The sequence below is a fragment of the Engystomops pustulosus genome, chromosome 2 (genome assembly GCF_040894005.1).
Source record: "Engystomops pustulosus chromosome 2, aEngPut4.maternal, whole genome shotgun sequence".
Classification (NCBI taxonomy): domain Eukaryota; kingdom Metazoa; phylum Chordata; class Amphibia; order Anura; family Leptodactylidae; genus Engystomops; species Engystomops pustulosus.
Genome location: NC_092412.1, coordinates 184,839,078 through 184,983,256, shown reverse-complemented (window position 1 = coordinate 184,983,256; position 144,179 = coordinate 184,839,078). Strand labels below are relative to the sequence as shown.

The window sequence follows — 144,179 nt, the reverse complement described above, 5'->3', positions numbered from 1 at the left end:
TTTGAAAAAAAACAATCATTGTGAATTTCTATATAAGCAGAAAAGGGCATGACCAGTATTATGGCTTAGAGGGGGAAAAGAGCTATTTGGCCCTTTTTCTCTATGGTATGCACAGTAGACAAGATAATGAATATGAGAAATAAGCAATTTTGCCTGCCCTGCATATCCTATTTTGCTGTCCATTAACCCCATAGCGCAATAAGACGTACCCTTACGTCTTGCTGCGCATGGGGGAGTATGAAGAGGGCTCACGGGCTGAGCCCTCTTCATACTCACCGGGCATTTGCTTCATGATGAAGCAAATGCCCATCGCTAACACCCGCGATCGGTGCTTGCACCGATCGCGGGTGTTAACCCTTTGATTGCCGGCGGCATTAAAGAGCCGGCGGCGCGTGGGCGCCGCCATCTTGCCTCCGATCGTCACTCCCCGTGACGTCACCGGGGAGCGGCGATCCGTTGTCATGACAGCCTCGGATCACATAAAGATCCGAGGCAATCATGATCTCGGCTATCTATTACAATGTGCGATTTGCACATTGTAATAGATGGTATGCAAAATCCCCATATACTGCCATACTGTAGTATGGCAGTATATGATAGGATCAATCAGACAACCTAGGGTTAAAGTACCCTAGGGAGTCTGAAAAATAGTAAAAAAAATAAATAAAAAAAAGTAAAAAAAAAAAAAATTATATTAAAAAAACATAAACATTCAAATCACCCCCCTTTCCCTAGAACTGATATAAATATAAATAAACAGTAAAAATCCTAAACACATTAGGTATCGCCGCGTCCGAAAATGGCCGATCTATCAAAATATAATAACCGTTTTTCACTGCGTTTTACCCCGTAGCGGAAAATAGCGCCCGAAGTCGCAAATTGCATTTTTTTGCCATTTTGAAAAATAGAAAAAATTCTATAAAAAGTGATCAAAAGGTCGCACAGTCCTAAAAATAAAAACGTTGAAAACGTCATCAGAAGTCGCAAAAAATGACACCATCTACAGCTCTGTACACTAAAGTATGAAAAAGTTATTAGCGCAAGAACACTGTAAAATGAAGAATTTTTTTTCTGTACAGGAGGTTTTAATTTTTGTAAATGTATGAAAACATTATAAAACCTATACAAATTTGGTATCGCCGTGATCGTATTGATCCAATGAATGAAGTATACATGTCATTTGGGGCGCACAGTGAAAGCTGTACAAACCAAGCCTACAAGAAATGGCGCAAATGTGTTTTTTCATAATTTTTATTGCATTTAGAATTTTTTTTCCGCTTCCCAGTACACGGCATGGAATATTTAATACCATCACTACGAAGTGCAATTTGTTACGCAGAAAATAAGACATCACACAGCTCTGTACATGAAAAAATAAAAAAGTTATAGATTTTTGAATGTGGGGAGTGAAAAATAAAAACGCAAAAACGAAAAAGGGCCTGGTCCTTAAGGGGTTAATGAAGGGGGTTCAGCTCTTACTTAAATCCAAGACTGTCTCATAAGCTTAGCTCATCTGCGGCAAAAACTGTTGTGTGAACAAGCTGAGTGTTATTCAGCAAATGGTGTGAAAAAACTCGACATAGATTTTCCTTCTATAATCAATAGTAGGGTCTCTACACAATATGTAAGGGACTCGAGACCTAACCTCCCTGGAGTCCTAACCCATTGGTTTGGCGGATTAAGCTGCCGCTGAAAATCACCTCCTATTTTATCCAATTGTACTTGAAGAAGGGCTGATTAGCCCGAAACACGTCTACTATGGAATAAAGCATTTTAACCCTCTTGAAGACCCTTGTCTGATTAGCGCAGTTCCAGACCTCTTTTGGTTTTCTAAACCACCCCTTCTGTCCTAACCCAGTTGATAGGTATTCAAGGGAGCCTCACCTCCTTAAACTTTTCTCAAACTCCAACTCTTTTAAGTATCCCGGCAATGGTTAACAGTCCATCCCCTTTTTGGTTTAACCAGTGATAGAGGTATCGTGGGTATTAATGATACTGATATTGTTAGCATCTATTTTTACAGAGAAAAGATGAGAAAAATTTTGGGACACAACACTCACCTACATGCAATAAAAAATAATTGAATCCTTGGAAGCAGGACAAAACTATCATCTGGAGTAGGTGGCGGCACTAGGGATCAATGAGTGTCGGAACACCGGGGGACAAGCACAAAGAAAAGGACGCAACCCTAGTGTGATATTGTCACAAGAACAGGTATATATGATCAGAATTCATGATGTGACTCTCACCTGATTCCAGGTGAGAATGAGCCTTGTATCAAATGGTGGCAGCCAGTCCAAGCAGTAGCCTCACTCGAGCAGACCCAGGAATCCACGTCGTGGAGGGTAATGATGTGTAGACCCGTACGGGAAAAAGGAAATATTTAAGATCAGGAGTAAACTAACCTGTTCATCTAATTTTGTCATCTACCTGATTGATTGTGTCTGCGGCAAGCAATATGTAGGACGTACACTCCAGTCACTGAAAATGAGGATGAATGGCCATCGGTTTAAGACTAAGATTGGCTATTTAAGACAGAGTCTCTCGAAACACCTCACACTTGAACATGGTGGAGGTTTCGATGCTATTAGGGTCACCCATATAATGTAAATATGATTGATATACACTCACCGGACACTTTATTAGGTACACCATGCTAGTAACGGGTTGGACCCCCTTTTGCCTTCAGAACTGCCTCAATTCTTCGTGGCATATATTCAACAAGGTGCTGGAAGCATTCCTCAGAGATTTTGGTCCATATTGACATGATGGCATCACACAGTTGCCGCAGATTTGTCGTCTGCACATCCATGATGCGAATCTCCCGTTCCACCACATCCCAGAGATGCTCTATTGGATTGAGATCTGGTGACTGTGGAGTCCATTTGAGTACAGTGAACTCATTGTCATGTTCAAGAAACCAGTCTGAGATGATTCCAGCTTTATGACATGGCGCATTATCCTGCTGAAAGTAGCCATCAGATGTTGGGTACATTGTGGTCATAAAGGGATGGACATGGTCAGCAACAATACTCAGGTAGGCTGTGGCGTTGCAACGATGCTCAATTGGTACCAAGGGGCCCAAAGAGTGCCAAGAAAATATTCCCCACACCATGACACCACCACCACCAGCCTGAACCGTTGATACAAGGCAGGATGGATCCATGCTTTCATGTTGTTGACACCAAATTCTGACCCTACCATCCGAATTTCGCAGCAGAAATCGAGACTCATCAGACCAGGCAACGTTTTTCCAATCTTCTACTGTCCAATTTCGATGAGCTTGTGCAAATTGTAGCCTCAGTTTCCTGTTCTTAGCTGAAAGGAGTGGCACCCAGTGTGGTCTTCTGCTGCTGTAGCCCATCTGCCTCAAAGTACTGTGCTTTCAGAGATGCTCTTCTGCCTAGCTTGGTTGTAACGGGTGGTGATTTGAGTCACTGTTGCCTTTCTATCAGCTCAAACCAGTCTGCCCATTCTCCTCTGACCTCTGGCATCAACAAGGCATTTCCGCCCACAGAACTGCCGCTCACTGGATGTTTTTTCTTTTTCGGACCATTCTCTGTAAACCATAGAGATGTAAATCCCAGTAGATCAGCAGTTTCTGAAATACTTAGACCAGCCCTTCTGGCACCAACAACCATGCCACGTTCAAAGGCACTCAAATCACCTTTCTTCCCCATACTGATGCTCTGTTTGAACTGCAGGAGATTGTCTTGACCATGTCTACATGCCTAAATGCACTGAGTTGCCACCATGTGATTGGCTGATTAGAAATTAAGTGTTAACGAGCAGTTGGACAGGTGTACCTAATAAAGTGGCCGGTCAGTGTATTTATATTTTTTCTTCACTCCTGCCTGCACCAGGTGTGAAATTGTTGATTTATCCTAATTACCAGAAGTGGGTGGCGGTTGGAATTGTTTATTTAACATAATTATTATTTTATTATTTTTGAGGGCTATCATGATATATAACCCCCCCCTCTTATTCCAGGAGGGATTTTTTGGATAACTTCTGATTGTCTTAATGTGTCAAATTTATGTTTGTACATACACCGTTTTTGTCACGTTTGACCTCCCGGTACCACACGTGATCCTTTGTATATAAGGAATGTCTTTTTATCATCTTACTATGCCTGATGAAACGTCACATCGCTAGTATTACTATAATAAAAGTCTCCGTTGCCAGAAGAGGCTACTGTCATCTCATTGACATATCTGAGCGCCAATCCTCCGCAATCTTTTCCCCATACGGGTCTACACAACAAAACTATCATCTGGAAATAATTTAGTAATGTTACAACTTCTCTGCACTGCCACTGACATGTAATACAAAAAATGTTTGTAATTGCAATATACAGATCTGACAGTTACTTGAGCAGCTACTAGCACATCTCTAATCTGACTAGTGAATGCCTTTTTCAGATGTTGGGAACTGCTCCCTTGTATTGACAAAAAATATATATTTTGGTTAATTCACCACTGATCAGGTTTTCACTGGGGAAAGCAGCTCCATTTACTGTAAGATTACTGTTTTGTCACCACACAGGTAATGCTTAGGAAAGTCCATCAATATCTTTGACCTTCAAAATTACTTTAAAGGGAACCTGTCACCAGGGACCTCATTTTCACTAAAGACAGGTTGGAGAAGCCCATCACACCTGCAGTGCAAAAATGACTTTTCTAAGCATCTGCATTACAATATCATTGTGTATTATAACTTACCTTGCACCGTGACAGAATCTTCTGCGTAGTCCCAGGAGTAGTGCTTTGCTTTGGATACATTTAAAAAACAACATGTGACTTGTCTGTGCTGCAGACTGCTCATCTCTCAGCCCCCACCTTTGTGCTCCTATGCAGCTCCTCCCTCCTGCACCTTCACAGAGGTCACAGCCTGCTGAGCTGACATCAGTGGGGGAAGGAGCAGCCGTACAGGAGCACAGAGATGTGACTTGTCAGCACTGCAGACTGCCCCCATGTTGTTTTTTAAAATCCATCCAAACCATAGGTCAACCCCTGTGACTAACCCAGCATTTTGTCAGAGTGCAAGGTAAGCTATAACACACAATTATATTGTCATGCTTAAATGTCAAATGCTTATAAAAGGCAGAGGGGCATATTTGCACTGCCGGTTAGAGATGAGCGAGCACTAAAATGCTCGGGTACTCGTTATTCGAGACAAACTTTTCCCGATGCTCGAGTGCTCGTCTCGAATAACGAGCCCCATTGAAGTCAATGGGAGACTCGAGCATTTTTCAAGGGGACCAAGGCTCTGCACAGGGAAGCTTGGCCAAACACCTAGGAACCTCAGAAAAGGATGGAAACACCACGGAAATGGACAGGAAACAGCAGAGGCAGCATGCATGGATGCCTCTGAGGCTGCTTAATCGCACCATTATGCCAAAATTATGGGCAACAGCATGGCCATGACAGAGTGACCGAATGAGGCTAGATAGCATCTAAAACATGCAATAATTGACCCTGACACTATAGGGGACGGCATACAGAGGCAGCGGCAGCAGCGGCAGGCTAGAGAGTGTCATGGCGACATACCCTAAATGGACTCAGGCTTCACCAAAGGAGGTGAGCAAGAAGTGCTGAAATGATTTCCTATGTGAACAAAAGGTTGACGGTATATTTAGTCGATAACACAGCATGGTGGCGACATAGTGACCAAGTTCCATAATGTATCTGGTGAAACACCCGAAAAATGAGCCTGACACAGCTCTTTTGATAAGGGGACGACATGTGGAGGCAGCCATGGAGACGACTTCCATGATTAAGAGCGACAGTATGGGGCATTCATATTGCACTGATATGATTGCAACTTCAGGTCTCCAGCATGGCGGCGACAGATGGTCAGAGTTCCACTATGTATCTGGTGAAACACCTGAAAATTCTGCCTGACACAGCTCGTTTGATAAGGGGACGATGTATGGAGGCAGTGAACTAGTAGTAGATTAAAGGTGCTGCAGTTAAAACTATGTTAGTTGGATCTTGGGATGGAGCTGGCGCTCCGCTGCCAGGCGAGCTTTCGCCTATCCAAGCCCCTGTCTCTCGGCTACTCCCCAAACAGCACTTCTAAGAACCTTTTGTATAAGATCAAGTGTAGTAGCGTTCTTATAAGTTTGGGATATGGCGGGTGAGGGGAATGTAAACAGATGCGCAAGAAGCGCTGAAATATTATCGGTAAATGATAAAAGTTTGCCAGTATATTTTGTGGATTACACAGCAGGGTGGCAACAAAGTTAACAAGTTTGATGTGGAAGCCATGAAAACAACCCAAAATTCTGCCTGACACAGTTCGTTTGATAAGGGGACCATGTATGGAGGCAGTGAACTAGTAGTAGATTAAAGGTGCTGCAGTTAAAACTATGTTAGTTGGATCTTGAGATGAAGCTGGCGCTCCGCTGCCAGGCGAGCTTTCGCCAATCCAAGCCCCTGTCTCTAGGCTACTCCCCAAACAGCACTTCTAAGAACCTTTTGTATAAGATCAAGTGTAGTAGCGTTCTTATAAGTTTGGGTTATGGCGAGTGAGGGGAATGTAAACAGATGCGCAAGAAGTGCTGAAATAATATCGGTAAATGATAAAAGTTTGCCAGTATATTTTGTGGATTACACAGCAGGGTGGCGACAAAGTTAACAAAATTGATGTGGAATCCATGAAAACAACCCAAAATTCTGCCTGACACAGTTCGTTTGATAAGGAGACCGTGTATGGAGGCAGCTATATGGACAACTTTTGGAGGCAGCTATGGCGATGACGTGTGGAGGTAGCAATGGAGACAACTTGTGGAGCCGGCTAAAAAGACGACATGTGGAGGCTGCTATGGAGACAATTTAATTTGGATAGTGCCTGTATGTGGCAGTCCAAAAGAGTTTTCAAACCAGAGGAGCAGGTAGGTGGTCCTCCAGAAAAATTAAATAAATTGAGTGCCTGTATGTGGCAGTCCAAAAAAGTTTTCAAACCAGAGGAGCAGGTAGGTGGTCCTCCAGAAAAATTAAATAGATTGAGTGCCTGTATGTGGCAGTCCAAAAAAGTTTTCAAACCAGAGGAGCAGGTAGGTGGTCCTCCAGAAAAATTAAATAAATTGAGTGCCTGTATGTGGCAGTCCAAAAAAGTTTTCAAACCAGAGGAGCAGGTAGGTGGTCCTCCAGAAAAATTAAATAGATTGAGTGCCTGTATGTGGCACTCCCAAAAATTGCTTAAAACAGAGGACCGGGTAGATGGCCCTCCAGAAAAATTAAATACATAGAGTACTATAGCTAGAGCCAGTTGGCCCTGGCAAAAAATAGCCAGTTTCCTCTGCTTTAGTGTACAAAGAGGAGGAGAAGGAGGACAATGAGGAGGAGGAGTGCATACATTATTCAGGTTGAGCTTCTTTCACCTGGTGGAGGCTTTATTCATCTTGATAAGCGTCAGCCTGTCAGTGCTGTCAGTCGACAGGCGTGTACGCTTATCGGTCATGATGCCACCAGCTGCACTGAAAACCCGCTCGGACACCACGCTAGCGGCAGGGCAGGCAAGAACCTCCAAGGCGTACAGCGCCAGTTCGTGCCACATGTCCAGCTTTGAAACCCAGTAGTTGTAGGGAGCTGTGTGATCATTTAGGATGATGGTATGGTCAGCTACGTACTCCCTCACCATCTTTCTGTAAAGATCAGTCCTACTCTGCCGAGACTGGGGACAGGTGACAGTGTCTTGCTGGGGTGACATAAAACTGGCAAAGGCCTTGTAAAGCGTACCCTTGCCAGTGCTGGACAAGCTGCCTGCTTGCCTACTCTCCCTCGCTACTTGCCCCGCAGAAGTACGCCCTCTGCCGCTAGCGCTGTCAGAAGGGAAATACTGTTTCAGCTTGTGCACCAGGGCCTGCTGGTATTCATGCATTCTCACACTCCTTTCCTCTCCAGCGATGAGAGTGGAAAGATTTTGCTTGTACCGTGGGTCCAGGAGAGTGAATACCCAGTAATCGGTGCTGGAATAAATTCTTTGAACGCGAGGGTCACGGGATAGGCAGCCTAGCATGAAATCTGCCATATGCGCCAGAGTCCCAACGCGCAAGAATTCACTCCCCTCACTGGCCTGACTGCCCATTTCCTCCTCCTCCAACTCCTCTTCTTCTGACCATACACGCTGAACAGTGAAGGACTGAACAATGGTCCCCTCTTCTGTCTCGCCAACATTCTCCTCCTCTTCCTCCTCATCCTCCTCCACCTCCTCCAATATGCGCTGAGAAACAGACCTAAGGGTGCTTTGGCTATCAACAAGGGAATCTTGTTCCCCCGTCTCTTGTGACGAGCGCAAAGCTTCCGACTTCATGCTGACCAGAGAGTTTTTCAACAGGCCAAGCAGTGGGATGGTGAGGCTGATGATGGCAGCATCGCCACTGACCATCTGTGTTGACTCCTCAAAGTTACTCAGCACCTGACAGATGTCAGACATCCACGTCCACTCCTCATTGTAGACTTGAGGAAACTGACTGACCTGACTACCAGTTCTGGTGGAAGTTGACATCTGGCAGTCTACAATCGCTCTGCGCTGCTGGTAAACTCTGGATAACATGGTTAATGTTGAATTCCACCTCGTGGGCACGTCGCACAACAGTCGGTGAGCGGGCAGTTGGAGGCGGCGCTGTCCTGACAGTGGCAGCATCTGTGCTGGACTTCCTGAAATGCGCACAGATGCGGCGCACCTTCGTGAGCAAATCAGACAGATTGGGGTATGTCTTGAGGAAACGCTGAACTATGAGATTTAACACATGGGCCAGGCATGGCACATGTGTCAGTGTGCCGAGTTGCAGAGCCGCCACCAGGTTACGGCCGTTGTCACACACAACCATGCCTGGCTTCAGGTTCAGCGGTGCCATCCACAGATCAGTCTGCGCCGTGATGCCCTGTAATAGCTCTTGGGCGGTGTGCCTTTTATCGCCTAGGCTCAGCAGTTTGAGCACCGCCTGCTGTTGCTTAGCGACGGCACTGCTGCTGTGCCTAGAGCTACCGACTGATGGCGCCATGCCCACGGATGGTAATTCAGAGGAGGAGGAGGTGGAGGAGGGGTGGGAGGAGGAGGAGGCATAGTAGGCCTTTGAGACCTGGACCGAGGTAGGCCCCGCAATCCTCGGCGTCGGCAGTATATGACCAGCCCCAGGGTCAGACTTGGTCCCAGCCTCCACCAAGTTAACCCATTGTGCCGTCAGCGATATATAGTGGCCCTGCCCGGCAGCACTCGTCCACGTGTCCGTGGTCAGGTGGACCTTGTCAGAAACGGCGTTGGTCAGGGCACGGATAATGTTCTCTGACACGTACTTGTGCAGGGCTGGGACGGCACATCGGGAAAAGTAGTGTCGGCTGGGGACCGAATACCGAGGGGCGGCCGCCGCCATGAGGTTTCGAAAGGCCTCGGTCTCTACCAGCCTATAGGGCAGCATCTCCAGGCTAAGCAACTTGGAGATGTGGACGTTGAGGGCTTGGGCGTGTGGGTGGGTTGCGCTATACTTCCTTTTGCGCTCCAGCGTCTGGGGTATGGAGAGCTGAACGCTGGTGGATGCTGTGGAGGATCGTGGAGGCGAAGATGGGGTTTTCGCACGGGAGGTGTTTGGGCCGGGGTCCTGGGCAGGGGGCTGACTAGCAGATGACACAGGGGAAGGAGCAGCGGTGTTCCCCGCCGGAGGTGAACGGGCTTGGTGCCATTGAGTGGGGTGTTTAGCATTCATATGCCTGCGCATACTGGTGGTAGTTAAGCTAGTAGTGGTGGAACCCCTGCTGATCCTGGTTTGGCATAGGTTGCACACCGCAGTCCGTCGGTCATCCGGTGTTTCTTTAAAGAACCTCCAGACTTCTGAAAATCTAGCCCTCGCCACGGGAGCTTGACTAAGGGAAACATTTGGTGCTGATGCACCAGCTCTGGCCCTGCCTCTCCGTCTGGCCCCACCACTGCCTCTTCCAACCTGTTCTGCTATAGGACTCGCCTCCGTCTCAGAAGCACTGTGTTCACCCGGCCTATCCCTGCCCTGACAACAACTTCACCACTGTCTGACAACCGTGTCTCATCGTCCGACACCTCTTTAGACACTTATTCCACTATGTCAATAATGTCATCATCACCCACAGACTGCGACCGGTGGAAAACCTGGGCATCGGAAAATAGCTCAGCAGCAACCGGACAAGTGGTTTGTGACTGTGGGAAGGGTCCAGAAAACAGTCCATCAGAGTATGCCGGTTCAAATACCAAATTTTGCTGGGAGGGGGCAGACTGGGGGGAAGGAGGCTGAGGTGGAGGAGCTGGAGGAGTGCTGATTTCGGTGACATGGGTGGACTGCGTGAAAGACTGACTGGTGGACAAATGGCTAGAAGCATTGTCCGCAATCCACGACATCACCTCTTTGCACTGTTCTGGCCTCAACAGTGCTCTACCAAGAGTCCCAGTAACTTGAGACATGATGAACCTAGGGAGTGTAGCTCTGCGGCGTTCCCCTGCTCCCTCATCAGCAGGTGGTGTCTCACCCCGCCCAGGACCACGGCCTCTGACCCCTGCAGTAGTTGGACACCCACGTCCACGCCCTCGTCCTCTACCCCTAGCCCTCGGGTTAAACATTTTCCAAATTAAAGTGTAAACTTAATTTTTTTTTTTTTTGTGTTTATTTTTTTTAATTTATTTTTTTTTTTTAAACAAAACGATGCTATCCTATTGCTATGGCTAGTTTCTAACCTACACTGACAGCACACAACTGGATTTTGTGCTGTGCCTGATGACTTTGAGTTATAAAAAGAAATAAAGGTAAAAAAAAATAAATCAGCAGACTCTGCCTAATTCAAATCAAACCCCTAATAAATTGTCCCACTTCGGTGTTTAAGGTGGATATGCGTGTCACTAAGAGCTAAACACAACGGTAGCAGGTCTCCCAGCAAATTCCTCACAGTATGGTACTAGCTGCACTACTAGTGCCAGCAAGCCCAGCCACAAGCAAACAAAAAAAAGGAAAATATAACGCTATTGTAGGCCTAAGTAAGCCGTTGGGGTTCTCCTATGGCTATTTTCTAGCCTACACTGAAAGCACACTGCTTTGCAAGATTACTTTGAGCTATAAAAAGAAATAAAGGTAAAAAAAAATAAATCAGCAGACTCTGCCTAATTCTAATCAAACCCCTAATAAATTGTCCCACTTTGGTGTTTGAGGTGGATATGCGTGTCACTAAGAGCTAAACACAACGGTAGCAAGTCTCCCTGCAAATTACTCACAATATGGTACTAGCTGCATTACTAATGGCAGCAAGCCCAGCCACAGGCAAACCAAAAAAAAGTAAAAATAAAACGTTATTGTAGCCCTAAGAAGGGCTGTTGGGTTCTTGTAGAATCACTCCTGCCTAACACTATTCTAATAGAACAGCCTAACGCTTTCCCTGACCAGCAGCAGCTCTCTCCCTAGCGGCATCCAGACAGAGAATGATCCGAGCAGCGCGGGCAGGGGCTAGTCTATTCCAGGGTCACCTGATCTGGCCAGCCAACCACTGCTATCGACGTGTAAGGGTACCACGTCATGCTGGGTGGAGTGCAGAGTCTCCTGGCTTGTGATTGGCTCTGTTTCTGGTCGCCAAAAATCACAACGGCGGGAGATGCCATTTTCTCGAGTGGGCGAAGTATTCGTCCGAGCAACGAGCAGTTTCGAGTACGCTAATGCTCAAACGAGCATCAAGCTCGGACGAGTATGTTCGCTCATCTCTACTGCCAGTGTGTTGGGTTTTTACAACCTGTCTTTAGTGAAAATGAGGCCAAACCCTCTCACTAGAGCTGTTGTTAGCAAAAGTCTGTCCAAACTTCACGATATAGAGAGGACTCCTTCCCTTGTCACCAGAATTTGTGACTTGATGGGGCTGGAAGACATACAAACCACAAAGTGGCTCCCTGCTCAGACCTTAATGGGGGACAAACAAATTTGTGACATCCTTCAAGATGGCTTCTTCCCATTCTTCAATTCAAGCAACTGGTCCCTAACACTAACTTCATGTGGTATTTCCAAATTAAAGAAAACTTTAGTAAACTGCAAAAAATAGGATCTTTTGAAAGAGAATTAACGCGGTTCGAGAAACTTTTAACCACAATGGACAGGTACTTAACAGGTGTCTGCGCTGGGCTTCCATGTGACATAAATTGGGTGGCGTGCCGTCGGACGATCTCAACTAAAATTGTACTAATGAACCCCTCATAATCTTCACAGGCTTTTACGCTGTACAGGAGCATGTCTCACCCTCTCCCCTGCTCAGTCCGCACATTCCCCTTTTCCTGTGTGCCATAATACAGCTTGTGAAGCTACAGAACTACTTTTATACGTTGTTTTTAGAAGGAAGGAGACTGTGAATAACAAATATAAGAAGATGACCACAGTTAAGGTGAGTAAGTGTCCCTGGTTTATCATGCTTGATTTTGATGATACATTTCTTTTAACATAAATGAGGGAGTGGTGTAAAAGCTTGGTACAGAATCGCTTTACATATGTGATTGAAAATTCAGTAACACGTATAAAAACACAGTTTTTATTGTTCGGGTTAATCCGCTCATTTATTCCAGCCTTTGGTTTCTATTTCACAATCAAGCTTTGCACTAATACAATATATGGTTGCTTTTGTATCTGTTATCGACTTTACTAAACATTACTTAATAAAAGAAAAAAAAATAATGAGTTACTTAAAAAATATATAATAGACTAAGAAAGTCTGCCTGACCAGTGTTTTATCCTCTTTCTATACCCAGCTTTGGGAGAATGCATATAAAAGACAATAGCAGAGTACAATAGGGCACATACAATGACAAAGAACAAAGAGACAAATGTGCTCCCAAGGGTATCTGGATTTGGGGGATGGTAACATGGTTACCACCCGTTCCTAGACAATATTTTACTTAGGTTTCTATGTACTAAATTTCTGGAAATCCATAAAACTGTTGTAGTCCTGTTTTCACTAAGATTTCCTCTTTAGGGGCACAGAGATGAGAGACCTGAGGAAGATTAGGGGCATGTCACTGATTGAGGTATATTCAGACAATGCAGATGTGGTCCAATTAAAGAGGAACTATGTTTGGAGCTCTCTTCTAGCCAAGAACAATCCACATGACCGGAAAGCCTGATTAACATATTTTGACTACCAAAAAGCCAATATGCATATCTAATGACACATCAGCAGCCCTGGTTGGAGCAGGCAGTATGGCTTCACCCATCTGACAGTAGGGATCTAAAAATAATAACATTGGTTACTTTGGAAAAAATTCCACATATATCAGAATCAGTTGAGCGCCATGTATTAAAGGGTGCAAAGAGGTAGGGGTTAGTGAAGGCGGTGAAAGATCCTAATTATCGATGTAACCCACATAAAATTATGCATTGGATATACCTTTGGTGGTCAGTATTTCAGCAGTAGGTTGTAACACTTTCTTATTCTAGGGATGTCTGTATGTGAGCTATCAGTGACCAGCATGATGGACATGTGTTAGGGTGATACAGTAGTGTATGCATGGCCTCTTATGTATTTGTGTCTATGGGACTGACAAGGTGCTGTACTAGGGTATCACTGTAGAAGTGAATGGCAGGGTGGTCATACCTTCATGCTACCACCCTAATTACTCAGTGGACCCCTATATTCATGATTACTGGTGGTCTCGGAATTTTGGATTATGTTTTCCCATAGAACGATTGACTCCCCCATATGACCATCACTAGAACTTCTTGCTACCCAGCTTTTCAGATTCCGGACTGTATACATATTTTTTAAAGCTCTTGAGTCCAGTAGTAGAAATTGTCATATCAAATGCTACCCAGCTTTCCCATATACAGATGCAGCAACGTCAAGGCAAAGGAAACACAAGTCTTTTATTCAGAGGTGGAAAAGTTGAGCTGTGGCTCCTGTCACTGGGGTTATTGTACCTCATAGCCGGGGCTCCCTCCAGGACCATGGACCTTTGTCAGCCCGCCACAATCACCTGGCAGCAGAGGTCAGAGTACTTCAGCAGATAAGCGGCACAATGGGCGATTATTGGCGAGGCTCCGGCACCGCACGGGTTACACGCCCTCTGCACATTATAGGGGCCTCTCTCCCTCACTTCCCTTTGATGTGTCCCTCACGGGACAGGAATGTGCCCCCTCCCCCAGTGCACAGGGACTGAGCCATTTCCTGCTGCTCCCAGTAATAGGGTCTGTGAGCATCATATGGACACGGGAACAAAGGGCTTTTCTTCGCCTCCCTCCTCTCACAGAGCCATTGTTCATTGTTTTCCTGCGGCTGCTCTGGGGCTTTTGTTAATTGTTTGCTGGACACACACCCAGACGCGTACTCTTCACCAGAGGACACACACAGACATTACATGCACGAGTATATCTCATGTATATGCCATGTATATGCCATGTAATAAGCTGGCATAGGGCAGCGCACAGGCTCACGTGACGCCCCCTCCGTAGTAAACGAGACACGTGTGGGCTCCTGTCAGGGGCAGTGAGTGCCGCTTGTTTTGTGGGAAGCAGTGCACACAGTGCGGGCGATGCGCTGCTGATTGGTAACTCCGCACTCACACAGCAGGGGGCGGGCAGGAAGCGGCTACTCCATCCCAGGAGAGGCACACACCCACACGATCACAGCAGCAGGCAAGACACGGACTGCACAACACACCCGGCCGGGGCTATGACAGGGACAGCAGCGGGCGGACTCCGGACCAGTGAGTATCCTTGTCCCTGCACTCGGCTGATGTGGTCGGTACAACTTTTCTCCTGCACACGCATGTAACTGCCTGAGTTTCCAGTGCAGGCTCCCCGGGACCCCCGCAGCTCCCTCATCCCCCTGTCCCTACAACTCTGCAACCAGAGCTGTCACTTTTACCATGGGGAGGACCTGGGCAATGGGGAATACCAAGGGCTTCACCTCCTGGCACTGGGGTCCTCAGGAGTGGAGACCTGTATTTTGGGTGAATGTTAGTGTGTTTTTGTGTAATATACATAAATATATTTTCCTCCTCACATGACTCCATAGTGCCTGATGTAGCTGCATGTCACTGCCAATATATGACCGCAGTTTTTGTTCAAATCTGGAGAAGTTGTCCCTGTCAGTAGGTGACATAGATGATCGCAGGGTTTCCAGTGGTTCTCTACCATGTTATTGATATGACTGCACCTACATGCAAATAATTGTGAATTCTATAATAATAGTAGATTCACATCTTATCTGTGTCAGAAATCTTGCTTTTTTTTGCCAGCAGTGTCGCCTGTACACAGAGGTGTTGTGTTCTTCTTAAAGGGGCTGTCATGGTCCGGCTCCTGGAGAGTTGGCATGCAGCCACTATTGCTGGCTCCTCTGTGTTGATGTAGCATTACACAGAGTCCATTGAAGCCAGTTGTAAAATGTTTATTCAGCATTTTCCATTGTGGCACACTGGCATCACCCCATCATGATAGACAGTGGCATGTGTTCAGTGTTAATGTATGTTTTAGAATATCTTTGGCAGCCAGAAACTGTGTACCCCACATTGTGCCCCTTAATATGGCACGTTCAGGGCCCTGCTGATGTGAGGTGTCAGAGAATACATCAATGATGTCATGACTAATGTTTACAGTATAGTGACACACATGTTTAATAACAATTGACTTATGTTTACTGTAGATATGAGGTATAGGCTTGTGTTCTCCCAAGTAGTAATTACAGCTTCTACCTATCTATAGAAGAATGCTATCCTGTGCCATAGCTGTTTTTATTCTTACAACTAATTATTTGTGTATTGATACTTTGCTCACTGCTCATCCTGAAATCTGTATCCACATATCTGCTTTATGTCCTCATGGGTAGCATCATGGAAGTTTATTTATACTACCACTACTTCACGTGTATTGTGGTGGTGGAAGTTCACTTCAAATATCCTTAGGGATATAGCGATGGAGTTGTTACCATTCCACATACACAAAAAGAAGCCATGTAAATTTTAATGAATGGTGGGATTAGTTTTCCATGAAATGTGCGCTGGGTGCCCCAACTTTGCCATGATGGCATTGAAAGAATGATTGAAAATGCTGGGGCACTTAGGATGTCTACGTATATGATACTGTTTCCAGGATTAGAAAAACATGAGAGCTTGTGTAAGTGTTATTGCAGTTCAGCCTTATTCTCTTCAATGGAACACAACCATACTCTACTATAGCTCAAGGCATGCGTACATATACACCAGTGAAATGACAGCATTTCATGGGAATATTGGGACAGAATTTGGATATTTTGGCATAGCAAACCTCTCCCACTGATTTAGAAACTTTTATACAAGGTTATTATTAATGATAAAGCACAGTTTTCTGTATACATGCTGTGAGATATACTTTTTCTTTGTAAAGAAAGGGGCTTGACCTTATATCCGTATTATTGAAATGTATGTATCATCCCATTATGGCGCTGATGCACACACACACAACGGGCTGGACTTGTTATACAGGGTTCCCCTCCAGTCTAATAAGCTGCACACTTTAGGAACATCATCAGTAGACGTGTATAGGAACATCATCAGAAGTGTATAGAAGAGTCTTTATTCCGTAGAAATCCTTGGTGGAATTGTGTTTATCTGTATGATGAATATGCGAGATTCGGTTATTGGTAACATGACAGATGTGGGAACCAGCTGCGAGGACGGCTTTCTCTGTTCACTATATATTGTTCCTCCTAATAAGGGAGATGAATGAAGGCTATAGAAGAATATACAACATTGCATAAGACCTTTCAGAACTATTAGCAGCTGTCAGAGGCGCTCGCTTACAGATCATGTAGGAAAAACACGATGAATATGGTTTCTTTTAGAAAAACCAAAAATATGTATCGTTGTCAGATTTACTTACTGTATATATCAAATTTGGACCAATGCCAGGAGGTAGGCACACAATGTTTCTATAGATGACTGGTAGGGCCTAACTTTACTATTGATGCCTTTAGGAAACAAGTTAGCAGACAGGACAACTACTGATCTCAGGATTCATCATTTCTAGTTTTAGCTGGAGAGGTTTCTACCATGTAATGGAAGTTATAGGACAGTGATGGCGAACCTTTTACAGACCAAGTGCCCAAACTGCAAACCAAAGTTCTTGTAATAATCCTAGAGTGCCAACATGGCTATTTAGCCTAAAATTACCGACAATACCGCTCTATAAGGGACATATAATACTGCCACATGATGAACATTACCAGTACAACAAGATAAATACCACAATACTGATAATAAACAGACCACTAAAGAAAGTCCAACATCACCAATTATATCACAAAGCAGGAAAAAATACAGTGAGGAACACTACCCCCATCCACTGAGGAATACTACCCCCATCCACCGAGGAACACTACCCCCATCCACTGAGGAATACTACCCCCATCCACTGAGGAACACTACCCCCATCCAGTGAGGGACACTACAGCCATACAGTGAGGAACACTACCCCCATACAGTGAGGAACACTACCCCCATACAGTGAGGGACACTACAGCCATACAGTGAGGGACACTACCCCCATACAGTGACGGACACTACACCCATACAGTGACGGACACTACCTCCATACAGTGAGGGACACTACAGCCATACAGTGACGGACACTACCTCCATACAGTGACGGACACTACCCCCATACAGTGAGGGACACTACACCCATACAGTGAGGGACACTACACCCATACAGTGACGGACACTACAGCCATACAGTGACGGACACTACCCCCATACAGTGAGGAACACTACCCCCATACAGTGAGGGACACTACCTCCATACAGTGACGGACACTACAGCCATACAGTGAGGAACACTACCCCCATACAGTGAGGGACACTAGAGCCATACAGTGAGGGACACTACAGCCATACAGTGAGGAACACTACCCCCATACAGTGAGGGACATTACAGCCATACAGTGAGGGACACTACAGCCATACAGTGAGGGACACTACAGCCATACAGTGACGGAAACTACAGCCATACAGTGACGGACACTACAGCCATACAGTGAGGGACACTACCGCCATACAGTGACGGACACTACAGCCATACAGTGACGGACACTACAGCCATACAGTGACGGACACTACAGCCATACAGTGAGGAACACTACCCCCATACAGTGAGGGACATTACAGCCATACAGTGAGGGACACTACAGCCATACAGTGACGGAAACTACAGCCATACAGTGACGGACACTACAGCCATACAGTGAGGGACACTACCGCCATACAGTGACGGACACTACAGCCATACAGTGACGGACACTACAGCCATACAGTGACGGACACTACAGCCATACAGTGAGGAACACTACCCCCATACAGTGAGGGACACTACAGCCATACAGTGAGGGACACTACAGCCATACAGTGAGGGACATTACAGCCATACAGTGAGGGACACTACAGCCATACAGTGAGGGACACTACAGCCATACAGTGAGGGACACTACAGCCATACAGTGAGGGACACTACAGCCATACACTGAGGGACACTACAGCCATACAGTGAGGGACACTACCCCCATACAGTGAGGGACACTACCCCCATACAGTGAGGGACACTACAGCCATACAGTGAGGGACACTACAGCCATACAGTGAGGGACACTACACCCATACAGTGAGGGACACTACCCCCATACAGTGACGGACACTACCCCCATACAGTGACGGACACTACAGCCATACAGTGAGGGACACTACAGCCATACAGTGAGGGACACTACAGCCATACAGTGATGGACACTACACCCATGCAGTGACGGACACTACCCCCATGCAGTGACGGACACTACAGCCATACAGTGACGGACACTACAGCCATACAGTGACGGACACTACAGCCATACAGTGACGGACACTACAGCCATACAGTGACGGACACTACCGCCATACAGTGACGGACACTACAGCCATACAGTGACGGACACTACCCCCATACAGTGAGGAACACTACCCCCATACAGTGACGGACACTACCCCCATAAAGGGGCAATATGAAAGATTGTTGAATCCAATTTGGGTTTGTAGGGCACAGTATGTGTTGTGGGGTGGAGTGGGGGTTGAGGGAATAGCAAAGTTACAGGGAATCAGGCAGGTGAATTTGCCATCAAATCACCACATATGACAGGTCTGTGGCCACATATATATAAAGCTCTGGGCACCTGTGCTATGCTGTCAGTGAGGGTAGTGTGGTGCACCCCAGGGTCACTGGCAGCATGGCACAGCAACAAGAGATCTGGGCCAAGGGCAGTATATATATATGGCCATGAATAGCTGTCACACAGGGCAGTTTGGGACACTAAACAATAAGGACCTATAGTTGTTTAGTGTCCCAAAGCTGCCTGCCTGCTGCCTGTGACATACACACAGAGCAGCTCCTGCCCTTCTCTCTCCTCCTGCTGCACTTATCTTTACTCGGAGCTGGCTGATGCAGTGTACTCCGGCAGTCCTGTCTCTCTCCTTGTGTTCCCGGGCTGAAGGGGGAGTGGAGGAGGGGGAGGGGCGGGCACTGATGCAGCCTTCAGTGAGAGAGAGAGCGATCAGCAGCTTTTCCTGCCTGCCGGGAGTTGTAAGGATTTATGTATAAACGGCAGGGAAGATGGTGCGCGTGCCCACAGAAAGGGCTCTGCGTGCCCTCTGTGGCACGCGTGCCATAGGTTCGCCACCACTGTTATAGGAGTTTCCTGTTCCTGGGGAATGACTATCCTCTTATTGCCACACCATTAATGGTCTATCGGGTTACTGAGGGTCCTGACTTTATACACTACTGGCAGGCCATGTCTCTATAGGTTTTTTTTTAAATTTTTTCTCTGCTTACTGCTCCCTCGCGCCCAGGACATGCCTGTGTAGCCAGTCAGTGACCATGTTGGGCCACTGTTTCAGCTGGTGATTGGCTGAACAGTCATGTCCTGTGTGTAAATAGGACTCATGGGTGGTGGGGGATGGGTGATGGAAGTATGATTGCTTTTATTCTTTAGTCCCTACCTTGGCCTTTAAAAATGGGAATCTGCCAGAGAAGCTCTTGAAGATTTACATAACCCAAGTTAATGATGAGCTGTGAACCTAGTATGTTCTAGGAGCAGAATTATTAAAAAAATTCCTGGATGCTTTTGTATAATATATGCGCCATTGGAAACTAATGAGAAAAGCAATCTAATTCAGAATAAGGGGCACATAGAACACCAGGTTGTCACCTTATTCTTTTTCCTTTTGTGGTTGGGGTAAAAAATATTGAGGTAGCACCGTATTTGTAAAGTTAATGACATTTTCTGTGGCTATAATACCTAGCCGTGACAAACTAGATGGATTTTTTTTTTCTTGTGACCTTTGTGTTGTAGTCGCCTCAATGCAACTGCATTCACCTCAATGACTCGAAAAGCAACATAACACGTCTTGTATGTCTGTGAATGAAATGTGAGAAATCCAGAAATTTGCAGTTTTTCTTACTGCAGAACAGTTTGCAGAAAAAAACACATAGAGCATTTAATGGCTATATTCTCTGTTGATAGAAGTCTATGTACTTATCCTATGAACAGTATGGGGGTAAAAAATGTTAAACATATGTGTTCCCATATATACATCAGACATTGGTGGACACACATGTGTTTGTCTTCTTTCTCGAGGGATACCATTGTAGGATTACAAGGAACTCCTGTGACATGGAACGGCAGGTGTGTCATGCGGGGTGGTGAATGGGAAACAATAGGGGGAGAACTTGGGCGAAATAATTTTAATGTTAATGTGCCAAATTATATAGTAAAATTCTTGCTCCACCACTTGCGTCTTATAATATTAGCACAAGTATCAAAAAACAGCTGAAATAGTCTGCTTTCTGAGTCAATTTTATTTTATTGGGATCCAGAGCAGTTGAATGAAATGCTACAGATCATAAAATGTATGTAAGGGATTTGGAATTTACAATACTCCTTTACAGGTGGTCCTCTACTTAAGAACACCCAACTTACAGACGACCCCTAGTTACAAACGGAGCTCTGGTAATTGGTAATTTACTGTTCTTTAACCCTAGGCTACAATAATCAGCTGTAACAATTATCACAGGTGTCTGCAATTAAGCTTCATTGTTAATCCTGGTTCTTATGACAATCCAAAATTTTTAAAATCCAATTGTCACAGAGCCCAAAAATAATTTGCTGGAGTTACAATGATAAAAGATACAGTTCCGACTTACATACAAATTCAACTTGAGAAAGAACCTATCTTGTATGTAACCTGACTGCCTGTATTGTATTTTATAGAGCATTTCTACAATAAAAAAACAAATGCATTATGCTACTTTTGTGGAGGTCTTTACAGTGTATTCACATGTAGCAGTTCTATTACAGAGATGTCTGCTTCTACCAATTTCATCCAAATGGGGCCTACAGAAATCAATACGCTTGCCTCCAAAGCATCCACCTTCTGATATGGATCTGGCTCCAAATTGCAATGATCTACACATCAAATTTGCCATGTGTGAATACTGATTCCTTTTTCTAGTGAAGGAAAAATGGTGGAAACAAGCACTGATCCACGTAACAATTATATATATTATTTTTTAAATTATATTATTATTATTTTTTGTACCTAGTGCGCAAGGAAGGAAAATTTCTGCCTTGCAGCGCTGGGGTCCTGGGTTCAAGTCCCACCCAGGTCAGCATCTGCAGAGTTTGCATGTTCTCATCGTTTTTGCGTGGGTTTCCTACGGTTTCCTCGCACACTCCAAAACATGCTGGTAGGTTGTTTAGATTGGGAGCCCCATTGGGGACAGGGACCAATTTGCCATGCACTGTGCAGTGCTGCGTAATCTGTAGGCACTGTATAAATAAAGAATTATTATTATTAAAAAAAAGTGATTTGTAAAGCCAGCGAGTAGAAGGTAGAAAGGTGTGATGTAGGATGACTGACTACTAGCAGATGGCTTTTTGTAAATGATAAGAAATCAGATTTGGGCTATGATAAAAGATTCGATGCCTGACAAGTGAGCACTTTCTTTCTAAGGTTGCAGTCAGGGAGCTTGTTTACAATAACTTCTGATGTTGAAATTATTATCAATATGACGATATTTCACACTATAATTATCCCTCAAAAAAAACAGTCTCTTTATTGAAGCCATATGTCACTGCTGATCCACATGAATAAACACAAGACGGCACAGGGTGGAACGGATGTTCACCTTCCCATTGTGCCATTGTCACCTGCAGCTATTGGGTGTCACACGAAGTGTTCAAGCATACAAAAAACTTTTGTTTGCCTGCAGCCTTTTGTTTTCCCTCAGTTATTGTGACTTCTAACAACAATAGTTTTAGTCAAACAAAAGATCTTTTGTGTTCTACCTTTCCTTTGTCACCAGCAGCAACTAAGTGTTACAAGGACGATATAAAAGTGTAATATTCAGTCTGTAAGCTGGGGCCACTGCACAGCCAGAGATTGGCATGTATCGCTGCAATGAAATGTGGTCTATGACTTTGACCTCGTGTAGATGAACACTGGGACAGATTTCTGTAAAAGTGTCCTAAGGTAAGACGGTGCAGAATTAGACAGTCTGGTGCTGCACAAGATTTATGTGAGAATTTGATAATGCATGACAAATCTGGGGTAGTATAAGACTCTCTAGTCGTACTTTACACCTCCTATTAGTTATTATTTTACACAAGAAAACTAGGACAAAATTCTGTCAGATCTGCAGTATTTTTGGTGAGCTACTAAACCCCTTTTCAAAGACCATGGCCTTTTTGTCAAACTAGTCATAGGAGTGCGAGAACTTCCTAAAACCATTTATAAATGTGGTGCACAATTTTTTTTTTTTTGTGCAAATTATGACAGAATTCTGTCGTGGACAGATTGATAAATCTCCCATTTTGTTTTTGTAAATGTTCTGTCCATTGATTAAATAGATTTCTGTGGGCTCATACACACAACTGTAGTTTCCACAGCCCCTGGTCTGCTACAAAATTGCGTTGCACAGCGATGACAGGCTACATAGAAAGGACTGCTTTAATGTGCATGCAGCCATATCACAATCTTTGACAAGTATCTGACATATATATTTTTTCAGTGATTGACACTATTGTCAGAAATGACAATAAATGTGTTTGTGTCAGAGGTCCACTCACAGCTGGAAACTATTGTATATAATCGGTAACCTTGGAGAGGCACAGGCCTGCTCCAACAAGAGGGTGTACATTATTTACAAAGCTGCTTTTTATGCTAGATAATGTGGATTAATAAAAATGATTGCAAATGGGGACCTCGTGTCTAATAAACTACTAACAATTCTATATATATTGCAATGCATGGCACGGGTGCATGCCAGTTTTCTGAACTTTCTTTTGAATATTAATAAATTGGCACTCTACCCTTCATCAGATTGAAATGGCTGACTACAGAGAGCAGTAGATGACACTCATCTACACAGCAAATCTATAGTGTTCAGTTATTGAAGCAGATTGTGTGTAGAAACCTTGGTGGTGCCTCACTGAAGGTGACAAATCTCATGGTATGAAAGAAGTCTATTCACAGGTTTCCACCGACATTTCGGACAATGATTCATAGGAATTAGTTTTTTGGCATCAGGAAAATGGTGACTAGTTGAAATGGTCAACTAGGATGCTTTTCCATTCCACTATGTTGACAAGTGTTTTTTTAATCTTTTACTCATATTACATTGCAGTACCCTTTTCATTTGTACAAGTGGCCCGGAACTGTGTATCACTCTGTGAAGTGCCTGCCAAGCTCTATGTAACGAAGGCAAAATTGTGAAAATGGTTTTGGTTCCTTTAAGGGAGGATAAGATGTCTTGTATGCATGTGTCCACAGAACAGACTAGCATGAACATTTCCATTCCACACTCTTTGTTTTGTATGTGCAGTGATAATTTATCATTAATTGTTTAAGTATTTATAAGCTGTTTTCCGGTGTCTGTGTTTACTGAGGTTGATGGATGAATCCAAATCCACTCGGCCAAGTAAAACAAACTGGTAAGAAAGCACCAGAAATATTGGGGCTGAGGTTTGCTGTTTATTCTCTTCTGTGGGCTTCTTTAGATTATCTGGTCTTTAATCTGATTATATTACACCCCCATTACAGCATACACCAGGTTCACGTCATAGGTTTCTTCTAAAGCATTCTTCTAAGCCTAAATCAATGGAAGCCTTTTCAGATAAAACAAGGGCACCACGGGATTGATGCAGTATGTATATGAGCTGTGAAAAGGGTTTATCGACAAACGCCCCCATAACTATGTACACTTGCCTTGGCTGAGCATGCATGTGTAGTGTTCTGGGGGTAGGTAGATAATCCACTTCTAGTGATGCAGTAAGTCTATGTAATTCCATCATAAATTAGAATAGTTTTACTGCATTTTATTTTTTTAACTCCTTTGTAAGTCTAGTGTTAAACTGGCCAAACATAGGGCGACCTTACTGTTTTGCCAGCTGTTTATCGCCCTCTGTTTACCACAGAAGACACAGAGGGGGGTATATCATGTGGAGAATTTCAATGACAGTTTAACACATTTGGCACATTGCAGCATGTATGGCACGGCTTACTCCACATTTGGCACTATCTCTATATTGGGGTGAGCTAGTAAAAAAGTGTTACGTGAGCTTTTAAAAGTCTGTTGATAAATCTTGCATACATCAGCTTGACAGGCTGAAAACATGCTCCTTTTTCACATGTGGAGCAACAGATTTTTTTTTGTCACAAAAAAAGTAGCAAGAAAAAAAAAACTTTGATTTACAGCTCACATCTTCCAACTTTCCTCTGGTAAATAATCTGTGTCATCCCCTATATTGAGATTTTAGCAGAACTGTTTTTTTTTTTTTCCTACCGTTGTCTAGTGTATCATGAGACATTTTTAGGTGCAGGCAGAGACTGTACAAAGGTGCTGATAGATGAAAGGAGTTTGGAACTTCACAAATAGCTGGATTGAACCCAAAGCCTCACGCGTGGATGACCCTCAAAGGAGCAATCTCATCTGCTGTGTAGATAAAAAGCACCCATGTTTCTGCAGGTCACGGTGCGGGTAGAGTCTATGACGAGTTATTAGTCTAGTATTGCAGCTGCGATACAAATGTCGTCTTCTGCTTGTTTTTCTCGAGCTAAGTTTGAAATAATCCTGCCTGGAATTTATTACTATTGTTGCATAACTTCAGAAAGTTTACACACGCAGCTTCAGGAGAACAAAGCAAGATAAATATCTGCACTAGCAGTGAACAGTTACAGAGATGACAGTATTTGCTTTGGTGTTTACAGCGCAATGTTGTGATTGGCAGTAATGCCTGTACATGGCTGGCTCCAAACTTTATGGAGATTGTAGGCCTGGCACTTTCTCCTTTGTAAATGGTCAGATGCTGTTCTTGTCATCTGAGCCCGTAAACAGGTTTTAGCTCCCAAATAATAATTCCTTCTTACAGTGTGGCACCCGTACCCCTGTGTTATAAAAAAGGATGGTCTTCTTAGCTACATAATCTAAAATAAAACTTTAATCATTTTAATCTAACAATAAGATCATTGTCAACCCTGCTATGCTGTTTTGGAACAGCAGCAATGATGGTCTCATTACCCATGTCTGCTGTTTTACATATTCAGAGACACTAATTTTTTTCTGATTCACTTTCATTGCATGACCCTTGTCTCACGCCAGTCCTAAAAAAGAATAGGTTTGGTGGACTTTAGTTATTCCTTTTTTTTTTCTTTTTACAATGGACATTGGTGTTCACATAGGGTGTGAAGAAATTGTGACAATAAAAATTGGGTATCCCAAGAATAGAAAGTGCTCACACCAAGTCTTCTCTAGATCAGGGTGATCTTAAAGCATTTGTCAGATTCCATTAGTTTTATTTTCAGCCCTTTTGTCATAGCTTCACTTTAAAGGGCATTTATGAGATGTTTTCAGGAATTGTGATAAAATAACCCCCATCAGTGTGCTATCCCTTGCTCTTTTTATCCCGTGCCATGATTGTAGCCAGTCTCTGGCCTCACTGCTGATGTGGGGTATATTGCCATGTTGTTGCTAGAGTTGGGTAATAAACACCTGTTAGTTGGACTGAGGTGGAGGTGGGAGATTGAACAAGTCAAAATTACTTTCCGTAGAATACGGTAAGTAAAATAAAGTTTAACACATGGCAATGAAAAAGTGATACCGTTACAGAGTTAGTCAGATGAAACATTTAGGTATGCTCACAAAAGCTTACAATTTATCAGTGCATACATCTTTTTTTTTTTTTATTACTGTACATTATGTCTGACTTTTAGTCTTGTCAAATTATAGATAAAATCTTTGGCTGGAAAATAGTATAGGGCATTGGTGGCGAACCTATGGCACGGGTGCCAAAGGTGGCACTCAGAGCCCTCTCAGTGGGCAATCCGGTTGTTGCACCATGGCAGAGTTTGCCAGACAGCAATACTCCTGCAGTCTCAAAACTTGCCATGTTTAGCATTATTTTAATGTGGAGCATCCTGGTCTACCTGAGACTGCAGGAAGAGAGAGGTGGTATGGTACAACAAAGTTACTGCTTGAATTGCTGTTTTGGCACTTTGCAAAAAACATGCAGGTTTTGGGTTGCAGTTTGGGCACTCGACCTCTAAAAGGTTCGCCATCACTGGTATAGGGGGGAGGCTGATATAATCAATGCTGAGCCCGCTTCCTCCCACTTGGTAGGTTGGAGCCTATAGATGGAATAATTGATGATAAGCAGGTGTCTAGTACTCGCCACACAAATAACTTGCAATGAGGTGGGATATATAATTGTCTGTGAGGTAATGTAAGAGGAGCAAATGGGGAACAATATTTAATAACTGCATACAGCAAAATGCCAAGACACCTCTGAAGCACAGGAGGTAAGGAGCTTGCTTTATGCTCAGTCATCAGATCTCCTATTAACATACAATCAAATTTACAGATAAGGTAACAACAATGATTTAATTTGTGGTATATATTCATTAATATCTTTTCATCAGTTTTGCCATAAGTTGTGCTGATTTTAGGATTGATGTGTGAGCACATCATCATTCATTCACCTGAATATGGAAATGAAGAGAGAACAATCCGGTTTAAAACATGTTTCTTTAAGTATTGGCCATTATTTGCCATTGACAACTACTTTCTGGCTTGTGCTTGTACGTATAACTTTTTTAATCAAAGATTTGACAATATTTTGTACTGTGCGGTGCTTTTTCTTTCGTTTATAGCATGTAGCTATCCATACTTTTCCTGTCTCCATATCTACACATGAAACGTTGGCAACAAAATTTATCATAAATTATTGGGTCCCACGTACAAGTGTCAATGTGTATGGATTTCTTAAAATCCTAGCTTATCATACATTATTGACTATATAAATGATGTGTAAGTAATGACAACATAGAATATAGGTAAAACACTTGCCATGTAAAGCAAAATTCTACATACATAACAATAAGGTTATATGCATAGTTTACAGGTATGGTCAGCGCTTTGATATGACCCATTACAAACATTTCTACAAATGTGCAGGTACATAATGAGTTCAATCTAACTCTTGCTATGTGGTTTCATCCGCTATCGTTTCCAATATGTTTACTGTGTCGTGTGTGGGGTCGGGTAGGATCTAGGTATGATCTTGTTTCTGATGTATTGACTTTATGCAGAGTGATAAATGGGAATTTTAAGTTTTTTAGTGTAACGGTATGCGACATTCTAAAATAAGTTTTTTCACTACTTGACTATTTTCAAGATTCCTTTTTCTGATGCATTCTTGTCAATCTTCTGTTTTTTGCACTGGATGTCTGTTTAGATAATTTCATCTGTGAAAACAGAAAGCTGACCAAAGGGGCTTCCATTTTTATTTCAAAATTACCGTGGATGTAGAGCAATATAAGAGGCAAACCTTTTGACTGCCCAATGGTAATATGATCCTAACTAACACCTAGATGTTTTGTAGTTTTTTCCCTTTACTTATAATTTACTACATTTTGCATCTGTTCTCTAGGGTTTCATCTTCTGCACTTAAACATTAGGGCTCCCTCTAAGGAATAAATTTCCTCCTAGTATTGATCCCGATTTCTAAGGTGTTTAATTGTACGCCTCTGCTTTTGTGGTGCAAATATTGTTTTGCTGAACTTTGCCCTTGCATTGATAACACCTGTCGTGGTAATGAAATGCCTTCTTACATTTTGGAGCTGCTATTTTTGCAGTCAGTATGGGGTTGCTGTGTACTGCAGCATGTTGAAAACTGGTTAGAAGTTTGTCCAGCTGTTCTTTCCAGTGTCTTTTGAAAAGTTGTTCACTTCTTAAATCTGTCTTCCCTTGAGTATGCCTTTTATTTTATATAGGAACAGATGAAAATGGTTGCATATCCTTCAACTTCCTCAAAAATGGCAGTATTATTGCTTTTGCATATGTTACCCTGACTGTATAGCTTCGTTTATGTAACTTGAATGTCAATTTTTTTTTGTCTTCCAGTTGTCGCTTGAATGGATTTCAGAGCACAGTAGGATGCATTGAAATTTTGTTCTGAAAATCTGCAAGAACTAAGGTAAAGACATTTTCTTTGTGTTTTAGTTGCTGTTGCTGACAATTGGACAATACTGTGTATAAAAAAAGGCACCTAAGTTCATACATATTTGACTGCAGGTCATTGAAGAGGAAGGTGAAGACTAGAGTCTACAGTTTCATGTAGTAGTACAGTAGGTGTGTGTGTGTGTGTGTGTATATGTATATGTGTATGTATATATATATATATATATATATATTTCACTCCCTCACTCATCCCATGTCTGCTTCCATAGAAGCACCTAAAACTCCAGGGCTAGTCAACGTGGCAGCTAAACTTCAAAGTTGTCACAGTTCACCTATATTCAGGATGCACTTCAGGTCATCTTGCTATTGGGAAACCCTCCAATCACAGCTTTAGGTCTTCACTACACCAGAGCACCTTTGCAGGAATAATGAAGGTTTACACTTTTTTTCATTTTATTTCTTAGTACCGATACTAGAAACTCCCTTGCATGTGCTGTGCTCTGCTCTCTACATAATAGATGATAGTCCAGGACAACCCTTTATATTTACTCTACTTTGCCTTGTACCACATTGATCAATGTTTTAGATTGTCTTTACACACTTGAATGTCTCGTGTTATCTTTAATGGGGAAAGGTTTTGCCACACAAATGCTCTAAAATTTTGGCACATCTGGCATAAACTTAACCAAGCAATAAGTGCAACGGTATACACATTGTTCAAACTACAGCAGATTTATCATAGGACCCTTGAATAAATTGGGCAGAAGACTGTTTGTCTGGCTTAGGGGTATTTAACACACACAGTGTGGTCAGCCATCACGGACCATGCAGAGTCCTGTGTCACTGACTGAAATGGGATTCCTTGCATCATATCTATGACACAATGATTTCCTGCTTCCCCTGCTAAACGGGAGCACCAATACTGTAATTAATAACCGTGCCAGTAATACTGTTTAGAGGGGGAAGAAGGGGTTCATTATTCATAATATATCACTTACTACTATATGAGTTTTTGACTCATTTTGTTTTCACACACTAAATTTACAGACGCACTGAAACACGTGGCGCTCGTTCCTGATCGCAAGCATTTAGGTCTCAATACTTAAAGCGATTGGCACCGGAAGGTTTACATATGGAAGCTGTGGCCCAGATTATCAGACAGAAAGGGGCTAGGCGCATATTGATCGGCAGCAAACTGCAAATCTGTGCCACCACTAAGACAGTATAGAAATAATATTTTCGACAACAGATAAATTCTTATTGAATGCTCTGTAGCTGCTGTTTGCCATCCTGCTGTGATCAGGTGTGCAGAAATTCTTCAAATGTGTACATTACATATAGGGAATGCAAGTACAAAAGGCATGAAAGCCATATATGTAGTGGAGTGCTGTCACTTACATGGGTGTTCTGAATTGTCCCTTGTGTTTTCCCTTCCCTGGTGATCAGCGGCCGAGTGTGAGGAATGTGGGAGAGGCTCCGAGCATGGAGTGAGGGTGGGGGAAGTCATTGTACTCTAACAATGCCATCCTTAGCAAAGGCAGAGTCCCCACAGCAACCTGCAGGGCAGGAACAGGCCTGATTGGTAGGGGGAGGGAGTGGAAAATGGAGAGAATGAAGAAGGGTAAGAGAGGGAGAGCTGAATAAGCAGATGAGACTATGAGATAGCAGGGGTACGCTATGGAGGGATTCTGATCACATTTGTTACATGTATTTCAGCAGCCGCTAGGAAAGATGTGTTAGTGTTATCCGTCATTCTCCCTGACATATAGGTGTGTGCGTCATGCATTGTAGGTAGAGTGTATGTGGATAAATGATACATGGCTCGGTGTGAGTGTACAGGTTCCTGGCAGCGGAACATTATCACAATGCCCCATTGTGTTCTTGCCATACTTCCTTTGTTAGTTTGTCCGCTCATTGTTCTGCTTCCTCTGCCCCCTGCTGAGTGGCCTCTCCTTGCTTTGCCTCCGCTAGGAACCTTTTACACTCCCTTCAGTCTTGTGCCAGCAAAGCTTCATGCTGAGGTGAGGGTGTTAATAGGGAGTAAAGGTCTGAACAAACACATCCATTTATTGGCTGCATAGTGTTCTTTTTTCTTAACCTCTTGTACTGTTAATTATCAATATTTTACTTTATTACTTTTTTATTATTTGCGTTTAATGTTACAATCTGTTGTACGAACACAAAGGTCTAGTAACAGAGACTGTGTGTTTTCTAGGCTGTAGCAATATACCAGTAACTTGTTTTTCTTCTACCTGTCATCTGGATTCCTTATCAATATGTTTGCTTTGTCTCTTTTCTTTCCTTATCAATGTTTTCTCCCTTACAGTTAGTCCGGTGTTTTTTCTTTTTCATTAGTTCAGGACAATAAGCCCAGCAAACAATGTTCGCAGTGACAAACGACAATGGCTCTGAACTTTGAGCCCTGAATTTACTTCCTTAGATTGAACTTTCTCCCTTGGCACACAATGTCTGCTCAGTTCTAGTTTGATTCATTGTGTAGCATTCAATGTAATGACACACAGGGAAACATTGTGTTCTCTTTTTCTTAAAGCAACGTTTCAATCTCATGTACATTTTACAACGGATATCGAGGTATTTAAAGGAAATCCCCCCCATCAAAATCAAGCTTGATAAACAAGGGGCACTTATAGATCTAGACACCGTGACTGTGGTAACCTTCTTATAGTTGTAATCCATAGCCTTCTTCCTTCTAAAGTCAATTTTGAAATTGATGCTGAGGGACTTGCTCCTGTACAGTGTAACAGCCTGTCAAGCGACAGCTTGGCTGTAGATGGCATCTGATAACACACCCGTAGCCCCTCTGGCTCATCAGCACAATTTCAAAGTAGATTTTAGAAGGGAGGTGGCCATGAATAACAAATATAAGAAGATTACCACGGTGCCTGGAACTATGAGTAAGTGTCACTGCTTTATGATTTTTTATTTTGGTGGTAGATTTCCTTCAAGACTTCTACTGCAATGTTTCTGTAATTCATCCAGATGACGGGACTAACTTACCTTGAAGAGGAATATTGTCAAAGTGCAGTGCACTTGTAGTTTGAGAGCAAGCCCAAGACGGCAGACAGCTGTAGCTTATTTTTATGCTTGTGGGGCTGAGATTCCTAAGAAGAAGGGAAATTAGTTATGGTGAAGCTTTGCATGAAAGTGCAATGAATGTACCAATGTTCTAATCCTACAAGATCTTTCAAGGTGTTTTGGGACCTCTAATATTAACTTAATGTTCAATTGATGGGGAAGGTGGTCTGACTCCAGGAACCTTTGCTGAAATTTATTTATTAATTTTTTAAGTACTGCAGATTTCCTTTGCTGGAATATTTTCAGAAACCTATATTTCTGAAAAGTGAAAATGCTCTTTCTGGTGCAAGCTATAGAGAGCTTAGTCCTCTTAGTGATGCAGCTGGAAAGCTTTATCCACAGTGGACAGATACTCTACGGAATTGCTGGCAGAGAAGGCACTTTATATACATGCCATTTCATATCATTTTATATTTTTTCATTGAACTAATGAACATGGGATTAGAAATCAATTCTGTTTTGGCACATGGATATTCGCTCAGGTCTACACTGGAGTGCATTTTTCTTACTACTTTCACTGACTTTTATTTCAGTTTTTCTTTAGTTTCATGTTCACAACATACAGAAAGTAAACGATATAACCCTCAGAACCTTCTTTTGCAGTGATTTGAACGTATCTGACTCTCCAGCCAAATCCTGCCCAAACATGGAGGAGGATTCTAAAGATGATGTCTTGAAACAAGTGAACAGTTTAGCTACTTTACAACAGGATCCGTCTCTGCAGGCGAGTCAGGTATTTGTAATCTTTGTGGCTGTACCTTTCTGAAACCGCTGCATTCAAATGAATGGAACGGATTGTAAAATCTTCAATTTTTCTGCAATATATCTTTTAAAAGCTTCGGCTATAGCTTCCTTCCTTTCCATAATGCTGGAATGGTGCCATAGCTTATTTCTGTTCATTGGTATATGAGTACGTACATAACAAGTGCATTCAAATTCCAGAGTGCCTTTCTGGATAGATGACATCTTATTTGTGTAGACTCCCCTCCCCTCCCTTCATGTAATTCCACTAGCCATTATGTGAATATTTATCATACAGTATGCCAAGGGCACTACTGACATGCACATGCATAAGGCCAGAACTACAATCTTTTAGTAGCACTGCAGTTCCTGCTGTAGACCAAAGGAACGCATTGAGGCAGACTCTTTGAATTTTCCTAATGCTTATGCAGTGCCAAGTTAATCAGACTTTCTTAGGGTGTGGTCACATGACGCGTTTAATGCATTCGCAGCAGCTGAAGAGAGATTTGCCTAATTAAATAGCTGTTAACACTTGTGTTTACAAAACACAACTGTTAACATAGTTAACACGCATGTTAACATTGCGTCAACACATGCATTTGTTAATGCGATGTTAATGCATGCACTAATCCAAGTGTTAACATTCATATCTTTTAAACACAAGTTTTAACACCTGTTTAGTTAGGCAAATCTATCTGCAGCAGTTGCAATTAGTTTTTTAAACCACATACCGTAAACGCAACATGTGACCGCACCCTGAAAGTGCATCTGATTTATTAAAGTATCAAATTCTGAATAATTCATTTGCATGAGTTTAATCTTGTGTAGTGTAACTGTGAACCTCTTATTTATTGGCTTGGGTAAGGCAGGAAAGTGCATCAAACCCTTAATAAATGTTGTAAAAGGCATTTTAGATATTGAAGTATATTTTGGCAAATTAATGCGATTCTTGTCATGAACATTTTTGACAATCTATGTAAAATTAAAGGGGATGTCAGAAGGTTAAAAAACATGGCTGCTTTTCAAAAAGTGCTCTGCTTCTGATGTGTTGTATTGCAACCAATTGTCATTCATCCCGATACCGCCATTCTGGAATTTGGAATAAAGCAGACATGTTTTTAATTGTTTAATCAATGGTACTACTGATCGTCCAAGGCAGAATGCTAGGGAAAACAAGCCCAAAAGTTGCTAGCCTTAACCAATACAAGAAAAGGGGTTTAACAGTACATTTCCCTTGGTCTAGAGTTGTGAACATATGGGGAACATCACACTTTGTACAGTTATGTGTAAGTATTAAACCAATATGGTCTAGAAGAGCAGTGCGCTCAATATAAACCTCTTAGCCTTCCACACAGCATACAAAACAATGCTCAGGTAGTTTGGAAAAGCCGAAAAGTTATACAATATAGATTCCTATGTTTTGCACATGATTTATTTGGAAATTTACGTAATCCTGCTAGGGAAATCCAGTACTGGTAGTTATAAGAATTTTGGCAATTGCCTGCCTGTACATTTTTGTTTACTTTGCTGTAGAATTTTTGTTTTGTATGCAAGTTCTATTACCTTATTTTTTTAAATTTAATTCCACTTTCTTCCAATGGACATTGGTGCCACCTAGTGTACATATTGGAGTAAAATGAATGTGTTCTTTCAGTTTGCACCTTGTAAATGATTCTACTGACCATTCAGACTTGTATTGAGATTGTCATGTTTGCTATTAGAAAGATTGGTTGTGGAAAAATGTGGACATTTTTTTTTACTTAAATGTACTAATTTTTAAACCTCCAGACATCCCCTAAACTGTGTTTTATTGAAAGCTTTCTAAATAAAGGGTCTACAACACAAACATTTAGGTCGAAGGACCAAGTGATAGAGACAGAGGTAAGGGAACAAGGAAAGGGCCTCAGAGTCGCTTATTTGGCTCCATTTGACCTAGTTTTGCAATGAAGTCCAACAGCAATGTCCTTGCGGGTACACATGTCCATTCAGTAGCATGAAAATATGATTTTTATATAGGTCTTTTTATACTGTTAGTTCATTGCTGGTTTTGCTCTTATATTTTGCAGGAAGCCTCATTCATATCTAATTCTCCTAATATTGTACCCATGTCTAATGGACGTCAAGAAAATCCTGAACTCAGCAAAACAATGAATGAAGGTACTACTCTCTATTTACACATCTTATACTTTTTTATCTTTATACTCGAGGAATACTAAATTGAAATTAAACTTCATTGAATGAACCTTTATATAATGACTACTGTTAATATGAATTTGGATAGATAAACTATATTTATCTCTATATATTTGAGTTTTGAGTTCTGTTGAGCCATTAAGTCCATTTCTTTCTTAGTAACTTGTCATTAATTTTCTGCCATAATATTAATACACCCCTCTCCTTGCAGCAATGCCGGCCTTAGAGAAATTGCTTTCTAGTGACTGGAAGGAAAAACTTTTGGGAAATGGAACACTTATCAGCAAAGATGTGAAAGGTATTGTCTTTAACCCTTTCATGACTGCTATATACGTCCTATTTGCACATGCCTCCTGCAGAAAGGACGTTTACAAATGTCTTGACAGTGACTTCAAACAGCTATATCTCCTGTACCCTGGAACCTAGAAACACATCTAGGTGTCATATTAAAAAGGCGACTTTAATATCAGGATTTTGTATGGATGCTTCACAGAATCTGAGATATCCACTCTTAAAGTTGCAATAAAAAAATTAGATTTCTATTTCCGAGATTTCCGAATGTTACTTTAACAGTGGATATTTCCTTTTCTGTGAAACATCCAAACACAATATTGACAATATTAAATACTAAATTATAGAGCAGTCTCCTGATTAATATGACACCAGATTTGTGTTTGTAGGTGCCACGATTCAGGAGATATAGGTGTTTGCAGTGTGCCCCCCTCCAGCTTGTCGGCTGAAGGCAGAATGTAGAAGAAGCTGCAGGAAAGACTTGGTTTGTAGAAGTACATGCACCCTCTGCATCTGTAGCTTAACCTGAACTTATTTTCGTAAAAGTCCGTCAATTTTCCAATTAAAGTTTTTAACTGTAGGAGTTGTGAAAGGAGTTGTCTCATCAATCACATTGCTCCTGATATGAAAAATATTACAACTGTTTCTGTGTTGTGCTGCAGTTCAGCTGCCAGACAGGGCCTCCTTGCTTCATATTTCTGTATGATGCAAGGACTCCTGTTTACTGCACCTTGTTGCATCTGTGGAATCTGACCAGCACACAGGTCCTTTTCCAAGGATTAAGCACATTATTGTGCGGTCGGCGTTAGTCTGTGCCCTTGGGGGATTTTCATCTTGATGAGGTATTCTTAATTATAGGTAATCGGTGTCAAATTGTTTGGTTCAGGAGCCAGTTACAAGACCTGAGTTGGCCGTATTCAGCGCTGAAACTATACAGTGGATTGAGGTGGTGGCAAAAGGCTACATCCACTGTGTAGTAGCTGTGCTGCAGGTCATCAATATAGAAAAATAAATCCCAAAAGGTTAGACAGTCCCTTTTTAAAAGCATATTTGAGTGTTGCATAAAAAAAATGTTTTTTAATTTTGGGTTCACTTTCCTTATGTTTAAGGCACCCAGGAAAGCTTGGCAGAGAAGGAGCTGCAGTTGTTGCTGATGATCCGTCAGCTGGCAGGATTGAGAGACCAGTTGCTCAGTGCCCACTCTGAACATAGGAACATGGCCGCTATGTTGTTGGAGAAACAGCAGCAGCAGATGGAGCTTGCGAGACAACAGCAGGAGCAGGTGAAGAAACACTGTATGCGGCACTAGTGGCTACTATTGTCATATGTACTGTAGTACTTATCTTCCATGTTTTTATAATCTAGATCGCCAAACAGCAGCAGCAGCTTATTCAGCAGCAGCATAAAATTAATATGTTACAACAGCAGATCCAGGTAATTCTCAGTTTTTATCTGCAATACAAATGTACCTACCACATGCAGTATCTAAGAATCTTGACAGAATTTCACATTTCCATTTTTTTGTGGACTTTGCAGCAAGTAAATATGCCATATGTCATGATTCCAGCATTTCCACCCACTCAGGCAGTTCCTTCAGATCCCCAGATTTCACCTCTTATGCAGCCAATTCCTTGCAAACCAGGTGAGTACATCATAATGTCTGAAGAGAGCTAATATTAAACTGTTTGACAATATTACACATTGGCCCACATTTATCAAAACTGTGCAGACTGCACTAGGTGCAGTTTTCCTGTGAAGTGTGCGTCAGATTAATGAAATGTGGCACACAAGTTCTTTATGTATCTGGAGCTCCCTGCATTGCTCCGACAGAGTGCACCAACTTTTTTTGGTGCCCCTTTAACATAGGCTGCCGGAAACTGCATGATAAATGTGCCGCACGGTCCAACTGTGCACAGGAACACCTTCAGTGCGAAATTTTGTGTCGAGTTTGGTATAGTGCAGCGTGCACCTTAAAGTGTTGCGTGCACCACAATGGTGTCTAGGACACTTTAGAAATCCTTGTGCAAGCAGTTTGCACTAAATAGAATGTGCAAAGCCAGACAAAAAAAAGTCACAGGGGCTTTAATAAATGTTGGCTTTATAAAACCCTGATACAACAGCCCTTTGTCACTATGTGTTGCTAGTATTAAGAACTATCAAATGTAGAATAAATGAATATAGATAATACAAAACCAAATGAAATAAAATTGAACACTGTATACCTCTAACATTGGTGATCCAGGCTTTGGCACTCCTGGTCTTTGCTGTAAACACTGTAGTCACTCAGTAGTCAGGGGCTCTACTGCTCATTTCTTGGGTCTCCTGCTGGTGCCACTAGTGCAAAACCTCCCTGATAAATGATCTGGTGTTTCGTATACCACTGTGAGCTTTGAGAATAACAAAGCAGGGTCACCACTCCACTAATTACAGTGGGCTGGCTGTTCTTGTAATGAGAATAGCACTTTCATCGCCCCATTACAATGATTGTTTGTTATTTTTACAGTGGAATATCCCATGCAGCTGATCCATAATCCTACACCAACAAGAGCCTCTACTACAGGAAAACCGGTAAGATATTGCAGTAAAGCCATTTGAATTGGTCGAAAATAAAAAAACAAAAACATGAACCATAAAATGAGGTTACGGTTCAGTTCAAACTAATCTCTGTTCCTTACCTCTATTGAAAAAAGCAAAGAACGGAGGTTTAAAGGAGTTTTCCCATGAAAGAAAATTCTCAAATCTCAATCTCCTAGTGATGTTTACACAATAAAGATCATTTTTAACCCCTTACTTTACAATTTTACTCAGGAGTTAAAGCTGCAATTCAACCATCACTCAGTGATGCTTTCTAAGCAGAAACTTCATGGTTCCTCTAGTCTGTGATCTAAAAATGTGGTTAGATTATCAGGGTATATACACTTTTTATTTGGCTTCTGAATATTCTACAAGTATCTGACACAAAGAAAGAGTGATGAGACAGATCAGACATGAGGTGATGAGATGCATATTACACACTGTCAGCTATGCTACATCTCTGCTCTCGTACTATCAGAACAGCATAAGTGAGGTAATGAAATGGAATATATAACATACCTTTTAATTAGTTAAAAACCAATTCTGCCTATTCAATTTCATATTCAACACAATAAGAACGCATTCAAACGTGCGTCTACCCCATAATATGATAGCCTATAAGTTCCACAGAGAATAGATGAAATGGCCTTACCAGATAGATCTGAGGACACTTTGCGGATGGGTACATGCTATGCTCACGTTCACACAAGGAGTTTTCATTTCTTTGAAATGAACGTGAGCATAACGTGTACCCAACACCAAAGTGTCCTCAAATCTATCTGGTGAGGCCATTTCATGTATTCTCTGTTGCGTTACATATGCAGGTGTGAACCCAAGGCTTCACACACGATCGCATTATTGGGTAGACACACCTTTTGAATGTGTTTTTTTTTTTGTGTTGAATATGAAATTGATTAGGCAGCGTTTGGTTTTTAAAGATCATGAATTAAAAACCATGTTTTATATTGTATTTCATAATTTAATTTTTATACCCCGGTGGACTGCAAGGCATTTCATTATTTGGGAGACTGCAGGGCATTTTGGTGCTTGGGGAAGCTGTGACCAATGCATTTCCCACACCAAGCTTATACTCGAGTCAATACGTTTTCCCAGGTATTTGTGGTAAAATTAGGGGCTTTGGCTTATACTCGAGGATGATAGATAACTAATTGATAAAGTTTAGTGTGTGGTTTGTGTGTGGCAGCAACATCTGGGGTTATCATACACTCTTGTCAGATAGATAGAAGCGAAAGATAGACATAAATATATAGGGGGAGATTTATCAGATGTGTCTGTGAGCAGAACTGTTGTGGTTGCCCATGGCAACCAACCATAGCAAAGTGCTCTTTTTCCCAATTTATAAAATGAAAGCTGAGCTCCGAGTGGTTTCCATGAACAACTAGAACAGTTATCTCAGACACTGCTGATAAATATCTCCTATAGATCGAGAATTTGTCACGATAAATGACCTGTCATCAGTTCTGTTCAGTGTATGAATTTTTTTTTGTTTTGTTAACTGACAGTAATGTGAACTTGGCCCTTTTCCCTTACTCCCTTTGTCTTTTTCTGTAGGAACCTTCTCAGCCTTTGAATCTCACAGCCAAACCCAAAGCGCCTGAACAGTCGCCTACATCAAGTAACTCTCCAAATGTGAAACTCTCCCCATCAGCAAGCAATGGTGTTGGAAGTAACAGAGATAATTCATCCAGTCCTACAAGATCTAATCTACCACTTGGTATGTCTGCAGTGTCCCACAAATGGTTCATATCTTGGTTTCCGGTTTCCTTTATGACCTTCCATTCTTCTGTAGAAGAAGCAAAGTCACAAATCTAGACTAAAGTGTCACAAGTGAAATTGTCTCCTGATGGGGTTGAGGTCTCAGGCATTCATAACCCCATATGTCATTGCCACTGTTCTGCTGAATGTATTGATGAATTTATTGATGGTTTCATATATCCTATGGCCTCTAAGATTTATTTCTGAAACAATATCTAATGATATTATTGCATACTTGTTACTTTGTAGTTGTGTATCGATAAAGTGATTTATTTCCTCCTCAGGTTTCTTGGGTGAAGGAGATGCCATTACTAAAGCAATACAAGAAGCACGCCAGCTTCTTCATGGACAAAATAAAACCCCAGAGCAACGTGATATTCACAATGTTAAGGTGACTGTTGTAGGGGTCTGTTTCTAGTGCACATCCATGACTTTAATTTGTGGTTCTCTGGAAATTTGCTTACCGAGAACTATGTTGTTGTTTTTTTTTTTTCAAAATACTGTTGCACGATATTTGCTCTGGCATTTATAACGCTTCTTTGACCAATGGTCATTGGTGCCTGAATGTCCAGGTCAATTTTTGCAGTTCTGTTATTATACGATTAAATCTTTGAAACTGTTTTACATACCCTAGAATTTGTACTTGGGCTTTTTTCATGACATATGAAACTTTAACTTACTACTACTACTTACTACTTACTACTACTACCTACTAACTCCTTACTACTACCTACTAACTCCTTACTACTACCTCCTTACCAGTACTAACTACCTCCATACTTTTATAACTAAAATGTAAAAAATTGTGAAAAGTGCTTTTTTTGTAATTTTTCCTATTAAAAATACATTGAGTGGTAAATGTACAGAAACCTTTAAAAAAAAATGTTATAAATATGTACAGTCAATCCATCAACATCTACAGTTCTGTTTCTCTTAGCCAGGCACTGGCTATATACGGAAAGGGGTGCAGGCACTGTCTATATATACGGAGGGGTTTGCAGGCACTGTCTATATATACAGAGGGGTTTGCAGGCACTGTCTTTATATACGGAGGGGTTTGCAGGCACTGTCTATATATACGGAGGGGTTTGCAGGCACTGTCTATATATATATATATGGAGGGGGTGCAGGCACTGTCTATATATACGGAGGGGTTTGCAGGCACTGTCTTTATATACGGAGGGGTTTGCAGGCACTGTCTATATATACGGAGGGGGGTGCAGGCACTGGCGATATATATACGGAGGGGGGTGCAGGCACTGGCGATATATATACGGAGGGGGGTGCAGGCACTGGCGATATATATACGGAGGGGGGTGCAGGCACTGGCGATATATATACGGAGGGGGGTGCAGGCACTGGCGATAGATATATATATATATAGATATAGATATATATATATATATATATATATATAGCAATCCACAGATATGGCTATATATATATATATATATAGCAATCCACAGATAATATTGGGCTTTGGTCATGAGAATTGTGTATTTCTTTACTAGTAGTAAAAGCCAAAATATGACACATTTTTTTGAGACTTGCATTTCTCTAAATTTTAAATTTATTTATTTATTTTTATGAACGAAACAACAAAGAATAGTGAAGTTCATTCACTTGAGTAGGAAAACCATACATTTGGTATTCATGATCAAAGAACGGTGTATAAATGGTTAATTTACTTTTGCTATTGTGCAGCCCACATGATAAGAAACCATTCACCGACGATTAGAGCTACACGCTACATTCAGAAAGCAATAATTTCATTCATTATAAACATTACTTTGTGTGTATCTCATAGGAATTGTATGAATCTATGCCTCAAAGGGAATTTCAGGATGAGTCTTCTCTCCAAGAAAGTGAGGAATCTTTGCTTCGATGCGGCATGGACATTGATGGTAAGAATTGTATATGACTGGAATCGCACTACTATTGGTGCATCTCAGTAAATTAGAATATCAACAAAAAATAATTTTTTTCAGTAATTCAAAAAGTGAACCTTGTATATTTTATAGAGTCATTACAAACGTTTTAAAGTGTTTATGTTGATTATGGCTTACAGCCAAGGAAAACCCAAAAGTCATCTCACAAAATTATAATATTATGTAATACCAACTTTTTTATTTTTTTTTAAATTCTGTATAGTAAATACAATCAATACTTTGGGTTGGGGCTCTTGCATGAATGACTGCATCAATGTGGCGTGGCACTGATAGCACTGCAGAGGTTGTTATGGAAGCCCAGGTTGTGTGATGGCAGCCTTCCGTAGAACAGGGGTCTTGTTCTCACTAATGGGTGGAGTGGTAGGTTGAGCATGCCAGAGGTAGATGTGCTTGGCAATTTCCAACACTCCCCTGTTATTGTATGGAGTGGCAGGACATTTGCGAAACTTATCATTCCACCCAATAGTGAGGACAAAACCCTTATTCTCCAGATTGCTGGATGGCTGTGTCTCACATGTGCATAGGAGAATACAGCATTTCAGGTACTTGTGTAGCTGATGTCTGTGTCTCTTAAAGGTAGTAGATAAAGCACAAGCACTAGTAATGCTTTACTATACATTACACACACACACACATGCACAGGTAGTAGTGACAGAAATGGTTACAGAGACCTGATGACAGGTGTTCTTTAATTTTTTTATTTTAAACAAAGCAGTGTTTGGTTTCTCCACATTCCCTTCTCAGAGATATTGTTCTTGTTTAATGACAATATTATTATTTTTATTATGCAGTTTTATGTGTTATGTGTTAATCTATCGAACTATATCTTCTTTCCTTTGTCCTAGGATCGCGCCACTTCTCTGACAACCGTGGCAGCCATATAAAGAGACCAATGAATGCTTTTATGGTGTGGGCAAAGGATGAACGGAGAAAGATCTTGCAAGCATTTCCAGACATGCACAATTCCAGTATCAGTAAAATTCTTGGTAAGATTTTTACTATATTGGTAGATCTTGGTGTACAAGGTCAAATGATATTGCATTAATTCCAATGACTGCAGTCAGACTACACCCAGGCGAACCCAAGTTTAAACGAAAATGGAGTATCAATTTGCATGACATAAGTGGTAGAAAATAGTCCCGGTAGACTATAGTTGGCCTATTAATATTAGATGGTTTTGACAAATGGCTGTAGCTTCTTAAGTTCTAGACAAAAGCTGATATTGTACTTGCTTTGTTTGAAGGGGGCAGAAGAGTACAAGTTAGTCTGGTAAAAATAAATTGGTTGATACTCAGGTTGACATGGCATATGCCGAGCCATTCATAGTATTCATCTCTTGTTCTGTAAATAGTAATGTAAATATGGTATGATTCCATAGAATCTCCCACATATATTTCAAAGCTAATTTATACATTAGCTTAACAAGATATGTTTGTGATGTTCTATTTTTTTTTTTTTTCTTTAGGTTCTCGCTGGAAGGCTATGAGTAATTCTGAGAAGCAGCCATACTATGAAGAACAGGCACGGCTCAGCAGACAGCACTTGGAGAAATATCCAGACTATAAATACAAACCACGACCAAAACGAACTTGCATTGTCGAGGGGAAGAGACTGAGAGTTGGAGAGTACAAAGCTCTAATGAAGAACCGAAGGCAGGATTCACGCCATGGATACATTCTCCCGTAAGTATGTAAAGATAGAGTTCCTTCTTTGTAATTAATATGTTTTCGTAATGGTTTTGTACATTAAAGCATTTATTCACACTGCATTGGCTGTCCATGTATCACCTACTACGCAGTGTCTTGTTTCATGGACCGACCACAGCACCTCCGAAATGTAACCATGATAACAGTTAGGCACTGCTGTTCTGCTGTCAGGAAGAAGGGGATGTTCAGTCTTGTCCACTGTATTCAGTCCATGACACTACACAGTCTGTGATTTGTGGGCCAGCCACAGAAGTGTGAATCTGCTGGAAGGAACATTAAAATGTACAAAGGAATGATAGATGTATAAAGATTATGCTTCCACCGTTTCTTAGTTTTCAGGATATTTTGCATGTTCCTGAGGCAGTTTGGTTTAATCTCCTATGTTCTCTGCAGAGTTACAATATGGAACTATTCCACTAGAATAGTTTGGCTTGTGGGTTTATCCTAGTGCAGGCAAACAACTGGCTTTAGCCCCAGTACTTTACCTATACAGCCAGGCACCGGACAGTGAAAGGGGTGACATGGTGGTAGTCTATGTACTGATCTTGTTTGTCCAGCATGGCAATGCCAGGGCACTGCGCCAATCTAGACACTTGGCATAGGCTTTAAATGCAGAATAACCCCTGACTGTTGCTATGTACACTGTAACTAAATGTTCACATGTTATAGATGGCTTAGGGAGCAATGCCCTATTATTCAGATCTACCCTTTGTAGCAATGAGCTGAAGTACATCACAACTTCCACATTATTCTAAGAATACTGCATCTGTGTGGGCACATTGCCCTATAAAATGAGCTTCTATTGGAGGAAGTCTTTGATAATTGAGACATTTTAATTAAAATAAGTACAATAGGTTTTCCACATCTGTTGGACATGGTCTAATGAAATCATTGCTGCGTGGCAGATCTTTTGTGCCCATCCTAATTAAATAACTGAAGGGCACAAAAGGGAAAGCCAAGGAGATGTTATTTCATTAAACAAGACACAATAGGGGAACAGTTGCTTCTAAATTGGGCTATCACATTGTTAATAGGTTATCAACATGTTTGAGCTTGTAGTGAAAGTTTTATAGCAGCTTTGTTCCTAGCCACTAAGTACACTGTATTGACAAGTACCAACACATAATCCTCAATCATACAGAATATTTTTTTTTTATGAAGTCTGTCTACAAGTCTGTGGACTGCAGAAAGTTTTCGCTGGTAGCATTTTCTTTAGTCTATGGGAATATGCAGCCTGATTTGCTTTCTATAACAAATGGCGTGCAGCATGGAGTACTCATTGTCAGCCTGAGGGTGACAGATTTCTCTCTACATCATACAGTTGTATTCATCAGAAGAATTTCCTGATGTTCATGTCAAAGAGGTGTCTCCACCCTGATGTGAATGGAGCCCTTAGGCTGATGCTTTGTCTACGATATAAGTGTAACTGCAGTATCTTTATGATTCGACTCAAGCTTTAAAATACTTTTGTCTCATGAAAAATGTGTGAAAATGTTTGCCATCAGTTATGCTCACTTTGAGAATGCTGATTTGTCAATGAAATCTTGTTTTTCAGCTTTTAATTTTTCAGTTTTTTTTTTTTTTCATCAGATCCCCTGGGTCAATGGCTAGTCCTCCATCACCATCTGGATTCCAGTCCCAGTCTTTGACAGGAATGTCTCATCTGTCCCCTCCTGAGATATTCCAAGCTAAGGACGGTAACTTGCCAGTAATAGTGAACACAAGGAGTCTTCAGAATCCGGATACAAGAGGACCTGTACCACATATGCGTGAACTCTGCAGTGACTCTGAAGACTCGATCAAGAGTGAAGGAGAGCTTGTAGTGATAACAGATTGAGAAGAGGCAGAGAGCATCGCCCTTGGGAGCTGTTATGTAAATAGAGACAAACCTTCAGATGGACATGTCGTCTGTCCTCACTGTCTGTTCTACTTGGACGGGTTGTATACTCACACATGGAAAGAAAACCATTAACATAAATATCACATAAAGCTGGATTACAATCCTCTGGAATGCTTATGCACTTTTAGTTAGGCGCTAGACACAAAGCAATTCTGCTTATTGTGAAAATTGAGCAAATGTGGAGCAGCAAAGTGATTCTCTGTTGCTGTGCATATGACAATTCTTTTCTCTTGCAAATAAGGCAAGATCTCTCTCAAATAAGAATGGGTTTTGTATATTATCTGTATTTTCTTCTTAATTTTTGACACTTGCATTATGTGCAAATGAGTGAAAATGACCAATTCAACAAGCATTTTAGTAGTGTAAAAATGATGGCCTCCACCACTGTTCCCTCTACAGGAGCAGTGACCTAACAGGCAATTCACATGGCCTACCATGATTTTATAAATGAAAAGTATTGTTGCTGAGATTTTTTTAATGGTTAATTCAGAAGTGTTCTCATAGATTTAATGAGGCCTAAATTCAGGCAGTTGTATAATGCATTGTCAGCAAGTGATTACGAGGCCTCTGTATGGTTCGAGGGTTGGTTGTCAGACTGGCACCACCTACTTAAATGAACGAAAACCCTGGTTTGGAGCTATGGAAGTTTTATATGACGTCTGTCTTGTTTGGTAGGTGGTGTCCCAACAGCGGTGTGCAATCATTTTTATTTACATCTCCATAGTGCCTTATTGAATGTACTGAAGAGATCTAACCTAAGAACCCATGAATCTCATACCTCACACACAATAGATATATATATAGTAAATGTATGTATATTTTTATACCTCTGTAAATATAGCTCAAAGATGGATTTTTTTTTTATTTTGATAAAGAAACAGAAAATAACTTAAATTTGAAATATTTCTCTAGTTCCCAGTTTACTGTACAGAATAAAAAAAATAAACTGTCAACATTTTGTGTGAAAGCCAAATCTCTCTGAACTTCTTGAATTTATAGCAAATATTGTATAGAATATATGTTGTGCCATAGTCCAGTGTAATCCATTTGGATACATGTGTGCACAGCAGTTGAAATACTCCAGTCACATTTTTACGATGTGGTAAAGTAGTGAAAAATCCTTTAAATGTTGGGTAATACCTTTAGCAGTACAAGGAATGAAATGAGTTTCTAGTATTTTGATATGAATGACCTACAATTAATTGGTTATCAGTATAAGGCTCCATTCACATGACCATATTGGTGTGATATGACTGCACAAAATGTGGCCAGATCACGACCCCCCATAGAGGTCTATTAAACCCGGTCACAGTGCAGTGAGCACAAAGTGTCCGAGTCAAGCAGCCTTAACCACAAAATATAGAGCAGCTCCTGTTCCTAAAAATAAATAAAATAGTCTGACCAGTGCTCCATTGTCCTTCACACCACCTCCGCCTATTTATTATACATTCTTCCTATGACCTGTTGCGTTAATATACAAATATGTCGCAATCACAAAGTAATTTGAAAATATTTCCTATTCCTCATTCTTCTCCTCATGCTAAATACCTAAACTTCATTATCTCCATCTCTACTAAAAGTTAATTGTCACACCTCTTAGCTGCTGAGGGGATATATAATTCAAGTGATACAGAACTTGTTATTTTGGGCTTTATATACTGTAGAGGTGAGATCTTTGACAAGCAGGCAGTCATGTGAATGAAACCTTTAAAATGCAAGTGTTTAAACATATATCGGACTACCACTAGGGGATGGAGCTGCTCTTGTAAAGCTCTGTACACTGTGTATTGGCTGAGCTGGGGGCTATTGATTTTACAGGACACTGTACATGCAGTGTTGTACACAATTGTTTTTCAGACATTGCACCTGCTGCTATCAGTTACTTGTGCAAACTGGGATTGCCGGACCTCCACTCATCTGATATTGATGGCCGATCCTGTCCTGAGAAACACCTTTTACGAAACATTTTCTAAAGCATGTTTGCAATTAACAAGCCGGGATGCTGGTCATAGAGTGCACAAGGACATTGAACTGTGATCACAGTGTTGCATAAATAAAGGCCCTGGAGTGACCAACACAACCTCCTGAAATACCCATGGAGCAATTCCGGCTCAGGGACTGTGTGCAAACAAGCACACTCCCAAATAAAATTCTCCTCGGGGGTGAAAGCAAAGATGACACTTTTTCCAAGTATGCCCAGTGGCAGGACATCCTAGTACACCACCTAGCAGGACTCTTCTGCCAGCTCGTTTCTTTGTGCTTAAGGCTGGCTGCTCAAGACCATAAAAACTTACCGTGCAGATTTCATAGGCTGAACACAGGAATCAGAGTACAGGAATTCATTCATCGTAGTAATAAGTGAGCTCCATCCTCCCCACAAAACATGAGCGCCCACCTGCATCACATTTCAGCACTGTAGTAACACAGGAAGCAGGGAGTGTTTACACCAGGGGTCTCAAACCCGCAGCACCTACCTCCCCTTCACGCACCAGGATGTACTATAATGGCCTGGTGCTGCGGGGGACGTATGGAGAGAGCTCACAGGCTGTTACTGCCGCGGTCGATGGCACCTAACTTACCATTTCATGGGGGCAGCCATCGAGGATGCCAATCGCCTCCCTCTGTGACGTCATCGGAGGAGGGTGGCTTGTAAACTTGCCATGTGTAAAGATCTCTAATAGCCAGCGGATGGAAGGCTATTAGACATTAGCAGTAAAATTGCTATAAACTGCAAAACAGTAGTATTGCAGTATATAATATAAGCAATCAGACCCTGCAGGGTTAAAGTACCCTGGAGGGTCTGACATAATGGTGAAAAATAAAGTGAACTTTTTCAAATGTTTATTTATGTTGATGATTATGGCTTACAGACAAGGAAAACCCAAAATGATAAATAACATTTACATTACCTCCACCAGTTTGGTTTCCAACTAGCACTCAGTAGTAAGGTATACATAAATTAGCAGATAATATTCTGTCCCGAGTGCCACAAATGTGTGCAGCAGTTGGAGAATTTGCTGAGCTGGCTAGACCAATTTTCTTTTAGTCTACACTCCGCCACTTTCCAGTGCCAAAAATAGAATTGTGAAAATTTTTTTTTAGGTTCTTACCACTAATAAATGGGTCAGAAAGGAGAACAGACCATGGGAGCGTCATGGTGCATGTGCTCATTGTGCCTAAAATAGTCTCCCTTCAAGTTTCACCATTGTCTAGTTTTCTGCAGTGCAGAGTTATTCCCTGAATTCAGATGTGAAAGTTGTGACTTTTTTTTAAAAAGTCACAAAAATGTTGCAAATCTTGGCACCTATCCACGGCTGCCCCTGACCAGGCGTTGAAATTAGCTTGGAACTGATTGCGGCTTGTGGAGACTTTTTGCGACTTTTGTTGTTAAAATCGCAAATTCCATGTGTATCCATAAGTAAAAAACACAGATACATCTGACCAGCAGAAAAGCTAAGAAAAAGTCCTAAAAAAGAGACAGACAAAGTAAGACTTATGATACATGTGCTCCATTGACACGCTTCACAAGGATGGTAAACCACAAAAGGTAATTGCTAAATAAGGTGGCCTTGATAGGATTTTAAAAAAAAAAGTCAATTCAAAAATTTGAAAGAGATTAATAAGGAGTGGATGGTATACAGGACATGGGTGATGAAATGCCCTATGCAGCCATCCGCTCCCAGGTATGAAATGCTCCATGCATCCAGCCACCCCCCTACTGATGAAATGCCCCATGCAGCCAACCCCCCCCTCCCAGTTATGAAATTCCTCATGTAGCCACCCACACCCCTACTGATGAAATGCCCCATGTAGCAAACCCCCTTCCCAGTTATGAAATGCCCCATGCAGCTACCCTCCCACTGATGATGAAATGCCCCATGCAACCAACCCCCCCCCCCACTGATGATTAAATGCCCCATGCAACCAGCCCCTTACTCATGATGAAATGGCCCCTGCAGCCAGCCCCCCAGTTATGAAATGCCCCATGAAGCCAGCTCTCCCCAATGATTAATTGCCCCATGCAGCCAGCCACCCCTGGGAACATTTCATGCAGTTTAGATGGAACAAGGTACCACCTGGACCCAATTTTATATCAATTGTATGTTTCCTGAATATAGCTGAAGAAGGAAGAGCAATGTATCTAACGTATAATCTTGGCACACTGTGTTGTAACTATTGCCAGAAACTGGCAAAGAAAGAACTGATAAATCTACCCCTGTACGTCTGTGAGGGAGACCTGCAAGTCAGCTTCCCACTTTGCTATTAACCATAGTATTAACTGATTTGGGGATCAATAACCATCTCATATAAAACAGATAAAAGATGTGCCTACTGTGCACACTGATTCAAAGGGAGTGAGGTCCCTAAGGTAAGGTAACCAGAGGGTCTTAACGCAAACTTAGAGATTTTAGTTTTTCTTGAATGGTTTGGCCCCACGCCAGTCTGGGTCAGGTTGACAACACAGCACAAGGGCTAACCCTGTACTAAACCCTGCTTCATTATCATATGCAACTTTTATCATCATATGCAACTATCATAATTATTTTAAAAATTGTTTATCATTTTTTGCAGTTTTTGTTGATCATATAATTTCCCCTGTAATTTATACCACATTGTATATTGTTATTCTTTACACAAATGTTATCAATCTCAAAAATCTTTTTTTCTTAATATGCACTCTTACTAATAGCTATTAATCAGTGATATAGCTAGGAGAGGCAGCATTTCATAGCAGACTTCTGAATAGGCCCCCTTCTTACCCTTTAAAAAATATACTCAAACATAGGAGTTACAATCACACACATTTATACACTCACTTATATATACACACATGTATTAAATGATATACATACACACACAGTTAATACAAATCGCATATAGCATAGACACACATTCATACAGTACCATATACACCCATGTATATACACATCACATATGCACACACATATAGGGTATATACACATCATATTCAAACACATACAGGAAATACACACATAGATACAATACCATATACAGACATACAGTTATATACAAACAGCATATACACTCCCAATATAGACCCAATACCTCAGATGCCAGGGCCCCCTGACACTGTGGGCCCTATAATGGCTGCCATCCCCTGTAGTTGAATGAAGTTTTTCTGTCCAAATTTTCAGTTGTTCAGTTCAGTTCAGTTTTCATTTCTATTTGTATAGCTGGGGGTAATTTCCTACAATTCCCAATTCTACCCGTTTTTTTTTCCAGTTATAGCTACAAATTGAGGTTAACTAACTCTTTAAGCAGGCATAGATGGTTGAGATGCTTTGTAGATAGCTGAGAGTAAAATACTCTACAGTAAGTATAGAAGTCTTTCTTTCTTTTTCCCATATGAAAACAAGGCTAAAAATATCAAATTGCATAAATAGTAGGACTTATATCAACCTTTCCTTTCTGTCTACCTCTAGTAGCACATTCTACTGTTGAGCTGTTTTGATGTCATAGCTATGGCTACTCATGTTAAATTATTCTATGAATATCAATAGTGTGGCCAGGATATAATTACATCCTTCAATAATTAACCGGTTAAGGACCGGGCCCTTTCCTGTTTTTTCATGTCCATTTTTCACTCCCCACATTCAAAAATCTATAACTTTTTTATTTTTACACGTAAAGAGCTGTGTGACACCTTGTTTTCTGCGTAACAAATAGCAGTTCATAGTGATAGTGGTATTAAATATTCCATGCTATGTACTCAGAAGCGGGAAAACAATTCCAAATGCAGTGAAAATGGTGAAAAAACACATTTGCGCCATTTTCTTGTGGGCTTGGATATTACGTCTTTCACTGAGCGCCCAAATGACATGTTTACTTTATTCTTTGGGTCGGTACGATTAAGGGGATACCAAATTTGTATAGGTTTTATAATGTTTTCATACATTTACAAAAATTAAAACCTCCTGTACAAGAATAATTTTTTTTATTTTGCCAAATTCTGGCGCTAATAACTTTTTTATATTTTGGTGTACGGAGCTGTGGGTGGTGTCATTTTTTGCGAAATTTGATAATATTTTCAATTATATCATTTTTAGGACTATACGACCTTTTGATCACTTTTTATAGATTTTTTAAAATATTTTTCAAAATGGCAAAAAAGTGCCATTTTCGACTTTGGGCGCTATTTTCCGTTACGGGGTTAAACGCATTGAAAAACCGTTATCATATTTTGAGAGATCAGGCATTTTCGGATGTGTCGATACCTAATGTGTTTATGATTTTTACTGTTTATTTATATTTATGTCAGTTCTAGGGAAAGGGGGCTGATTTGAAATTTTAGGGGTTTTTTATTATAATTTTTTTTAAAACTTTTTTCAATTTTACTATTTTTCAGACTCCCTAGGGTACTTTAACCCTAGGTTGTCTGATCGATCCGATCATATACTGCCATACTACAGGGATTTTCCTCCTCATTCATTACAATGTGCTATCAGCACATTGTAATGAAGGGGTCAAAGCGAAATAGCCTTGGGTCTTCAGAAGACCCGAGGCTACCATGGAGACGGATCGCCGCTCTCTGATGTCGTCACGGGGAGCGGCGATCCCAGGTAAGATGGCGGCACCCATGCGCCGCTATATTTTTGAGGCTGCCGGCAGCCATCGCTGTGATAACACCCGCGATCGGTGCTAGCAATATGCAGCAAAGACTTACCGGCTATGGAGAGGGCTCAGCCCGTGATGTATTCTCTCACAAGGGTCCCCAAGTAGGGAGCGAGTTAATACAACCTCCGGATTGCAGTGGTGCCAAGCGGGGTCCAGGCCACAACTCCTGGCAATTGTTTCATGGCCCGATTACCGGTAACTCAGACTTGGAAAAGGTGCCACCCAGATCAGTGCATGGACACCAATGAGGAGAAGGAGGCTGTTTTCAAAATCAGCAGTATTCTGCGAAGAATCAGTATTCTTGGATGTGTGTCAGGAGCTCTGCAACACACGTCTTCCTTCTTTGCTGATCAGGTCCTGGCCGCTGAAAAACACTATTTAACTGGCACCCAAACTTTTCATTTCAAACTGACTTTGCAGAAATAATGTGCTGTTTCAAAGTGACTGTAACACTCGGGCAGCTGGTTGTCCAGATGAAGGCCAAAGTGGTGACCTAACCAGCCATAGCAAGAGAAGTTGGTCATTCCAAGTGTGTGATTTCAAGAATATTTAATCTTTAAAACATCACAAACCCATTCAAGTCCCCAAAGAAGGCTGGTCACCCTCAAAAGACAAATGCAGAGAGGACAGGATAGTGCAGAGAATCTCCATTGGTAATCAGTTCAACATACCAGCTGGAATTGCATACCAAGCCTTTTAATACAGTGTCTTTACATTTAAGAGCATTTGGACTAAAAGCCCACTATGAAGTGGCCAAACCTATCATTAGCATAACAAATCAAAAGGCTAAACTAACCTTCACTGAGGAGCATGTGTGGAAAGAGCAGAATTGACCCACAATTCATTAAGCAAGTTTTGAGGGAACCTGTCACCACATTTTCAAATTTATACAGCTAGTGACAGATTCCTATAGAACTCTACCCAACACTATTCTTTTAGCTAATAAATTGTTTCCCTTACATCAACCTAAATCAACTTTCTACTCCTATTTACTCCTCCCCATGCTACTTCTCAGCATTTCAGGTGACCAGAGTAACATCATCACAGATCCTTTAGCCTCCTACCATTAACAGCACACCATGCATATATCTGATCACATACATTCACAGCTGCCTCCATGGACTTCTACTCCACCCCATGGATTTTTACTTCTCCCCATCCTCCAAGGAGGCTGCTGAGATTTCACATCTGAGATGTGATCAGATACATACATAAGTTGGAGGTTGCAGATGTAACAGGACCTTTGATGATGTCATCTTTGATGATGTAACAGAACTCTCCACACAGCAGAATATCATTATATTAGATTAATATAAAATTCATTCATTAAAATATCCACCAAATATAAAAAACAATTATCTATAGGTGTTTCCCAGCATTAAAAAACCATACCCATTTACATAATAATTTAATTTGTTTAAATTATGATGTAAAAGGGTATGTTTCATAAGTTACCGTATATACTTGAGTATAAGCCGACCAGAATAAAAGCCAAAGCACCTAATTTTACTACAAAAACTGGGGAAACCTATTGACTCGAGTATAAGCCTACGGTGGGAAATGCATTGGTGCCAGCCCATGCCTTCCCAGTATATAGCTAGCCAGCCTCCTGCTCCAAAGTATCTAGCCAGCCCATGCCCCCTAGTATATAGCCAGCCATTGCCCCCTAGTATATAGCCAGGACATTCCATCACCAAAAAGCCCCTAGTATATAGCCAGCCAGCTCCCTATCCCTAGTATATAGCAAGCAAGTCCCTGCCCCCAGTATATAGCCAGCCAGCCACTGCCCCTTGTATATAGCCAGTTAGCCCCTGCCCCCAGAATATAGCCAGCCGCATTATTTAGCCAGAAACTGCCCCTGTATACAGCCTGGCTGTTAGCCCCCAGTATACAGCTTGCCTGCCTCCAGCCCCCGTATATAGCTAGCACCTGCCCCCGTTGGATGAAAAACTTGGCTTATACTCGAATATATTCGGTATTTGGTCTTAATATTGGTGCAAACAGCAGCACAACAACTAGACTTAATTAGTTTTGTCAAAGAGTTTCCCCTCAAATGTTTTCATTTTGTCAAACATGGCTCTAGTGGCATGATATATGCCAGTATATTGTAACCATGATACAGCAATACAACACATTCTCATCTGACATGTAGTGGCACTTGGCACTTTTGGAATAAAAGAATTCCTTTTTCACTGAACTTGGAGTGCCACCTTTTTTGATCTTTATATGCTATAGGATTTAACAAACCTGAAAGTTTAGCACCCAATTTTTCTTAACTGGTGCAGCTGAATTGTTTTTATATATTAGGCACTCATGGCAAGTGCTAAAATTCAAATGCTCAGCAGAGGGCAGTGTCGTTTGATAAATTTGTACAAAACCAAGAAGCCTTCCCCGTTATGAAGGAAACCTAATTTGTACTATTTGGGCCTTCTGCACACAAGTATATTTTCCTATAACTGCAAAATACAGGTCTGTTGGCTGTTTTTGTGGGCTGCGTATCAACAGTATTTTACCGGATTCTAAGCCTTACGACGGGTGACATATGGACCGTAATTTTGGATCTGCAAAGCAATCCATCTTTTAAAAATCCATCCTCCTAAAATCAATAATTTTATTTTTCTCTATACAGAGCTTTATGAGGCTTGTTTTCTGTTTTGTACTTCCTAGTGGCGGTATTGAATATTCCATGCCAGTGAAAATTGACAAATGGAATTGCACCAGTTTTTTTGTGGGCACAGCTTTCATTGTTTGCTCTAAATGACACCTCCCCTATTATTACCTGGGCCCTCTCCTTACAAGGTAAGAGTTTGCTGCATTTTGCTGTGCTGGCACTGATTGCAGGTGGTAACCCTGTAAATGTCTCCAGAAAAGCTGTTGAAAGCATTTACATCCCGCCGGTGTGTGGGCACTGCCATCTTGATGTCAATTGCCACCTCCTGTGAAGTCATCGAGGGGCGGCAATCGGTTACCATGACAGCCTCGGGTCATACAAAGACCCAAGGCTGTCGATTTTAACTCATTTATTACAATGTGCAATTTATTTACTGTAGTACGGCAGTATATGGTAGGATCAGTCAGACACCTAGGGTTAAAGTACCCTAGGCCTGAAAAAAAGTAAAATAAAAAATGTAATTAAAAAAAATAAATAAAAATTCTCTCCCTAGAACTGATATAAATAAACAGTAAAAATCATAAACATGTTAGGTATCTTCGCGTCCCAAAATGTCCGATCAAAATATAATAAGGTTTTTATTTTGAAAAAACTACCGGGGGCTGGCTGTATACTAATAGGGGCTGGCTGTATACTACTGGGGCTGTATACTACATGGGGCTGGCTGTATACTACATAGGGCTGGCGGGCTTTATACTACATGGGGGGAGGCTGGCTATATACTACTGGGGGGGGCTGTGACCAATGTGTTTCCCACCCTCTGCTTATACTCGAGTCAATCGTTTTTCCCAGTTTTTGGTGGTAAAATTAGGGGTTTCGGCATATACTTGAGTATATACGGTATTTGGTAGACCAAATACTCCAGCAGTGAATTATACTCATGACTGCATTAAAACATCACCATCAACCTTTAGTATGAATCTTCCTAAGGTAGGATTCCAATTTCATCTTTTAATTTAAATAATTGCAAAACTTATGTATATTTTCAATGAAAGTTTTTATTGAGGTTTAATCTCCATCAGAAAGTAGATGTTAAACTTATTATAATATCCAGAAGACAACATATACGGCCCTTGAGGTATCCCTTGTTATAGAAGCCAAGCCTCCAGTTCAGCACATACTGCAGTATGCAAAAACTTTTATATAAAGTTTTGTTATCATGATACATTATGCAAAGCTTTTCCCACACTTGATGTTTCATACAGTATGTATATCTTACATTCCACAACATCTAAACATTTTATTATGATAAGCATTTGAAACAGTTTCCACCGATCTTCGCATTTGTTGTAGTGTATGTAGTTGCATTGGTGTGGTAGCATAAACTGGTTGCAAATCGTAATAACCTGCAAGACCACTTCTAGATGGCAGTGTTAGGTGAGAATTGGGTTTTAGTACTTATACTTTACTGTTATGTAAGGTCTTGGTTTTGCACTATAAGGGATAGATTGGACCTCTTCAAAGTTTTGACTTCCAAATACAAAATGCTCTCATGATGCAGAATGTACAAGTACCAATAGTCTGCAATTAGTTTTGTCTCGCTATACAATCCCAACACTAACACATTTTCAAGTTATAATATTTCAATAAGTATAGAGTATACCTTGGCTGAAATGAACATAAGTTTAGGTTTACTAACGGTTAAAATGTCGTAGTAAGCATGATGCTTCGGCTGCAATCAGCCTGGAAATGTCAGTACAGAGGGTTTTTTCCTTAGACTCGAATATAAGCCGAGTTAGGATTTTTCAGCACATTTTTTGGGGCTTATACTCAATTATATAATATCCGTGTTATAATTGTATCCGTGTTATAATTGTATACCTCAAAGTTATACCATATATATTCATTTATGCTATCATTTTTCTTTTCTTTTAACATTTGCATGTAAAGGCTTATTGTACCCAAAACATGACACTTACTATGAAATTCTGACCATTCATAAACACTACCTGAATTCATTGCAACCAAGGTGTCTTTGGTACATGAAACACTGTTCGGAGAGACAGGTGCCCCAGTTCCGAGTACCCGCACATAACTTGTGGTGTAGCTGGTGCAGCTGTTTAAATTCACATTTACATGTTATCCGTCACTCAGGAAATTGCAATTAAAATATCTGCATATTCTCCAATTTGTTCAATTTTTGCATCCATACAATTATTTTTGTAATATTGTTGAGATACAAATGACAAAAAAAACTGAAAAATTGACATTGAAACATTGAAATTCAATGAAATAAAATGGACTTCTATAGGCAGTTCCTACTGATCGAATAGAAAAATACATCATGCATAAACCACAGCATGGGGAAAAAGTAACAAGAAATCCATTTGAATGTATTTGTGAATAAATCCAGCTCTGTAATACAATACACATGCAGAAGAGCCCTAAAGAAAAACTGCTCCAAAAAGTGGCTAATACTAAAAAGATAATAGACTCGTGACAAGAGTCTATGTCTGGATTCAAGCATTAGACATTTTGATTACATTACTTACAATTCTGGATGGCCATAATACTTCAATGACATTTCACTACTGGTCAGTCTGCTGTCAGCCCTGCAACATGTACTGATACACTGTGACAACCCTGCAACAGTCACATTGTTCTGGACTGCCTAAGGTTGATTACTAATCAGAACAAGTTATTCATGTGAATAAATGGCAACACTTTAAGACCTGCATTTGTAGTAAGACCACTTTGCTTGTACAGGATTTCTGGATTCTAATTTTTTTTTATACACAGGAACACAGGCTCGATCCTCTTTATGACATTGGTACAGACTTGTTCTCCAACCAATCAACTATTCTGGCTGGTTATAGGTCATTTGTATTAAAAAAAACAAGTGGGGGACCAGAAAGACCCCTAAACATTACTGTGCAGCTTATATTTGAAAGAGTGGATAAACTAGGGAACCACATATAAACTATGGTCTAGGCCTAGGGTATATCAGTAGGATTAATGTGCTATTGCCTGATGTATATTTCTAAAACAGATGATTTCTACCTGGTGGTCTGTTGATTTATTCACCTTCCCAGACTCCAGTGATATGGCCTGTTCAATCCTTCCAGAGAACTGAATGTGATATGAACATTGCTGGCCCAGGAGAGAGGCACTGTATGTGTGAGAAAACACTGAGTTTTGATAATAATGTACCAAACAGTCCACAAAGTTAGTACATTAAGATCAAATAAAATAAAATCTTTGTATGAACTCAAACAGTATTGAAGTAAATCCATACTCTCATTATCACAAATGGCACAATAATAGCTTTCTGTGTTGATGAGACCACACTCCCAGCACCCTCTCCTGAGTCACTGGCATCTGCTAGGAGGCAGCACTTCCCTCATAAGATATTCTGCTAGTTATGGGTCAGGTGTAAGAGAGAAGACCTCCAGCCAAACTATACTGCCCTTAAAATAGAAAATAATATGGACAGATACATGGGTCACTGTTTGAGTGAAATACACCTGGGCATAGCAAAGATAACATTTCAAGTCACATAAATGATTTCCAATGCAAAAAATCATTATTGTGAAAACATTGTACTTGTGAGCTTAATCTTTTAAGAATATGTGTCACAGTAACAGACTGGGACCATACTGATTACAGAACTGCCATAAAGGGAACCTGTCATCAGGAACCTTATTTTTCACTAAAGACAGGTTTCAAAAGCCCATTTACACCTTCATTCTAAAGATTCCTTTGTCCTTCCTTTGCAGATTTTAATTTCTTTTTAACTTACCTGGCTTCTTGCCAGAATTGTGTGCCAAGTCCCGGGGCTGGGGTCGTTGGGTGTGCATTTCAAAAGTAAACTCTTGATTTGTGCTGCACAATCCCTCCACCCTTTATCTGCACACCTCATCCTTCCTGATGCCTCTCAACACCCTCCTTTCTGCTCCCTCTAAACCACACATCCTCCTGCTCCTTCACAACCCCTCCTTCTTACGCAGCAAACTCTGTCCCTCACAACTCCTCCTGAGTGAGCACCAAGAGGTGTTTAAGTGGCTGCAGAAAGGAGGAGAGAGTATGAAGAGAGAAGGGATTGAGCAGCACAAGACAAGCATTTACTTTCAAAATGCACCCCCTTCCCAGGACCCAGCAAACGATTCTGGCAGGGAGTCGAATAAGTTCAAATACACAATTATAAATAAAATTAAACCGGAAAGGACAAAGGCAGCTTTGGAATGAAGGTGTAAGAGGCTTTTGGAACCGGTTTATAGTGAAAAATGAGGTCCCTTCAGAGCTGCCTTATATTCACTTCACTGGTACAATTCCATCTGTAATGATACTTGGCCTAGAAATTGCTTTATACTCATATTCAGTAAAAGTCTGTAAATGAGCAGCATTTTTACTAGGGGACCTTGTGATCATAAACTATGTAGTGTCATTGATCCAATGTTAGTGTTTATATGGGCAGGACATAGAAGACTTTTCAGGTTATCCCCTTTTTTCTTTAGTTTTCAGTGATAATCCTTTACTTCACATCCCACAGAGCAGTCACTTTTGGCTTCACGTGAAAGTATTGCTTGAACCTTAACATAGCATACCTAATAGAGAAGAAAAAAAAAACATAATATCAAGATAGCAGTCAAAGATAATGCAAAGTTTAAGAGAATCTCACAGGTGGCAAGCAGATGGTGTGTTGTTACAATCCCGGAATTTAACCCCTTAATGATCTGGCCCTGTTTAGTTTTATCACTTCCATTTTTCACTCCTCACCTTCAAAAATCTATAACTTTTTGATTTTTTCACGTAAAGAGCGCTGTGATGGCTTGTTTTCTGCGTAACAAATTGCACCTTATAGTGATGGTATTGAATATTCCATGTTGTGTACTGGAAAGTGGGAAAAAATCCCAAATACCGTGAAAATGATGAAAAACCGCATTTGCGCCGTTTTCTTGTGTGGGCTTGGATTTTACGGCTTTCACTTTGCGCCCCAAATGACATGTGTACTTTATTCTTTGGGTCGGTACGATTAAGGGGATACCAAATTTGTATAGGTTTTATAATGTTTTCATACATATACAAAAATTAAAACCTCCTGTACAAAAATTATTTTTTTGATTTTGCCAACTTCTGGCTCTAATAACTTTTTCATACTTTGGTGTAGGAGCTGTGGGTGGTGTCATTTTTTGTGACTTTTGATGACGTTTTCAATGCTGCCATTTTTAGGACTTTAAGACCTTTCGATCACTTTTTATAGAATTTTTATATTTTTGGGGAGATATTTTCCGTTACAGGGTTAAACGCAGTGAAAAACCTTTATTATATTTTGATAGATCGATCATTTTCGGACGCGGCGATACCTAATTTGTTTATGATTTTTACTGTTTATTTATATTTATATCAGTTCTAGGGAAAGGGTTTGATTTGAAATTTTAGGGTTTTATTATAATTTTTTAAAAACTTTTTTTTATTTTTATTTTTACTATTTTTCAGACAGCTACTTTAACCCTAGGTTGTCTGATCGATCCTATCATATACTACCATAATACAGCATGGCAGTATATGGGGATTTTCCTCCTCATTCATTACAATGTGCAGACAGCACATTGTAATGAAAAGGGTAAAACGAGACAGCCTCTGGTCTTCAGAAGACCCAAGGCTGTCATGGCGCTGGATCGACGCTCCCTGATTACATCACGGGGAGCGACAATCCTCGGCAAGATGGAGGCGCCATCTTTTTGAAGCTGCCGGCAGCGCAATATGCAGCAAAGATTTGCTGGGTATGAAGAGGGCTCAGCCCGTGAGCTCTCTCCATGCACCGAGACCCGACGTGCTCCGTACTACTACAGCGCATTGGTAAGAGGTTAAATCCATTTTATATATAAGATTACAGGCAGTCCCCGAGTTACATACAAGATAGGGTCTGGAGTTTTGTTCTTAAGTTGAATTTGTATGTAAATCGAAAATGTATATTTTATAATTGTAGATCCAGACAAAAAAATTTTTGGCCCCAGTGACAATTGGAGTTTAAACATTTTTTGCTGTAATGGGACCAAGGATTATCAATAAAGCTTCATTACAGACACCTTACAGCTGATTATTGCAATCTGGGACTATAGTAAAGCATCCAGAGAGCTTCACCAGAGGTCAGAGGGGTCTGTCTGTAACTATGGGTTGTCTGCAAGTCCGGTGTCCTTAAGTAGGGGACCGCCTGTACTGTATCCAGGATTGCTACTTAAAAAGGACCTGTCGAATCACAATGAATTCACCCCTGGGAGAGAGAGCACCCTATATATCCCATGGAAGGCAGGGGGGATAAAGACAGTGGGAGACCTCCTACATGAAGCGGAACCCCGTTGGCGCACTGAGGCAGAGCTTCAGAGAAGGTATGCACTGACAGGCTGTGTATCCTTCACTTACATGTACATGAGGGTCTCTGCTATTACTATGCATGTGATGTTTTTACTACGTTAGTATGCATTTCGCCCAGTTGTATTGTTATTATTCATGTAATCACACATTTAGACATCATTTTGTACATTATCTCCTTTATGTTGTACAGCGTTTCCTGCAATGAGATACTTACTGTGCAAAGTTAAAGTCAATGTCTGAAAATCTGTCCTGTAGAAGAGCCCATAGCCCCCAGAAGAAGTGTGATGCCTGGAAAATAAAAATAGTAACTTGCTGAAATACTTGTACTAACAGGTCTCAAAAGGGTTTGGCCAGGGACAAAGAAGATATTTTGTTTGGGTGTGAATATTATTTGATACGACTATAGTGTTACATTATTCGAGTTGCACAGATTGCAATATCAGCGTCCTTGGAACCCAGGGCCTCTACTTACTTTCTGGTCCCATCACCTCTGTTGGTATCTGATTATGCCTCCATACATCAGCTGAGCCTCCTCCTTTGCCTTGGAGGAGCGCTGCTATAGCTCCTGTACTGTGGAGAGCCGTCATAAATGACATGCTGACACAATGGTAGGAGCCCTTTGCTGCATCTGAACATGTTAGGGGAGTTTAGATGACCGTGAAAATGGCTGTGATACACCAAAATCCTAAAAACAGTGCAGCTTTCATAATAACACTTTATTAGGAAGTCTAATTAAATCAAATTTGCAAACCAACAACTATTTTTATTGTTTTAATTAGTTTCTATTAATTTAGGGGTCAAAGCATGTCTTGGACCCAACATGGATAGAACTTCCCTGATGGAAAAGGAATGATCCCTCAGATACATACAGTGATGCTTGTTAGATTGGGGGTGCTTCATGAATGTAGTATCAAGGCACTTTATCCCCAACATGGATCTCTGGATGCTCTGTGTCCCAAGTAACGACAACTCAAAATATTATGCTGGATGTTATTGACAACATTCTGGACACAAGCATAGACTTCTTTGCCATATAAAATACAACTCCTTGTTAGTTGTGGGAACTGCTACCTACACTAAGAAATTGGATTTCTATCTTAAAGGAACTGTATTAGTGTTTTAAGTCTATTGGATACGAATGCAATGTTTAATTTTTTTAGAACCATGATTAAGTCTGTTACAGAAAAGGAACAGTGCAATACTTTGTTATATCTTGACTCTTTCTAAGGCACATTGCAAGAAACATTTTTATAGAATGGGGCTTATTTATCATAGTGAGGTTTCTTTATTGTTGTTTTTTTTTCTTTTCCAGTGTTTTTTTGGTGCTTATTTGTCATAATACATAATTCAGTCACATTGTACCAAAAAAGGACCAAGTCAAACAAACAAAATTGTCCTGCTAAGATAAATAGAGCAAATCTCACACAGAAAAAGAACAGCAGTTTTTGTACAGCCATTGGATTAGGAGTAAAAAAGGCTCAAATTGCTTCCGCAAATAGAGAGCAAATAATGTTGTTATCATTCCTGGGAATATGTAATTACAATACGGCACAGAATTTACACTTCTGAGGTAACTAGCGTATGCCGTCATACTATTGGCTGTATTAGGAGCTGTGATTTATGATTATGATCTGTGTTGAGCCCTAGATTGCCATCTCCTGCTGTTACATTTTCCCATTTATGCGAGAAATATGAATATCATTACTTTCACACTTACCAGTACAAACTGATTAACTTGGATACGCAGATCCTCCACCTCTTTTTCTTTTGGCATCCCCTCTTCCCCCTTCAGCCTTCTGCAGGCACCCAGGTAATGCCGCAACCACTCCAGCTGCGTCTCTCTGTCAGGAAACAATCGATAATCTGGCTCACTCACTCCTAGTAGAAGGTAGAAGCAAAACAATTATCTCTTTTACATAATGCAATCAAACATTGTACAATTAAAAATTTAAATTTTGTGGATATACTTATGAAGAAATAACAGATGCAAGGCCGGATTATCATTGGCGCTCTTGGAGCAGTAGCTCCGGGTCCCCACAATCTGAACTATTTTTTGGGAAAGGGGGGAGCTCTAATAGCACCAATGATAATCTGTCCCTTCTGACCATCCTGAGGGGCCCCGAGCCGCACACGCCGTCATAGCACAGAACCTGCATGGAACAGGAGACTAGACAGAGCTGAGCAGAGGAGGAGCGGGGCCCGCCACAGCTGCTCCTATCCCTGTGCAATGTGAAGCAGCAGCAGCAGCTTCATGCACCGATCATCTCCCTTCCCCACATTTCCTGCTGCTGTCTGAGGGGAGAGGTCACCATACAAATAAGGAGCAGAAAGTCCCCACACTTGTTGCTACCAACATGAAGGTTAGTGTATGTAACCTGTGTCTGTGTATGTCTGTGTAACCTGTAACACTGCCACATACATGTACATACACTGCAGCACAGCTCGCCACATACATGTATATACACTGCAGCACATGCCCACCACACACAGGTATATACACTGCAGCACATCCCCGCCACACACAGGTATATACACTGCAGCACATCCCCGCCACACACAAAGGTATATACACTGCAGCACATCAGATACATGTACATACACTGCAGCACACCCCCGCACATACATGTATATACACTGCAGCACATCACCGCCACACACATGTATATACACTGCAGCACATCCCCGCCACACACATTATATATATATATATATATATATATATATATATATATATATATATATATATATATATATTGCAGTACATACATGTATATACACTGCAGCACACCCCCGCACATACATGTATATACACTGAAGCACATCACTGCACATACATGTATATACACTGCAGCACATCCATGTATATACACTGCAGCACATCACCGCCACACACATGTATATACACTGCTGCACATCACCGCCACACACAGGTATATACACTGCTGCACATCACATACATGTATATACACTGAAGCACATCCCCGCCACATACATGTATATACACCGCAGCACATCACCGCCACACACATGTATATACACTGAAGCACATCACCGTCACACACAGGTATATACACTGCAGCACATCCCCGCCACACACAGGTATATACACTGCAGTACATCCCCACCACACACAGGTGTATACACAGCAGCACATCACATACATGAATATACACTGCAGCACATCCCCGCCACACACATGTATATACACTGCAGCACATCCCCGCAACACACATATATATACACTGCAGTACATAAATACGAATTTATGAACGTATCCAAAACTAAAACTAACATTGTTTCTAATATCTCTAGCCCTTGGGCTGATACAGGCAGTCCCCGGGTTACATACAAGATAGGGTCTGTAGGTTTGTTGTTAAAGGGAGCCTGTCACCAGGAGACCCATTTTAGCACTCCCCCAGTCGCCACAGAGCATAGTACATACACTACCAAAGTGTTTTTGTATTAAAAATTGGTTTTACAGAAAAAAAGATATATGTTATATTGTACCTTTCAATAGCATCTGCTGTGTGACTAGGCAGTTGCCAAATGGGAGGGGCTGGAAAAGAGCAGTTCCCCCCCACCCTTGGGGAACAGCTTCTCCATATGTCCTTTTCAAATATATGAAACCACCCATCACTTGGCTTAGCGACGCCCGAGTGATGGGAGTTATTCATATATTTGAAAAGGTCACATGTTTCCGAAAGGTGGGGGGGCTGCTCCTTTCCAGCCCCTCCTATTGGGCAACTGCCTAGTCACACAGCAGATGCTAATGAAAGGTACAATAAAACATATCTTTTTTTCTGTAAAACCAATTTTTTATACAAAAACACTTTGGCAGCATATGTACTATGCTCTGTGGGGCCTGGGGGAGTGCTAAAAATGGGTCTCCTGGTGACAGGTTCCCTTTAAGTTCAATTTGTATGTAAGTCGGAAATGTATATTTTATCATTGTAATCCCAGCCAGAACTTTTTTGGTCTCTGTGACAATTGGATTTTAAAAATGTTGTGTTGTCATAAGAATCAGGATTAACAATAAAGCTTCATTACAGACACCTTTGATAACTATTACAGCTGATCATTGTAGCCTAGGACTAAAGGACAATAAATTACCAGTATCTACTCATTGGTCACACCAGTCATCTTTGGCTTCTAGAAACACTGTTAGCTTGTATCGAAGTTTCTTTCTGCATTATACAGGTTTGACAATAGCAACAGATTTATTAAAACTGTTCCTCATTCTTTTATTTTTTTCTGTAACATATACATGTGTAATAATCATATTTTAACCTATCCAATGTAAACAGGAGTGTATAGAGGTTTGAAGATGTTATGTAACAACTATTGATGATAATAAAGTTTTAAGTTGAAAAACAAGGCAAATAGATGTATTACCGGCAAATTCGTTAAAATGATTAGCGATGTCATAGGCCTGGTAATTGTATCCAGCGTATTCATAATCTATAAACCGAACGTGACCTGTCAGGAAGTAAAAGAAAATGTTTGGCAAAGCTGGTCAAGTTGTTTTAAAACACTTGTATTCCTTATGTCTTCCTACCTTCTTCTTCATTGTAGATGACATTCTTACATAGTAAGTCATTATGGCACAGAACGATCGGTGACTCAAGGGAGGGCAAGTACTTCTGCAGCCAGATGAGTTCCTCTTCCAACACCTTTAGGCTGGGTATTCCTGCTAGCAATCTAAAGATAATTAAATCCACATATAATAATTCTACATAAGCACATATTTCTTTATCCTGACTCTTCATCTGGATGTAAAAATATTAATATATCCCAATCAGTGTCCAGCTCAATCTCAACCTTGTGAACAACAGTAGAGGTCAATTTATGTTGTTCTTCTAATACTATTTAATAGGTAATATTTTGCCAGAAAATTACTTTGCCATCAATATCTAGTCCCAGCAATGTTCATTCTGGCCACTAGGCTTAAAAATAGACTGAAATGGTTAATTCTCTAGAGGACATGTCTGTAAAAGTCAGCTTGTTTACATCACACAATATTACGATACAACAAAACATCATTACATCCATTAATGACAATAATGTCACAGCTTATCTACTCTCCATCCCTACAAAGATCATGTCTAGAAGATTCTCCCATAGGCCTCAATTAATTCATTTGTTTCCATTAATCTCTCTGATTTAAGTTATGTTCATAAAAGTAGTTTTGCAACAGTATCTACAAATAATGAACACACGTCATACAAGTATATTTTGCGATAGTTACATAAAATAGTGACTCATTATGTATGGGGGGCACGGTGGTTTAGTGGTTAGCATTACAGCGTTGCAGCGCTGGGGTGCTAGGTTCAAGTCCTAGGGTCAACATCTGCAAAGAGTTTGTATGTTCTCTCCATGTTTGCGTGGGTTTCCTCCAGGTCCTCCTGTTTCCTCCCACACTCCAAAACATACTGATAGGTAGGTTGATTAGATTGTGAGCCCCAATGGGGACAGGGACTGATCCGGCAAGCTCTGTGCAGTGCTGCATAATTTGTGTGCGCTATATAAATCAAGGAATTATTATTATGGTGGTGGAGAGAATGGTCACTATATATGCCATAATACAGTTATTTAATCAATAGGTTTTACTATGATCTAGATCATGAGTGGACATTTAAAGAGAACCCGTCATGCAAAATAACCCCCTAAACTAAATATATTTTCATAAACTGCCATTAGAGTGCATTGCCTCTATCCCTTCATTGTCCCTCTACATGCCTGTAAACCTAAGCAATGAGGTCCTAAAGCTGTATGCAAATGACCTGTGAAATGTCCAATGAAGCATTAGCATATTCAAGCTGTCCACTCTATTCATGAGTGGGAGGCACAGCCACACCACCAGTGCTTGACTGACAGCCTGTATAATGATGTGAGGCTGTATAATGATATGCTTCCTGGTGCTGGTGGCCACGCCCCCTGCAGCCTGTGTGTGCATGTGTGTGTGTATATAGGAGAGATACAGCAGCTCCAGGCAGCCATGTTACAGCAGAACATGTCAGATTCATGTGTAGCTGATGTCTGTGACTCTCACCTGTATATTAGGAGGATGCAGCATGTCAGCAGATGCAGCACTCACACTAGCCATGCTTTACTATACATTACACACAGACATGAGCAGGGGGAGGAGAGGGGAGGGGTAACAGGGGTGACATCACTGCCTCTGACCATGTGACCAGCCTCATTTACATGCTAAAAAATAGATGATTTTACAATGAATAATGTATGAAATAACTAGATAAAGGCTGGGATGGTATCCTTGTGAGCTGCTCCAACAGGTAGTAGTGACAAGACTAGTGACAGAGACCTGATGACAGGTGTCCTTTAAGAGATGAGAAATTGGAATGAATAATTGGGCCAGAATAATGTACTTAACTCAGTTCTTCCCAAAAGCTATATACTGTATATCAGTATACATACTATCCCTACTTAAAAAAGTAAATAAAATTCACAATTAAAATATGGATGACCCAATTATAGCTTTTTTTAATGATAGGGAGCTGAAACTTTTTAATGAGCTCAAGCGGGCAGGTCAGAGATAGTAAGAGGGCCGCAGGTCCGTACAATGCCCAGGTCTGATCTAGACCATAGACTGTAGTGGTTATTACCTATAACTCACAGCACAATTTAGCTAATGGTTGAATTATCTGCCATGTCCATTGCAATCTCTAAAACTCATTAGAATAATCTGGATAAAGACAATGCAGTTTCTCTGGTAACCACTAAGCCAGGCAAATAATGTTAATGAACATTCTGTAACCTTTTCTTTACACGAGACATGTATTCAGACACCAGGTAAATTTACCATAGACCAATACCAGAAAAGGGCCTAAAACATTAAAACTTGTGTAAGCACAAGATAAGCAGATGCCATAAAAATTAATAAAGTTGCTCTTCTCATTTTTCTTTGCCATTTTTAGATAAAGTACAGTTTTCAACTCTTTTAGTATCTACACACGGGGTCTGCTACATAAAGGTGAATAAAGATGAATAATTCTACAGCATTGGTGATTACCTGGTGATCAGTAAGGGTGGGTATCAACAGCCGGACCCATGGGGTACCTATGCTTTCCCTATGAATGAAGCCCCAGGTCGCGCAGAAGCATTGGAGGGAAATTATTAAGACCGGTGTATTGAATATCCACCTGCCAACATACTCCTTGTCAGATATACTAAGAGGTTCAGGCCGGGATAAAGATCAATGGGGTTCTGACAGCCAGACAGATTGCTGCAGTGCAGGAATGGCTTATCCAATTGATACAAACAGAAAAAGTAGTAGCACTTGACCATAGGGATAAATATCAAAGTCTTTATTGAATGAGTGTGACAGTACGGACGGGACGGCAACCACAAATAGGCAATGGGCTGTTTTGTTGAGAGTTTGCCAATAAGGCCCTCTTATAGGAGTGTGGAGACTTGAAGCCATTGATGCTCCACTAGTGTGTCCCCTCCTCCTCATAGATTGTAAGCTCCTGTGACCATAGTACAATCACTGTCACCTCATGGGTCCTCCTCCTCATAGATTGTAAGCTCTTGTGACCTTTGTACAAGCACTGTCTCCTGTGTCCTCCTCCTCATCATCATCATAGATTGTAAGCTCCTGTGACCATTGTACAAGCACTGTCACCCCGTGTCCTCCTCCTCCTAATAGATTGTAAACTCCTGTGACCATAGTACAAGCACTGTCACCCCCTGTGTCCTCCTCCTCCTCATAGATTGTAAGCTCTTGTGACCATTGTACAAGCACTGTCACCTCCTGTGTCCTCCTCCTCCTCATAGATTGTAAGCTCTTGTGACCATTGTACAAGCACTGTCACCTCCTGTGCCTCCCTCCTCCTCCTTATAGATTATAAACTCTTGTGACCCATTGTACAAGCACTGTCACCTCCTGTGTCCTCCTCCTCCTCATAGATTTTAAGCTCCTGTAACCATTGTACAATCACTGTCACCTCCTATGTCCTCCTCCTCCTCCTTTAGATTGTAAGCTCTTGTGACCATTGTACAAGCACTGTCACCTCCTGTGCTGCCTCCTCATAGATTGTAAGCTCCTGTGACCATTGTACAAGCACTGTCACCCCGTGTCCTCCTCCTCCTAATAGATTGTAAGCTCCTTTGACCATTGTACAATCACGGTCACCTCCTGTGTCCTCCTCCCCCTTATAGATTGTAAGCTACTGTGACCATTGTAAAATCACTGTAACCTCCTGTGTCCTCCTCCTCCTTATAGATTGTAAGCTCCTGTGACCATTGTACAAGCACTGTCACCTCCTGTGCCTCCTCCTCCTAGATTGTAAGCTCCTGTGACCATTGTACAAGTACTGTCACCTCCTGTGCCGCCTCCTCATAGATTATAAGCTCCTGTGACCATTGTACAAGCACTGTCACCTCCTGTGTCCTCCTCCTCTAGATTGTAAACTCCTGTGACCATTGTGCAAGCACTGTCACCTCCTATGTCCTCCTCCTCCTCATAGATTGTAAGCTCTTGTGACCATTGTACAAGCACTGTCACCTCCTGTGTCCTCCTCCTCCTCATAGATTGTAAGCTCTTGTGACCATTGTATAAGCACAGCCCACCCCCTGTGTCCTCCTCCTCCGCCTCATAGATTGTAAGCTCCTGTGACCATTGTACAAGCACTGTCACCTCCTGTGCCGCCTCCTCATACATTGTAAGCTCCTGTGACCATTGTACAAGCACTGTCACCCCGTGTCCTCCTCCTCCTAATAGATTGTAAGCTCCTTTGACCATTGTACAATCACGGTCACCTCCTATGTCCTCCTCCTCCTCATAGATTGTAAGCTCTTGTGACCATTGTACAAGCACTGTCACCTCCTATGTCCTCCTCCTCCTCATAGATTGTAAGCTCCTGTGACCATTGTACAAGCACTGTCACCTCCTGTGTCCTCCTCCTCATAGATTATAAGATCCTGTGACCATTGTACAAGCACTGTCACCTCCTATGTCCTCCTCCTCCTCATAGATTGTAAGCTCTTGTGACCATTGTACAAGCACTGTCATCTCCTATGTCCTCCTCCTCCTCATAGATTGTAAGCTCTTGTGGCCATTGTATAAGCACAGCCCACCCCCTGTGTCCTCCTCCTCCGCCTCATAGATTGTAAGTTCCTGTGACCATTGTACAAGATAACTGTTATTCACGGCGCTTAGTCCTGTAACGGAGAATAGCACCCAAAGTCGAAAATGACACTTTTGCCATTTTGCGAAATATTAAAAATTTATCAGTGGTCAGAAGGCCGTACAGTCCTCAAAATGATAGCATTGAAAACATCATCACATCTTGCTAAAAAAATGACACAACCCACAGCTCTGTACACTAAAGTATGAAAGTTATTAGCGCCAGTAAATGGCAAAATGAAGAATTTTATTTTGTACAGATGATTTTAATTTTTGTAAATGTATGAAAACATTAAACAAAACCTGTAGGAATTTGGTAGCCTTGTGATCATACCAACCCCAAAAATAAAGGAGACGCGTCATTTAGGATGCACAGTGAAAGTCGTAAAATCCAATCATACAAGATAATGGAGCAAATGCATTTTTTTCACAAACTTCTGTGCATTTGGGATTTTTTGCTGCTTCTCAGTACACTGCTTAGTCACTATGCAATTTGTTATGCAGAAAAGCTGTCACACATCTCTTTACATGGAAAAATAAAAAAGTATAGATTTTTGAAGGTTGGTAATGAAAAATGAAAATTCAAAAACAAAGAAGGGCCTCGGCATTAAAATCTCACCCTCCAAGAGAGATATATATCTCTATCTATCTATCTTTCTCAATCAGGCTTTTAAGACTGTGGGGGTCATTTACTAAGGGCCCGATTCGCGTTTTCCCGACGTGTTACCCGAATATTTCCGATTTGCGCCGCTTGTACATGAATTGCCCCGGGTTTTTGGCGCACGCGATCGGATTGTGGCGCATCGGGGCCGGCATGCGCGCGACAGAAATCGGGGGGGCGTGGCCGAACGAAAACCCGACGTATTCGGAAAAACCGCCGCATTTAAATGCCGAAAATGTGTCGCTTGGGGAGCGCTCACCTTCACCTTCTATGGGATGGTGCATTCCGGGGCGTTAAGATTATTTTCGGCGCTGCAGCGCCACCTGGTGGACGGCGGAGGAACTACCATCTTAAATCCCAGCCGGACCCGAATCCTGTGCAGAGAACGCGCCGCTGGATCGCGAATGGGCCGGGTAAGTAAATGTGCCCCTATATCTACTAGTGAGATAAACTCCCCAGAAGAGGGCAGCAGTTACACAGTTAAACCCCAGTAATGTGTTATTATAGTTTAATTCCCATTTCAATTGCTCAAAAAGAAAAGAGATTATCATGTACATATATCACACTTAGAGGCTATGAAAGGAATAAGGTACTCCTATATCCAACATCATACATATAATCCTATGTGGCCTGTAAAGGCTCTAGTGGCCGGGCATTTTTAGCAAATTTTTGCATGCGGCGGTTTAAAGGAAACCTACCATTTGATTTGATGCATTATGAAGCAAACATACCTTGAGAATGCTGTAGCTACACTGATGCAGGATCATATCTTGGTTAATCCCTGAGCTGAGTGGTTTTGCTAAAAAAACAATTATAACATTCAGGACCTTGGGAAAGCTGGGTCAGGCTGGCTGCCTAGATAAACACATTACACGGAGATTGTAATTACAAATGGAGGTTAGTCTAATCAACCTGAGCTGGATGACTCATACACAGCAGCTGGGGGATGGTGCAGCAATCGATTATTTTGCCTTCGAGCACAACCCAGGGATTACATTATCATGTGAACCAGTGAATAACTAATGTGGTAGGAGAAGCGCTGAACCAGCCATAGAAGCGACAGAGCTTCTTAATCATAATGTTATATCTGTTTTCTCCTCAAAACCACTCAACACAGGGATTAACCATGATATGATTCTGCATCAGTGTAGCTACAGCATTTTCAAGGTTTGCTTCATAATTCATCAAATCACATAGTAGGTTTCCTTTAAGGGCCATAACTCTTTTCAAATCAACTCAAAATGAACATTATTAATGAATTCCCAATTTTGTTTCAATCATTTTTCATATATAATATGTATAGTCTCGGGCAAACCGGGGCGACTATGGTGATGATTTTTGTAGTGGAGCAGGGATTTTTTTACAGTTTTTTAATTTTACATTTTTTTCCCTGTAACTAGAGCATCTAGAAGAGCATCAGTTACATAGGAAAACCATCATCTGTCACTGGTGATGCTGATCAGAACTGTATTGGGTCTAATTAGACCCAGCAGTTCTGATTAAGAGTTGTCCTCAGGCCATAGATGTGGCCGTTGCAATTATTGTAGGTTTAATCTACATCCAGATTGGAAGGTTTTTCCACAGGGTCAGGTCTTATTACATGCAGGACGACTTTCATGGTCTACGGGGTGATCTGCCCCTCTGGAAAATACTATATTGGTAAAACTATAAGTTGTCTCTGATCTAGGATTAGGGAGCACTTTTATTCCATCTCTACTGGGAACTGCTGTCCTAGGTTGATAACCCATGTTAGAGAATGCCATGCAGGCAATCCTGAAATACTACGCTTTTCTTTGGAGGCCTGGAAAAAAAAAAAAGAGGTCATCCAGCTGGAGGAGATCGCTCACTTACTCTATTGCATCAGGAGGCCAAATACATCATGAAGTATAACGCTCTAGGGATGATGGGTCTGAATGATCAGAATGATAATAATAATAATTCCTTTATTTATATAGCGTACACAGATCACGCAGCGCTGCACAGAGCCTACCAAATCATCTGGCTTTATTTTGCGTGATATATTGGTTGCTCTTTCATGCGCTCTCCTCCTTCCCATCTGCTTATATTACCTGATATGTCTAGGACTTCTGTATTGATAGATGTGAAAATTGGGAATTTCGGAGTAGATGTCCTAATAATGTAGGAATAACACGTCCTTTGTGTTGTATATGAAGTGTGTCCTTTAATGTTGATAGTATGATATGCACTTTGTAATTACTATTGAGAGGACACCAACACAAGTTGTATAGGTTACTATGGCGACACCACTCTTGGGAGACATTTATATCTTGCAGTCCCAGGATGGTGACAACAGAGGCACTCAAGCAAAATGGCCCGTTGTCAATTCATAGTTGTTGTCCCCTCAGTACTGCCGCACTAATTCAATAAAAGACATTCAATTTTATCCTGACTGGTGCTATTTGGACTGATGTTTCAGGGTCGAGCTACAACGTGGAATCTATAGAGTCCCGAAATATTGCCTGCCTGAGACTTTTTCTTCTAAGTATGAACTTATCCAAATTAAGTCAGAATGATCAGTGGATTCCTGGGGCTCATACCAAATTCTGACATTAAGGCCCCTTTCACACAAACCTATGACTTCTCCAGTCCTGTATTTCTGTGCCACATGAATTCGTAAATATGCAATCCGTATGTTCATGTACGTCACTGTATCTGTACCTTATCCATACGGATATTGGCTGGCTGACAGATTGGACCTCCCACTGGTTCTGGTCTTTCCTAGATACTGCATGTCTATATCCACAACTTCCTAAGGGATCATTAAAGCTTTATTGTATTGTATACAGCAACATACTGGGACACATTTACTAAGGGTCCGAAACGCTTTTTTTCCGCCGGGTTTCCCGAATCTTTCCGTTTTGTACAGAATTGGCCTGGGATTCTGTCGCACGCGATGGGGTTGTGGCGCATCGACGCAGGCTTTGACGCAACAGAAACCGGGGGGCGTGGCCATCGGAAAACCTGACGGATTCGGAAAAAACACGGAATTTAAAAAACGATTTGTGTCGCAAAATCTACCACTCACATGCACCGGGGGTAGGTTGGTGAACTCCGGCGAACCTTGGCAGACTTCAGAGCAGCAGCGACACATGGGGGAAAATCGGGCGCACGACCTTAGTGAATCGCCGGAAGACCCGAATCCTCGTCTGAGAACGCGCCGCTGGATCGCGACAGGACCGGGTAAGTAAATGACCCGCACAGTGCACAACCTTATGCAGCACGTATTTTAACGTGCTAGAACGTAAATACTTGATACGGTATGGTGGAAAACACTCCTATATAAATGTGGCTGTATGCTACCCATATAAAAATGGTACCGTACAGGTTCATGTTTTCATACTTTCGTGTGCAAGAGGCTTAAGATGGTCCAGCAGAGGTTTTTCCAGTAAGAGTTGCACGTATCAAGGTTTCAATGCATCGTGCAAGCCTAGTGTTTACATGTTTATATAATACATATGTGTGTGTACCTCACTAGGGCTGTGAAGAGCTCTTCTTATGGAGACTTTGCCAATAAAGGCCACCTTGCAGGTGTGTGGAGGCTTACAATCCTTGATGCTCCACTGTGGCACAGCAAACTAGACTAATTGAGTGGAAAGTAAAACTTGACTGTCTTATATTGCACCAGATTAATCATCCCGCGTCAGACACAGCAATAAATCTGGCGGAGAACAAGACTGTCTGGTCCTACTGGTCCATATTTATACATCTCCCCGAATGTGCAAATCTTAATAAATCTGCTTCAAAGAATTCTGCTGGTCACAGATGTCTATAGCCAGAGCAAAAAGGTAAAACCTCTCTGCTCAGTCAAGTCTGCATAGAATACAGATCTTCCTCATCACCATAGAAATAAAGTTATTTTTTTTTTTAAAAAGGGCACTTTGCAACCTGTTTCTTAAAGAAAGGTTACTTATCTTGTAAGCGATTGCTATTTAGCCATCTGTTAATTTTAATATCTATGAAAGGAGGATATTAAAGGGGTTTTCCCACGAACCAAGCTAGGCACTATCTATAGATGAGACCCCCACAGACCCCGAGAACAAGGGGTCCCAGGTCCCTCAGTCGGATCCCTTGTCACTCCAAGAGATTAATGGAGCAGACGGCCGCGCATGACCGTTTCATCTCTAGGGAGCTGACAGAGGTTGCCGAGTACATGCTGTGGGAGATTTGGCCCAGTAGAGACCGTGGTAGCGGGGTTTTGTGATGCAGTTCAAGACAGGGACACCAAGGTACAGTCCAAAACAGGTCTCGTCTGCGTTTATTGCAGCAGCAAAATAAAACAGCCTTTACATTCAGGCATTAAACAAACAATATCCTACCCGTCAGGGTGCTAACTAAACAGTTTCTCTTACTCACCACTAGTACATAAAATAAGTCGCTGCTCCAGGCACAGAGGTCAGGGCTGTGTGTGCTCTCCAGCCTCCTTTCAGAGAGACAACGCTCTCAGCTCTGCTCAGCAGCTTTATGCAGGCTGATTAGGCTGCTCCCACCACCTGTGTCCAAGGTGCTGGACAACACAAACTCAGCACTCAGGCCTTGCAAAATAGGAAAACCTAGGGGAAACATATCGCCCATCCACAGTTAACCCCTTCAGTGTCTCACAATGCACACACATGCGACATGACACGGGTACAGGTACATGGAGATGATCCCGGACTGAGCCCTCTCCATAGCCGGTAAGTCTTTGCTGCATACTGCATAACTCGTTGTTATCCCTACGATCGCCGCCGACAGCTTCAAAAAGATCTTCGTGACGATCATTGGGGACCATCGATCAGTCGCCATGACAGCCTCATGTCTTCCGAAGACCCGAGGCTGTCTTGTTTTAACCCATTCATTACAATGTGCGATGGGGTGGAAAATCCCCATATACTGCCAAACTGTAGTATGGCAGTATATGGAAGGTTCGATAATACAACCTATGGTTAAAGTAGGGAGTGTCAAAAATAGTAAAAATCAAAAAAAGTTTAAAAATTATAAAAAAACCCATAAAAATTCAATTCACCCCCTTTCCCTAGAACTATTATAAATATAAATAAACATTAAAAAAACAGGAAAATAGCTCCAAAATTCGAAAATGGCAATTTTTTGCCCTTTTGAAAAATATAACAAAATTCAGTAAAAAGTGATCAAAAGGTCATACAGTCCTAAAAATGGTAGCATTGAAAACGTCAGCAAAAGTTGCACAAAATGACACCACCCACAGCTCCGTACACCGAAGTATAAAAAAGTTATTAGTGCCAGAATACAGGCAGTCCCCGGGTTATGTACAAGATAGGGACCAGAAGGTTGTACTTAAGTTGAATTTGTATGCAAGTCGGGCTGCTGGTAACTAAGGATACATTAGCTGGTGCGATCTCAAGCTTCCTTAGTTACCTGGAATCTCTGGCTTCTAGTGCACTGGCTGGTAAGGAAGCGTGAGATCACACCAGCGAACGCACCCTTATTTACCTGAACCCCCAGATACTGCCGGCAATTACTTACGGTACTTTATATCAGCAACAGATTGCGATCCCTGTCACCTCCATGGCCGCTCCAGCCTTTCGCTCGCTCCGCCTAATAATCCCTGTCACCTCCATGGCCCGCCCAATGAGGAGGCACAGCATTCCAAGCAGCGCTATTGAAACCCGGAAGTGGACTGTGCATGCGCGGGGTGCCAAGTGCCCCGTTCATATCTACCGGTTGTCCGTAACACAAAAAAGGGCCAGGTCGTTAAGGGGTTTGAAAGGGGTCTCTGATGGATATTTATTTTAAATGAGGGCTCTGCTGGACATTTTATTGTTTTTTGTGAAATAAAATTGGTACCTCAGATAATACTCTAGTATATACGGTAATTTCTATTATATATTACAGGTAAACTGCTCAATATAATCTCCTAGAGTGTCTAGATGTAATGCCCCCCTTCCCTAATGTCAACTACAATGCCCCCCACGTTTCGAGCCACTGAATTGGGGTATAATTTAGTCTGCATTATACAGATATGTTATGGCAGGTTAGCTAAAGTATGCTTGTGTAATTTACATCAAGGGGTGTTATGCAGTGGTGGTATTATTTATTCACTTTATGGAGGTATTATTAAGCCAATGTATGATGGTAGCCACATTATGATGGTATTATATATACAAACCATGTTGACGGTATGTAGTCAAGGAATGGTTGTGTTATCCAGCCAAAGGTTGAAATATTTAGTTATGATATTGTAGTGTATACTGCTGTGTACTTGGTAAAAATGTATTCATACACTGGGCCGCCCACCACCATAGCCATGTGGCTATAGTTAACCATTTGCTGATGCTGCCCACTTGTGTTGGCCTTACCTTCTGACAAAATGGACCCATTTAAGATTTTTTTCCAGGACCACTTTAAGTTACAAGTCCACCCCTGACTCTCCACATACCACACAAAATACCCAAGATCAACGTGGTCTGTATATACTATATGTCTGATCCCCCCTCACCTCAGTAGAGAATACTGATATTATAATTATATACCATTAGTTTGTAGAGATGTGTATATGCTGTGCTCTACCCAGGAGTCCCTTTTCTATGACCCAAATTCATTTTTCCCTTGCAATGTATGCAGTCATACCCGTCCTGGAGTCCTTCTTCAGAATGCAGGATAGACAGGTACTTGTTGAGTTTCTGCCACAGAACTGCCTTTGGAAGGCAGCCATTATGGCCAGGGATACAGTGATATCTGGCCATCTCATGTGCAATCAAGCTGTCAAAAAAACAGCAGAATCCATTCTTAGATGACAAATAATTATGTACAGTTACTAAATCATTTCCATGGATTTATGTGATATAGCCACATATGCATTATTCCATTATCTATACCTTATGTATGGCATGCATGCTATAAAACAGTGCTTAAAGGGAACTAGTCATCAGGAAAGTAATTTTGATTCCAATAGCTTCCAATAGCCTTTGGTATGTTGATTACAAAAATGCCCTAGTTGTGCATCTGAATAATTCCACTGCTTATTCTCTGAAATCAACATGGGTTCTAAAAAAAAAAATCAGAAAAAAGTTGTAGATGCCCCGGGGGAAGGGCTTAACAAGGAACTTTCATTAAGTCGTTTCACCCTTTAAATGTGGCGAATCCAGGGCTACGGAGTCGGTAAGCCAAACTTCCAATCCCAAATACTCATTCCCTCACTGCGACTCCAACTCCACAGCCCTGATTTCCTGGTCACTCTAGCAGTTCTAACATAAGTGAAGGCATTCCTTCCCAAAGCCTTATTCCTCCGATTTGTAGCAGATGAGCTTCACTACTGAGCATGTACATAATAATAATCTGTATTTATATAGCACCATCAAATTCCGTAGCGCTTTACAGCAAAAATTAGTCCTATCCGCTGGCTCAGGACCTCATTAAAGTTGAGCTGTATGACAATGCAGCCCTAAGACCTATACAGGGTATTCACCTTAATACCGTATTTTCCGGACTATAAGGCGCACATAAAAACCTAAGATTTCCTTAGAAATCTAAAGTGCGCCTTATGTATGGAGGAGGGCAGCGGACCCTACTTACATAGGTCCCCACTACAGGAGACCGGAGACAGCAGATCTCCAGCGGGAACTGCAGACCACGCGACACGAACAACAGGCGTCATAGCGCGAACCAACTTCTGCCGCGTGGTCTGCAGTTCCCGCTGGAGATCTGCTGTCTCCGTTCTCCGGTAGCGGGGACCTATGTAAGTAGGGTCCGCTGCCCTCCTCCACCTGAACGGACCCCCTTCCCCATCTCTCTGGGGAGACCGCTCACCTCTTGCCGGGTCTGTGGAGAGTCACTGGTTGCTACCTCTCCGCTCGGTTTTCACACCACGCCCCCGGACCTCCTCCACGGCCCGGGAACCTGCGCCTTATAGTCCGGTGCGCCTTATATATGGAATTATTCCATATATAAGGCCTTTTTTAGTAATGCGCCTTATAGTCTGGTGCACCTTATCACCCAGAAAATATGGTACTTGGCCTAAATCCTTATATCAGGATTAGGCCATGAAAAGGACATTTTACGGTATCTGACTTCGCAGCCCTTCAGCATATAATATGCTAAGTAAAATATTTATTGTCAAGTGGGTGGTCGTGGGCTGGAGCAGATGGCTTAGAAATACTTCCCTAAGAGTAGAAATGGTTGCTTGGGAACAGTAGAGAACACTGGAAAAAATAGAAAAAGTTTATTCCAGAAGCAATATACCTTATGGAGAAAAGCTCTCCAATAGAGTCTAGTGGAAGAGTCCACAGTCAGGAATCTGGCACATAAAACTTCACCATTAGTTGTCATAATTTACTTGTTTACTTTAAAAAATATGCAAATGAGCCTGAGGGGCTCCAGGCTCCATTAACTCCTATAGAGTCTGGAGCCCTCAGGTTCATTTGCATAATTTTAAAAGCATATTTTTTTCTTAAAAACTAGGGCATAAGAAGCTAAAAGAAGAGCAGATGCTGGCAGAGGGGGAACACTGATATACTGATGTGATCTAGTGATATATTTCCTTTAACCCCTTAAGGACGCAGCCTGTTTGCAGGTTAAGGCTCGCAACTTTTTTTGGAAATTTGACCAGTGTCTCTTCCTGTGGTAATAACTTTTCAACGCTTTAAGATATCTCTGTGATTTTGAGATTGTTTTCTCGTGAGACATTGTAGTTTATGTTAGTAGTGTCATTTCGGTGATCCGTTCCTTTTTTGGGGGGTAAAAATTCAAAAATTTAGGAAAAATTTGAAAAAAATGACTATTTTCAAAGTTTCAAATGTTATAATTTTTAGACAAAAAGTGATACCACAAATTTTTTTTGATAGAAACCTTTTGCCATTGGTCTTCTTTTTATATCCATAATTTGTTTTACGTTTCCATTATTTTTATGGATGTGAGAAGGTTTGAAGTTTTAGTAGCAACTTCTCAGATTTTCTTGAAATTTGAAAAATGCGAACTTTTTGGTGATCAATTCAGTTTGGAAGTGCCGTATAAAGGCTTATGTACTATATACCCCCACAAGTAACACCATTTTATGAACCTAACATCTCAACCTATTCAAATCAGCATTTAAGAAGTCTGTTAACCCTTTAATTATTTTTCCGGAAGCATATGAAAATGGAGTGGAAATTTTGAAATTTCAATTTTTGATTTCAATCTTTCCAATTTAGCCCTAAAACGGATACATTCAGAAGGAATTTGAGGTAAATATATATTCCTAATTTCTTGCCCTGCTTCTTCCGAGTACGGCAATACCAGACATGTGGATGTCAGCTGCTGTTTCCCCGCACATCGATGTCCAGAACAGAGTTAGCGATACCGGGAATTTGGAAGGCCAATTTGGCTGCAAATATTTTGTGGTGCCACAGTGTAATTGAAGAGCCCCTGAAGTAAAAGTACAATAGAAAACCCCCCAAAATGTCACCATTTCGGAAACTAGACCCCTCAAAGAATTTATCGGTGGTTGTGGTGAGCATTTTAACCCCCGACACGCTGGTCAAAATTGAATGCAAAGTAAATGGTGCAGAGTAAAAATTGTGTTTTTATCTCAAAAATGTCATTTTAGTGCCTCATATACTGTGCCCAACTCATGCCACTTTAGACAAACACCCCAAAAATCATTCTGCGGGTTGTCCCGAGTACAGCAATACCACACATGTGCCAATAATTTACAGACTGGGCACACAGAAGGGATGAGAACGGAAGGAATGAAATTTTGATTTTCCAGCTCCGTTTTCACATGTTTGGATTTGGAGTGCCATGTCATGTTGGCAGGGCCCGTGAGGTGCCAGTGCAATAGAAACCCCCAATAAATGATACCATTACGGAAACTAGACCCCTCAAAGAATTTATCGGTGGTTGTGGTGAGCATTTTAACCCCCGACACGCTGGTCAAAATTAAATGCAAAGAAAATGGTGCAGAGTAAAAATTGCGTTTTTATCTCAAAAATGTCATTTTAGTGCCTCATATACTGTGCCCAACCCATGCCACTTTAGACAAACACCCCAAAAATCATTCTGCGGGTTGTCCTGAGTACAGCAATACCACACATGTGCCAATAATTTACAGACTGGGCACACAGAAGGGATGAAAACGGAAGGAGTGAAATTTTGATTTTCCAGCTCCGTTTTCACATGTTTGGATTTGGAGTGCCATGTCATGTTGGCAGGGCCCGTGAGGTGCCAGTGCAATAGAAACCCCCAATAAATGATACCATTACGGAAACTAGACCCCTCAAAGAATTTATCGGTGGTTGTGGTGAGCATTTTAACCCCCGACACGCTGGTCAAAATTGAATGCAAAGTAAATGGTGCAGAGTAAAAATTGCGTTTTTATCTCAAAAATGTCATTTTAGTGCCTCATATACTGTGCCCAACCCATGCCACTTCAGACAAACACCCCAAAAATCATTCTGCGGGTTGTCCCGAGTACGGCAATACCACACATGTGCCAATAATTTACAGGCTGGGCACACAGAAGGGATGAGAACGGAAGGAGTGAAATTTTGATTTTCCAGCTCCGTTTTCACACGTTTGGATTTGGAGTGCCATGTCATGTTGGCAGGGCCCGTGAGGTGCCAGTGCAATAGAAACCCCCAATAAATTATACCATTACGGAAACTAGACCCCTCAAAGAATTTATCGGTGGTTGTGGTGAGCATTTTAACCCCCGACACGCTGGTCAAAATTGAATGCAAAGTAAATGGTGCAGAGTAAAAATTGCGTTTTTATCTCAAAAATGTCATTTTAGTGCCTCATATACTGTGCCCAACCCATGCCACTTCAGACAAACACCCCAAAAATCATTCTGCGGGTTGTCCCGAGTACGGCAATACCACACATGTGCCAATAATTTACAGGCTGGGCACACAGAAGGGATGAGAACGGAAGGAGTGAAATTTTGATTTTCCAGCTCCGTTTTCACACGTTTGGATTTGGAGTGCCATGTCATGTTGGCAGGGCCCGTGAGGTGCCAGTGCAATAGAAACCCCCAATAAATGATACCATTACGGAAACTAGACCCCTCAAAGAATTTATCGGTGGTTGTGGTGAGCATTTTAACCCCCGACACGCTGGTCAAAATTGAATGCAAAGTAAATGGTGCAGAGTAAAAATTGTGTTTTTATCTCAAAAAAGTCATTTTTGTGCCTCATATACTGTGCCCAACCCATGCCACTTTAGACAAACACCCCAAAAATCATTCTGGGGGTTGTCCTGAGTACGGCAATACCACACATGTGCCAATAATTTACAGGCTGGGCACACGGCAGGGGTCAGGAAGAAAGAAGCACAATTTAGGTTTTCAAGCTTCGTTTTCACTAGATTGGTAATGGGGGGTACCCCCGAGGTACCAGTACAATAGAAACCCCCAAGTAGTGAACCCATTTTGGAAAGGGCACCCCTCAAAGAATGTATGTAGGCTTGTATGATCATTTTAACCCCCAACACGCTGGTCAAAATTGAATGCAAAGTAAATGGTGCAGAGTAAAAATTGTGTTTTTATCTCAAAAAAGTCATTTTTGTGCCTCATATACTGTGCCCAACCCATGCCACTTTAGACAAACACCCCAAAAATCATTCTGGGGGTTGTCCTGAGTACGGCAATACCACACATGTGCCAATAATTTACAGGCTGGGCACACGGCAGGGGTCAGGAAGAAAGAAGCACAATTTAGGTTTTCAAGCTTCGTTTTCACTAGATTGGTAATGGGGGGTACCCCCGAGGTACCAGTACAATAGAAACTCCCAAGTAGTGAACCCATTTTGGAAAGGGCACCCCTCAAAGAATGTATGTAGGCTTGTATGATCATTTTAACCCCCAACACGCTGGTCAAAATTGAATGCAAAGTAAATGGTGCAGAGTAAAAATTGTGTTTTTATCTCAAAAAAGTCATTTTTGTGCCTCATATACTGTGCCCAACCCATGCCACTTTAGACAAACACCCCAAAAATCATTCTGGGGGTTGTCCTGAGTACGGCAATACCACACATGTGCCAATAATTTACAGGCTGGGCACACGGCAGGGGTCAGGAAGAAAGAAGCACAATTTAGGTTTTCAAGCTTCGTTTTCACTAGATTGGTAATGGGGGGTACCCCCGAGGTACCAGTACAATAGAAAGCCCAAGTAGTGAACCCATTTTGGAAAGGGCACCCCTCAAAGAATGTATGTAGGCTTGTATGAGTATTTTAACCCCTAAGGTGCTGGCTCAAATGTAATACAAAGTGAGTAGTGCAGAGAAACAGTTGTATTGCAATTTATCAAATATGCCATTGAAGTGACAAAAGTATTTTGCCCAACTCATGCCACTGGGGAAAAACACATCAAAAATCATTCTGCGGGTTACCCCGGTTAGGGCAATACCCCATAGGAGGCAATAATCTGTAGGATGGTGACACGGCAGGGCTCAAAAGGGAATAACTTGTTGGAGCACAGACATTGTACTTTTTTTTTTCTTTTTGGCATCATGAAAGATTTGTAGATGCCAATAGGGGCCAGTACAGTAGAAACCCCTAAGAACTGACCCTATTTTGGAAACTACACCCCTCCATGAATTAATCTAGGGGTATAGTTAGCATTTTAACCCCACAGGTGGACCCCTGAAAAAGTGCAAAATGGATAGTGCATAGTAAAAAATATCTATTATGTCATTTTGTGCCCAGCTGCTGCCATGGGAGACAAACACCCTAAAAATCATGATGCATGTTTTCCCGGGTAAAGCATACGGGACAGTAATCTAGAGGCTGGGCACATGGCAGGGCTTAGAAGGGAAGGTGCGGCATGATGTATAAGCTGTGCGTCAGGGTAACAACAGGGTACTCTAAAAATCCAGGGATGTATGATAAATTCGGAAGCAATCTTTCATACATAACCCTGGTTTTTCTGGGCATGTCTCACAGTGATGAATGGTGTCCTTCCGAATGCCATTTTTGGAGCACACCCTGCACCTCTTTTGTGACCTTCCCTTGCTGGCTGTTTGGGGAACTACTCCTGGAAAGTGCTGCCCTGGTACAATACGTGATGTGGCCTCACTTCCAGATGTGCTAGCACTCCCCCCTTCCTGGTCTCCAAAAAGAAAGTACTTTATTACCATCTCTTGAAATTCCAGGAAAGTTCCCCTCTGGCCGGCATATCGATGCAGCACATAAGCATTATACAATGCCATCTGCATGATGTGCACGGCCAGCTTCTTGTACCACACCCTCGACTTCCGCATGGCATTGTACGGCTGAAGCACCTGGTCAGACAAGTCCACCCCTCCCATGTATTTGTTATAATCTAAAATACAGTCTGGCTTGGGGGCTTCTGCACTGGCACCTCGTACTGGGACAGGGGTGGTGGTGTGCTCATGTATTGTGGTTAATACAAGGACCTCTCTCTTGTCCTTGTACTTAACACACAATACAGAGTCGCTGCATAGTGCCCTGCTTTCGTGCCTTTTAAGTTTTTGCCCAAGCAGCGACTTAGGGAGACCTCTCTGATTTCTGCGTACAGTGCCGCATGCCGCAGTATTTCTGGAAGTGAGGCACTTGAACAGGGTGGTGCTGGTGTAGAAATTGTCCAGGTAGAGGTGGTAGCCCTGGTCCAGCAGTGGGTGCACTAAATCCCACACTATCTTCCCTGTAACACCCAGGAAGGGGGGGCATTCTGGGGGCACTATAGAGGAGTCCTTCCCTTCATATACCCTGAACTTGTATGTGTACCCTGATGAACTTTCGCACAGCTTATACATTTTCACACCATATCTTGCCCTCTTATTGGGCAGGTACTGGCGGAATTGAAGTCTCCCTTTGAATTGTACTAGGGACTCGTCTATGCTTACATGTTTGGCGGGAGTATATGCCTGGGCAAACTTGGCACTAAAATGATCTAATATGGGCCTGACCTTAAATAACCGATCATAACTGGGGTCACCTCTGGGTGGGCACTGTGTGTTGTCAGTGTAGTGCAAAAACTTATGGATGGCTTCAAAGCGCATCCTGCTCATTGCCATGCGGAACATGGGGGTGTGGTACAGTATATCTGTGCTCCAGTAGTCCCTGATTGAAGGCTTCTTTACTATCCCCATAAGGAGTATTATGCCCCAATACTTGTACATCTCTGCTGCAGTGACAGGGGTCCACCTGTAGGGTTGTGCATAAAAGGACGTGGGGTTTTGGGCAATATGTTGTGCAGCGTAGAGATTTGTCTGAAATATAATAATATTTAGCAGCTCCTCATCAAAAAAAAACTTAAAAAAGTCTACAGCTCTGAGCCCTGTCGTGTCAAAGTTAATGCCAGGATGGCCCAAAAAGTCAGGGACCTGAGGGGTATAATTATCTGGGGCTACCCATGTGGGGTCAGTGGAAGCCCCAGACGCTTCTCCTGCAGAAGTCCCAGAAACTTCTCCTGCAGAAGTCCCAGAAACTTCTCCTGCAGAAGTCCCAGGCACTTCTCCTGCAGAAGTCCCAGGCACTTCTCCTGCAGAAGTCCCAGGCACTTCTCCTGCAGAAGTCCCAGGCACTTCTCCTGCAGAAGTCCCAGGCACTTCAATTGCAGAAGTCCCTGGAACCCTACGGCGCCTTCTTGGGGGTCCTTCCAGGTCACTGGAAGATGAGCAGGAGGATGATGATAGGTAAAAGGGACCATCATCCCCACTAGCTGACTCGGTGTCAGAGGCAAGCATGTTATATGCCTCCAACACGGTGTACGTCTTCTGAGACATTGCACACAAAAAAAAATAGAGAACAAGAAAAATTAGATAATGTGCATCAAACTACACGGATAAACCGTCTAGCAGGCACACAAAAAAAAAATATAATGCACACCAAACTACACGGACAAGCCGCACAGATGGCACACACAAAAAATAATGTGCACTAAACTACACGGACAAGCCGCACAGATAGCACACAAAAAAAAAAAGATAATGCGCACCAAACTACACGGACAAGCCGCACAGATGGCACACACAAAAAATAATGTGCACTAAACTACACGGACAAGCCGCACAGATAGCACACAAAAAAAAAAGATAATGCACACCAAACCACACGGACCAGCCGCACAGATGGCACACAAAAAATAATGCGCACTAAACTACACGGACAAGCCGCACAGATAGCACACAAAAAAAATAATGCGCACTAAACTACACGGACAAGCCGCACAGATAGCACACAAAAAAAAAGGTAATGCACACCAAACTACACGGACAAGCCGCACAGATGGCACACACAAAAAATAATGCGCACTAAACTACACGGACAAGCCGCACAGATAGCACACAAAAAAAATAATGTGCACTAAACTACACGGACAAGCCGCACAGATAGCACACAAAAAAAAAGGTAATGCACACCAAACTACACGGACAAGCCGCACAGATGGCACACACAAAAAATAATGCGCACTAAACTACACGGACAAGCCGCACAGATAGCACACAAAAAAAATAATGTGCACTAAACTACACGGACAAGCCGCACAGATAGCACACAAAAAAAAAAGATAATGCACACCAAACCACACGGACCAGCCGCACAGATGGCACACAAAAAATAATGCGCACTAAACTACACGGACAAGCCGCACAGATAGCACACAAAAAAAATAATGCGCACTAAACTACACGGACAAGCCGCACAGATAGCACACAAAAAAAAAGGTAATGCACACCAAACTACACGGACAAGCCGCACAGATGGCACACACAAAAAATAATGCGCACTAAACTACACGGACAAGCCGCACAGATAGCACACAAAAAAAATAATGTGCACTAAACTACACGGACAAGCCGCACAGATAGCACACAAAAAAAAAGGTAATGCACACCAAACTACACGGACAAGCCGCACAGATGGCACACACAAAAAATAATGCGCACTAAACTACACGGACAAGCCGCACAGATAGCACACAAAAAAAATTATGCGCACTAAACTACACGGACAAGCCGCACAGATAGCACACAAAAAAAAAAAGATAATGCACACCAAGCCACACGGACCAGCCGCACAGATGGCACACACAAAAAGTAGCTATGTACGGGTACACCTACGGCGTTCTGGAAAAAAATATTACCAGGCACCGAAAAAAAACCTATGTGCACCGCGCAAAAAGGCGCTACAAATGCACCTAGCTTGCCCTAAGACAAACTAACTACCGCTAAGATTGCTAAAGATTCTGTGCAGCGCTATTCACACGGCGCACTGAAAAGTGCGTCCAGTGCAGAACAACGCTAACACAGCGCACTGAAAAGTGCGTTTGGGTTCAGAAGGGACAGACAGGGAAAAACGGAAGACACGTGGGATCACACAAGGCGATCACACAGGGAACACACAGGACACAGGAAAAAACAGATAGGATGGGAATTTGTAGGGAACAATAGGGATCAGATAAGGATCAGAACACTATTTATAGTGTAAAAGTGTATTTTGGTGCACACAGTAACGCTCTCTCCTCTCTCCAGCGATACCAAACCAAAATGGTGCCGCTGGAGGAAGAGGAAAGTGCTAAAAGCACGTTTTTTAGCCTAAAATCGCTGTAATTGGCCAGTCAGGTTTGACTGGCCAATCACGGCGATCGGCGGGCGGGACCAATTTGATTGGTCGGGTGACGGAGACAGGAACTCCTCCTGCCTCTGTCACCCAAATTTCAGCCCGATGTCACCACGTCTCGCGACGTGGTGACAATTCTAAAATAGTATGCGCTCGCGCAGTAGCTGTACTGCGCTGAGCGCCAATAGTGGGAAGCTGCGCAGTACAGCTACGGCGCGGAGCGCTAAGGGGTTAAAGGAATTGTCTAGTAAATAAAAAAAATGCTATATATTAAAACCCGTTAGTATTGGGTTTCTGTTTGTAAATGGAGGCTGGCGATGCCGTCCCAAACAGAGCCGTTCCCTTGCTACTGCCTGAAACTCCTTCTGTAGTAGGCACGCTTTTTTAGAGAAAATAAAACCAGAAGTAATTAGCAGTGCCACATGTGAACGGGAGCACCAGACGCGCAGAGTTTAACACGTTTATTGTTTTAAAAGCCTCTAAAGCAATATACCATTTTTTTTTATTCTCAGACAACCATTTAATATAAAAAAAGGAGAACAAAACAGATACATGTGTATACGCTCGTATAGAGAAACTAAACCTAGTATTTCAGAAATTAGTAGTAGAGGGGATAATAGTAAACTTTGACTGTCTGTACAGAGTAAAAAAGAACCCGATCAGGGCTATTTGGGAAACTTAACCACCCCACCCACCGGTCCTTATGAACTGGTGGTTTAGGGTCCCAAATCATCTTGTTTGAGGTCTCTCTGTGGGCACTATATAAAAAAAATAAACCTGAGGAGCATCAGACCCAACTCAGGTAATACAATGAAGCCATGGCAGTAATCCACAGCTTCTTTGCACAAGATCTGTACCCACTAAACCAAAACCATAAGGAATTTCAACACTATTCACACTACCCAACACAACACTCAGCACAGGTTACTGTATTCTACAAATAAAATCAATTTCATGTACAGTATTTACCATAATCAATAGCAAGCCTGTAAATCTAAGCTTTCCAACCTCATAAAACTGGAGCACCTTATAATAAAGTTCATGTACAAAACATAGGGCAGCTATTGAATTGTTTTCATATCAGTTTCCCTTTCTTTGGGTCAAAGACCTGAGAAAAAGGTAAAGTTCAACAAGTCTTATTTGCAAATCACTAAAAAATAAAGGCAATGACAGATAAATGAAGGTCTAAGAACAAACAATACACTGTATGCCAGTAATAGATTATATAGATGGAATATAAAAATCAATGTTACATCACATTCTACAATGCAGATGTATAATAGGAGATGCTGATATTTTCTGTGGATATCACAAACTATAAAATCGGATTACAATTACTGTAGTAAAGAAAAGATGGCCTATCACATGGAGTACACAAAATATTTGGCTGATAAAAAGAGGACAGCAGTCAATTGAACCTTAGGGGAATGGAGAATAGGGATAAATAAATAAATCGCTAGGTGTTTACTCTAGAACACTAGGATCTCTAGTGATCAAGATAATAGGGGTCATCCAAAGACAGGTTCCCCTAGGCCAGTGATGGCAAACCTTTTAGAGCCCAAACTTCAACCAAAAGCCACTTATTTATTACAAAGTGCCAGCAAAGCAATTTAAGCAGTAATTTATTTCTCCTTGTTCTTTGACAATTTTCAATCGTTCAGCCACCTAAGGACACCAACGCAGTTGAAAGGAGGAGGGCAAATTCGCCTATCATTGTAGGAAGATTCTGTAGGAAGATTCTTTGAGTCCTGTCTGGTGAACTTCATGCTGGGGTGATGGACTGGGTGCCCACAGAGAGGGCTCCGAGTGCCGCCTCTGGCACCAGTGCCATAGGTTCGCCACCACTTCCCTTGGCTTTTTAACTCCAATTTCCAATATGTCCTTATCATGAACATTACTGCTTCCACTCACTTTTAAAAGTACCGTGTATATACACTAGAGTATAAGCGGAGTTTTTCAGCCCAAAAAAAATGGCTGGCTTTTTACTAGGGGCTGCTGTCTATCTACCGGGGGACAGTGGCCTGCCAGGCTATCTACCGGGGGACAGTGGCCTGCCAGGCTATCTACCGGGGGACAGTGGCCTGCCAGGCTATATACCGGGGACAGAGGGATGTGCCATCAGCTTCTGGATCATCAGGACTACAAACGACTAGCAGGACACAGGTATAGCATAGCATGCTCTATGATCAGTACTTATAGTATTATTTGTTTTTGTCTGGATCCAATTTCCCTACGATTGTCGCTGTCAATCACAGCCACAGGTATACACACACACTGGAGATGAAAATTAGAGAACAATGTATGATCCCTATTTTTTTTTTCAAAAACAATGTAATCTCCATTGAGCAAAATTTGAACAGTATTTTACAAAATAAACAAAAGTATATCCACGTTAAAGGGAACCTACCACCACAAATCTACCTATAAAGGTAGATCGGGTGGTAGGTGGATCAATAGGATGTGAGGATAGCCCTAATCCTCACGTCCCCGCACTTTTTTGGTAACTTTTATTAGGCACATATGTAAATTTTCTTATGCGGCTACTGGGGCGTGGAGTAGCCCTACGAGCGATTCACTACGAGCGTGCGCCCGATATCCTGCATGTGTCACTCATTGCTCAGGTCCACCAAAGTTCTTCTTCCCGCTCCATGCAAGTGGTTGGGCTTGCGATACAGGAGATCAGCACAATTTATGACCGCTGCTATTTTGGAATAATGAAGTTATCATTGATGATAACAGTGTCCCAATCTCGACATAATTTGATCACCTAAAACAATTCTGATGGAAAATGCTTTACAATAAACAACTTACCATAATATATGAGGTTGGCAAACATGCTCTGGTCCCAGTGCTAAGCCATGCATGAACTCATAGCAGAGGCCATTTTGAAAAGTACAGTACAACTCTGGGGCACAACCATGAACTCGCAACAACTGGAAACTTGTCACCTCATCTTCACGATCCACAAAAAGTTCAGTCCTTTTGCCATAGATACGAACAAGAACTGCATCTTTCATACATGTATCCACATAGCAGGCAAGAAGCTTGTTTGTGATGCCATCAGTAAACAACTGTAAATATAAAAGAAAATTCATCAGCTTGATAATAGTCATATAACCAGTTCTGTTTTTATCACCCATCACTTAAATGATAATCATGGATCAGATCTGTTGAACTGTACATTGATTGTAATTGACTTTTAAAGGTTTCCATTAGTATCCATTTGCACAAATTCATTAATTGAGAGGGAAATTGTTACAGAATTTTTTTTCAGTGTGAAATAACAGAAAAGTAATGCAATGGTTTCAACCAGACACTAACAGGAACCATTAGAAGACCACTGAATGTTCATCAATGGTCATTATAATGCCAAAGCAGAGCCGACTCTATCACAGTTATTATAGTGTCAGCTGGAAGTTACTCTTTGTATTGTATGTATCCTTCATATTTCTGTATGATGCACGTCACGGGTCAAGCGCGGTGGAGAATTATATCTTAATGCTAAAGTAAACTGCTTATTTCCCCATAAATTGAAGACAATTTTACAACTATGTAACATAGGCAACTTCCCTCTGTTATGCATATATTCTAAATATACACCTAATACTAATAAATATTTAGCATTTCAGTTTCAATATGATAAGATCTACATAGCTAATGCAATGCTGATATCAGCACAGTGGTAAAAGGTGCAGCCACTGTATACTGTTCACATGCCTGACATTGTGCACATCACATCATCACTTGGTTTATCTTCTGTGGTAGGTGGACACTTGCACTCCCCACAATATTATCATCTGATTGGATGTCTAAGTCCCACCCTTCACTTACAGTCAAAGCTGGGATGCTCTGAACAGGTCAGCCACGGCTCAGTTGCCTTTGGACTTTATAGTATGATTTGAGAAAGTGTTTACAGGAATTCTGGAGAAATGCCAATGGGTTTTTCTATTCTAAATAAACCTTTGTACTCGTTTCAGTATAACAGTCACTTCTGCGTCAGCAGAGGGCTGAAAGGTCTATTCAGTAATCTATCGTATGTGTACAACATAGACCTACTTTCTGTTACTGCCCACACTTACAAGTTACTGTCTGAAGTAACAGCAAGTACTTCAACAACTCATTAAATGTATTGATAGTCCTCCAGGTTTAAAGGGGGAAGGAGGGTCTGTTGGATCTCCTCCAGCTTTATAGCACTGATGTCAATGTCATTTTTGTAAAATCTTTTTTATGTTATTTAAAATTAGCTATACAAGGCACGTTTCAAACGTATACTCTTCTTCAGTTGATTGTCAATCATGAAAAATAGACAGATATGCACCCACAATCTCTACTCTCTCTTTATGCCTTAAGAGGGCTGTCTGTATTGTAACGTAAAAAAGTATTCTGTTTTTTCAGTAGTGGTGATCCAATGGTGGTGGTGAGGGGGTCACCAAAGCTATCTGCACACAGAAAAATTTACACAGGGGTTATTCTGCAATTATTATTGATGGCCTGTCTCTGAAAGCAGTTCCATTTGTATCCCTGTAGTGGCCCGGCTGCTGTCACCAAAGCCACTTCTACAACTAAAAGTGAATGGACGCATTTGATATAGTTACAGTATATGTTCAATATAGATAGACAGAGCCAACTGCTTGTGGCTCTTTGCCCAGCGGCTCCACAAATAACTGATCAGTGTGGAGGTTGAGTGCCTCTTCTGCCTGTTCCCTCTCCACCCCTCATCGTCTACATAGCAGCCATGGAGTCAGATAGAGGCCAAAGGGTTGGCTTAGATAGAAAAATGTCACATGATTTCTTGTTCAATAGTTAAACTATTGCTTGTTCATGTCATAGTGGAACTAATTAATGAAACTAAAAATAAAATGTTAAAGAAACAAATAACACAAATAAAATATCACAAATTCCCCCTTTCCATATAAATAAACCACATGCTGAATATACAAGTACAAATAAAATACAAATATCATTAACAAAATCATTATGGTGAACCCAAAAGGATAGAAAAAAGCCTAAAACAATTACCTTAAAAGGTAGCTAAAAGAGGCATGGTTTTCCTTATCCCATCCTGGATGCAAATGTATTTGCATATTTTTGGAGGATGCCTTGAGACGTTCAATTCGTCTTGAAAACTCTGTGCTGGGGTGACGGTCTGGGTACCCACAGAGAGGGCTTGTGCCATAGGTTCACAACTACAGCATTAGGGTAAGTGGAACCTAAAGAAGTAACTCAAGGACCTCTCAAGAGCAATCTCCTTTAAGTTTGCTATGCAGCAATATATTGCTTGGTAGAACTCATTTTGGAAGGTTTGTGTTTGCAGCTGTATCACTATCTCCTGCTCATAGGAATTGATTAAAGTCTGATTAAGGTTGGGGGTAGCCCCTTGGCGCAAAATCTGGTGTGGGCCCCCATTAAATGTAGTCCAGACAGGGTATAGCAATTGTCAGTAATAACTATATACAGCCCCCAGCATTATTAATATACAGCCTTCCCCCAGAATTAACTACATACAGCCTTCCCCCAGAATTAACTACATACAGCCTTCCCCCAGAATTAACTACATACAGCCTTTCCCCAGAATTAACTACATACAGTTCCCAGTAATCACTAAATACAGCCTCCCCAGTAATAAAAATGTACAGCCCCCCAGCTTAAACTATATACATGCCTCCCCAGCATAAACTATACACAGTTCCCCCCAGCATTAACTTTGCTTACCTTCTGCCGCTCCCCAACTTCCTCCTCTGGTGCAGGCATCGCAGTGTGTGGCGTCACTGCGCCGCCTTCGCAAGGACGCTCCAGAACTTCCTCTGTGCTGCGCTACTAAATCAATGGCAAAGCAGGGAACGTTGTTCTCTTGCTCTGCCATAAACCCAAATCTGCCGGCCGGATTATGGGCAGTTCTGCACACATCTAGTGGGCGAAATGGGCGTCCATGCAACCACCCGAATCGCCCACACTGTAAAAAACTGGTGGGGGCCCCCTTAGGAGCAAAGTGGGCAGAAGGGCACCCCCCTTAAAATCCAGCCCTGGCTTTGTGTACATTGTGCAAATATATAGACAGCAATGCCACTAATAGCAAATATATTTTTTTTAATCTGTCAGGTATATCCAGGAGACAAGAATAGAAGAACTCGTAAGGAGACCAATGACAGAATGAGGCGGTAAGGCACAGGAGGATTCAGACCAATGCACAGACACCAATGGAGGAGAATGATGGACATTCAACCCTTTTTTGGACATCAATAGGGGGTACAGGTGTATTGAGGTGCAAAATGGAAATCAGGATGACTATAGTGGTCAGCACAGCCGCCGACCTTACCTCCTGTCCACCTCTGTGTGACCAACACATATCTACAGAATGTGAGTGTGAGTGTGCCTCCCCTTTGTGAGTGGGGAAGTGGCTGTGAAAGAACAGATTACCTATTAAGATTTAATCAGACACTCCTCATTTGCAATTTTTTTATCTGACTTTAAAAGGAGCCTAAGTGTTTATATTTGATCATTTCTTTGTTAGATAATTTCTAATTTACCAATCCCATTGGTTTACACTGGCACTACGGAGCTCATATCTACGAAGTGGCTCTGGCCTTTTAGTGGATAGAATGCAAATTATGCCAGTTCTCACCTGTAGACCAGGTCTGAACTGGGGTAGTTTCTTGATATAGTCTGTATTGGTTTTTCAGCTGAGACTATAGTAAAAGTTGCAGGCTGGGTATTCACATACCTGCCCACCCTCACACACCCAAAGTGGTGTGTGGGTCAGAGAAACCCAAAAATGGTGGGGAGGGGGGAGATTCATGTTTTTCTATGCCCGAAAACTGGTGAAGAAGGCATAATGAATCTCCCCTATTGTCTATTGTCCATTGTTCATTGTTCACTCCAGCTCAGATGAGGCCTTGATTGTTACATACTATGATTAATACCCTTGATAAAATTCCACTGACATAGTTTATCATAAAACCTGGCTTTTTCATTGACTTGGATTTCCTGTAAATATACATTGCTTGGATAAAGAAATAAACTAGAAGGATGTGCCTCTAATATTGTTAAGTTTTTTTTGTTTTGTTTTTTTTAAAGAAAAAAGCAAAACCTTATTAATTTTCTTAAGCAAACATAAATTACATTTATAGGAAAGCTATACACAGTAATACTTAAAGGGACTTATACACAAGTCCTCATATTTTCACTAATAAGCCCAATAACAAAAAAGCTAAAAAAAATGCATAGTTTCTATCCCCAGAAAATTAACTTTGCAAGCCTACCTGGCAAGCTACCTGAAGGAGCAGTGAGTTGCGAGGGTGTAACACACACCCTAAGTACAAGTTGGCAGGGGAGTGATTTGAAGAGACACAAAGCTGTCAGTCAAAATAAGGAGGCGTGGTTCATTGCCAGCCTGAGAGGAGAAGAGTCACAACCAGCAGACATGATTCAGAAAAGCTTATTTGCATATCAGAGAAATAGCTATAATTAAGGTACAGTGTGCCCCATTGGCAGCTGATTAAAAGGTAACATGGGGAGGACTTGTAACCCTGTATCAGCAGGTTTTCTTTAAATGCAGAAGTACAACTAAAAATATAATGCTGAAAAGATTCTCAGCGTGTTCTGAGTAGTCTCCTGCACTCTATTGACTTCGAGGCTACTCGACTTGCTCGCAGGACAGAAGGTATGTGGCAAGTCAGGGGGACTTTATTGTCCCACCATTCTGCAGTTCACCAGTCTGGATACTCCGTGATCAGAATTTTTTTTTCTTCCTATTCTGCGCATTTGGGTTAAATGTCCATGTAACGGGTATGACCTGAAATTTGACTTCAGCAAAATGGACTCTGTACTTGTTTTCAGACGGTTTTTCAGTAAAGTAGATTAAATACCTAGAAGTATTTTTTTTCACACACTTCTCCAATGTAAAACAACACAGTGCAGTTTATCTGGAGGTCATTGATGGAAATTAATGCACAGAGCGACCTGTACAAACAACAGATTGTTATAAATAGTAAAATGCATGCGAGACCAAGGCCTTTTATTACCTTACCACCATGTACAGATAAGAAGAACCTTTTGCAAAATGTGGCAGTGGCAGCAGTACAATCCTATTAAAAGTACAAGTTATTAACATTTCTTGGGGGCACTATGGCAGTTTTACAAAAATCTCAAAAATCCAGATAGCCAGTGTGCCCAGACATCTGCTGTCAACGCTAAGTACTTAATGTTTTTTGAGTTTTTATAGAAAATAATTAATTCCACAGTTTCTAATTTCTTCTTTAGGGGATGTTTATAAATGATTTTATATAGAAAATAAACAAATAATCAGGCGGTGGTCATATAAATGCAACCCCATCTTACATGGAAATATGTAAATTGAAACCTCCTGACTTTTGCCTCTTCAGCCAGAAATTCCAGTCCATAAAATGACCGCTTATGGAGGGTCATGTGATCTCCATCTGTCCATGAGCAATTGCCCTACCAAGACCTTATGATAGTATTCATTAAGGTACTGGTGATTGTTCATGGACAGAAAGATCACATGACCCTCCATCTGCAGCCATTTTATGGAAAATAATGTCTGGCTGATGTGGTAAAGGAGAGGAGGCTTCACTTTACATCAAGAAAGAGGTGCAGAACTTTTCATAGATTACCTAATATCCTGACCCCACAAGCACACACACACATTACAAAAAACATGAGGTAAAGTGGCCAACCCCTTTATGAACCCAGAGGTAAACTCCTTAGTTATGTTATTTTAGATAGTCCATGATAGAAGGATACAATAATAGATACGGTACATACTGTATGTACCTGCACCCCAAAAGATAAAGCTCCCAGACAAGAGCCCCTTAATGTATTTCTTTATAGTGATGGGATATTACTAGGATATACCCTCATTTTTTATATTTGCGCAAGTGAACGTTGTGTGATATTCATCAAATCTAAAAATGACAGGACCACATAATTAGTATAGCATTTAAAGGGGTTGGCCACTCTTTAACATAAATTGCCTATGTGCCTTTACTGCCTTAATAATAATTCCTGAATGCTCACAAATTCATTCATCATCCCCGATGCTTCTTTTTTTGCTGTGTGCAGACTCTCTGTGCACTCTGCATAGACATGTAAACAAAGATACAGTGATAAATGAAAGGGTCCTGCAGCGGGTGATGATGACTCATCCTGCTGCTCCCCCTCCTACCACCCTGTGTCTGTCAGTGAGATGTACGGAGAGAAAAAAAAAAACACACACACACACTGGAGGCTACCATGACAGATAGAGAGAAAAGTGCAAAGTGCAGCATGTGGATAACAGGGAAAGGTTGGGGCCCATACAGGAGGCAAAGACACAGGTACATATAGGTACATATGCAGAGACCTGTCTAATGGAACAGATTTATTGAAAAGTGGCGAACCCCTTTAAGGGAACCTGTCAACACATTTTAACAAATACAGCTAGTGATAGGTTCCTATAAAGCCCTATTAACGAACACCATTCTATTAGTTAAAAATGGTTTCCCTCACGTCCCCATAAATCACTTTTATCTTATATTACCTGGCATCAGAGGGCTGCGCTCTGCTCAGCCGGCACCTCCTATCTACTCCTCTCCATGTCCCATGTCTCTTCTTAGCAAGTCATGTGACCAGGGTGATATCATCTAAGGTCCTTTACCCAGTAACATTTGCAACATCAACTCCATGTATGTATGATCATATGAAATCACAGATGCCTCCATGGACTTCTACTCCTCCCCATCCTACATGGAGGCATGTAGTGATTCCATGTGATCAGATACATACAAGGGTAGACGTTGCAAATGTAACAGGACCTTAGATTGCATTACCTTAGTCACATGACATGAAGTGTCCAATGAAGTAACAGAGTCTCTCGATGTTCCACACAGCAACATGTCAATCAGGAACAGGGCAGTGAAAGTTAACTCAGGTGAGTTACATATAAGTTTCTTTTACTAGCTACAGTCTTGGGGTTCTGTTCCAAACAAATAAGTTTACAAACTGATTTTTAATTTTGCAGCCATGAAAAGGTTCCATTTAGGGATAAGGCCAATGCAACAAATCATAGTTTTTATAAATATTCATTTTGGTGGGTAAATGTAAATGCAAGGTTTGTCTCTTCTAAATTCTCCCTGCATATTAGCACTTCCAGCCCCCCAAATGTCATATTCTCTTTATTCAGAGGTCTTGAACAAATTTGCTAATCTCTGCTCCTGAACCCGAGGACTGTAGCTAGTAAAAGACTAACATTACTAATCTAACAGGGGGATTCAATCCAGACTTCAATGAAGGATGTAGAGAGCACAAGCAGTGGAATCTCTGTCAGCGCCACTCTCATGGACATGGCACCGCTACCACCTGAGGCAAGTTGGCACTTGCCTCAGTACATATGAACCCTGGCCAAAATTCGCTCATATGATGTATAAACCCCTGGCATTGATACTCCTTTTCTAGTTTTAGAAGTGACAAAACAATGGGACATTATCCTATGTTGCTGTGTTTCTTGTAGCCTACCGGCAACAACAAGTTGCAGAACAGCATCTGTAGATTATTTAATAGCTTCTGCGCACAAGAACATCTGTCACAGTTTAAAGACCAGAAATAAGTATTAACTTACATATTCCAATGAGGAAATTTAATTAGTCAGCCGTCAGACTGCCTCAAACGCTTAATAATTCATCTTAAGAGACTGCTGGAAATGCCAATGCCTCATCAACATGCAGCAGTAGAGATACTGCACTCAAAAGATACACTCTTGAAGGTGTAAGGATGTATTTCCAGAAGAAAATACAATCATAGTTTTTACATGTTGTTTCTGTATTTTTGATAGATGCATAACACATGTAGAGCCATATCTTCACTAGGATTAGTGGAAATACTTCACTTTGGTTCAGTTTAAAAATATTTCCTGCCCAGACAATTCTGGCTTTAGTGGATTGGTTGATCTCAATGGTAGTAGTTCATAGCAGAGTGAGAGAAAGGCAAGATGGCAACTAGCTCATAATCATGTACAGAATAATTAAAAACTATATAAAATAGAGACTTCTCTAATATAACATATCACTTCAAAAACAGTATGGTATGAAGGCAAAGCTTATACAGCATACTACACATTGCTGGACAACATTAAAATATGTCAGTTGTATACAAGCCTAAAAAGACTCATGGATCATAGACAATCATACATGACCTCGCATTATACAAGAGATAATCCAGAGGAGGTAAAATGTAACTATCCTGAACTGCTGACATTCCATTCTGTATGCTGTTAGTAAACTAGAAACACAGCACTATCAATGATTCAGTCATAGACTGAACTATGACTGATGCACCAGACCCCCCAGAACAGACTCTGCGGAGGTTGACCCCCCACCCCCCAAGAACAGACTATGGCCGAAGAGGGTAAAGGACCCAGGACCCCGGGGTTGCCTGCAGGGGGTGCAAACGCATAGCCTAATAACACACAAGTATTGCGGATTATTATCATGAACAAGAAATCAGATGATTGCCTGTTTATGTCCCATGGAGGAAGTAATAAAAAAGTAAAAAAATATATATAATGTATAATATAAATATAATGTTTAAAAGGGTCAAAATCATAATACAACCCCCACACATAGTATCACTGCGTCCTTAACAATCTGTAAAAATAAATCATTATTGAACCTGCATGATGAATGCTGTTAAAAACCTGCCAAAAATTATAATTTTTTTACCCATTTCATCCTACAAAAAAATGAAATAAAAAGTGATCAAAAAACAAATCTACTCCAAAATGATACTGATGCAAAGTACAACATGTCCTGCAAACAACAAACCATTAACCAACTTCATAGACAAAAAAATTAGAAGTGTTATGCTACTTGGAAGACAGCGATGCAGAAATGATAGATTTTTCCCCCATACTAGGTTTTATTTTGAAAAATGTAGAAAAACGTAAGAAAAAAAATTATCTAATTTTGGTATCAACATCATTGTCCTGACCAATAGAATAAAAATAAGATGTTTGTTTATTTTTTGGTGTTCACCATAAAACCGAAGTAAAAAAATCAATTACATTATTGAGGCTTTTCTACTCCTCCACCCCCAAACAAAGTTAATATGTTTTCAACAATACGGCATAGCAGCCCCAAAATGGTATCACTGGAAATTATCTCATCCCGCAAAAAAAGAAAAACAGAAATTTTATAGCCCACAAAAGGGCGCCAATGAGGAAGCAAAAAAAACCACCAAATTCTATAGGACAAACCTGGCAGCTGCATAGAGCTCCCTTCTTTCTGCGCCTCTGTGTCTCCATACTCAGGAGAAATTTTAGGGCTACATGAATGTATTACAAACAAAAATAGACCATTCTAAATTTAATCTCCATTTTGTTTTAATTACTATGCAGCGCTCAAAGAGTTAAAAATCTTCCTAAAAGCAGTTTTAGTTTTCAACAAAGGGGAGAGAGTCATGGTGGGATTCTAACAATTTATATTCCAAACTCATTTAAAACAAAAATGATCTCAAAAATGTCAATTTACAAATTTTGGGAAAAAAATTATAAACTCTGTTCTATTTGTAAGCTGTGTAACGTCATATAAGATAATAAAGGACTTTTAAAAAACAATGAAAACATAAATGTTGAGATATGGCAAATGTTAGTAAGTAACTAATTTGGTTGGTACAATTACAAATTTCTAGAAAAATTTTGTAAATTTTATTTGTTTTCATAAATAAGCGCAAAACATATCAACCAAAATTTACTACTAATATGAAATACAATGTGTCACGAACTCTCTCAAAATCATTTTTTTTAAGTTAAATTGTTCAAAAGTTATAACCATGTAAAGCAGCACTTGCCAGATTACAAAAAACTGGCATGTCTTGAGTATTATGACAATATGGTCCTTGCACCAATAAATGTTGTTTACCCCTGGGCTAAATGCTTAGATGAGGAATAGAACAGAAATGTAAAGCATATTTCATCATTTTTATAATTTATCATATATTTCTGGATATACTTGGAGAAGTGGCAGGGGTGTGGATTACTGAGCACACACGAGGCCACCAAAATGAGTCTCAGTGTCACCATAAATACTTGCTCCCAGACCATAAAAGTGGATGGCTAGAAGTATTACTACAGACTGTGAGAAAAGTTGTATTACTGTTAGAGACGGACCTAGAATAAAATGTCAGAAAATTGCTGCCTCCACTAGTGTCAGCAGTGTTCCCAGCACTGATCACCTGTTGTTTCTTGCAACACTCTTGATGTCTCAAGTGAGGACATTTTTTTGCAATGCTCATTTCTTACTGCGAGTAAAGTTCTGTAGTTCTCCAGTTACATATTGTAAGATGGAATCACATCACCGAGTGGAAAACCACTCCAACAACAAGTCCACTAGATCTAGACAAGGAGCACATTGCACCATGTAACCATCGCTGCTGCCCTTGCAGGGGCCTTTATACGGTGTGTTATTACTGTGGTTTTCCACTCGCCTCTACCAAGTGTTGCAGTACCCCTGTGTTACAAGTATCCTTAGAAAGGAGTCAGCAGCCAGTGAATTGCTGCTGCCACTGTTCCAGATGTCACTTGAGTGAAGTAAACGTCTAGAATTTTTTTTATAACCAGGGCAATACCCACAGTGTACGCTCAGCGGAGGCCTGAAAAGATGCCATACAGCTGCATCAGTCCTCCATTGGCTAATATGGCCAATGCTGAGTTCATAGTGTGCTCTCCAGCATAACAAAGGATGAATAAAGGTGGTTAAAAAATAAAGCAGGTAAAAAGTCTATGACTATGGACATGTTCAACATCTCTATTGGAATCCAAAAATGAGATATGGTTTCCTGTTACTTTTCAGTGTCTGAAAATGACATTCTTAGAGGAATTTATCAAGAGCTCTAAGCTCATACAATATAGCTACTGTATGTGGGGCATCCTACACCCCTCCTACACACTTGTGAAGGAGGAGGGAACAGTGTAACAGGAACTGCAACATTTTCATGGCTTGAACACCAGTGCAATGCATGATAAATTCCCACTCTGCGTCAGATCACCGGCCACATATGATGTTTTTAGACCTTATACTTGTACAGTCTTATTTACTTACATTTAGTCAAATTAAATTTTCCAGATCACATAAAATTAGCTAAAGTGATTTACTTTCCCCTACCATTTAGTGTCTCTGGGAGTGATCCTACTGTCCCACATGGGTTAGCAGGGCACCCCATTACTGCAGTACGATAGGTAGACTACATGCGCAGCCCAACATTTTTTATATATAAATTGGGGGCCTATATTACTGGTTGATCATTTTTCCTTCAAATATTGATGGATAAAAACATGGCAAAAAAGTGGTGATTCTTACACGTGGGTGCTATTTTCCGTTAAAGTGTTCACAGCTGGGAATAATTTTTGTTATGTTTTGATAGAATGAGTATTTTGATATTATTATTACAGGACCCCTAGGGTACTTTAACCTTAGGGGGTCTGATCGCTAGTACTGTATTGCAGTATATTGTAATTTTACTGCTGATCACTAATAGCCAGCCATCGGCAGGTTATTATAGATCAGTATCCATGACAGACCTACAAATCTCTAAGACTATAGGCCAGTTATGGTAAACCTTTTAGAGACCGAGTGCCCAAACCACAACCAAAATCCACTTATTTACCAGGAAGTACCAACATGGCATTTCAAGCAGTAACTTATTGCTACCAGTTCTTCTACATCATTCAATTGTATTGGCTATCCTAAGGCCACCAATACAGTTGAAAAAAGGTGGGCAAATAAATTCAGACCATCATTGTAGCTTCTCTCCAGAAAGAATGGTGGGTCAGCAGGATGACCTCCAAAGACAATGCAGTTCTGTCAACACCTTCTCACGTTTCCCACTGTTTCAATCAGCATCCCTTAAGTTGCTTGGGACTGCTAAAAGATTTGGTGGACTTGGTCCTGTTTGGTGAAATTGGAGCGATGGCCTCAGTGCCCACAGAAAGGGCTCTGAGTGCCACCTCTGGCACCTGTGCCATAGGTTTGCCACCACTGCTATAGGCTGTCATGGCCCCACCAGCAGTGCTGTTAGATGCTGATGTAGGATTAACAGTTAGTCCTGTTCCTGCCTGTGTTTGCAATTGTGTGGTCTCTTCTACCTACATAGGCGTGTGAGTGGAAGTCACAAACAGATGACACACACAGGGCACAAACAATGGACTTCAGATCCTTTGTAGTTAACGAGTTCTATCCAAGGTGCTTTCTTCTTTCAAAGTTTCCATGGCCTTAGCTCCATTTTATTTTAGCATTTTGGGGTGGGGGTGGGTTGAGGGTAGTAGTCATGTTAAACCCTTATATGATGGTGTCCATCTGACGATATTTTATTCCTATCACATTATGTATTGCATGTGGACACATATTGTGCGGCACCTTTATCCTCGGACAGGCTCCATACACGCTGAAGGTGTGAACGTACACTTAGATTGTACTTGGCACATGAACAGTCCAAGGGACCCGTGTTTTTCTATATGGAAAAGCAAATAAAAGGTCTTAAAAATAACTTCTTAAAAAGTAGGTGAATTAGGAAAGCACAGCAGCTTGTCAGGTGCCCACCCTCCAGGTGGTGTCTATCTGCTGCTGGACAGTGCAGGCAGGAGCGGGTAAGGGGATCTATGAGTGGGTGTTACTGGGGAGGCCGGGAAGCTCTCTGACAGCTGGGAGGGGTGAGCGGCCATGTGTGTGGTGACAGCCCGGGCTGGGTTACTATAGTGTTTACCTCAGGCCCTGCTGAGATTAGTAGTCCAGTCACATCAGCGCCGCACATGACGTGCATGGTGATTAGTAGTAGATTACCTTGGTCTGCACATGTCGGAGATCCCAGTCGGGTCTGAGCTCCCGGATGAGGCTCAGGGCGCCGGGAATGACGTTCTGTTCATCCACAGAAATGCTGAGGGAGCGCACTGAGGGGCTGTCACTGTGAGAGCGCAGCAACAGGCTGTGACACTGCTGGTCACCCATTCCCTGCTCGCTATGAGGACGGGGCCCCCTCCTCAGGTGGGAAATACCCACTGGAGGGGGAGTGGGCCGGCACTTGCCACCCAGTGTCACCCTTCCCTGTCACAGTGCAGTGAGAGGGCTGTCTGAGGGAGGAGGCGAGCGCCCGGCAGAGGAGAGCACAGTGCGCGCCCTACAGGCAGCTATGCGCAGTGCACGGACTACTGAGCTCTGCAAGTACTGAGCAAAGACCTTCATAATCCTGATATTTTTACCACACCTCCCAACTTTTAGGCGAAAGTCCCACCCCTTTTTAAACCACGCCCCTTCCCACCCGCAAGCACAGTATAATTTTGATCTAACCTCCTGCCTTACAGCCTCCTTCATATTGTGGCCTCCTGTCCTCCAGCCTCCTTCTGTCTTCCACCCTCCTGCTTTGACCTCCTGTCCAACTCATGTGGCCTTCAGCCACCTTCTGTCCACTTCCTGTCCTCCAGCTTGCTCCTGTGGCCTCCTGTCCTCTAGCTTGCTCCTGTGGCCTCCTGTCCTCTAGCTTTTTCCCATGGCTTCCTGTCCTACAGCCTCCTCCTGTGGCTTCCTGTCATACAGCCTCCTCCTGTCCTTCAGCTTGATCCTGTGGCCTCCTGTCCTCTAGCTTTTTCCCATGGCTTCCTGTCCTACAGCCTCCTCCTGTGGCTTCCTGTCATACAGCCTCCTCCTGTCCTTCAGCTTGATCCTGTGGCCTCTTATCCTCCAGCCCCCTCCTGTGGCTTCCTGTCTTCCAGTCACCTCCTGTCCTCCAGCCTCCTCCTGTAGCCTCCTCCAGCCTCCTCCAATGGCCCCTGCACTCGAGCCTCCTCTTGTAGCCCCCTATCCTCCCTCCCCCATTGTATTGTGTCTACCTCTACTCCAACCCCCTTATATTGTGGCCTCCTTCCTCTGAATATTGTGTCCCCTGTCCTCCTCCATCCTTACTCATTGTGGCCTCTCTTCCCTCCTGGTTATTAAAAAAACCTTACTTACTTTTCCATAGTTTCTCAGCTGTCCTGCTTCCACCTCTCACAATGGCTCCAAAATGTTTAACAGAAGGGGGCGTGACCACCTGGTGATAGCCCCTCCCCTCACATGGTCCCGCCCCTTTTGGCATCCTAGAACCTGAGAATCGGCGGAATCAGGACTGCGGAGGAACGATGCCAAGTTCAGTAAAGTTTTTTTTCTTTAAATAGAGAGGAGGCAGCACAAGCTCCCACCTCCTGATCTCGGCTCTGTTCCTCTAGTGCAGTGATGGTGAACCTTTTAGAGATTGAGTGTCCAAACTATGACCAAAACCCACTCATTTATTGCAAAGTGCCAACATTTAAGTGCAATTTAAGGAGTAATTTCTTGCTCCCTTCACTATCATATCCTAAGAACACCACTATCGTAGAAAGAGAGAGTGACAAATTCAGGGTACCCTGAATAGGGAGAATTTTCTGGCCTGGAGCTGAAGCTACATTGATAATCCACTCACCATTCAGGCCCACACCTTCCCATTCCTCCTGTAGTCTCAAGCAGCACTGTCGCTTTAAGATAGCACTGAGCGCAACAAGTCCTAGGCTGTCAGGGAATCCTTGCAGATAGATTGCCTCCTCTTTGGTGATGGCCTGGGTTCCCACAGAGAGGGCTCTGAGTGCCACCTCTGGCACCCGTGCCATAGGTTTGCCACCACTGTTCTAGTGTGTCAGGGTTGAGACCAGGAGGCGGGACATTGCAGGACATTCTCCCTACCGCCCAGGATGGCGGGACAGCGCCCAAATACCAGAACTGTCCTGCTGAATCTGGAGGGTTGGGAACAATGACTTTATTTTTTCTTGAAAATTGGTGTCATATTGTTGCCCTAAATACTTCAAAACATTTGGGTTCAGTGAGTGGCGCATGTACAAATTTATTTTTGCATAATAAACCATAAGTCTTGTCCTGCCTCTTATACCCCCCCCCCCATTGTATTTACACATCACATAATACCCAGATTAATGTTTAAGTTGATGTTAAAAGCTAACAGCTATTGTGTTTTTGATACCAATTTTGGTAGGGCATACAGTATGTTATATTAACATCTCAAAGCGCTCTGGCATATCCATGAGGGGGTGGCTTTAGGTGCTGCTTCTCCCCCAGACTGCCCCTCTCACTCCATAGGCCGGTGTTGACTGCTGGGCTTCATGATGCAGTCACCACCACCTATTCCCGCCCCCTCATTAATACGCCAGACCTCTTTGACCTCGCCAGTGTCTGCTAGCTTTATCATAGCGTTCCGATAAAGCTAGCAGTTTATCGCTGCTAAAGATGGGATAGTGTTAGGAGCTGCTTACTTAAGTAGCTAGTGCACCTAGTGCCTTTTTTATGAGTGACAGGTCCTCTTTAAGGATGGCTTGCTTCACCTGCAGGAAGAGGTACTTTGACTGCATGTTTTCTTCACAGTGAAACTTCCAAATGCTAGCACCACGCCTCAAATCAACTCCAGGCCTTTTATCTGCTTAATTGAGAATGACATAATGAAGGAATAGCCCACATCTGCCCATGAAACAGCAAGTCAATTGTCCGATTATTTTTGTCCCTTTAAAACTAGGATGGCAGTGGAAATCCCTCCAAATTAAATGATAAACTGTCAATTATTTTACATGATAAGCTATATATATATCTGTTCTTCTTTTCTCTCTCTCTTCACTTTCCTTTTATCTTTCTACTACATTCTCTTTTTCTTTTTTTTCCTCTATTTTTTTGTCCTTTGTTAATTAGCCGTATTTCAAGTACAATCTGGGATAGAAAAATCTCCTATGCTATGGGGCGTGTGAGCCCCTTGGGAGCAACTGTTTTGGTTTATACTAGCAGGCATTTGTCGAGCTGTAGATTTGTATTTGCCTCTTGTATACAGTGTGTAGTGTCGTTTATTTGCCAAAATTGATCAATAAACCACTCTGAATGATACAAACAGGATGGCACATGTTAAAGGGTTTGGCCACTTCATGATTTTTTTGTAATGTGTGTAGATATACATCTATTAAAAGTTCTGAACTGCTATCATGATATGTAAAATGAGGCCTTTCTGAATATGGCGGGTCATGGGATCTCTATCTCTCCATAAACAATTGCCCTGCCAGGATCTTGGTCTTATAGTCTTAAATACTATCATAAGGGTCTGGCAGATCACATGACCTTCCATCTGCAATCATTTTATGGTCAGGAATTTGTGAAAAAACATCCATCCAACATTCCAGCCAGATTCAAAAGCAACTTCAATCTTTATTTAATGAGATTCTCACAACCACAGTGCAATTCCATTATCCACCAACGCGTTTCAAATGGTCAAGCTGTTCTTAGTCATGGTCTACCAGTACTCCCTCGTGTCTGCAATTTATACACCTGGGCGTGACCAGGAGCAGTGATAGGTGTGACAATAAATTTACATACAACAGTGCAGTCCTGGGAGTGAGTGTTAATGTAACAATACACATTTACGGTAATACAAATAATTAGAAGTGTACAAAACATACAACTTTAATACAAAATATTGATTAAAATATAAGAGTATGAGGAGAAAAAGAAAGAACCTCCGATGCTCCCAGTCACCAAGGCAACAATGGCGCTGGCTGTAGTGTTCAGCCAAGACAAGGTCACATTATCACGCTGATTATACCAGTCACCAAGACAACAAAGGCGCTGACCGTGATAGGCAGGTGACAAGATCATGTGATGGGAAAATAAACAGTGAAAGGGATATTCATACTTTCTTGGATGGACAAGCCTTTGGACCTCGAAAGCGGGCAAACCAAGAACATCACGTTCCGGGTAAGTTTATTTGATTGAAGGAAAGAGATGTAAGTGTTACCAAAGGGAAGGCGTGCACCTCCATTGCTGTGACAAACCGGGAGCATCGCTGGAAACCAAACAGATCTTGCTGTTATATATCTAAATAGATAAGCGGACAAGAATAAACCAAATTAGTTTCCATATAGGTAAGTATATAAAAATATATAAAAACCAATACATAATAAAAAGAACGATTATGAAAGAAGGCAAAATGGTATCTGTTTCTGAGAACAAACATTTTTGTTGATGATTAAATGGTTTTATATGCTCCTGAAAAGAATCATCAGTAAAGGTATAATGAACGGAGTGGTATAGACAACAATGTAGCCTGTGACTCCGGTGTACCAAAAACACTTCATATTTATGTTTGATGTCCCACCTGTACATAATATACAACGACATATGGATTCAGTAATAATACATGAATTTTTTTTAAATTTATACCCTTAGGATAATGAGTATCCAAATTAAAGATCCAGTATGCCTCTCGGTTATGTAACTTTGCTCTCATGCTACCTCCTCTTACAGGTTTGTCAACTTTTTCAAAAGCAAAAGTACAGAGAGATTTAGTATTCCTTTGATAAATATCTACAAACTGCTTAGACGCTACAGGAATTCCCCTGATCTCTGTTTTAGTGATATCATTCAAATGCTCCAAAAATCTCACCTTAAACTTGCGTCCTGTTTGTCCTATATACATTTAATTGCATTTTGTGCATATAATAGCACATCCAAGACAGGGAAGCAGCACTCCATAAGATTAAATTATTTATTCACATGTGGACAAGTGTAACGTTTCAGCTAACTCAATGGGGGATAGTTATCATACGCTGGCGCTCGTGCGCCAACGTATGATCGCCCCGCCGCTGCAAATTCGCAACCCAATACATCAAGAGGCTTCTGCCTCTTGATGTATCGGGCTGCCAGCAGCGCAGCATTTATCCTATGCCAGGCAGGCCCTGGCGTAGAAAAAAACGCAGCCGGCGACTTTTCACGTATGAAAAGTCGCCGGCAGCAGCGAGTGCGCAGGTGCGGGGACAGTAACGCCCCACGCCGACCCACTCCCGTCCGGGCGCGGATTCGGGAAAATAATCGCAAAAGCTAGCAATAAGCACTGGCGGTGCGCAGAGGTGCGCACATTACAGGTAGATCTGTGTGGGGCACAATACAGGGGGATCTGTGTAGGGCACATTACAGGGTATCTGTGTGGGGCACATTACAGGGGGATCTATATGGGGCACATTACAGGGGGATCTATATGGGGCACATTACAGGGGGATCTGTGTATGGGGCACATTACAGGGGGATTTGTGTGGGGCCCATTACAGGGGGATCTGTGTATGGGGCACATTACAGGGGGATTTGTGTGGGGCCCATTACAGGGGGATCTGTGTGGGGCCCATTACAGGGGGATCTGTGTGGGGCACATTACAGGGGGATCTATATGGGGCACATTACAGGGGGATCTATATGGGGCACATTACAGGGGGATCTATATGGGGCACATTACAGGGGGATATGTGTGGGGCACATTACAGGGGGATGTGGGTGAGGCACATTACAGGAGGATCTGTATGGGGCACATTACAGGGGGATCTGTGTGTGGCACATAACGGGGATCTGTGTGGGGCACATTACAGGGGGATGTGTGTGGGGCACATTACAGGAGGATCTGTATGGGGCACATTACATGGGGATGTGTGTGAGGCACATTACAGGGGGATCTGTGTATGGCACATAACAGGGGGATCTGTGTGGGCACATTATAGGGAGATCTGTGTGGGGCACATTACAGGGGGATGTGTGTGAGGCACATTACAGGGGGATGTGTGTGTGGCACATTACAAGGGGATCTGTGTGGGGCACATAACAGGGAGGCTGTGTGGGGGGACATCACTGGGGACATTACAGGGGGGCTGTGGGGGGACATCACTGGGGATATTACAGGGGGGCTGTGTGTGGGGACATTACAGGCGAGCTGTGTGGGGCTCATTACTGGGGGACATTATTGGATGGATGTGTGGGGACATTACAGGCGAGCTGTGTGGGGCTCATTACTGGGGGACAACTGGATGGATGTGTGGGGACATTACAGGGGGATCTGTGTGGGGACATTACGGGGGACTGTGTGGGGGACATTACTGAGGGGATGTGTAGGTGACATTACTTGGGGGGGGGGTGTTTGGAAGACATTACTGGAAGACTGTGTGGAAGACATTACTGGGAGCTGTTTGGGTGACATTACTGGGGGATGAGTGGGTGACATTACTGGGAGCTGTTTGGGTAACATTACTGGGAGCTGTTTGGGTGACATTACTGGGGGATGAGTGGGTGACATTACTGGGGGATGAGTGGGGGACATTACTGGAGGACTGTGTGGGGGACATTACTGGGAGGAATGTGTGGGTGACATTACTGGGGGCTGTGTGATGACATTACTGGGGGCTGTGTGAGGACATTCCTTGGGGCGTGTTCACACGTGGCAGTAGGAAGGGCCTAGGTTTGATCTCACATGAGTTTCCAGTGATGGTTATGTGATGGATAAGAGCACCTGGTATCTTGTATTTGTTTAGCGCAGCCTTACAGTATTTTGGGACAGTGTTAGGGGCAGCAGCAGGACAACACTGTCAGAGTGCAGTCACACGTTGCAGTTACAACTACATCACAATCAGCTTTGAGGTAGTTTTAGGTGCAGTTTTGTTACTTTAACAAGTGAAAGACATGATGAACTGAACGGGTGAATTTGAGATTAAAGGGGAAACCTGCTCCACAAATGTCTTTCACTTGATAAAATATCAAAACTGCGCCTAAAGCCACCTCAAAACTGATTGCGATGCATTTGTAACTGCAACATGTGAACGCAACTTCGGAGAACCAAGATTTCGGGACAATGAAGGACATAAGATGTCTGTGAACTCCACAGGAAGGAGACGTGGTGATGCCGGGCCTAAGGGTAGTGGCACATGTGGCGTTTTGATCCGGTTTTAGTCCGTGTTTTGAAAACGCATCCGTTTTTGTCCGTTTTTAAGTAAGATAATTGGGAAAACTGGACAAAAACGAATGCATTTTTAACTGAAAATGCTTGAGAAAAATCAGGTTCAAAACGTCACGTGTGCCACCACCCTAATAGTGAAGTGGACATGTCACCTGCAGTCACTGGATGTAAGTCAGGATTTCTCCTGTGTTTCTGTAGCTGTATATACCCTCAGTAAAGTTGTTATTGGCACAACCACGTGTGAGGGGGTTATGTACAGGAGGGGGCATTACTGAAAGTCTGATACAAATGCATTGGGGCCCGTGCCCCGGATCTTTTCCCATCCTAGCAACACCCCTGGCTGCAAGTAGTGCAGAGACTAGCTCCACATTTTAAAAAACCTTTGTGCGTTAACCAAGATGATTTAGAATGTGATGTATGAGGGTAAAAGAAAATTTCCTAACGTTTTTCCCCTGCGTGTCACTATTGTACCACCTGTTGATAGAATTTCCCCCAGGATGGGATCAATCTGTAGTAGCGGAAGATGTTTTTGTATGATGTTTGATATATCCTTGTACTGTGAGCTATAAGATACTTCCATTGTTGATTTACTTGGTTTACTTGGTACCTTAAATTTAACCTTGGTTGAATTTTTGGTCATGAGTGTAATACGATCTTTCTTATCCACTATTTTTTTGACGCGGGACAATATCCACTCTGGATAGTTCCTGGTCCTAAGTCTATTGCTGTTTTTTTTCTAATTCACGTAATCCTGATTTGCGCTACAATTATATCTTAGTCTTGTGAACTCACATACTGGGATGGCTTTGATGGTATGTTTTGGGTGCTGTGAATCTGCATGTAATATAGTGTTTCCTGCTGTAGGTTTGCAATAGGAAGAAAAAATAATATGTTTATTCTCCTTGCTTTTGAGGACGAGATCCAAGAACACTATCTCAAAGGGGTGACCATTAGAAGTGACGCCCAAATTGTAGTCGTTGTGTTTAAGTATTCCAAAAAGAGTGGTATGGCAGGTACATCAGCCCTCCAGACGATCAATATATCGTCTATGTACCTGCTATACCACTCCAAGGAATTGAGAAAAGGATTTGTATCAACAAAAATTGCCTGTTCCTCCCATCATGACATGGTAAGGTTAGCCAGCAATGGAGAAAATTTAGCTCCCATGCTGATGCCCCTAATTTGTAAAAAATAATTATTGTCAAACATGAAAAAATTATGTGTTATCAAATATATACAGACATCTACGATGAATTCTTTCAATTCTGGTGTAATTACTATATCTATCCAAATGGAAATGTAGTGCCTTTATTGCTATGTCATGCATAGAGTGATATCATGTGTAGAGTGATATCATGTCATAGCTTAAGCAGATAAACTTCCTCTCCCTTAAACTTTGTAAAGAGGTTAGGACATCGATAGTGTCCTGTAAATAGCCAGGTACCCGCTGTACAAGAGTTTGGAAAAAAGAGTTTAGCTATACACAAAAATTCTCATTTAGAGACCCCGTGCCTGAGACTATGGGTCTCATAGGTGGAGGTTTTAAGCCCTTGTAAGGCATGCATGATGGGAGTTATGGGATCTTTCACATTTGATCTCTTTGAGCTTGAGTTATACCCCCATTGATAAACCCTCTTGCAGTAGTTTGGTTAGTGTCTATTTAAAACAAATTGTAGGATTTTGTTTTCATTTTCTGTAGGTTGTAGTATCATTTAATAATGTATATACCTGTTCACAGTACATGCTTTTTTCCATTATTACCACCATTTCTCAGGTGTGTGGAGAGGTTATCTGGATTTTTACTTTTTGTTTCTTTCAAGACTTTTAGATCCCTTTCCACACGTTCCTGAAAAAGATCCATGGAATCACATCTTGATTGTATAGGATAAAAATTGGAATTCTTGTTTTTGAAACTGGTAACCTGATCTAAATCAATTCTTTGTATGGTATTACTATCTAAGCTCAAAAGGGTAGAAAGTAACATTTGATCACTAAGGGACATATTTTTAAAGACATTTCTTTCTTTCAGGAATGTGTGGCTGATGATGTAAAAGACAGAAGGCTTCACTGTACAAATCAAGAAACAGGTACAGAACTTTTAATAGATGTGTATTGCTAAATCACCTGCCCTGACAGTTGCACTACATTACAAAAACATGAGGTAAAGTGGCCAACCCCTTTAACCTTTTCATGACCCGTGATGTAATAGCACATCACGGTTCGGCCGCGGGTGCATGGAGAGGGCTCATCGGCTGAGCCCTCTCGATAGCCGGTAAGTCTTTGCATTCATATGGCAGTGTTAACCCTCACAACGCAGCCAGCAAAGCGCGTAGGCGCCGCCATCTTGCCGAGGGGAGTGAAAAAAGGCACCAGGCACCATTTTTTGAGCCTCCTCCAAGTCCCCATAAACAAATAGCATATCCCCAAACAGTTTTTATAAATTATCTGGCATTAGTGGTTAAAACAATAACTTATATTAAAGTTTTCCTTGCTCTCTGCCAGCTTATGTCCCGTGTCCCTGGGGAGTGTTCAGCACAAAACAGATTTCCCCTCCTTCCCTCCTTTGCATAATGCTCATCTGTAAGTTTAAAAAAAAAACCTCCTCTTCCTAGTCACTTCTTCCCCCCACCTCTGCTTCCTCCTCTTGCAGACATAGTGGAGAGTACTGGCATGCGGTGACTGGGAGGAGAAGGGGTATAATATTATCTATGGAATATTATGACTCTATAGATTGTGGCATTAAATTTTTCTGTACTAAGGTATTGTGTAGATTGATAGATTCCATATAGGGTAGTCCTAGGGACTAATATTAACTCCTCTGATTTTCATTTCGAATCATTGACTCTCCCACACTCACTTCATTGCAAAGCCACTTGACTACTCAGATGTTGCCGTAGTGAGATTTGAATCAACATCCTACCTCTGTACTTCTGTGATTTTTTTATTTTTAAGACAAGCCAACTTTGTTTCCCTTAGCAACCAATAACAGCACTGTTCTGTTTTAAGCCACAGACGTCATACATTCAATTTGGTTTTTCCAGTTTGCCATAAAACATGTATTCATGATTTATTTATAAGCCAGTATTAAATGTCCAGTATAAAAATCAGTAAATGCTTTTGATTTTTTTAATTTTATTAGACTATGTTACTAAAAATAATATATCTGACCCTTAGCTAATGTGGCATATTTACTAAGAAAGTCGGAAACTTCACTGCTCTGCCTGTGTATAATGATCAGTGCGACAGATTTGCTAACCTCTTTAGGATGCAGCCAGTTTATAGCTTAAGGCTCAGTCCCATTTTTTGTATTCTGACTTGCGTCGCTTTATATGATTATAACTTTTGAACACTGTTACTTATCAAAGCGATTCTGAGATTGTTTTTCCCCACATGTTGATCTTCATTTTAGTGGTAAATGTTGGATGATATGTTTTGCGTTTATTTACAAAAAAAAGAAGAAAATTGATGAATTTTTTGAAAAATTTGCCATTATCAAAATTCAAAATCATCGTGTTTTCAGGCAGATAGATTTACCACCTAAATAAACTGCTGAATAACATTTCCCATATGTCTACTTTACATTTTCATAATTAAAATCTACACATTTCCAAAAGATAATAACCAAAAATGAACACGCACAATTAGGGAAAAGCAACAATGTTATAATAGTCATGTAGCATTTATCACAATATGATAGTATCGCTTCCCTATAGTAGTTTTATACCATGAGGTTTGTTGGAAAACATAATATCACACCCCCAGACGAAGGCTGTCTATCAGCCGAAACGCGCCTGTATTTGGCTACAGAGCTGGTTGATGGCTTGTTTTTTGTGGGACATGTTGTACTTTCCAACAGTATCATTCTGGAGTACATATGTTTTTTTGATCACTTTATATTGCATTTTTCTGTGGGATTAAATATGTAAAAATCATAATTTTTGGCAGGTTTTTTAGGTTTTTTTTTTACGACTTTCATTGTATGGGTTCAATAATTATTTACTTTTATTCTTCGGGTTGTTACAGACACAGTGATACTATATATGTGGGGTTTGTGTTATGATTTAGACTTCTTTGTGCATTATATGTCTCTTCATATGTTTTGGGGCTTATGGGCATTTTTATTGCTTTATTAGTGTATTTTATTGAATAATTTTTTTAAACTTTTTTATTAGTTCCACTATGGGATCCATCTGATTGCTTGTTCATGATAATACTCTGCAATACTGATTGATCGGAGCCCAGGGCTGCCATAGCATCGACGCTCCCTAAAAAATGGCACACGGGGGGGGGCAATCATAATCATGGGGGTTACACGGGGATGTCCCTTGACTCCCGATGCCGCTTCGGCTCCATTGCAGCTGGGGGTTAAGAACATGCGCCAGAAATCATGCATGTGTCGCTTCCCTGCACTGGCCCGACAGAGTTCACCAACTTTTTTGGGGTGCAACACAATAGTGGTGCGGACATTTCTTAAATACCTGTGCAATACCTGTCTACTATAAAGAATGTACAAAGTCCATCAGAAAACCAGCACAAAGCCCTTAGTAAGTGTGCCCCACTATGTCTCATCTGGATTCCTATGTTAAATCTGGAGTAAGTAGTCTGAGGTGAAAAGACATCAGATGAAAAAACTACAATGGTGTATTCCCCCACCCCACAATGTGTTTGACTCTGTTAAGATAAACCTAGCTGATAGATCAAATCCTGTCATTTCTACTTATTTTCCTAAAAGCATTGCATCAGAGACTTCATTTTCATCGTGGTTTATAACTAAAACATTGAAGCTAAAGGAATGTGGGCGTGACGTGAACATGACGTCAACGTGCAACAGCAGGGAAGTTCTCCAATCAAGAGACTACTTGAGCTGGGAATTCTCCACCCCCTTCTGCTTCTTTCCTAATTTCTATATAGTTTTGAGAGACCAAGTAAAGCTTGTGCAGTGCCAACTTGCCCGGGGCATGAGTGAGACTTAAATCAGCAAATGTTGTCTGAATTATTTCTTATGATGTGCACACATGCTTATTGATTAGAAACACGCAGCAAACGCACACTAAAAGAGGATGTCTTAAATCCTACCCCAATAACTCTAAACCTTCCAATTGTTATTGCTGATAGGAATTATTCCTAGCCATACATGTCAAATGAGACGACCAGGGTGACTTTTATGACTTTATGAGGCATCCCTATTGTATGTGTAATAAATTTGAGCATCAAGGTATATAAATTCACCAAGGTAACATTACATACAACAGAAGTCGATACTTTATTTACAATTTGTGACAACAGTCATGGATTTCGTAGCCTACAATGCATAATATATAAATATTTTTTTCATTGTGTACACTAGTGCCGCAAAAAAATGCATTTACTTTTTGGAGTTGACCACAACCACTGCTTATAATCTGCTGGCACTCCCATACAGTGAATCCAAAGAATCCTTTAGTTAAATCTAGTCTTCCTGGCTCATTATGAAAGCTGGACCTCTCATATGCAGTTCAGATTCACCTGAGAAGATAAGCAACGTCTCAGTGCACATGAGTGGGGTAGTTAGGGAGTTGTGTGGGTGCTAGATTTCCGCTAGCAAAGAAGTGATGACACGAACAATGGAGGAAGGAGAAGGTGGTGATGGAAGAGAATTTGAAGTTGGAGTCGTGCCATACTGGTGCTCCAAGAGCAGATTCAATGCCCAACAGACTAATTTGCATTTTTATGAATCTTTTAAATATCTGGACATTAAGATTCCGTTTTCATATGTGGTGGATATGGTGGACTCTATTACATTTTATAAGAGAGTAGAATATATCAAGAGTATAAATTGAGTATTGGGGCACAAGCAACTAATGTTCATATGATCATCGGGGGAATGATAGCTATATCATAAGGATAACAGTTAATTAAATACCGTACTCAATATTTAGTTTTTATATTAATCATCATAGCCCCCTCTAGTGGCATCACTCAAGATAGTTATAACTCTATGGAGTAAACTTTTAAAGATTTAAGATTATTTTTTTTTTTCAGGAAATAAAACTTAAAGTAAAGATTATTTCCCAGGCAAGCAATTCTTTTTGCATTTTGTATCATAATTATTATAAAAATGCACATTTCACACAGTTTGTAAAGAAAGACTAAACTTGTTTCTCCAGGTATTCTCCTTTATTTCGTGTATGTAAAGAAAGACACCAGCCTCTATTTTACTATAATCCTAATAAAGCCAGGCTGATGTTCACCAAGGGCTAAAAATTTGTTTGGTCTCATGGTCCTGGACCTACATATCATTTAACCCCCTCTCATTGGGTGCCTTGGACAGAGCATCTTTATATGTGAAATCTTGCCTCATGCCCGCCCTGCATGAGGACATCGGTGAGGAAAATGAAAATGTGGAGTCCCTATGGGTGGAGATAAGGGGCAGGAAAAAGAGTAATAAAATATTACTTTTTGTACTTAATATCCATCGGGCGTCATGAGACTAGTTTTGCGTAAAAATCAGTGAAAATTTTTGCAGCCTTTTAGAACATGCACAAGCACAGGGCAGGAAAACAACACGCTGGCCTATTCCTCCACAGCCACAAGGATTGGAGGTGGTGTAATCGCAAAAAAAATATATCACAATTTCTTGCAGTGATTTTATGATCTACTAGTTTGAACGCTCACTAACTTTTCAACAAATCTTGTTTGTACAAGAGGATAAAAGAAACTTTGTAATATGTCTCTTATCATGCTCCCTCCTTTTATTCTAAATCTGCAAAGTTTTTTGAAAGGTGAGGTACACTTTATATAAACCCCATGAAATCTGTGTGGCTATAATAGTGAATTGGTAAAGAAAAATAAAGTGCTTTCACAGAGATGTAGCAAATCCAATACGATTATTGCGACGATCAAATTCAGTGTAATACTGCCCTATAAAGGTTGCTCCCAAAATCCAAAGAGGACCCATTGGTGGAGGGATATCCAGACCAGAGAATGCAACATGGCAGACTTCTTCACCAAACTGTAATTGCTGAAAAATAAAATTATAAAAACATTTTATATGGTGCATATTGTTGTGTTTTGGTTTTCTACATTTGATTATTTATTTGGTTATTATTTTAAAAGTTGTCCTGCTACCCTGTCAATAAAATTCTACAGTTACTCATAGATATGCATATGAAAAATTTTTAATTTTCTGCTGCTATGGTGATCCACAAAGACCTTTTACCTAAATGGTTGGGAAGAAACTGAAGTCTTAAAAACCTTTTCCCAGCCATGAGAAGCTTCCATCAACCTCATCACATACAAAGAATGGGTATTCAGGTGGATGAACAAGCATTGGACACCATTGGTCTAAAAAATGGGGGATATATAAATGTTTCTAAACAGTGTCATCTTTTATTAACAGCCAATTTTTGGCATCTAAAATCATAAAATTATAATAAAATTATAATTATGATTGTACACATTGCACAGGACAGGAGTATTTGCATCATACAGAAATATCATACTAGGCCTTCCCAGGTGCCTGCCAGACTGGAGCATTGGAACTGTTATTGTAGTGCCGATCAAATGGGTCCTTACATCATATTTCTGTATATACAATTAAGAAAACAGCTTAGCTCTGTATGTAACATCTCGAACACCACTGATAGTTTGCATCTATCAAACATTTATGGTATATCATGTGGATATGACATAAATAACTTTTACAGGAAAACCTTTAATAAATGTATATATCTGTTTGACCCACCCGCAGGACATATGCTTCTCCTCTTAGTGTATACTCCATTCCCCCCAGATGAAAAGAGATGTCAGGAAGCTGGGAGATTCTATCACAGTCCACGGTATACTGAGGAAAATATGAACATGAATGTTATATAACAAATAAAAAATGAAACGGTTTCCACATAAATAAATGTTAATTCACACAAAATGTTAAATCACACAAAAAAGCAAGATTTTGATTGGTTTCACATAAAAAAAAAACTGTTCCAGCATGTGGATATTCCTTTCACAGGGAAGTGATAACAAACCTGGAGAACAGTGTAACCATACCATTGTGTATGTTATAATTAGCAGCAGAACTGTAAAAAATGCATTTATATTCCAGACTTTAAACCCCCATCCACATGTTTTCAGAAAATCAAGCACAATGTGGATTTTCAATGCTGCATTATGTCAGTTATATATTCAGTCCCCTCTTCGGTCTCAGGAGGTGAATTCCATGGTGAATGCACCGCTCAATCCACTTGTTGCAACTGCATTTTGTGTGGCCAAAACACTAAGAGTTTCAGATCAACTAACAATACAATGTGATACAACTTTATTGATCCCCTGGGGGAAAATTATTTTGTATATAGTGTACTGAGGATTGTTACACAGTTAGAGATGGGTTTAATGATACAAAGACATAAATATTTTGAGAGGCACGTTCTTACATGTCGCTAGTTTCTTGGTTGCATACAAACATAGTTACAGGACATTGCTGTACTGTGTTGTCCTGTAACTATGTACTGTAACAATACAGCAGTAAACTAAGCCATAAGGTAACGCAGTAAACTAAGCCACAATGTAATTTTTAAGAGTTAGCTGAACCATATTTCGATTGCATGCCGAAATATTAATTGCGTTATATAATGTATTAATCTAGGAATACAAAGAATTAGAAGATGCTTTGTAAAACGTGTGGATTTATCATCTCATTTTCATCTGCTATGTGTGTGCAGCCATGTTAACTGTGATTGTTCTAAGCTGCAAAGCAGGAATACGGGTTGTGTGGACTGTACAGCCAAAGGCTATGTTCCCAACTGTGTCAGAGGTGCTGTATAGAGCTTTCATGGAAGAGTGTCCTCTTCCTATTTTCTCTTTACTCCTTTTATTTTTTTATTAAACTTTGCTATAACATACCTTTCATCATTAGCATAGCAAAGACATTTTTTTTCTTATTATTCCCCTCCCTCACTTTTGCCACCCACTTAGTTTCTTGTGCCTACAAACTCCTCTCTGGAAAATTATTATTCATTTTTTGCACACATGCTGGTTATTGATTTTCACCCCACTTTGGTTTAACATTTTCCTGTTTCATATTAGCACATAATTCCCTTCATACTCAACATTTCTACTTCTGATATTGTTGACCCCATTTCTTTCAGCCAACCCTGCACTGCCTTTATATTCCTCTTTAGTTACTCAAATGCTTTCTAGATTCTTGTAAACTTGACCCAAAGACACAGAGCCCCTGTGTGCACATATTGCTTCAAACATTGGTGTTATTCTAAAGCTGTTAACATTTCTATCACTTTCTTTTTTATAAACCTCCCTCAACTGCCCACAGACAAAAAATATCTCTTCTCACTAACACTACGATTAATGTTTCCAAGGACCTTGAGCTTTAACCTTACATCATTTAATAAATTCACATAATTGGACACATGGATTGGCAGCCAACACCATTTTCTTCCCATAGACCGGGGTTTTAATTTATTGCAAAATAAATACACTTTTCTTTTATTTGCAAATTCATATTTTTTTGTGTGTAAAATACCTGTCAGTTAGACCGAGTTCTAATTACTATTATTTTTTTCAATGAAACACTCACCCTTTTGATTCACCAAAAAAACTTCTTAAATTCCTTTTCTAATAATACAGGCTCTACAAAAATTTGGAGTGTTTGCAGTGGATATATTGATCTAGTTATACTACCAATCTTAATCAGCTGAGATCTTCCCATCATTTACAATGGCAGATCACCCCATTTTGCCAGTTACCCCTTTACCTTTTGAAATAGCTTTGAAAAAATTATTTCGATAAATGTTGTCTATCATACCAATTTAGATGAATTTATCCACAGTCCTTTTTCTTAAGTATATCTAAAACTATCCTATAAACTCCATTATAATATATTTTACAAAAGACATGGCACTGAACCTATATATTTGAATTAATATAGATTATTTAATTTATTATTCACAATGAATAATCAGATCAATACAATTGATATCAGATAAATATCCAGATTTTTGGTCAAAATTACATATATATGTACATGTTTAAAACAAGGGCCCTTGTATTATTAAACATAAAGATGACATGGTGAAAGTTACTATGTAATAATAGTCTTTATATGGGAAGGTGAAATGATTAGAAGATACTTGCAAATACAGTTCCTGAATGCAGGTAAACTATGTGCAAACTAGCTTTACTCTACGGGTTGATGCTTTTTTATTAATCTGACTAGTTTAAAAATACAAAGTAGCTTTTATTCATATTACCGCTCCTTCAGATTGTTGTATGGCTCCTACTGCTGCCATCAACACAGATACTGAACCAGCAGGACCAGTGATGTATGCTGCTCCGGTGTCTACTGCCGTTGTGCACCCTTCTTTACAGAACAGGACCTCTGCACCAACTGACACCCTGTAGGACACATTTTGTTAGTTATGACATAATTTGGGAACCTAATTATGTCTTAAACAGTAGGTTTGACTTCTTGTTAAAGACCAATAGCTCTAAGTATACAACACACATGCATATAATATAGAAATATTTTAAATAGGCCATCACCTCACAATTTAGTTCAAAAGTTAATGTGGTATGACCTAGTTGCACAATAAACAACCTCAATCATATGATTTCATAATTTTTTAGTGAGCCCCAAATGTACTTAACTTTGTAGTTATAAAGCCACTAGGGGGAGCTCATAGAAACGTATACAGCTACATACAGCACTAGAGGGGCTGTTAAAATATCTATGACATGAGTTAACCTATTTGTAACTGCAGATAAAGCCCTTTGATTGGGATTAAGAGAAGGACAAATCGGTTGCTAATACAAAGGGCTCTTTAAAAGCTGTACATTATGCTTCCATGGAAGGTATACCACTGTATATATATTGTGTGGATCTACATGGAGTATATTTATGTCTTAATAATTTGTAATTTTTGGAGCCCCAGCTTCCTTACCCTTTCATGTTAATATGCCAGTATCCATGTCTTTTTAGGTTGAGATATTGAAAGCTTCCGGTATAGTATGAAGGATCGGAGCCACCAAAGATAATTTCACCTCCAGGATTCAGGTGGGAATTTCTGTGGCAAAATACAAATTATACTGTATAAAAGGCTCTAGGAACATATTAAAATGTATTATTCATGGCATTAAAAACCAATGAATGGATGATTAAATAATTTTATCTAAGGGTAGCTGCAGACAACAGCCCACATTTATTAGAGTGTTTGTGCCAGTTTTGCACTGAAAAGAACAGGAAAACAAGCTTGCACACATGAAGTGTATACAACAGCGCTTTAATAATGCGATTACAGGCAGTCCCCGGGTTACATACAAGATTGGGTCTGCAGGTTTGTTCTTAAGTTGAATTTGTATGTAAGTCGGAACTGTATACTTTATAATTGTAGCCCCAGACAGAATTTTTTGGATCTCTTTCACAATTGTATATTAAAATTGTTGGGTTGTCATAACCCATTACAGACATCATGTATAACTGTTATAGCTGTTTATTGTAGCCTAGGACTAAAGTACAGTAAATTACCAAAATCCAGAGGTCCGTTTGTAACAAGGGGTCGTCTGTAAGTCAGGTGTTCTTAAGTAGGGGGCCGCCTGTATATACTATACATTAAAATCTTTTCATCTGTTGGGTTGATGTCTTTGCACCTAAGGTTAAATATTTTACACTGATCTATGCCCAAATGTTTAAAGGGAACCTCCCATTCAAATTCATCTACCCAAAATAAATACTTAATAAAAAAACTATGATTAAAAAGCATTGACTAAGGGACTAAGGGCCGGGTGCCAGTTTTGTGTCAGACTTTGCCTGTTCTTTTCAGTGCAAACTGATTGCACAGGTATTTAAGAAGTGTCTGAAAAACATTTTTGGTGCACACGACACCTTGTGGCGCACCCTGCATTATACGCAGGCAAACACACTTTAAGTGCAGCTTGCACTACTCTTTGTAAATGTGCCCCATTGTCCTTATTACTAAATGGTTCTTTTAAATGGATGCAATGTTAAAAAATCAGTTTGTAAACTTATATGCAACTCATCCTGATGTGAGGCCATTGATATTAATGAGGTCCTACATATGCAGTGTTCACTTCCTCCCTAGTCCTGATTGACAGGTCACACTGCTAACAGTACTTAGGGATCGTCTGCCAATATTCAACTACAGACATATACAGCTCTGTACTAAGTACTGTGTTAAATGTTTTACACAGTGCCTTGCTGGAATGTTCAGAGAGAGTTGTGTTGCATCATCCAGCAGTTCATGTCATGTGACCAGAGTTATGTCAACTAATGTCCTATACCCGCTTACATTTGCAAAATCCACCCCATATATGTATCCAATCACATGAAATCACAGCATGCATCCATGGAGGCATGGGGAGAACTAGAAGCTCATGGAGGCATGCTGTGATTGTATGTGATTGGATACATACATGGGGTAGGTTTTTCAAATGTAAGGGGGTTAAGGATCTTAAATGACATCACCATGGTCACATGAGATGAAGTTCTAAATGGTGAAAAGAGGCATAAGGCATGGGGAGGAGCTGCTGGACTAGGCTGATGAGGCCACGCCCCCTCTGACTTGCAGCTGTATGCCAGTTAAGTGTACAGTAAGTTGATTTTATGGGGATGTGAAGAAAACAATTTTTATCTAAAAGAAAGGGGCATTTATTTATTAGGGCTTTATGGGAACCCCATTTTTCACAAATAAAGCTAGTGACAGGTTCCCTTTAAATGCATTGTCCAACTCCACAGCTGAAAACAAAGGTCGGATCTTATTTTCTGATTCCCACTATCTGCAGCATAAAATAATCGTTAAATATAGAGGTGGACAGCCAACATACATTGACATAGATATCTTTCTGTACCATGCTAATTTGAACTTGTATTCATGACATTAAAAACCAAAGAATGGATGATTAAATCATTTTATCTAAGGGTAGCTGCAGACAACAGCTCACATTTATTAGAGTGTTTGTGCCAGTTATGTTTCTGACTTTGTACTGAAAAGAACAGGAAAACAAGCTTGCACACTTGTAAGGTGTATATGACAGCGTTTAGTCGCGGCTGCTCTTTGTCTGCTCAACAGAATTGTGTTACCAAACAGTGGGTTAACAGTGCGCCAAAAAAAAAGTTGGTGCACACTTCCCGAGCAGTGCAGATTGCACAATATTAATGAAGGCCGTGCGCCATACATTAACATGGATATTTTTCTGTACCATGCTAATTCGAACTTGTTCTACATTGTTTGTAACATTTCTTATAGACTTTGTTTTCTATTTTTGATTCAGTGAATAAACAAAGAACAGTGATTAGAGGAAGAAAAAAGCTTGACAGCAATTTGTTAATGCTAGGTCAAGTTACATTTGTCATAAGATCATTCCAGAGAAATATTGGTTCTTTTCACCAACTATTGCTGAGCAACAGCAACATCTAGTGGATAGTTGTTTTCAAATCAATGTAACACATATCAACAAAAATATTTACATAGGACCTGTCACCTTTTCTGACACGTCTCTTTTAGTAACGACATGTCATCTGGATTAAAGGAAACCTACCACTTGAAGTGGCAGGTATAAGGGGGAACTACCGAGCACCAGCTCAGGGTGAGCTGGTGCCGGAGCTTAGTTTTGTTAGTGTTTTAAACCGCAGTATCGCAGTTTAAAACACTTTTTAAACTTTATGGCCGAAGCTGCTTCGGGGCAGGGAGGTACGCGCTCGGCGCACCATGCGCGCGACCGTGCACGCGGCTACATAGGAAGTGAAGGAGAGCCGTACACACGGTCTTGCGTATGGTGCGCCGAGCGCGTACCTCCCTGCGCCGAAGCAGCTTCGGCCATAAAGTGTTTGCGGTTTAAAACACTAACAAAACTAATCTCCGGCACCAGCTCACTCTGAGCTGGGGCTCGGTAGTTCCCTCTTATACATGCTACTTCAAGTGGTAGGTTTCCTTTAAATAAAAGTGAGATCAATATCACTGTAACCCTTCTCTTTTTGCTTATATGGTGTCTGTAAAATCTGATCCAATCCAATCTTACATTGTCAGATGATGTAAGGAAACAGTATCACCCAGTTGTCAATTTTGTTAATAGTTTTTGAGAAGGTGCACAAAAACTACTATTTCATGAATAAGTATTTGTTAAACAAACATGTCAGGAGAGGCGACAGGCCCCCCTTTACCCATTACTACAGAACCAATTCAACATTTAGTTCAACATTCCACTGTGCACTCCGCGACACAATACCATGCACCTAAAGGGGCATTCCAGTTGGAAATCCGACATTATTGTGGCGCACGCCCATTAATCTAAGTGCACCAGAAATACTGGTGGACTGTGGGCTACGACAGGGTGCGCCAGATTCATGAAGACCATGCTTAGGGTTATGTGTTTCATTCCATCTTAGACTTTCCATTCCTGAAGATTTGGAAATTTTATATAGGCCAAATAGAGAATCTGAATAACAAATGTACAGCAAAAAGAAGTCTTTTGCAAAATATGTTTTGGGCACTGGGTGAGAGATTGTTACCACTCAGGGAACCATATTAGTGTTAGTGACATCGATAGGAAGGGGATGGAAAGTTATCTTCTTACTTGTATTGTCTAAAAAAGAAAGGAGATTTTGGTTACCGAAATTGCTGTGGTATGTTATCATAAGTGCCGGAAATGGCAGGTGCAATAAGAAGAAGTAAGCGAAATAACTGTGTATGTTATTATTGTAGATATTGTTATCAATTGTAATTGCATGCAAGAATGTGGAAATGACAAACATATAGATGAAAGTGTTGAAATGGATAAAGGGCACAGCTTAATACATATGTATTGTATAATATGAGGTCCAGATTTTAATTTATTTCATGCAGCTTTGCCCAATTCCTTCTCACCGGCTGTAATACACTGAAAAAACTTCTTCCTGCAGGACTTTCTGAGATAGAATTTGGTCAAAAACAGGTGTGATGTCATCAATCGCTTGCGTTGGGAATCCCATTCCCAATACACCATCGAAGCGTGCAAAGATGAAGGGAAATGCAGGCAGTGCTGTAGCTTCTGCAAAAACCTGGACAATAGGAATGTCTGCAACCTTTAAAATATGGAGGGAAGATTGAAAATAATTTAAATATGTGCCACTGTAAAATGAAATATGTGTATGCACGACATATAAAGTATTTTCTGGAGGGAACAGATTAAAGGGGATTTAAGGGGTTTTCCAACCTGTGTGATTCAACCTATTAGATTCTGGAGCCATTTCAAGCAATCTATCTGTAAAATGAAGTCACAGAGCTGCTTCTCATGGCTCATGGTAGATCTGTGCTACACTGTTTTTGTAAGCCTTTATAGCAGTTAATTGGAGTTGTGAACAGTATATCTCACCACTGTTGACTGTCAGTTTTGACAAGGAAGAAGCATTGCTATTATTATTATTAATACTGTATTATTAGCTGCCTCCTCTCCCACAATTATTATTTATTTGTTCAACCCTCCTACCTCCCCTTCTGTTACACTGTTTTATAAAAGAAAGGGACAAAAGTACTTTTCACTGTTGCATTTGGCTTTCAGCTAGTTGTGAGAATGGTGAAAACATACATATAATGTCATTCTTAGTTGGTTATAGGTTGCATTAGACTATGCCAGTGATGGCGAACCTTTTAGAAACCGAGTGCCCAAAATGCAAACCAGACCCACGTATTTATTGCAAAGTGCCTACACGGCAATTCTAGCATTAAATTATTAAAATCTTCTTGCTTCGTGCTATACCACAGCTTTCAAGGGTCCTGAGGGCACCAATATCGTTAACAGAAGGTAGGAAAATTCAGATTGCCATCTGAGCTTCCCTGAACATGAAAAATTGTGGGGCCAAGAGCAGGAGCTTCAATGGCTCCAATGATAATCTGACCATGTCCTCACCTTCTCTTCCTGCAGTCTCAGGTAGACCCAGATGCTTCACATTTTGGACTACCTGGGTCTGCAGAAGGATCCCTCAAGTCCTGTCTGGTGAATTCTGTGCTGAGGCAACAGCCTGAGTGCCCACTGAGAGGGCTCAGAGTGCCACCTCTGGCACCCGTGCCATAGGTTCGCCACCACTGGACTATGCTATGCTGATTTTAAAAATGCCATTGCTAGAATTCTGAATAATCTCAGAACTTAAGTTTAAACTATAAGTTTAATTCACATTACCTGTCTCCCTGCCAGCCTTATATTGTATACTGTACTGTAGAAAATACTTTAAAGAGGTCACCCTGGAAAATCCACCCACCCAAATGTGCCCCCCATGATCTTCCCCAGCCGCTTTCTCCCTAGCCATTTTTTTTAAAATTTATGTCCAGTAAATTTATTTAAACCGATCTGACCTCTTACTAAATAAGAGGTCAGATCAAGTATCTGCCGGCTTCTCCTACAATGTGACCGCTGGCAGGGGCGTGCTGGGGGTGTGTCGGCACGCCCCCTAATGAATACCGCCGACTGCCAGCACACCAGATACAGGTTTAAATGAATTTACTGGACATAAATTTAAAAAAAAAATGGCTAGGGAGAAAGGGGCTGAGGGGAGGATTATGGGGGGCACATTTGGTGGGTGAGTTTTCCAGGGTCACAGGTCCTCTTTAAGATTTTCGGTAAAGTAGGTAAAGAAGGAAAACTCACAGTTACAATGTCTTGACTTAGGAAACCTCTCACTCCTCCCGATTCATATTGTATAGAGAAACCAGTGCCATTTGCAATGTAGGTATGAGACTTAGATGAGTCATATTGATTGTGAGATGCTGGGATACAAAAATGAAATGTTAATAAAGCAGGTAAATAAGCAGCATACTCAAATGATACAAGATTTCATTCTGTTACATAGTTTGTCAATTTATGCAATTAAGGGTCTATACACTATTTTTAAGTGTTTTATGGATAAAATGAATATGTTAAAATAGTAGAAAAACTTATGGAAACAAGCTGTATATTAGGTGGGGGCAGATATGCTGGGTGCCACATACATGCATTTTGTCATTGGTCGCCTCGAAATACATCCTCCTCTTCCTCCAGGACCGGCAATAATAATAATAATAATAATAATAATGATCAGGAATCAATGAAAGAGCAGTTGCTTGGCTACATAGTAATAATTCATCTTGTTAAGTTGGAGTTTAACCCCTTAAGGACGCAGCCATTTTACAGCTTTAGGCTCAGCCCCATTTTTTGGATTCTGACTTGTGTCGCTTTATATGGTTATAACTTTTGAACACTGTTACTTATCAAAACGATTCTGAGAATGCTTTTTCCCCACATGTTGTACTTCATTTTAGTGGTAAATGTTGGCTGATAAGTCTTGTGTTTATTTTCCAACAATTTCACTTTTTTGAAATTCGAAATCATTACATTTTCAGGTAGATAGATTTACCACCTAAATAAGTTGCTGAATAACATTTCCCATTTGTCTACAGTTTTGAATGACATTTTACATATTTATCATCAAAACCCCCTATATAATCAACCCATTTTCAAATCTGCACCCCTCAAACTATTAGAAACAGCTTTTAGGAAGATCGTTAACCCCTTGAGATCTTCATAGTAATTGAATCAAAATGGAGGTGAAATTTAGAATGGTCAAATTGTGCCGGTTATACGTTCAATTAGCCCTAAAATTTACACATTTCCAAAAGATAAAAATAGAAAACCCACCTTACAATTTGTTCTGCAATTTATCCCAAGTACAGAGAGCCCCCCACATGTCGACGTTACTTGTTTTATGGGTGCACAGCGAGGCGCAGAAGGGAAGGAGCACCCTTCAGCTGCCAGCATTTTAGTTTTCTCGTTGCCTCCTTTTCTAGGCTATGAAATTTTCGCTTTTTCGTTATTGCGGCCATGTGATGGCATTTTTTTTCTTTGCTGGATGAGATGCTTTTTCTAGTTATGCCATTTTGGGGTTGGTATCACCCATTGTTGAAAATTTAGGAACTCGGCTATTAGTTACAGCCGGCACCCCGTGTTTCCCGATGCCAGAGCCAAGCCGGCATCAGCTCAGTGGCGGATATATCTGCCACTGAGCACTAAGTCACTGCGGTCCGTGGTGGGGTTAATGTATGTATTTGAAAAAAATAATTAAAAAAGTTAATAAAAACTCAATGGGTTTCCCTACCACATGTTTCTATGAGGCCTCATAACATCTGTGCATGCAACTATGGGGGAATATAGGTCACATGTCTTTTATAATTTTTCATATGTATGATACAAAGGACAACCTTCCCCTAGAATTATCATCTTCCAAGCAAGTCTAATTTTTCACACCTGAGTCAGACTGGCTAAAGGTGAGGTGTTCATATACCTGCAAGTTATTGGTGTTAATCTGGCTCCTGGTACTTATTTCCTTAATTATCTGATAAACTCTATTTAACCCCTTTGTGACTGATGGTTATTGATGCCTGAATGTCCAGTTAAATTTTTTACGTTCTGCTATGCGCTTCTTTAAATGACTATGGGGCAGATTTACTTTCCCCGCCCATTCGCGATCCAGCGGCGCGTTCCTTGCGCTGGATTCGGGTCCGGCCGGGATTTATTAAGGTAGTTCCTCCGACGTCCACCAGGTGGCGCTGCTGCGCTGAAGAGCATCGGAACGCACTGGAATACACCGAGCCGGGCTGAATGAAGGTAAGTGCAATTTTCGCGACACATTTTTTTTTAAATGCAGCGGTTTTTCCAAATCCATCGGGTTTTCGTTCGGCCACGACCCCCGATTTCCACCGCGTGCATTCCAGCGCCGATGCGCCACAAACCTATCGTGTGCGCCAAAATCCCGGGGAAATTCAGGGGAAATCGGCGCAAATCGGAAATATTCGGGTAACACGTCGGGACGTGTTTTGTCTCTACAAAAGTCTTATATATCATGACAATTTTCCTTTTTTTCATGACATGGGAGACTTTAACTTGATAGGATAGTTTTATTAATTACATTTTTTTTCAATAATTGACTACAAATGTAAAAAATAAGCTTTTTTGTCAAGTAGTAACTGTTACCAAAATATGTCATGAGTATGTACAGTATTATTCCATCACCTATCAACTACATCACCTACAGAAGCAGAGGGAGCATGCACTTTTGCTAAGTGAAAGTGAAAGTCTTTCCTGCAGCTTTTTCTACATTCTGCCTACAGCTGACAGGCCACTTAAAAACGCCTATATCTCCTTAACCTCTCCACCTAGAAACACGATTCATATTAAACAGGGGAGTCTCATATTCAATATGCTATAAGGCAGTGGTGGCGAACCTATGGCACTGGTGCCAGAGGCGGCACTCAGAGCCCTTTCTGTGGGCACCCAGGCCATTGCCTCCAGACAGGACTCAAAGAATATTACTGCAGTTCCAAGCAACTTAAAAGATGCTGCTTTCAGAAAGAAGCTAACATTTTCCATCTTTCTACTGTGTTGATATCCTCAGGAGGCCAATATGATTGAAAGATGTTGAAGAACAGGGAGCAATAAGTTACTGCTTTCATTTTTTGTTGGCACCTCGCAATAAATAAGGGGGGTTTTGGGTTGCTTTTTGGGCACTCGGCTGCTAAAAGGTTTGCCACCACTGCTATAAGGATTGTGTATGGATTTTTAACAGGAGCTATCCACTCTTAAAGTTACAATCGGAAATAGAAAGCTGTACATAAAAATCAAAATTTTTAGTACAATGTTAAGGGTGGATATCTCTGCTTCTGTGAAGCATCCATACACAATTTTAACCCCTAGGGGACACAGCCTATTTTGGCCTTAAGGACGCGGCCCCATTCTTCAAATCTGACCTGTGTCACTATAAGTGGTTATAGTTTTGGAACGCTATGAGATATCCATGGGATTTTTAGATTGTTTTCTCGTGACACATTGTACTTCAAATTAGTTTAAAAATTTGGATGATATCTTTTGTGTTTAGTTATGAAAAAAAACAAAATTTGGAAAAAATTTGGAAAAATTCTTTATTTTCAACGTTCTAAATTCTCTACTTTTGATGCAGATAGTCATAGCACCCAAATAAATTCATAACTTACATTTCCCAAATGTCTGCTTTATGTTGGCATGGTTTTTTAAGATTCCACATATTTTACTAGAATGTTATGAGGCTCAGAATTTAGGTATCATTTTTCACATTTTTTGTAAAATCACCAAAACCTGTATTAGATGGACCTGCTCAACTTCTAATTGACACTGAGAGGCCTAAATAATAGCGAGACTCGTAAATTACCCCATTGTGGAAACTACACACCTCAACGTATGAAAAACCACTTTTAAGAAGTTTGTTAACGCTTTACGTGTTTTATAGGGGTTAAAACAAAATGGAGGTGCAGTCTGCAAATTGTAATATTTTTTCACAATACACCCATTTTGGGTGGAAAATTAAACATTTACAATGGATTAAATAAAAAAAGGCTCCACAAAGTTTGATACCCAATTCCTCCCGAATGCACCGAAACCCTAAATTTGATGGTAACCTGCTGTATGGGCGCACGGCCGGGCATAGAAGGGAAGGAGGCGCCATCCAGATCAGATTTTCTATGTCACATTGTACAGGCTATAATTTTTTTCTTTTTTTTAATGTGGACCTAGAGGGGCTTATTTCTTTTGCCACATGAGATGTACTTTTCTGGTACGTAATTTAGGGGAATCTATAGGCTAATTGGTGAGATTTTATTAACTCTTTGTTGGTGGAGGAAATGAAAATCATCACTTTTCAGGAAGATTTTTATGGGTTTTTTTTTTTGCCCGTTTACCATACCATAAAAATAGTATATTATTTTTATTCTATGAGTCGCCACGATTACAAAAAGACCTCATTTATATAGATTTTTTATTTTTTTCCCATTTTTACTGCATACAAAGTAATTTGGCAAAAATGTTGTTAATTTTAGCATCACCGTCTTTCATATGCATAACTTTTTTATTTTTTGCCTCACAAATCTGTTTAAGGGCTTATTTTTTGCGAGAAGGATTGTTCTTTTTAGTGGTCTTATTTTAGAGTGCATAACATTTTTTAAATCCCTTTTTAGAGCATTTTTATAGGGTATTAATTGAAAATGATCTTTTTTATGGAGCTTTTTTTTGTTTTGTTTTTTACGGGGTTCACTTTGCGGAACTAATAACGATTCTGTTTTATTATGCAGATTGTTACGGACGCAGGGATACCAAATATGTGGGGGTTTTGTGTATTTTATTCAATTGTACTGAATAAAAACCAATTTGGAGAAAATCTTGTTCATTTTAGCATCACCATCTTTTCATATGCATAACTTTTTTATTTTTCAGCTGACAAATCTGGTTAGGGGCTTATTTTTTGCGAGAAGAGTTGTTCTTTTTAGTGGGCTTATTTTGGAGTGCATAACATTTTTTAAATTACTTTTTAGAGCATTTTTTGATAAGGTATTAATTAAAAATTATCTTTTTTCGGAACGTTTTTGCGTTTTTTTTCTACGGCGTGTACCGTGCGGGTCCAGTAACGATTCTGTTTTATTATACAGATTGTTACGGACGCGGCAATACCAAATATGCGGGGTTTTTTGTGTTTTTGTGTTTTTTATACTTTATTAAGTGTTTTTATGGGAAAGTGACATTTTAGGGGCTTATATTTTTATGTATTTATTTTTTATTTATTATAATGTGTAGTGTTAAGTGTTTTTGCATATTTTTACTTCTACATACTTGAACTTAAACCAGTGATGCTCTGATCACTGGTTTAAGTTCAATACACTGCTCTACAATACTATTTTATTGTAGAGCAGTGTAAACTGTCTGAGCAAGCTTGCGCATGCTCAGACAGTTTACAGCCAGACCCGGAAGGGGTCTGGCTGCCATGGAGACTGGGCAGCTCCGGGGCACATGCCAGTCCTCGGAGCTGCCCAGAAGTGGATCGGATCCCCCGGTAAGCGGCACGGGGGATCCGATCCACAGCGCAAACACCCTTACACGCCGCGGTCATGTTTGACCGCGGCGAGTAAGGGGTTAACACCCGCGATCGGAGCCGGCTCCGATCGCGGGTGTTAGCGCAGGCTGTCAGCTGTACTAGACAGCTGACAGCCGCTGCTTCTGGTACCGGCTCCGTTCGTGAGCCGGTGCCAGAAGCAGGACGTTATAGAACGTCCCCGTGCGCTAAGCATCTAGCGCCGGGGACGTACTATAACGTCCTGGTGCGCCTAGGGGTTAATGGAAAAATAATTGTTTTTCTAGATTCCAGGGTTCAGGACATATAGCCTTCTGAAGTTGGCCACTGTCATAACGTTTCTAAAGATTATTTCTCCACTAGGTATGTGCAAATAAAATGTATAAAGACGTATGGCAGTCAGTTAATTTGCAGCCTGACTTTCCAGTTTTCACTGACTTTGCAAACATTCCAAAGGGACTGAAACACTCTGGCAGGTTGTCTATATAAAGGCTAAACTGGTGACCCTAAGCCATAACAAGAGAAGTTGGTCATTCCAAGTATGTGATTTCTAGAATATTGCATTTTTACAACATCACAAACTTATTCAATTACCCCAAGAAGGCTGGTCACCCTTGAAAGACACACGCAAGAGAGGTCAGAATAATGCAGAGGATCTCTATGAGTAATTGTTTCAACACTGCAGCTAGAATTGTTTAGCGCTGAGCAGGATAATGATCTTTCTGTTTGTACTGAAAACCCACTCTGCAGCTACCAGACCTCTCCTTGGCAGAGAGAATGAAAAGGCTAGACTCATGTCATGTGCACCAAGGAAAATTAGTTCACAGTTCATTTTAGTGATGAAAGACATGTGACGTAATAGTACGTCACATGTCGGGTCCCGGTACATGGAGAGGGCTCGTGGGCCGAGCCCTCTCCATAGCCGGTAAGTCTTAGCTGCATATTGCAGCAAAGGCTTACCGGTAACACCCGCGATCGGTGCCAGCACCGATCGTGGGTTTTTTACTGCTGATCGCTGCTGGCAAAGGTGCCGACGGCTTCAAAAAGACGGCAGCGCGCGGGCGCCGCCATCTTCTGAGGATCGTCGCTCCAAGTGACGTCATCGGGGAGTGGCTATCCGTCGCCATGGTAGCTTCGGGTCTCACGAAGACCCGAAGCTACTTCGGGTTAACCCATTCATTACAATGTGCTATCAGCACATTGTAATGTATGAGTAGTAAAATCCCCATATACTGTAGTATGGCAGTATATGATAGGATCGTACAGACTTCCTAGGCTTAAAGTACCCTAGGGAGTCTGAAAAATAGTAAAAAAAAAAGTAAAAAAAAAAATTGTAATAAAAAAACCTAAAAATTCAAATCACCCCCCTTTCCCTAGAACTGATATAAATATAAATAAACAATACAAATCATAAACACATTAGGTATCACCATGTCTGAAAATGCTCGATCTATCATAATATGATAATGGTTTTTCCCCCGTAATGGAAAATCGCGCCCAAAGTCAAAAAAGGCACCTTTTTGCCATTTAAAAAAAAATTAAAAATTCTATAAAAAGTGATCAAAAGGTCGTACAGTCCTAAAAATGATAACATTGTAAACGTCATCAAAATCCGCAAAAAACGTCACAACCCACAGCTCCGTACACCAGAGTATGAAGAAGTTATTAGCGCCAGAAGATGGCAAAATCCCCCCAAAAAATTTTGTACAGGAGGTTTTAATTTTTTTATATGTATGAAAACATTATAAAACCTATACAAATTTGGTATCCCCGTAATAGTACCGACCCAAAGAATAAAGTAGGCTTGTCATTTGGGGCGCACAGTGAAATCCGTAAAATCCAAGCCCACAAGAATACGGCACAAATGCGTTTTTTTACCAATTTCGCTGAATTTGGAATTTTTTCCCCGCTTCCCAGTACACGGCATGGAATATTAAATACTACCATTTTGAAGTGTAATTTGTTACGCAGAAAATAAGCCATCACACAGCTCTGTACATGGAAAAATAAAAAAGTTATAGATTTTTGAATGTGGGAAGTGAAAAATGAAAATGCAAAAACGAAAAAGGGCTGCGGCGGGAAGGGGTTAATTTATTTGCCTGATAAATTGATAAACAGGGGAAATTGTACAGATACATGACAGAGTTAATGCAAGTGTGTATCAGAACCTTTTTCAACAACTAATGGCCCCTTACTTCTGTTTTACACTCACCCAGCAATTTTCATGCAGGACACTGCTCCCTCTCAAACAGAAAAATGGGTCAAGCAGAACCGTGAAACAGAAAACATTGAAACAATGAAACGGCAACCCCAGACTCCTGATTTAAACCCATTAAAACCCCCTGAAAAATCCTTGACGACAGAGTAATGACGAAGAAACCCACAACAGTCACAGAACTGTGTAAGAGACTAGACGAAGAATAAACCAAAATCCCACCGAACCAGTGTAAGAGACCAATGATGTCATGTGGCCATCGATGTGCTGAAGGAATTCATAGCAAAGACCTGTGCACCTCCTACTGATTGGCAACTACTGTAGGCTTCCGAAAATGTATTTATAATATTTTTCCATGATACAGTCATTTCTGTTCTCTAATTATGATCATCATGTTTTGTACTGTTTATACTTTTATAAAACACGGTTCTAGTGACATGAGGCATGATGTACCCCTTGCATATATATAAAGTAGATAGATAGATAGATAGATAGATAGATAGATAGGTAGATGTTTCTGCTCCTCTTTTATTTTGTAGCAATTAGACCTTATCCTGACTTTAGGTTTTTGTCCTTTCTCTACAACATAAAGCCCCCCCCCCCCCCCCATAGGAGCTGCATGTCCCTTTTTCAGAAACAGATTGATCGGTCTGCATACCTGAGATGGGACAGCTTTAACCCTAAACATAAAAAAATACATCATCTACATCCAGGCCATTCAATATAATCGGATCTGCTCTAGTCCAATAGACAGAAACACTCATCTAAGATCGCCTTACAATAAAAGAAGCAGAAACATCTACCTTTGGCAAAACACTTTTGCAGTCCTGGCCATAATAATTCAAAGTGATGGAGCACCTTATCTGTGGGGAGAGGTCAAGGGATGGTCCCGGATGGATCCGAAACATCCAAAAGTTGGAAGAATGTATAATGTAGTAGCTCCGGTCACATTACATTATACCTGGCCATAATACCCTGTATCATGGGTGCTCCCCGTGCCCCTCGCTGTCTGCCAGCGCCACGCTCACGCCACTTACCTGTCCTTGCTTCAGCTCCATCATCCCAACGTGTGCATCCCCATCTCCTAGGGCACTCAAGCTCGAATATTTAAAAGGCCAGCATGCTGCTGATTAGTGCTGCCGTTCCGTGGAAATTGCATAAAATCTGGTCTCTCCCAACATTCCCCGCCAGATCTTCGTGCTTATGTTGTTGAGAAAGCTTGTATCCCTGCCTTATCCCCTTGCCCTGGCCTCCTGCTTTGTTCCTGACATTGATCCTGTGCTGCCTCCTGCCTGACCACGAATCTGCCTGTCATCTTTGTACCTCGCCTTGGCTGCCGCCGCGGACAAAGTCGCGCCTGTGAAACGACCTGGAGGTACCACACCGCAGCAAGTCCAACCCGCTTTCTTGCGGGCTCTGGTGAAAACCGAGTACCACTTAAATTCCGGTCCCAGGTGTCGGCTTACGTCATTGTATGTGGTGGTCCAGTGGGACAAAATTAGAGACGAATTTGGGGATACAAGTTTATTACCCTCTTTGACATCCTCCACACAGTTATCCTGAGATAAGGTTCTTCAGAAACTCCAGAGTCATTAACTTGGAGGCAATAAACTATCACACTGCCCAAGTAGTCTAATTAACCCCTTCACGCTCCGTGGCGGATATATCCGCCACGGAGCGCAGTGACTTAGCGCTCAGTGGCGGATATATCCGCCACGGCGCTTATGCCGGCTCGGCTCTGGATCAGAGCCGAACCGGCATCGGGAAACACGGGGTGCCGGCTGTAACTAATAGCCGACACCCCAGTGTAACACCCGCGATCGGAGTTGTCTCCGATCGCGGGTGCTTAACCCGTTAAATGCCGCGGTCAGCGCGACCGCGGCATCTAACCTGCATCTGGGGGGTCTTTCCTCCACGATCGGCCCCCCCGAACCGTTTTCGGGGGGCGCCGATCGTTGCTATAGTAACTCTGGGGTCCGATCTGGACCCCAGAGTTACTTGCAAGAATTGCCAGTAAGATGGCGTCTGTGACGTCATCTTACTGGCACAGTGCCAGCCTATGCAAGTGCATAGGCTGACACTGATAATACTCTGCAATACATCAGTATTGCAGAATATTATCATGAAGAAGCAATCAGAAGATTGCTTCTTCATGTCCCATGGTATAAAAGTGAAAAAGTAAAAAAAAAAAAGTTATTCAATAAAAAAATAAAGTCATAAATCACTAAAAATGCCCCAAACTCCCAAAACATATAAAGAGACATATAACTCAAAAAAAGTCTAAATCATAACACAAACCCCACATATATAGTATCACCGCGTCCGTAACAACCCGTAGAATAAAAGTAAATCATTATTGAACCCCCACGATAAACGCTGTAAAAAAAAACTGGTATAAACCCTCCAAAAATTATGATTTTTACCTTTTCAATCCCACAAAAAATGCTATAAAATGCGATCAAAAAACCGTATGTACTCAGACATGATACTGGTGCAAAGTACAACATGTCCCGCAAAAAACAAGCCATCAACCAGCTCCGTAGCCAAAAAAGTAACAATGTTATGCCACTTGGAAGACGGCAATACATAAATGATAGATTTTTCCCCACAATAGGGTTTTGTTTGACAAATTTAGTAAAACGTAAGAAAATATATTCATGTCTGGTATCCCCGTAATCATATCAACCCATAGAATAAAGATAACATGATTATTAGTCTATACGGTGAACACCAAAAAAAAAAAAGTAAAAAATCCAGTACAGAATTGATGCTTTTCTACTCCTGCCCTCAAAAAAAGTTCCTAAATTTTCAACAATAGGTGATACCAACCCCAATATGGTAACAATGGAAAAAGCATCTCATACCGCAAAAAAAATGCCGTCACATGGCCCCAATAACGAAAAAGCGAAAATTTTATAGTCTTCAAAAGGGGCCAATGAGGAAACTAAAATCCTGGCAGCTGCAGCGCCCTCCTTCCCTTCTGCACCTCGCTGTGCGCCCATAAAACAAGTCACAGCCACATGTGGGGGGTCTTTGTACTCAGGAGAAATTGCAGAACAAATTGTATGGTGGGTTTTCTCTTTTTATATTTTGGAAATGTGTAAATTTTAGGGCTAAATGAACGTATAAGGGAACAATATGACCATTCTAAATTTCACCCCCATTTTGATTCAATTACTATGAAGATCTCAAGGGGTTAACAATCTTCGTAAAAGCTGTTTCTGATAGCTTGAGGGGTGCAGATTTGAAAATGGGTTGGTTATATAGGGGGTTGTGATGCTAAATATGTAAAATTTCATTCAAAACTGTATTTATCCCCAAAATAGTCAATTCTGAAAATCCGGAAAAGCGATATTCTATTTGTAAGCCGCGTAACATCAAAATAAATTATCCAGACATTTCAGAAATTATGAAAATGTAAAGTAGACAAATGGGAAATGTTATTCAGCAACTTATTTAGGTGGTAAATCTATCTGCCTGAAAACGCAATGATTTAGAATTTCGAAAATGGCAAATTTTTCAAAAAATTTATCATATTTTCTTTTTTTTGTAAATAAACGCAAAACTTATCTGCCAAAATTTACCACTAAAATGAAGTACAACATGTGGGGAAAAAACAATCTCAGAATCGCTTTGATAAGTAACAGTGTTCAAAAGTTATAACCATATAAAGCGACGCAAGTCCGAATCGGGCTGAGCCTTAAGCTACAAAATGACTGCGTCCTTAAGGGGTTAAGGACCTGTTGTCTAAAATTTTGTTATTGCTATTGTTCTTTTGTTTACATTTTGTTTGCATTACTTCTCTGTTCATGGTGTATAAGATTTGTGTCACTTCAGAAAGCCTGTTATACCATGAATGATGAAGGGACCTAAGATGTCCCGAAAACTTGCTTTTTTTATGGCGTTCACTGAGAGAGTCCAATAACATTTCAGATTTATTGTATAGATTGCTGCACATGCTCATTAGATTACAGCTGGGTCATGACTGGATTTATGAGATTGCGCAGCCCCGGGTACTTGTCGGACCCCAGGGCATCCATCAAAATTACATACCGTGTTACATGCTTAATAGCGGGTCCGATTGCAGGTGTTACAGGCGGATGTCAGCTGTAATATACAGCGGACACCAGCAGCTTCTACCCCTGACTCCCCTTGGAAGCTGGTGCCAGAAGCAGGATGTTTTAGTACGGCACCGCTTGGCAGGCTACCTGAGCCTGTGCTATACGATTAAGTCCACCATCGGGAAGGGGTTTATTGATTATTTTACATTACCTTGTTCTCTGCCAGAAGCGTGTGGTGAGTCCCTTGATTTATTTATATTGCTGACAAAGGCATTTTTGAATTTAACATACCATAGGCTATTAAAACTGTCTTTGGAGGAAAATAACTTTCTGGGTGACAGGCGCTCATTTCACCATTTCTCATGAGTGGATGGTTCTGCTGATTCTCTCTGCGCCTTAGCGGTCACAGTATTGCGCTCTTACTGCTACACCTATATACCTTGCAATCCGTGCCTGATGAAGGTCTAATGTATATAGACCGCAATGTTGCATGTACATTTGGATTGCTACCCTACTTTTCACTTTATATAAAATATACTATTTTGAAAAATTCATCTAATAAGGAGTGCCAATTCTTCTTGAAATTATCCTTAAGAAAGCAGGCAATAATGATATCTTCTAAACCACTTCCAATAAGCAATGTTTAAGTTAAAATTGCTTACCACAGGCACTGTACAGTGGGGAACATTGACTAGATGGCACCCACAAGTTGGCAGATCCAGTGTCAAAAACAACCTTGAATTTCTGTGATGGAGAACCAACGCTGATCTCCCCAAAATACTGCGTCTGCAAAACATGCACCAAAACAAATCAATATTCTTATTTATTTTTATAAGACATATTACATAAAACTTACTGATGGTGGTAGGTTTAGTTGGTAGGAGTTCCCTATTAAAGTTTCTATTTTGAGTCAAAGGGTTAAATAGTCATCTTTATTCTCCTTGATGTGTCTATGTGATATTTCTTTGTATGTTTATGTAATGTGCTGCTCACATCCAAATAGTTGGTGAGAAATGTTGGCGCTGTTCCATTATTAGGATATCCAGTTCCCTTCAGCCTTAGTTGTGGAAATACATCAGAAACTTTTACTCCCATGGCTCTCAGGGTCTCACGGATTGATGGCATTTTTCGGAGTGGGATTCTACAATAAAAACAAAAGAATTATTTGCGCTTGAAAATAAAAATTTTTGAAGCCTAAAAAAACTGTGGGAAAAATAAGCATTTGATACACTACTGATTTTTCAAGTTTTTCACCATGGAGAGGTCTGTAATTTATATCATGGCTACACTACAACTGTGAGAGATAGATTCATAAAGACTGAAATGCATCTTACTGAGCAATTCCTTTGTTGCCCTGGCAAAGTGTTTTATGTCAGTGTCATTCTGAAATACTCATCCATGACCCATCTTCAATGCTCTTACTGATGGAAGGAGGTTGTTGGCCACATGACCCCATCCATCCTTCCTTCAATATGGTGAATTTGTCCTGTCTTTTTCAATGTGTGTCCAACTATCTATAAGAGCCTTGTTTCTACTCCAGCATACTCATACACACCCCATAGTGAGTATTTTGCCTATTAAGAGCAAAGGGAATTTTTCACCACACACACACACACTATAATATCACATTGTCTGACATATAGATAAGTTTCTGTAGTAGGGGATGGGAAGACAGGAAGATATTCTTCTGGGGTCCTACTCTTTCTAGAGACATGATGGTTGGACAGCTAACTTTCAGCAGTGGGAAATCTGTATGTCAAGAAACAAGCAACAGCCTCCTGAACTATTTATACAGCTGACTTTGCTGTTATGGAAGCAATTGACTTTTGGTACAGGTAAGCCTAGAAGCATTTATTAAATGTAGATATTAAGATATAATTTTTAAAATAAATCATTCCAAATTCCTTAAATTGTATTCTGTATTAAAGTTTGGTTGAGTTAAACAACATAAAGGAAAAGCTACAAAAAGTTAGAAATCTACTAACTATGTTAATGACAACTAGGGCTGAAAACAGAAGACCACAGAGAGACACTCTATTTTTGAATTTTCACCGCTTATCTAAATGATACCCAGTTATGGTTTATTACTAATTTGATCGGCGTAATCCGATCGCGTGCGCCAAAACCCCTGGGCAATTCAGGGAAAATCGTCGCAAATTGGAAATAACCCGTCGGAAAAACGCGATTCGGGCCCTTAGTAAATGACCCCCATGGTGTGGTCCTGTCCGGTAATAAGGAGATTCTGGGAAGGGTTATTCAGGAGGATTGATGATACTCTTAAGATCAAACTCCCCCTACTACTGATTACAGCTCTATTTGGTCTGGTTGAAGATCTAACAATAGCTAATTCATATGGAAATCTGATTATAAAATTAATGAATATAGCAATGACATAGTATAGTTTGAAAATGGGGTTCAGATATCCCTCCAAAGATGTGTGTAGACTATCCTTACAGATAAAAGAATATGGAAAAGAAATCGACTTAAAATTACCACAAAAGCGCAAAAATGGAATAGCATTTGGCGGTTGTGGCTCTAACATGTTTTACGTTTTTTTTTTTGTTTGTTTTTTTCTGTCAGTGCACACAGGGGAGGGGGGATTTATGTGTTATTCTGTGTGGAGAAGATTGTATAATTCTCTAAGCTTTCTTCTTTTAAAGGAACTAAAGTATTCTGTTGAACTTTTGATAGGAGGTCGGGGATCTCCAGGGAGTGGCACAAAGATGGTGTCACCCTTCGGGATCCTGGGTTTCCGAGATGGTCATATTTATGTACATATATCTTATCTGTGATGAGAATGTATACACTGTAATTTGAGACTTTGTAAATTTTTGATGCAAATAAAGTGATATTAAAAGAAAGAAAAGGGGTGAAAAAGAGCTGCGTTACATGGGAACTTCTCAGATCTCTTATTAAATGGGTTCAAATTTAAAAAAAAATCATATACATAATTATATGCAGGATTATGTCTGTAGATAGTATATATGATTGCATAAGTACCACAGTGTTATTGGCTGCAGTATCTATCAGCTTATGTTAAGGTATAAGACATGATGCAAAAACAAAGATACCTCAATGAGAGCACAGGTCAACATATGGGCCATGAACTGGGGCTTACCATGTACCACTGTACTACCCAGTTCATGGCCCATATGTAGACCTGTGCTCCGATTGAAGCATCTTTGTTTTTGCATCATGTTTTATACCTTAACCCCTTAAGGACGCAGGGTTTTACGGCTGATTTCTCGCTCTCCAACTTCAAAAATCCATAACTTTTTCATTTTTATGTGTACAGACCTTTGTGAGGGCTTATTTTGTGCGTAACAAATTTTACTTTCCCGTGATGCTGAAAAAAAATTCCAAATGTGGAAAAATTGAAATTGTGGGCTCAGTTTTTACGACTTTCACTCTTCGCTCCAAATAACATGCCTACTTTATTCTTTGGTTCGGTGCGATTGCGGTGATACCAAATTTATATAGGTTTTATTGTGTTTTAATACATTTTCAAAAATTAAACGAATGTGTACAAAAAAGAAAAAAAAATTTTTGCCATCTTCTGACGCTAATAACTTTTTCATACTTTGGCGCACGGAGATGTGTGAGGGGTCATTTTTTGCTAAATGAGGCGAAATTTTCATTGCTACTATTTTGAGGTCTGTGCGACATTTTGATCATTTGTTATTTCATTTTTTATGTTATGTAAAAAGGTGTAAAAGTCGCATTTTGGACATTTGGGCGCCATTTCCCGCCTCAGAGGTCACCGCCGGCCGTAACCGTTTTTATATTTTGATAGATCAGGCATTTTGGGATGCAGCGATACCTAATATGTCTGTGATTTTTACTGTTTGTTATGTTTTATATCCGTTCTAGGGAAAGGGGGGTGATTTGAACTTTTAATATTTTATTCATTTTTTTAATTTTTTTAAACTTTTTTTTTTCTTTTGTTTTTCACTATTTTTTAGACCATCTAGGGTACATTAACCCTAGATGGTCAGATCGCTGCTACCATATACTGCAATACTACAGTATTGCAATATATGGCATTTTTGCAGGTCATACATTACAATGAGCCACTGGCTCATTGTAACGAACCTGCATAAGCCATGTAGCCTCGTGTCAAAAGAAGACCCGAGGCTACCATGGCAACCGATCGCCGCCCCCCGATGACGTTCGGGGGCGTGGCGATCGGAAAAAAGACTTTGCCGGCGGCGTTTAGAGGGTTAATAGCCGCGATCGGTGCAAGCAACGACCGCGGTTATTAGCGGTGGGGGTTTTCTGCAATATGCAACAACCCCCACCTCTGTATGAAGAGGACTCAGCCCGTGAGCCCTCTTCATACTTCCCTTATACCTCTGCGCCGTAGAGCTACGGCGCAGAGCGTTAAGGGGTTAAAGGAGTATTCCCATTTTAGCAAATTAATGTTAATGTTTGTATTAAATCAGTAATACTGATTTAATTTCAGCAAATTTATATTCTTGTTTGTATTATAAAAAGTTATTCAATTTTCCAATATACTTTCTGTATTAATTCCTCTTAGTTTTATAGATCTCTGCTTGCTGTCACTCTGTAGAAAGTTTCTATGTTTACTTTCAGTGGACAGAAATCCGACCATGGTCACACACGTGCACGGCTCATTAGTATCATAGGCAGTAATCAGGGCTGTGTGTTATAACGAGCCGCGCACCTGTGTGACCATGGTCATATTTCTGTCACTGAAAGTAAACATAGAAACTTTCTACAGAGTGACAGCAAGCAGAGATCTAGAAAACCATGAGAAATTGATACATAAAGTATATTGGTAAATTGTATAACTTTTTATAATACAAACAAGAATATAAATTTGCTGAAATTGGAATACCTTTTTAACATAAGCTGATAGATACTGCAGCCAATAACGCAATGGATACTTCTCCAATCATATCCATATATCCATATATCTATAGATATAATCCTGTATATAATTATGCATATGATTTAATAAATTGATCTCATGATACAGTGGTATACATTATATACTGTTTATGGTGTACTCTGTATACTCTTTATGGGCAAGTATTGTAAGTTGATAGCTGATAGCTGATAACTAAGAGTCTAAGAGACTAAGACTCAATTGTATTTTCTTTTACTTTACATTACTGATTTAATTTCAGCTGAAAACACTTGTGTGCCTGGAATATTTGCTATGTATCTGATGGGGTGGGGTCCCTTCCAGAAGCACCTACTTATTACAAGGAATACATAACAAGGACATACAATATATAGTGTCTTTTTTAAAAGAAGGCACAAAAAAACCAACAGACTCGGCTGCTAGATATATCACTAAGATAAATCAAAGTGTCCAACCCCTCCACCAAAAAGACAGGCACAAATATCCAGACTTAAGATACATGACCCCAAATGTGTAACATATGCAATAGTATTCCATACAGTTATACAAGTCTGGCCATAGCATGTAGGGAATTTCCTGACACATATGTCAGATCTCCACTTTAAGGAAATAAGTGCTATGACTTCCTTTCATCATTTGCAGAGCTGTGCCACCCAGACTGATAATAAAATGAGCTTACCTTCTGAGTCCTTCACAAGATACCATGAACAAGACAAGGAAGAGCACTCTGAGGATAATTGATGCCATTGGTTACAAATCTTCCAGAAACACTATTCCTTTCAATACTTTTCTGTATGTTCCCTTCTCCTTGTGTTTCTGTGCCCTCTCTTCTAACTATGCTATTAATGGTGTTTGCTTTTCCTTCTAGTTCACTGTTTTTCTTACTATATTTCAGTCTACAAATGCCTGTTACATTAACTTCTGTTATATATATGTCTTTCTATCTAACCTCTGCTATTGGAATTTTCTGTCCTTCCTTGATCTCTTATATACAGTTGGCTGGCTTTAACCAACTGCATGGGATTGGTTGAGTTTGGATGCCCCACCTTTTTATCCAATATCAGGCTTTTAAGCCTGACTTTAACCATTAGTCATGATTAAATCCTATGTCATAATAACACACGTATGGGAATATACAGAAAAAAGGTCATAGAGGAGTTTTTTTATATCAACTTTATTATCAACTCTCAAATTACAATGAGGGACGTGTATCAAACTTTTGGCTTGCCTTTTTCTTTGACTTTGAGACTTTTCAGGGTGCTAGTGCTCATTTGGGACTTTTTGCGCTTGAAAACAGCCTTCTTTCAAAGTTCGCCATTGTCTAGTTTTCTGCAGTGTTCCCTGAGTTATTACCTGAATCCAAATGTGAAAGTTGTGACTTTTTAAAATAGTCGCTAATCTAAGGCTGCCCCTGATCAGGCGTAGAAAACACCTTGGAACTAATTGGGACTTTTGGAGACTTTTTGCTACTTTTGTTTTAAAAAGTCACAAATTAACTAAAGACCAAATGTCAAATGTATCAATAAGTAAAACTGCTAAGATGCATCTGACCAGCAGAAAAGCCAAGAAAAGTCCCAAAAAACAAACGGACAAAGCCAGACTTATGATACATGTGTCCCAATATTTCATAAACC

At 41.0% G+C, this 144,179-nt stretch overlaps 3 protein-coding genes and 1 long non-coding RNA gene across 7 annotated transcripts; 2 read left to right on the top strand and 2 right to left on the bottom strand.

Moving 5' to 3' along the window:
- Positions 1-14,112: 14,112 nt before the first annotated feature.
- SOX13 (SRY-box transcription factor 13) lies at positions 14,113-45,700 on the top strand. 4 transcript variants are annotated; one of them, XM_072137579.1, is made up of 15 exons: positions 14,113-14,694; positions 28,445-28,517; positions 32,201-32,330; positions 34,405-34,495; positions 34,743-34,829; positions 35,932-36,104; positions 36,188-36,256; positions 36,359-36,464; positions 37,326-37,390; positions 38,969-39,131; positions 39,457-39,563; positions 40,980-41,076; positions 41,967-42,107; positions 42,587-42,807; positions 44,418-44,559. In XM_072137579.1, the coding sequence occupies exons 3-14, from the start codon at positions 32,244-32,246 to the stop codon at positions 42,805-42,807; spliced, it is 1,407 nt and encodes a 468-aa protein (XP_071993680.1). In that variant the 5' UTR covers positions 14,113-14,694; positions 28,445-28,517; positions 32,201-32,243; the 3' UTR covers positions 44,418-44,559. The 4 variants fall into 4 exon arrangements, with proteins under 4 accessions (XP_071993680.1, XP_071993679.1, XP_071993677.1 ...); XM_072137578.1 differs by having other exon boundaries at positions 14,115-14,694; positions 32,201-32,321; positions 42,587-42,803; positions 44,418-45,700; XM_072137576.1 differs by having other exon boundaries at positions 14,116-14,694; positions 42,587-42,803; positions 44,418-45,700.
- A 9,316-nt stretch (positions 45,701-55,016) lies between these two features.
- ETNK2 (ethanolamine kinase 2) lies at positions 55,017-102,844 on the bottom strand. Its single transcript, XM_072137574.1, has 8 exons — positions 102,514-102,844; positions 89,501-89,760; positions 76,762-76,893; positions 64,905-65,047; positions 64,742-64,825; positions 62,067-62,227; positions 60,564-60,637; positions 55,017-58,578 (listed from the first exon to the last, which is right to left on the bottom strand). The coding sequence occupies exons 1-8, from the start codon at positions 102,676-102,678 to the stop codon at positions 58,506-58,508; spliced, it is 1,092 nt and encodes a 363-aa protein (XP_071993675.1). The 5' UTR covers positions 102,679-102,844; the 3' UTR covers positions 55,017-58,505.
- A 13,246-nt stretch (positions 102,845-116,090) lies between these two features.
- Positions 116,091-143,406, bottom strand: REN (renin). Its single transcript, XM_072137575.1, has 10 exons — positions 143,225-143,406; positions 138,651-138,798; positions 138,320-138,443; positions 126,125-126,243; positions 124,369-124,565; positions 124,079-124,087; positions 120,430-120,552; positions 119,740-119,884; positions 117,219-117,317; positions 116,091-116,495 (listed from the first exon to the last, which is right to left on the bottom strand). The coding sequence occupies exons 1-10, from the start codon at positions 143,290-143,292 to the stop codon at positions 116,334-116,336; spliced, it is 1,194 nt and encodes a 397-aa protein (XP_071993676.1). The 5' UTR covers positions 143,293-143,406; the 3' UTR covers positions 116,091-116,333.
- Positions 118,001-124,862, top strand: LOC140119006 (uncharacterized). The gene is made up of 3 exons (XR_011853305.1): positions 118,001-118,039; positions 120,468-120,542; positions 124,404-124,862. It is a non-coding gene; the product is annotated as an uncharacterized lncRNA (long non-coding RNA).
- Positions 143,407-144,179: the final 773 nt, after the last annotated feature.

Bases quoted from the DNA above. Each gene is read 5' to 3' on its own strand.
- SOX13 (XM_072137576.1), top strand. From the start codon at position 32,244: ATGGAGGAGGATTCTAAAGATGATGTCTTGAAACAAGTGAACAGTTTA. The intron at 36,105-36,187 runs GTGAAGAAACAC...TTTATAATCTAG, and splicing joins CGAGACAACAGCAGGAGCAG to ATCGCCAAACAGCAGCAGCA. The intron at 42,108-42,586 runs GTAAGATTTTTA...TTTTTTCTTTAG, and splicing joins CAGTATCAGTAAAATTCTTG to GTTCTCGCTGGAAGGCTATG.
- REN (XM_072137575.1), bottom strand. From the start codon at position 143,292: ATGGCATCAATTATCCTCAGAGTGCTCTTCCTTGTCTTGTTCATGGTA. The intron at 124,566-126,124 runs GTGAGTTTTCCT...CATATTTTAAAG, and splicing joins TAAGTCAAGACATTGTAACT to GTTGCAGACATTCCTATTGT. The intron at 117,318-119,739 runs GTAATATGAATA...TATTTTCCTCAG, and splicing joins TACAACAATCTGAAGGAGCG to TATACCGTGGACTGTGATAG.
- ETNK2 (XM_072137574.1), bottom strand. From the start codon at position 102,678: ATGGGTGACCAGCAGTGTCACAGCCTGTTGCTGCGCTCTCACAGTGAC. The intron at 64,826-64,904 runs GTAGGAAGACAT...ACTTCCTGACAG, and splicing joins CATCTACAATGAAGAAGAAG to GTCACGTTCGGTTTATAGAT. The intron at 60,638-62,066 runs GTAAGTGTGAAA...TTTATTTTCCAG, and splicing joins AAGTTAATCAGTTTGTACTG to GCATCACACTTCTTCTGGGG.